At 37.3% G+C, this 144,179-nt stretch overlaps 1 long non-coding RNA gene and 1 pseudogene across 1 annotated transcript; one reads left to right on the top strand and one right to left on the bottom strand.

The window, feature by feature from the left end:
• Positions 1-41,967: 41,967 nt before the first annotated feature.
• On the top strand, positions 41,968-49,331 carry LOC117702902 (carboxy-terminal domain RNA polymerase II polypeptide A small phosphatase 2 pseudogene; annotated as a pseudogene).
• Positions 49,332-79,446: 30,115 nt separating this feature from the next.
• LOC143441135 (uncharacterized) lies at positions 79,447-130,583 on the bottom strand. Its single transcript, XR_013108356.1, has 3 exons — positions 130,505-130,583; positions 86,000-86,067; positions 79,447-81,524 (listed from the first exon to the last, which is right to left on the bottom strand). It is a non-coding gene; the product is annotated as an uncharacterized LOC143441135 (long non-coding RNA).
• Positions 130,584-144,179: the final 13,596 nt, after the last annotated feature.

The following is a 144,179-nucleotide window of genomic DNA, read 5'->3' as shown; positions in this document are numbered from 1 at the left end:
TTGAATTTAAAAAAGATTTTGAAAATATATAAAATCTAGTTTTGAAAATATATAAAATCTATTCTATCTTGGAATTAAAATTACTGGTGATTAGACTTTTTCAAATCAATATTGTGTCCCCCTTTTGGGAAGCCACAAAAAACTCCCAATATTGAAGATGTTGTGTGCACCCTTTTAGAATCTTCATAAAGACATTGTTTTCACTCTAACATGAAGTTTATAAGATTTTAAGCAGAACTCATATATGTATATATCTTTATTTTAAAAAGGGAACACAGAAGCAAACAAAGAAACAAAGAGCTTCTTAGCTTTCTCTTCAAAGCAATCAGTCTAGAATGCACTTCTCTGAAAAGCAAGGATGATCTGGTAGAAGCCAAGGACAGTCGTCCTTTTCATTTGTACTTTTTCTTTTTTTTGTTTCATCTATAAGACCATAAATCAACTGCCTGTTTAGGGACTCAGACACAATGCCTTAAATGACAAGGATGATACAGATGACTTTCCCTTTTACTTCACTCAGAATCACACAATGTCGTAGAGCAAAAGCTGCATATTCTCATAGAGGTGACTTCTGAGACAAAGCTTTAGCATGAGTTATCATCCAGTCACCCAACCATTGTTAGTATGAGCCCCCAAAGCACAAGAGCTTAAATTATATTGATTAATCATTTGAATTCTTTCTAATTCATAATTATAACTCATAATCTGTCCAATGATGCCTTAGTTTGCGGTAAAATACCATTAGATAAAATACTACATAAATATTTTCATAGAAATAATATAATAATATACAATGTAGTTTATGTATTACTTCTTCATTATTTAATTTTGATAGTAAGACAAATTAAAACTTTCTGAAAGGGACATAGGAACTATTTTGAGAAAAGTTTTTCTTTTCATATGGTTTTGTGATCCCTATTCCTGGTTGTCAACTTGACTATATCTGGAACTAAACCCAAAGCTGGGCTGCAAGCTTATGGAGGCATTTTGATTAATTTGAAGTAGGATGATCTATTTATAATCTGAATCTTTGGGTTAGGGAGAACTGCCTTTAATCCAGATTCTGGGAAAAGGCACATTTTCATCCAAACCTTAAGATGAAAAGACAGGAGCCTTTAATATGGGCCAGATTTTCCGCTAGAAGCCTATATAAGGACATGGAAGAAGGAAACTCACTTTTTTGCTTGGTTCCCCTCATCTTGCTAGCAAGTCCATTTCTTCACTAGAACTAGAGCCTACTTCTTCAGTGTATGCTAGACATCAGAGCCTGGTGGATTGAGAAACTACTAAACTTTGGACTTTGTGTTCTCTTCACAGTCAGCCATTTTTGTATTATCTGAACTGCAGCCTTTAAGCTATATATACGTGCATGTGCGTGTATGTGTGTGTGTGTGTGTGTGTGTATCTGTGTGTCTGTATGCCTGTGTGTGGGGGTTTATGAAAATGTTATTGGCATTAAATGTGAAGACATTGGAGAGCAGAGAGGTCATAACATAAGAAAAGTTCTAAAAATCAAGAAGAAATTTGAAATACCAAATTTAAATATTTGAATCTTTTATCTTTTGAATGAACCACCACTACTTCCGATAGCTAATGACTTTATCTCTGCTACCTCATTTTTTTATTATTTATTATTAGCCCCTTTCTTGGAATTTTTTCCTCTTTACATTCACAATCTTCTATCTTTTATTCATACTCAAAGAACTTAAACATCTGGCAGTTAGACCACTTTTTGCAACCATTTGCCAAGCCAGCCTCCAGGGAAGTTGATTAGTGATTGTTAGTATGGAAAGTTTTATCTTGGGAATATTCTTAGTGTAAACTGCTCTGTCTATTTTTAGTAAATGTGATACAGTAACTATGAGGGGTGAATCCCAGAAGATAATGTGTTCTGCCCATTCCAGCAGGTGATTTCTGTTGTATGTAGAACTCTAAACCCTTAGTTAAAGGCCCAGAAATATATTTGTTTTATAGAGGAAGAAAGGACCTAGGAATCTGCCTTTGAAATTCAATATTTCTTCTGCTTTGTATTTGCCTCATGGCAACTAATATTCTGTAGTATCTTAGTAAAGCTTAACATACACAACATATATGTGTCCCCTGACTTGTCAAAATATCAAAACACAAATGGTGTGAATCTGTATGTATATGCATAGGTAATAGATTGTGATTGGGAGAGTTTGAGATAGGAAATCTGCACCAGAGAACCACTATGGAGTCTAGAGCTATGTATGCCGTTCTGGTATGTCTGTGTCTGCTTCTATATCATTATATTATATCAAGACTAGAATTCTGTATAAGTTCTTATTTTAGTTCTAGAAAGTGGCAATCACTAAACTGCCCATCCAGTAGCCCAAGAGGCTAGTGGCATTTCTCTATAAACAGATAATAGGAGAACAGTATATATGTAATTAAAGTTTGGGTAAGTTTCCATGAAGAAGGTTAGAGCTATTCAACTAATATTGTATTAATTATATTACTGTAGAATTGGACTCTGATATATATATATATATATATATATATATATATATATATATATTTAAATTGATATACACTGATATATATATTTACTCTTGATATATATATATTTACATTGATATACACTGAGATATATATATATATATATATATATATACACACACACACACATATTACATGGTCTGAATATCAAGCCCTCAGTAGAAAGTTTCCAAATTCCCAAGCCTTAGCAGTGAAAAACAGAAAGTATCTATATAACAGTGCCTAAATTGGCTTGTATGGTTTGTTTGGTTGTTGTTTTGTTTTGTTTTACAGAAGATTTGTTCATTATTTTATAGTTTTTTTTAACTAGTTTTAAAGTTAGTCCAGTAATGTTCACTCCTTTATACATGGCTCCTAGTAGGCATAGTGATAACCATAATTTTTACATTATTTTGACATTTTAATTTTCTGAGGAAGAGACAACTTGGTAAAATTATAAACTTGTGAAACACAAGAGTAAAAAAGAATGAGTACTTAGGAATCCAGTTGAAATCCTGATTGTTTTTATAGGAGAGAGTCAAGGAAGGCTCAGGTAGTGAAGCTTCAGATTCCAACACATCTTCTGTCATGATGATGAGAACCACTAAAAATAACTTTTCCCTTAGACCCTTCCTTAACAACAGCCAGCCAACAGCATAACTTGGGGATAAATGGTCTCTGGTTCAGAAGAGATAGGAAAAAGATAGCCATGAGTATTTTAACATTCTATCTTTTCTCTTAACAAATAACTATCATTGTCTTATGAGCCATTAACACTCTATTAATTTAAGCTTTTGTTTGTCTTTTTAGTGGTTCTTTAGAATATTCTGTACATGTATCCCCTAATTTTTTTATTTATTGCCTTGTAGAGGTTTTAGATCAGTTGTCTTAACAAGGGATAATGTTTCTTCTGTTTTACATTCTGGATGTTCACTTCAGATGTTGAAAACCACACCAAATTAATGCCTCAATAGAGTTTTGTTTTCCTTTTTAATTATTATTTCTATTATCTTGTTCTTTTTTAATGTTGTTAATTTGAAATAGTATTAACATTACTCTCTCCTCTAACTTTCCTTCCTTCAGCCCTTTTCAATTACCCAAAGGAATCAAACCCCTTTCTTGTCACCTTACCACCACTTCAAGGTTGATAGTCTCTTTTTCTTTAATTATTGTTACATACCTCTATGTGTGTGTGTGTGTGCGCACACACACACACACACACACAACCCAGTGAGTTTGATTTTATTGTTAGTTTGTATATAGTTTCAAGACTGATCACATGCATTGTTTCTTGATATTTTAATAATAATGTAACTGAACCTGTATGTATATATGCATATATAATGCATATACATATATATGTATATACATGTATATGCATATATATACATGTATATATATACATGTACATATTTATATACATATAAATATATTTATATTTATATATAAATTTAAAAGTATATATATATATATATATATATATATATATATATATATATATAAAAATTTTTCTTAACCCAAGTTGATTTCTTCCCAGGTTCTGTGATCAGTTATGAATTCCACTGTTAGCATTTTATCTTATGATATAAAATTCAATAAGACATGCAGACATTAGCCCATGATTTGCTATCCTTGCACCAGTTAAGTCTAAAGGGCATATAGAAGAATTTGATGCTAGCTTTTTGAGGAGAAAGGGAAACTTCCTTACATGCAGTGACTTGGCCCTTGTTGACCTACCTAACAATTAGATTGCAACCATATTATTATTGCTGACAATGAACCGTGTACTGAGGTGTTCATGGAAGTTGTAGATAAACGTCTCCTTTGTTTTTCTATTTTTTCCCTGAAAACGTTGAACTGTGATTTAAATAGCAAATGTATCTGTTTATAGATGGAGAAGGGCTGGGTAACCTCCAACAGAGGTAAGAGAGTTATCTTATATCAGGAAACACCAAATTTGACCCAACACAACCTGCCTCAATCAATGTGCTTACAGCTCTTAGTTAATCAACATATGTAAATACACATGAGAGCTGTTGCATTTTAGGAAGAATCGGCCTATGCATAGTTAAATGACTAAAAAAGAATATTCTGGCAAGTTGCAATCATTTTCAAAATTTGTTTTTATATACACACAGCCTGTCAAAATTTTCACAAATGCCTTCATTTTAAAAAGCTAAGTCACTAAAAGTCCTGAGGAAGATAAACAGATAAAGTAATCTTATGCACAGATTGGAGTAAAAGGTAGATGGATGAAACAGTTAATATGCCTCACTAATCTGAAGGATAAACAAAGGAAAACCCAAGGAAAAGGGTGCAAGAATGTGAGAACTGTTAACAGAACAAAGCAACTGTTCTCTTGCCATAGGGATGAAGGAGATAAGGGCCAGGCAGAGATCACACAGTTACAAAAATATCAGCCTGTCCTACAGGTTAAGATTCTTGTACTCAGACTCTTGCATTTCCTGTAACAAGTAAACCTTTGGCAAAGAATAAGAACACATGTACTGCAGAGAATGTGTTTGTTTTGTACGTGTTCAGTTTCCTTGAAATGATTATAGTCCTTTAATGTCTTTGAGTCATGACTGTCAAAACAACACATCCATATGATAGAGCATTAAGGTTCCATGGAAAAAAGAAAAACCTGGAAAACATTTATTTTCTTTCTTTTTTTTTTTTTTTTTTAAAGAGTCTTTTTTCTATGTAGCCCTGGCTGTCCTGGGACCCATTCCATAGATCAGTCTGGCTTAGAACTCAGACATTCTCTTTTGCCAAGGTTAAAGGCATGTGATAGTATGCTTAGCTCAGATTTTCTATGGAGCAGATCATACATACAAATTAAATTATCTGCAAATAGTAGATTAAATACTGTGAAAATTGGTTTCATTAAATATTCATATGTGAGACACATTCCCGCCTTTGGTCTAGCCTAATCTAAAAAGAAAAAGCAGAAAAAGTCATGTTTTCATCCCTGCTCACTCACATTATACATATATATTTGTGTTTACATGTGTATAATATATATTATATAATATCATGATATTATATAAAATACTTTATTTATAATAATGAATTTTATTATTTCATTATTTTATGGTTTGGAAAATGTATACATTTATGATTGAATAGAATCTTTAGTAAGAGATGTTTTGCAGATTGTAGGAGATATATTATTTACTTATAAATATAAGATATAAAATTTGCTGTTTATTTGTTTCAAGATAATTTAATATTTACTGTTACCTTTTCCTAGAAAAGGTCGATGCCTTTTTCTAATTACATTTTCCTTAGATGTTTAAAAGATATTATGATAGTTTTAAAGAGAATGTGTCCCTTAGGCTCATAAATTTGAATACTTGGTTATTAGAAAGTGGCACTACTCAAAGTGGTTTAGGAGGTGCGATCTTGCTGGAATGAGTATGTCCATGGAGGTGGCTTTAAAGTTCATAAAGTCTGTCCCAATGTCTCTCTCTCCCAAAAGCCTGTGACTTAGGATGTGGACCTTTGTCAAACTGCTCCAGCACCATGTCCTTCTGTGTCCTCCCATGTTCCCCACCACAATAAAAATGGACTAAACTTCAGAAACTGTATACAATCCCTAATTAGTACTTTCTTTTATGTGAGTTGCTGTGGTCATGGTGCCTTGTCACAGCAATAGAACATTGATTAAGACAGATACCTTAATTTTGAAAAACACAAACCCAACATAAATTTTCATCCCTCATATCCCCTTTCTTTCTTAATAATTATGTGCTACATTAATTAAGAACAAAATTTACTTTTCTTTTTCTCTTGTATTAAAAGTAAACCAAAAGTTTATCTCAGCTCACTTAAGAGTACATAGCCTTAATGCTTTTATCATTTCGGCTCCTGGTTAAGTATAAATTGTCAATAGATTTCCATGTTTATTTTAATTATTTTACCATAGTCTTGCTTTACTTAGCCTCTTCATATTGTTTACTCTCCAATAAAAAATCAGAGCAGCATTTTGAAAACATGAATTATACTATATCAGGTCACTGTACAAAGGATTTTGTAGAACTTTCCATTTTCTAGATTGAAAGCTGTGTCCATTGTCCTGGTCAAGACACTAAAGTGGTACTACTTAAGAGTGGTTCTACTTAAGTATTTAAAGATATGTCTGACCTTGTCAACTTTAGACTTTATATTCTTGCTATAATTAGTTAATTTGTTTTATATTTTGCCATTAGTGAAGATCCAAATGTTTTCACTATGCCAAACATCATCCACACTCAGAATTCCTCACACAAATATTGCCTTCCCAGTGCTACTTTGTAAAGTATCAACAACTTGATCCAATCCAAGCTTTACCTGTCACAATAAACTTGCTTTATCCTGTGACATGGTTCTTATTATTATGTGCACTTCTAAGTATCTGTCTCCTTTTTGACTTATTACTCTCTGATGCCTCTAATATTTATTCCCATCTACGTTGTTGATGGATTTATTCCTGGCCTCTTGAGTAATGTTAGGGTCAAAGTGTTCACAGTAAGAGTAGAAATTTTACTCATTTTTTCATGTCTATAGGTTTTTTGTTTTAGAAATTAATTTATTTCAAAAGTGACACTCTATTTCTATAATAGTTTGTAAATTATTTGTTTAATGTCACAAAAAAGTAGGTAAATGGGGGAGGAGGATAAAAGAAGAGGAAGGAGAGGAGGAAGAACAAGAAAAAACAAAAAGAGAGAGGAGAAGAAGAAGAAGAAGAAGAAGAAGAAGAAGAAGAAGAAGAAGAAGAAGAAGAAGAAGAAGAAGAAGAAAAGGAAGAAGAAGAACAACAACAACAACAACAACAACAAGAATGTACAAGAACATGAACAAGAAGAACAAGAAGAGGTAGACAAAGAAAAAGAGTGGAATACTGAAAGGAAGCCTCAAAATTTTACCCATGATAACATTTGTAACAAATTGGCCCTTGAAGAAATAATATACACTTAGTAATCTGCCAAGATGTTTGCTGCTTTCCCAAGGCATAGACTACCACATGAAAGAGAAGCACATTACCTCAGTGCACAATAAATTACCTGCCCAGTACATTGTGATTTTTGAGCCCTTAGAAACATGAGGACATGTCTGGAGGCAACTTCAGTAGTAATCAATATTCATCAAGATAAACCCATATAAAAGCAGCAGGTAAATATATCAGAGGTGAAAGCATTAGATTGGGAAATACTTTATTCATCTATGAATTAAAAGAAGATTATTTACTGAATGATTACCATAATATAGGCAATTTACAAATATTATCTTAACTCTGCTTTGAGATATGGTTGTACACTTAATCATATAGGCTTGATGAATCAAACCATTATCTGTATAAAATCTGGTCTCTAAATTCTCTTGGAAAGGCTGTCATGTTTCATGTAATAACTGTAGCATGCATTTAAATCCAATGAAACAATTGGATTGTCTCTGAATAAGACATCCTAACATCAATTAACAACTATAATGTTTTATTAAGAGTGAAAATTTGCTACACCACTGTGCAACACAATTATTCCTAGTGGGATGCCCCTATGCAGCTTTCAGATTGCAGGAAATTCAGTCAGCTGTCAAAGAGGAAGGCTAGCATCATTTTTATTTTGCAAAATGTCAGATTATGCAAATGGGTTATAAATTATCTTTCTGTGCTTCACAAAATAACTTCTGAAGAACTCTGCAACAGAGTGAACTCTGTGTTACACTCAGCAATTTTAAGGGTTATTTAAGTCATTATTTGACTTTCACAAGTGTTTTGTTTTGTTTTGTTTTGTTTTTTTTCAAGAGGCTAAGATTCTTGAGATTTCAGGTTGTGGCCCATGTTACAATGTAGTGTTTTACTCCACATGTTGTGGACCTTGTTTTCTCTGTGCCCAGCATTTCACAGTACACAAGAAATAATAAGTCGTTTCTTTAAAAATACTTATTTCTTGATCATTTCAATGTGACAGATGTCTTTCTTTGGGTATTAAATATGTAGGGTTTTTTTTTTTTTCAACTGACATAGGCATCTCATCATTTAAAATTATTTCTTTATGAAATAGGTCACACCTTATTTGTATTGGCTATTTTCTGGGTAACCCAAGTTGTATTATTGCATAGACCATCAACAACTGTATCAAGCAATATGTGCACTGTCTTCCATATGAGAATGGCATGCACCGTCAAACAGAGGAAGATGCAGGGACACCTAAAGGTTTCTACCTTCCCCTATGGAATACTGTCAGAGCAAGTGTCTATAACCAAGGTCACTCCTCCAGGAATGCAATTCTTGATTTCATGGTACCTCACCCTAACATTGGCTTATTTGGTATCCTACAAAATCATGTAATTCCAGCTTCATTTTATGTATAAAACGTTTGTTAGATTAAAGTTAAATGAAAACAACTCTTTTTCTTAGCAAATAAAAGGTACTTTTCACTAATGAGGAAACTGTCATCAGAATAAAGTAATACCCATACTGATTAGTCTGCTCACAGTAACCAGGAGGAGAGGAAGTCTGTCTGCCACTACCCAGCACTGTCTTCTTCCAAGGAGAGCAATCCAGATAAAACTCACATTTGTCAAATAAAAATTCAAGTTATAAGTCTTGCTTTGTGAGAACATACTCCCAATATAAAACAATGTCCCACAAGGAAATCCGTGTTCCCAGAACTTACTGGATTCTTCCTTTTCTCAAATGACCAGTTCATCAACTTTACCTTCAAAGCAGGAGGCTTCTGATGATCCTATGATCTGACTTTATGTATGGGTCAGACAAAGGCTGCACTTCAGAATGATTATGCCCAACTAACCTACTGCTATTCCTTTTCCCAGGAAAAGGAGAAACCAAAGCTTAGTATCACATACTGCAGGCTGCAAAAATAAATCTGTTAGAATACTAGAATCATAGACTGGAAAAAGAATGTGACCAAGGCTTATTCAAGTTGCTAAAATAGTTCCTGTATAGTTTTGTAATTTGATCCCATGTATTGAAACATTTTGTGCATTATTTATTGTATCTTTTTACAGTCAAGAATGAGGAAAGGCACACAAATAAAGTACAAAAGACAATATCTATGTACGTGACAGTACCATATAAAACACAGATTTTGATGAATACAAGTAAGTTATGACCCTCTACACGTTATCCAATAATTTTAAGAGCTCAATTTGATGATTGGTAAATGATGTATATTCATATTAGTATCAAAATCCACTATATTTTATGTGATTGCAAATTCTGTTCCTGCTCTTAGCATTCTATCCTGCTGTTTCCCCCAGGAACTGCCTTCCTTTTTTCAGTAAAGCACTCAGATAGCACATGCTTTCCTTCACTCGTGTGAGATGTATTCAAACTGTTGTGTCAGGTTCTAAATGACAGGTAGAATTCAATCACATAGAATCCTGCACATTACCTTTTCATTCAGCTTTTTAATAGATATTCATTACTTGATGAATTGTGTCACTATCCAAAATAAATGAATTCACTATCCAAAATAAAGTGGCAAGCCTTTAAATTATTAAGATATTGTCATTTTAAAAGTTTCTATGCAAACTTTTGGTTCTTACCAGCAAGCATCTTCTCACACTTTGGTATAGACAAAGGTTCCAATTTAACTTATGCTAATGGATGTGTAGTTGTTAAAATGTTTTTATTGAAAGCCAACACGTATGTAGAAGTTATAAAAATGTTCTAAATTTAGGTAACTAAGGAGAGCCTACTCTTTGAACACAGCAACATATATTGGAATACATTACACTTGTATGGATGAATGAGAAAACTCTTGCAGCCACAGTAGGGAGCCCAAGACAGAAGATGCTGAAGCAGAAAGGCACAGAGATTGGCATGTGTTCCTTGTGCTCTTCTCTGTGACAACCTTATGTCTGTTTCTGGGTAGAATAGTCACCAAGAACATGCCATTCCCATTTAAGGATATACTTCCTGTGATGTCATTATTTTTTTTCCACATGAAGAGTTTCTATTGACATTTTCTTACTGAAATGTGTTTGCTTGTCCTTAATTATTTGAAGATATACTTGTTGAATGTGGACATTAGAACTAAAAATTCCTCTTTCTGGAAATGTAGAGATTTTCTGCAATTGCTTCCTCACTTGATCTATTTCTCAGGAGTGTTGTGTTTTATTTCTATATTAAACACAGATTTTTAACTTGGTGATTTTATGATTTTTCATTATTTGAAAGAAATTTATAGCTATATTACACCACCTCCTCTTTAACCAGTGTGTACCATCATGTCTTTCCATCTCTGATATATTCTGTTTTTTTGAGGATTTATGGTCTGTGAACTATGGTATTCATTTAAATAGAAACTATTACTTTAAACATTTTTATGTTTCTGACCTTAAGTATTCATCTAGATACTGTTTAAGCCACTAGTGTTTAGTCACATATGCCTGTTTCCTTGTTGTTATTAATGGCATTTTGAGGGTTTTGTTCTTATTTTTTTGTTTGTGTGCTTGCTTGTTTTTGTTGGGTTTCATTTACTATTTTCTATTGGTTTTGTCAAGTTTACCAACCCCTTTTTTCTTCAGTGGTACATCATTAAACCTATCCAATACACATTATGATTTCATATGCTTTTACTTCTTCTTTTAAAATAGATCTGAGCCTATTTTCAATATTTCTCATACCTTACTACATTTTAGTCTGTAAAATACATTATAATTGCCTTAATGTCCCTTTGCCAAATATAAATCACATTAATTGTTAGGATTTTATTTTATCTTCTTATAATTCTCTTATTGTTCCATTCTTCTTACATATTGAATAGCTGCAAATAGGTAGCAATAGTTATAGTTTTGATATTGTGGGGTACAGAAAATTTGTATATTCCCAGAAACACTTTTGAGTGTTTTTCTAATATGCAGTTGACTTGCTTAGAGGCAGCTTCATCTTTTCATGTTTTAGTTTTCAACATTACCTGGTTTAGTAAATGTACTATTCCCTATGGGGTGTTATTCTACACTACAAAGAGAAGTCTTTTTGTATGCACTGCTCTACTCTGTTAAATTGCTCTACTCTGTTAAATAAATAGGTTAAGAGCACTGAGTGCTCTTCATAGAACCTAGGTTCAGTTCCCAGCACCAACATGGTGGCTAACCAGCTGTAACATCAGTCCCAGGGGATCTGCTGCCCTCTTCTGGCCTCTTTGGGTATTGAATGCATGGCATATACAGGAATACGTGCAGGCAAAATACCCATGCAATTAAAAAAAAATTTTTTTTTAAACAATAATGTCAGTAAGCCTTATAAGGTTACAGGATGCTTTGGGGCTCAGCTAAGTTGTGCTTTTAAAAATCTTAAAATCAGATTTTCTTTATCTTATTTATTTCTTTAGTATTGCCATAATCATGGAAATACTTATAAGAGAAAGCATTTTATTGGAGATTTGTTTACGTTTCAGAGGCTCAGTCCATTATCATAATGGTGGGAAACATTGTGGTATCTAGTCAGATACTGGAGCAGTATCTGAGAATTATATCCTGATCCATAGATGAGAGAGAGAGAGAGAGAGAGAGAGAGAGAGAGAGAGAGAGAGAGAGAGTTTGGGATTAGGAAGGGATTTTGAAACCTCAAAGCCCACATCAAATGACATATTTCCCTTCAACAAGGCCATACTTTCTAATCCTTCTAATCCTTTCAAATATTGCTACTCCCATGTGACTAAGCATCAACATATATGTACTTAATAAGGTCATTCTTATTCAAACCGCTGTACTCCATTACAGAGGAGTGCTTCCAGTATAGATGATGGAAATAAGTATTTTTTCCATCTTTTTTTGTGATCATTAAAAAAAAATGCTATCTTGATTGATTTTTGTAACTGTGAGCTTTCCCACCAGTACATTAATTCCCACAAAATAATGACTATGAGGCTTCTTATATATAAATAAATGCCTAGGCCAGTAGCTTTGGCTCACTTCTACTAGCTCGTAACTCAATTGTTGTGTTTAAAGTAGTCTAAGTCATGTCATGTGGCTGGTTAACTAGTCCTTGGTTTTGTGTAATCATTTTCCTCTGTATCCAGGTGAATCTCCTCACCTGACTTAGTCCAGAATTTCTCTCTTTGCCAGATGCCCCACCTTCTAATCCTGCCTCAGCTCTTATTGTCAGATCAATGCTTTTCCACAGCACACAAGAGATTATTCCTACATCTCCCTGTTCAGTTCAATAAAAGTATTTTTCTCTTAAATAATAAACTCTGTATAATAATGACAATTATAAAAACCATCAGGTAAGATTTATGTTCACAATGTCCAAACCATAGGTATTTGGCAACCTTGGAAAAAGTAATCTACTATCTATCCTATCTTGGTGAATTCAGAGTTCTATACCTAAATCAATTTCTATCATAGTTTGCATTACCAATCTAAAACATTTTCTTAGACTTAAGAACATTTTTTTAATCCTAAACAACTTAGGCTTAATTGTAAAACTATAACCATCTGGTTTTTAGCCCCATCAGAGACCTGGTAAGAAATAATAATATCTGATTATATAGGAAATTCAGGCAAGCAGCTTCCAAATTTTTAGGAATCACAGAAGATCTGACTGCCTGAAAAGTCACCCAAGAATTCTCTCCATTGTAGGAGCCTACATTTTTAGACTTCTGGCCAGAATATCAGACAGATGTTTTTGTGAAGCGGAAATTATGAAGGACTGCTTATCTTGGCTTGTCAAAGCTCAACAATCAACTTCCCTGCATCATGCTTGTCTATTTTAGAAAGCATTCTCTTTGGAGATAAATCAAAGGCAGTTTTTTGTCCTGTGCTTGCAACATTTAAAGCAAAATTCCATATGGAGATTCTTTTATGGTTGTCATCCTTTGAAGTACAATAAGGGTACTGCCAGAGCAGATCTGTCTCATTGTCAAACACCAAAAAGTCTTCAGCTAATACTGTTAGCATTTTGTTTAGGCTCTGCCCCACAGTTATCTGGCAGCATACAGATGTGCCTGACTCACTATAAAAGGGGCTGCTTGCCCCATCCTTTCTCTCTTGCTCTCTTGCCTTCTTGCTTCTGCTCTTCTTCCCCCTCTCTCCCATTTCCCTCCCTCATCTCTCTCCACATGCTCATGGCCAGCCTCCACTTCTTTACTCTCTCTCTTTCTCTGCCTTTCTCTGTCTCTACTACCCTCTCAGCTCCCCTCTCCATACACTGAATAAGCTCTCTTCTATACTGTAACATCATTGTGTAGCTGGTCCCTCAGGGAAATGATGTCTCAGCATTGGCCTACAGAGGCACCTCTTTCCCCCATGCCTGACTGCACATCCACCAAACATATTCATTCTGTCCCTTGTGTTTTTATAAAACACAACATTTTACACCATAACTCGGATTTAGAAACTCTGCAGGTTCACATCTCCCCTGCTACAACTTGGAGAGCCAACACTGGCTAGCCCAAACTTTAGAGAACTGGTAAGCTCTCTCACCCCCACTGGTCAGAGTAAAAGTCCCCATGGTCCCAGGAGAGAGTTCTTGAGCTCAGAGTCACCCCTGTGATGCCCTTGAGGATGGAGACATTCAGTCTTTATGACTGGTCTCTTTACTGAACCTATTTTGTGACATTTTTCCTTGGGTAAGATTTTCCTCTCTCCTCTGAGGAGGTTCCTTTCTTGATGCTGAGAATCCTCAGCCTACCATGAATCGTTCTTCCATCATAGCTCAGGGCACCAGCACAGAGCTTAGCCCTTAGCTCACCATGTGTTGACCTGGTGATCTGTCCTGGCTGTCATTCTCTCTGGCTATTAATTATATCCTCAGGGCCCTGGTAGGGGTAATTAATAACTCTACATTCACCCAACAGGTTGTTTTTTGCCACCTTGACCTACTTACTGGGATGTCCCAGTTTAATTCACAGCACACAGCAAGTTACATATCACAGTGTACATATCTCTACATGGCCTCTAAACTGGCACTTTAAAACAACTCTCTCACTAGCAATCTGTAAAATAAGCTTCCCCTCCACCCTCCCTCATTCTCTGGTCATTTGCTCTGCTTGTGAGAAGCAGGTCTGGTCCTGCCTCTTGCATCCTGTCAGTCTCTCTCTCTCTCTCTCTCTCTCTCTCTCTCTCTCTCTCTCTCTCTCTCTCTCTCTCTCTGCCTTTCTGCCATTATCTCCCTCCCCACTCTCCTCTTGTCCCTCCTTCCTTTCTCCCTCTCCTCCCTCTCCTCCCTCTCCCTCTCCTCTCCCTCTCCCTCTCCCTCTCCCTCTCCCTCTCCCTCTCCCTCTCCCTCTCCCTCTCCCTCCCTCTCCTCCTCTCCCTCTCCCTCTCCCTCTCCTCCCTCTCCCTCTCCCTCTCTCTCCCTCTCCCTCTCCCTCTCCCTCTCCCTCTCCCTCTCCCTCTCCCTCTCCCTCTCCCTCTCCCTCTCCCTCTCCCTCTCCCTCTCCCTCTCCCTCTCTCTCCTCTCCTCTCCCTCTCTCCTCTCTCTCTCCCTCTCCCTCTCCCTCTCCCTCTCCCTCTCCCTCTCCCTCTCCCTCTCCCTCTCCCTCTCCCTCTCCCTCTCCCTCTCCCTCTCCCTCTCCCTCTCCCTCTCCCTCTCCCTCTCCCTCTCCCTCTCCCTCTCCCTCTCCCTCTCCCTCTCCCTCTCCCTCTCCCTCTCCCTCTCCCTCTCCCTCTCCCTCTCCTCCCTCTCCCTCTCCCTCTCCCTCTCCCTCTCCCTCTCCCTCTCCCTCTCCCTCTCCCTCTCCCTCTCCCTCTCCCTCTCCCTCTCCCTCTCCCTCTCCTCCCTCTCCCTCTCCCTCTCCCTCTCCCTCTCCCCCTCCCCCCTCTGACTATCCAGCATCTCATGATCTCATGGCATGAGCTCAAGCTCTGTGGCAATTGCAGGACAAGCAGCTTTCATCCTGTCTCCTTGTGCTTCCTGTGCCCTGTCTGGGACAATGCTGTACTGCCACTGCAGGAAAAGCATACACACAGCCCTGCACTGCCTCTGTTACCTCAGATGCACAGGCGCATATATGCACCCATCTCCTGCTCCCCTTTCTGCTTGGGTCCTCAGGCCACTATCAGCTGCCTGGCTACCTGAGCTACTCTGACACTAGCTGGGAAAAGGGCCTGCATGACTGCCCACTCAGTTCATGTCACAGGCCTGAAGTCACCTGGACACACATACTTTCTATCACCACAGTCTCAGGCCGCTGCTGTGGTGGAAATCAGCTCTCTAATTTTTTTCCATTCTTTCCATTCTGGTCAACACCAACTCTAAGCCAAGTGTTTCTCTGCTAATGTAAAATATGTTTTTCTATGCTTATGCAACCTGTCAATGTTGCCTAACAATTAAGATTTTTGTTCTTATCCTGACTTGGTAATGATTTTTGCTACTGCCACTAAGTTATAGTGTCCTCTATTTTCTATATACATTCTCAGACAAGTAATTTAACAAATATAAGTTGTCTAACTCAGATATGACTACAATATACCGATCTCAATCTCATCAGAAGTCTGCTAACTATTAATATTTAAGCATATGAGAGACAAATCTCCCAAAATTATCTTCTGAAATCTAACAGTTTACCAAGATCTCAGAAGATAATGGACACAGCTACAAGACACTGCCTGGATTGTGTTATGAAATCTACTAAAAAGCACTACCATGGCACTGACCAGGCTTGGTCTACCCGGTGGACAAGACTTGATATCCTAAGAATCAAATGACTCATATTGTCTAAATAAAGGTCAGTCATTTCTCATTTCATGTGTATCTATTCCACAGGGGGGGGGAAAAAAAGACTCTTCTTCTTCTGGGCTTAAAGCCAGAATGACTCTGCCCAAGTTGCCATGGAGACCACAGGAACCTGGGAACTGTTTAGACTATAGATGAACACAGTCATTTTAATTAATACATGACCCCTTGATTATAATTTATTCTTCCCTAGATTTCTGACTACATTGACAGCTAAGGTAACTGTAGCTTGACAGCTTAAAAACAGACCTAGCTCCTTACCCTAAGATAATCCACCACTATATTTATTCATTAATAAATTTGTTCACTGGCTAAGACTGACAAATTTCTTGGAGACTTCAAGATAAACTCTACACAAGTTTAGATGTAAGCGTTCATGGATATAACCTGTTACCTCCTTACCTAAACTCGGTTTCCATTGACTAAATGCGTCATATTTCCTCTTCTTGTTATGCCATTGTCCTAACATTAGCCAATAGAGTTCTTATAAATTTGCCTAACCCTAAAGAAATATTTCCATTATATAATCCAACTATATAATCACAAATTCAAATTTTAAGTTTTTTGATTGTCTTTTAACTAAATTTAAAGTGTTTCTTATTATGCATTTTCAGTCTCCTAGACAGAAGGAAAAAGCCCTTCTTGTTCCTTCTGTTCCATGAAAGGTTTCATCTTCTGTAAGCTCATCTTAAAGACTTGTTCATGCTGTTAACTCATGTTGTTATCTCTTTTGTAAACTTATAAGTTACAGGAACCCACTCAGATCTACCTCTCATGGACCAAATAGACTCCGTCCAGTTAAGTACATCTGCTAATCAATAGCCTAAAGTTCCCACTTACTACCTATTCCAGAGGATAGGAATCCTCTCCATTTCCTGGGATTGGGACTCATCTCTCCCCCAACCACCAAGACCTAAGGGTTTCAAATGTATTTTCAATGTACACCTAAACTTTCAAACATACACCTAAGAAAAAAAAATTTTCTCCAAAATGTAGTTACCTTTATTCTCTACCTATAATGTGTATGTGTGTTTGTGTGTGCATACTTGTGTGTGTGTGTGTGTGTGTTTCAACATTTTATCAAGTCCAGGTATTTACTACAATCCAGGACAGCTCTAGAAAAGCGGCTTCCAGATGCTCCAATCTTCTTTCACAGACACAGACACTTCTACTTGACCTATTCCTTCTGATATATCCACAGATTCTCCCAGAGACCCTGGACAGCAAGGAAACATCCAATTCTCCTAAGACTGGACCAACATTACCAGACCCATTTTCTTAGGTTTCCTAGAGACACATTCCCCCCAAATCAGCAGGAAGTAGTTAAAGATCATGATGCCACAATTTCTGCTCCACCATCACATCTTTCTAATCTTTTTCCTTTTTTAATGAAACCAAAATGATGGAATGTTAGCATTTTTTCTAGACTCCACCACACAGTTTCCTGGCAACAACCAAGTGTGCCTGACTCACTATAAAATGGGCTGTTGCCCCCTCTTCTCTTTTTTGCTCTCTTGCCTTCTTGCTCCCGCTCTGTTTTTCCCTCTTTCCCACAACCCTCCCTCTACCTCTCTCTCCATGTGCTCATGGCCAGCCTCCTTCTACCTCTCTCTCTCTCTCTCTCTCTCTCTCTCTCTCTCTCTCTCTCTCTCTCTCTCTCTCCACCCCCCCCCTTTCTCAATCTCTATTACCCTCTCAGTTCCCCACTCCGTGCCATGTATAAACTCTATTATATACTATACCATCATGTTTCTGGTACCTCAGGAGGAAGGGATGCCTCAGCAAGGGCCTGCAGAAGCACCCCCTTCCCCTACACCTAACTACACATCCATCAAATAGATTCATTTTCCTTATTAACTTTTTATAAAACACAACAGATACAACATCCTTAAATGCCTTTGTCTGTGAATCTCTGAGATTATAAAAGGCCATCTATCTATCTATCTATAGTATATTGGCATTGCAAACAATGCTTCTTTCTAGTTATTTACTATCTGTTCAACTTTGAAAACCTATTATCTCTAGTTAACTAGATTAGTATCTAACATGACCATAAGTTTGATTATCTGAACATTAACTTGCATTTCTTAATTTTTCTAAATAATTTTTAATAGTAGCTTTCAAAAAGACTAGAACTTAACATTGCATAGATACAATAATTTAAACAAGAGTTAAAACATGATATATAGTGTATTGTAGCAAAATATAATCATAGTCTGTATCAATATACAAAGATCTATAACAGTGCAACCAACTATAACCTTAATTTTGTATCAATATACAAAGGTCTATGCCAATATAAGACTTTTGGCTAGAAGCAGCTCTATAGCTTAAGAGTAGATTTAATAATCTATCCTTTATCCTTATTATTTCTACATTATTCCTATGCTTCCCTTTGCTTTTCCTCTCATCTCCTTCCTCACTAACATTAGATCAGAGAGAAAAAAGGATAGAGAAAAGAAAAAGCAAAAAAGAAATCTCTGTATCTAAATTACAGAATTTGCTTCCTCCCTTATAAGGCTATACTATCTTGTAACCACCACCGTTTAAATTAAGACAAACATTGATCATCCATTAAACAACCAGAAACCACCTACTCTACCTCTTGGGAAGAAGGCCTTAACTTCTCTTAAAATTGCTTTCTACTCATTTGGGGCATTGTTTTCCTTTGGGAATCCTCTAAAAAAAATCAGAATATTGGCCAGTCTTAAGAAAGCTAGGTATAGCATTTGCTGTCTAGCCTCTGCATTCTGAGAGAGTTCATGGCTTAACTGAAATCCTGACTAGAAAAGTCTGTGATGCTGGACAAATTAAGGTTAGCTGGGGTCAACAGCTTATTTTGAAACTGTCCTGGAAGCAAGTTTTGATGAAACAGCTAGTAAGGTAGTCTAAGGTTAGATCAAGCAGGGTGCTGGATCAAATGTGTCATAGTGTCTCAACATCCTCAAGGTAAATCTTACCAGGGCTGAGTTGACTTCAGTTTAAGAACAATTAGCTTCAATCTGCAAAGGCATTTTCAAGATAGCCATTATCTCTCTAATAAGTGTGCAGTCTCAAGGCAAAAGCCCGTTGGAATTCTGAAAATGTGTCAATAGTATGATGTATTAACAAATATAAATATCTTAACTTTCCAAAGTCTATAAAATGAACGTATAATCTATTGTATTATAATACATTGGTCACTCTAAGATGACTTTATTAAACAAAATTTGTATTTTTAACTCAGCATATAGACCTTGTAATTGATCCTTGACAATATAAATACAAATTCCAGTCTGACCATATTGGTTTATAGCTGAAGCCTGTTTACCTAGAATCTCAATGGGCTGTTACTCTGCAATCTTCTTAAGCCTTTGTGAATCTTTCTCATCTTGAACTACCATTTTTGCTGTTATTGTAGGCTCCAGATTGGATTTTTCTGAAGGTTTTTATCCTGATTTAAAGAATCCTCTAGCTTCTGTTCTATACCATTACTCTAGTAATCTTTTTTCAGGCTATTTTTTTCTCAAATTCTGCTTTATTCTGTTCTCTCTTAAAAAGGATACATAAAACTGTAATCCCTATAAAATTATTTGTATGCTGATAAGTTAAAGAGAATCATTTGGGACTCAGATGTATTGTGTTTCTCTCCATTTTTAACATAGGAGGTTTTTTTTTTAATCTCTAATTCTTTTTTTTTTTTTTCCCTTTGGAATCTCTATATGATTTCTCCCTATGACTCTCCATATTCACTTTCTTCTTTCATTTAGCATGATTTCAAATACTTACCAGGTCAGAAGCTTGTGTCTGGGCTTGGATTTCTTCTGTGTGCTGTCTCTGGAGCTTCTCAGCTTGAACTTCATGTTGCCATTCAGTTTAGCATCTGGCAATGGTGGTTGACTCCACCCTCTTAGGAACAGCGCCTCTGTCCTCTGCCCACTCTGGGCTCACGGCAGGCTGCATTTTCTGGTTTGAGCCAGGGCTGCTGTTAGCTCTCTGACTTCCTGGCTAAAGTGAGCTACCATCTGGTTTGGCTCCAGGCCCCTCCAGGCCTTTGTTAGAGGCTTCTCCCTTACTGACGCAAATTGGTTTGCAGAATTCCCACAAGCCATCTAGCTCTATCTTAAAGAGATTTAGCCTCCAGCACAACTAAGAAATTGCACCTGGCTCTGGGAAGTATTTTCCTGTGAGGCCATTCTGCAAGGCTCTGATTCAGATTCTACCCATTGCTCACAGGCCTCCACTCTCCTCAGAAACCAGCTTTGCTTCAAAGCAGCATTTTTCTTATGCCATCTGTGAAATGCACTCGGCTTTGGTTGCCTGTATCTATCTAGGAACTTGCTTTGTTTCCAGGGAGTACTTGTTCATGCCTTCCACCGGGAACTTTTCAGACTCTAAGCCTGGTTCTGAGTTTCAATTCTGTGCCTGATGGTGGACACCATTTGTAACTATGGGCATTCCCACATATGCATAAGTTCCCTGAAATAAAGACTCTGATAGTTTGTATATATAAATAAATGCCTAGGTCAATAAATTTGGCTCATTTTCCGCTATCTCATAACTCAATTATCCTGTCTAAAGTAGTATGAGTCAAGCCTCGTGGCTGGTTATCTCCTTCTCAGTTTCATGCGGACATCTTTTGTGTCCAGTGGCTCTCACCACTTAGCTCAATCACAGAATTCTCTCTCTCTCTCTCTCTATCTCTCTCTCTCTCTCTCTCTCTCTCTCTCTCTCTCTCTCTCTCTCTCTCTCTCTCTCTCTCTCTGTGTGTGTCTCTCTCTGCTAGATGTTGTCCCACCTTCTAATCCTGCCTCAGCTCATTGACCATTCAGCTTTTTATCAGCAGGTGAATGCTTTTACACAGTGCACAAGAGATAGCCATACAGATTTTAAGCTATCATTTTTTTCCCTCAGAAATAGCAAAAAGGAAACTTTAAAATAGATAATAGTGACTGGCCTTAGCTAAATGTAATATTGTGAATATTGATGCTCTATGTATTATGAAATAGAGTAGTTTGAACGTCTTTCTCAGAAGAATGATGTTGGGAATTTGATTGGAATTTCAATGAGTTTGTAACCTGATTTTGGCAGAACAGTCATTTTCACAATATTAATCCGTACACATGCAAGGTAGTTCAGCGTCTTCCTTAATCTTTTTTTTTTTTCTTGTCCAGAGATTTAACGTTTTACTTGAAAGATCCTTTATCTCCTTGCTTGGCTTTACCCCTGAACATTTTTGATGTTACTATGAATAAAATTGTTTTCATGATACCCTTCATGGAGGCTTTGTTACTGAAATATAGGAAGGGTTCTAATTTTTACTTAATTTTGTATCCTGCCACTTGACTGAAATTGTTGATAATTCCTAAAAGTTTTCCAGTGTATTTTTTGTAATATCTTATCTGTGATATTATCTCATCTATAAATAGAGAATTTCCTAGTCTTGCCTTGTTCCTAGAGATTTGAGAATTGAAAATGATTGACTGTAGTAGATAACCTTGTCTTGTTCTTGATTCTAATGGTACTGCTTTGAGGTTTCCTCCACCTAGGATACTACTGGCTGTGGTTTTGTCACTTGCAGCCTTTACACTGTTAAGGTCTGTTCTCTCCAGTCCTATTATATCTGGCACTTTTGTCATGGTGTGTTAGATTTTTATCAAAGACCTTTTCTGCATCACTGAGATGATCATACAATTTTTATCTTCAATCCAGTTGCATGATACATTTATTTTTTTAATTATTTAATTGATTGGTTTATTCACTTTATATCCCAAATCAGTACCCTTGGATTACAGTCCGCCTTTCACAGTTCCTCCTTCCATTCCCACCTCCCTTTCTCTTCGGAGAAGGGGGAGCTCTTTTGGGGATCGCCCCTTCTCCCATGGCACATTAGTCACTACAGGACTAATGACATCCTCCCTCAGCAGACAAGGTAGCTTAGTTAGGGCTACTAGATCTACAAGCAAGCAACAAATTCAGTGAGAGCCTCCATTCTAGTTGTTTGGGGACCCACATAAAGACCAAGCTACATGTCTACTACATATGTTGTGGGGGCCTAGGTTCAGCTTCTGCTCATTCTTTGATTGATGGTTCAGTCTCTGGGAGCCCCCAAGTATCCAGTTGACTCTGGTGGTCTTCCTGTGGAGTTCCTATCCTCTTTGGGTCCCTCAATCCTTCCTCTGACTTACACTAGACTGCCGGAGCTGTATCTAATGTTTGACTGTGAATCTCTGTATCTATTGGTGTGGGCTGTTGGGCAAAGCCTTTGTGCCAGAGACCTGTGATGAGATAGGAATGGGGGGTGGAGACCCCAGCGTGTTTATGAGGGTGACTCTATCTGAAACTCCTAGAAGTGGGAAATACGGATCCTGAAGTAGCCACTTCCTGTACCCAATCAGGACTCCAAGTAGAGGAACAAAGATAGCAACCCACCCACAAAACCATCAACCTAAAATGTGTCCTGCATACAAGATGTGCAGTGACAAAGAGCAGAGGTGGAAGGAATAGCCAACCAATGAGTGGAACAAATTGAGAGTCATCCCATAAGCAAGAACCAATCCCGCACACTATTAATGATACTCTGTTATAGTTGCAGATAGGATCCTAGCATTACATTTGTTGACTTGTATGCACTGAAATGTTCTTTTCTTTCTAGAAAAGTGAAAACTTGATCCTGTTCAAATGTCTGAGTGGATGCAAGATACAAGAATAGAGTGGCAGCTATTGTCAAATATACACAGAAATTTATAATTACAACTTCCAATTTGGTGCAAAACATCCTCATTATATGTTTAATAACACATTTTTGCTACCATAAAAGTACACAAAGTAGAAAACTCCCTTTTTGTAATGAGGTGTTAGTAATAGCATGATTTTATATAGAGACAGGTTTTATAACTGTTTCTTACTGATTATGTGTCATCAGTTTTACTGTATGGGATCTCCTCTCTCATTCTCTATGTTTTCAAAAGAACTACCTAACTCAAATATTTTCTATTTGTACGTTTCATTATACAACTGGCTTTTCAATACTCCTCTCAAGAAACTACATCTTATGTGCTTCAAAATATGTAGCACCAACTTTAACCTACAACTCTAGCTATTGCCAACTCACTACAAAACATGGTGGATTTATTGCTTCCATTAATCTAGTCACTAAATAACTATTAATGTGGTAGGAGGCAGCAATAGTTTTTGCAATAATTATATTTTGCAGTTGGTATTTATTTTGAGATAGCAACAGTGAGAAGGCCATAAACCTTCAAATTATGCAAACCACATTCATATAACACTAGATATAGAACTCCTTGCTGAGTTTGAATTTTTACCAGTTAAATAAGGATAATGTCCAACAGTTTATAGAGCTATTATAAGAATACATTGAATTAATGTGTGCATTTAGTGTCATCTGTGTAAATATTAATGAATATATATTCTTTTAATACTCACAAGCAGTTGCAACAAGAACTCAAATGGAGAGTTAAACAAGAAAAGGTCAAGTGAAGTACTGGACCTGGTGTGAAGCAGCTGCCGCCTTCCCAAAATTAATCTACAAGATTCCCTCTGAGTGCTGGCAGAGAGACTGGCCGTTGTTATCAGTTGTTTCTGGTTTGTCCTCAGGGACAGCTAAGAAACTTCTCATCATAAAAGGGGGAGGTAGGCACAAAATCCGACCATAAAATTAGGAGTTATTGCATGTGATGGTTGCTGGGAGAATAAATGTCACTTTTTCTTAATTTTGTGATGTGTGGTAGACTGGCTATGTACCAGTGCGGAGCCCACTTTCAAGACTCACTTAGCAACAAATCATGGACTGAATAGGAAAAGAAAAGTTAAAGAGTATTTTCAATGTTGGATGAGAAGATTAAGATAGTATAGAAGGTGTCAAGTATCTCAGTTGCAGTAGGAATATATTCAAACTATATCATATAAAGTTCTCAAGAAAATTAATTGAAAGAAATTAATTTGCAAATAATGTGGTTACATTTTAAGTTTAGCTTTCCAACTAAATGTTCTCTTCAGTTCAGTTTTTAGTCAAATGTATTCATCAAAGAGTTTACATATAAAATGTGTCTCTTTCCAAGTCCTATTAAATTATAACAATAATAATATATGTCATTCAAATAGTATCCTCCTTATTTTTAAGATGCTTTAAGTATTTTCCACATTTTCCCACAACTTCATACAATATTTTAAAAATAAGTTATTTACTAGCATGTGTAAGTTTTAGCATGATGTCACAGTTCACTGGAGATAAGAGAGTACCTTTGTGCTATAGATCATTTCCTTTCATCTTTACATGGGTTCCTGAGAGTGAACTCCCTTGTCAGACATGTTTGTCTAGCACTTTTACCTTCCAAGTCCTCTCACTAGCTCCTCTATACACAATCTTATAAAGCAGATTTATTTTAGAGATTTATTTTATTGTTATGGGTATGTATATTTGTCCCTCTGTGTGAATTCATATATATGTGTAGGTTCCAAGAGAAGACATAAAATGGCATTGGATACTTGAAGCTAGGGTTGCTGGTGGATGTGAGCTGTCCTACATAGAGAATGGAATTTCAGACATCTACAACTGTTGCTGGGATTATAGGTGCTGGTCACTACACCAGGCTCCTTGGCTAATCTTTTCTTTGTAAAGTACGTAGCCTTCCATACTTTGTTACAATCACAAAAATGAACCAATATAATTCCGAAAGTATGTTCCTTCTAGTTGGCATTTTGTTTCAGCTTCTATTATTAAGAACTCATTAAGTTGTACCTTGTGGCCTACTCTGTACACTGCACTATCTTGTTTGCAAGCATTTCCTTGTGTCTTGATGAGACTATTATAGATTTAGCTAGTGTATATAACCTGAGAAATCACCAGAACTAAGCAATCCTGATAAGCTGTTTGAGAATATTAGAACAACAATTTTTACTCATTGATAAATCTCATTTTGTGGTGTTGAGTTTTCTGCAGTCTGACTGCAAGTTGTATTACCACCAGAGTTCCCTATGTCAAAGTCTTTTACTCAGTTCCTAGTTATTCTTACACTGAATCCCTGAAAGCCACAGCTCTTCCTTCTTTTTCTATCATTTCGCTATTCTAAAACATCTAAAAAAGTATGATAGAGAGGGCTCTTTTTGTGTGCATAAATGTACCACATTTTTTTATCCATTTGTGATCATCAGTTTTATGTCAACATGACAGAAGCTAAAGTCATCTAAGAGGAAGAAATCTCAATTAAGACGGACATGTTGGCAAGCCTGTAGGCCATTTTCTTAATTAGTGATTTATGGAGAAGAACCCATTCCATTGTGGATGCTACCATCCCTGGGCTAGTGGTCCTAGATTCTATAAGAAAACAGCCTGAGGAAGCCATCACTGCATCAGGCCTTGCCACTCAGTTTCTGTCATGATTTTTCTTTGATGATGAACACTGGCATGAAAATGTAAGCCATATAGACCAATTCCTCCCAAAGTTGCTTTGGTCACGGTGTTTCATCAAAGCAATACTAACCCTTGCTAAGATACCATTCATCTGTTGAGAGACATCTATATTGTTTCCAATTCTCATATGACTATACACCTATGAACACCTGATATTTAACAAGGTCAGAAATACACATTGGAAAAACATACATTCCTCAAAAAAATAGTGATTTTATAACTGGATGGCTTCATATAAAAATGCAAATAGAAAGATACATATTACCCTTCACAAAACTCAACTTCAGATGGATTAGGACTTCAACATAAAAGCAGATATGATCAACATGACTGTTTTATTTGCCAATAACATGTTGGTTTTTATTATTGTTATTCTGTAGAACAATTAGAGCTTAGATTTTTTTCCAATTTGGTGGAGTACATGTTTTAAAAGTATGTCCTTATAATTGTCTGTATTTCTTCAGTGTCTGTTGTCATGTTCCTTTTTTCTTCTCTAATTTCATTAATTGGATTTTCCTTTTCTATCTTTTCATTAATTTGCCTAAGGGTTTGTCAGTCTTATTGATTTTTTTCAAAGAGCCAACTCTTTGTTTATTAAATCTTCTATTTTTTTCTCTTTTTTTGTTTTGTCTGTTTTATTGATTTTAGCCCCGAGTTTGATTATTTCTTGCCACTACTGTTTTCAAGTGTCATTTCTCCTTTTTTTTCCCCAAAGCTTTCAGGTCTGCTGTTAAGTTATCAGTATAAGTTCTCTCCAATTTTGTTGTTGTTAATGTAGCCTGTCCTGTCATAAACTTCCTCTTAGAATTGTACCCTATAGTTTGGGTACATTGTCTATTTATTTCAAGAAATTCTTTATTTTCTGTCTTAATTATTGTCATAATCCATTTTTCATTCATTAGAGTCTAGCTTCAATGAATTTGTAAGTTTTCTGCTATTTCTGTTGCTGTTGTTACCCAGATATATGTATACTGGGTATTACTTTGATTTTCTTGTATCTATTGAAACTTACTTTGTGGCCAAGTATGTGTTCAATTTTGGAGTAAGTTCTATGAGGTGCTGAGAAGATGGCATATTCTTTTTGTTTATGAGAAATGGTCTGTAAATGGCTATTAGGTCCATTTTGTTTATAACTTCAGTTAGTTTCAGCCTTTTTCTGCTTAGATTTTGTTTGGATGACTGTAAAAGTTGCCAGATGTGTTTATCATCTCAGAGGCTTATTGTTGAATAAGCTCAACCTTTCTAGATCTTTCTGAACAATCACTGGGTGGTTCAACTCAGCTGTTCTGGCTCAAATTTCTCTCCCAGCTGACTGATTCAATCCAGAATCTCTCAGCTTCTCAATGAATTGCTCTGCTTGCCCTCAAACTAACTCTGCCAATTTGCTCTAATCTTCTGGATCTTTCTTATTTTCCAGCTTCAATTGCCTCTGGTGATCTGCACTGAACCGAATGAATTAAACTCTACTGCACTACACTCCTTGCACAGACCCCCAACTGAATGACTCCTTCTCTCACTGCACTGCTCTTAAACAGCTTCTCTTTCCTGTGCTTTTCTGAGTGTGGGTTGTATCCTATCTCGGACTCATTCTGCCAAATCTTTCTCATATTTATCACTTTGTCTGGCCCTCAACTGCACATCACTTGCAAACATGGCTGCTTCCTTCTACAAACTAATTTTACCTTAAAGGTATGTATTAAGGGTGTGTCTATTCCAGCCAGAGTTATTAAAGGAGTATGGCATGTCTGCATTCCAGCTAGGTCACACAGACCTAGGTCTTTGATTGTGATCCCCTGACAGAGAAGTCATTCTACTGGACTAAAATTTCTGTACAGATGACCAATATATTGGTGAGTACAGGGAAACAAATTCACCCACTGTCACTGTTTGTCAATATGTGGTTTTATAAGTAATATTTTTATAATCAACTTGTATAGCCATGTGTTTGGTGCATGGTTATTAAGAACTGCAATGTCTTCTTGGTAGATTTTTCATTTCATGAATACATAGATAGTGTTCTTCCATACCTCTTCTAATTAGTTTTGCTTTGAAATCAATTTTATCACTTATTAAAATAGATACTCTGGCTTGCTTCTTGGGTTCATTTATTTGGAGTATCTTTTTCATGCCTTTTATCCTGAAGTGAATATCTATCCTTGGTTGTAAGTTGTGTTTTTTGGATGCAAAAAAAGATGTATTTTGTTTTAAAATACAGTCTGTTAGTCTATGTCTCCTTACTGGACAATTGAGATCACTGATGTTTAAAGTTATCACTGAGCGTGTTTCTTGATTCCTGATATTTTGTTGTTGTTATTATTATGTTTTCCTCCTACTGCTTTTGACTTTATGGCCTGAAATTATTAATTTCTTGTCTGTATGTCTTAGTTGGGGTTTCTATTGCTGTGGTCAAATGACATGACCAAAACACAAGTTGGAAAGGAAAGGGTTTATTTGGCTTACACTTCCATATTGCTGTTCATCATTGAAGGAAGTCAGGGTGAACTCAAACAGGGAAGAAACCTAAAGGCAGGAGCTGATGCAGAGGCCATGGAGGAGTACTGCTTATTGACTTGCTTTCCCTGGCTTGCTCAGTCTTCTTCTTTAGAGAACTCAAGACCACTAGTCCAGGGATGGAACCCAAAATAGGCTGGGTCTTCCCCCAACCAACACAAATTAAGAAAGTGCCTTACAGCTAGATCTTATGGAAGCATTCCTCAATTTCCTTTCAGATAATTCTAGTTTAAGTTTCATTTCTGGCACCTTCTGTTGCACTTGATTTGTAGGTAGATAGTAATTAAACTTAGGTTTATCATGCAATTCCTTTCTGTCTATTTATTAAGGTCAAAGGTTTTGCTGGGTATAGTAGCCTGGGCTGCCATCTGTGATCTCTTAGAGTATGTAGAACATCTGTACCAGCCCTTCTGGATTTTAGAGTCTCCACTGTGACCTCAGGTGTTATTCTAATAATTCTGCCTTTGTACATTGTTTGGCCTTGCTCCCTTGCCACTTTTAATATTCATTCTTTGTTCTGTATATTTAGTAATTTGATAATTATTTGTAAAAAATTTCTTTTCTGATCCTGTCTGTTTAGTATTTGGTATGATTTTTATATCTGGAGAGGTACATCCTTCTTTAGCTTAGAGAAGTTTTCTTCTATAATTTTGGTGAAAATATTTTCTTTGCTTTTGACTTGTGTTTCCTTTCCTTCCTCCATTCTTATTATTTACAGATTTGGTCTTGTCATTGTGTTTCAGGTTTTCTAGATTTTGGGGGGCCTGAATTTTTTAGAATTAACATTGTATTTGACTGGTGTATTCATTTCTTCTATTTTGTCTTCAATGCCTGAAATGTGTTTTTCCATTTCTTTTCTAGTGTTCTATTAGTGAGGCTAACTCTGTAAATCTTTGATTTACATTTTTTTTCTTATTTTGAATTTTCTTTATTGAATCTATTTCCACTTGCAAGTCTTGAACTTTTTATTAATTTCAGGCCACTGATGGTTTGGTTTTTTTCAATAATTTATTTAAGGGGTTTATTTATTTGCTCTTTAGAAACCTTAGTCATATTCATTTTAAGATCTTTGTCTTATACTTCAGTTATGTTGCATTTCTTAGAGCCTCTCAAAGCAGAGTTTCTGAGCTCTAAGTGGAGACATATTGTCCTAGATATTACTGATTGTATTTTTCTGCTAATGTCTAAGCATCTGGTTTTTGAACGAGTGTAATTTTAGGTAATGACATGTGCTCTTGTGTTTGTTGGGTGGATGTTTTGTTCTTCAGTTTCTGTTGCCATTTCTAGTTCTTAGAGTATTTGATGGTTGTGATTTGCTTAGTATGGAGTTTCTCTGAGATTCTGCCAGGTATGGTTTCCAGGATGGGGGAAGTTTGATGTAGAATGTGTTTCTAGGTATTGGGAGATGACAATTATGAATAAGAATGAACCAGAACAGAGGCATGTTGAGGGGAATCCATAGAAAAGAAGAAAGCAGGGTGTTCTGCTAGGATCTAATTAATCCTTTGAGAGTGATGAGGGGCTGTGGGAAGCCATGGCAAGGCCTTACTCTTGGCAAACACTCACCCTTGTCTCTCCTATCTACTATTCTTTCTGCTTACCTTCCATGACTCACTTGTCAGTTCTCAGAACTTCAAACAAGACCTCATAGCAACCCACCTTAGTAACCCTTCCTCCTGATCTCTAGATTTAGCCAACATCCTGCTAGATAGATGTTTTTAGAACCCTTGGTAATGGAAAGGCTTTGTGAGAATAACTTGGTTAGACCCCAGAGCTGCAGCTAGCTTCCTCCACCTGCAAAGCCCTCTTTCCTTTCCTACCCCTTCCCATATCCTGTTTTCAGAGTATATAACCTGTGTGAACAACAAAAACTTTGCCAGCTTGATCAGACTTCTTGACTTGCTGTGCCTTCTTATTTTCTCACGGACTCAGTCCTCTCCACAGGGTCTAAGGCTCCCACCTGATTGTCCAGCTGGACTGGACAAGGAGCCATAACAGGTAATCTGCTACAGAGCTGGGGATATGACTGAAGTACTATATTTGCAGGGGAGGAGGGAGTTTAAAGATCCAAAACTAACCTACCTGCTTCCTTGGCCCACTTCCTTCTTTGGAAGGATTGTCTGGTGGGTTCCCAAGAAATTTCTGCTAGCAAGGACAAAAGGAAAAAATGTTGAAAGAAAAATGTGAATTATCTGCTGAAGATGGTGGCATGGATGGAGGAGAGGATACAGCATGTGGTCTTCTAGAAGCATAACTGGAGATTAGACGGAGAGGAGTACTTGAGGAAGATGTGAAGATCTGCAGTTAGCCTACCTGCTCTTCTGGCTAGTGTGGCCTTTATAGAAACATGTAATGATAAATCATGAAAGTTAGTATATAAAGAGCAATATATATTGTTCTTTTTTAAAAGTCTAAATCATTCTATTTTACCAAATGAAGATTCAGAAGCCAGATGCTGGGGTGAAAGTCTATTAGCTCATACAGGCAGAGAAAGGACCAGCTGACTTTCTTCTTCAACCAAAGTTCCAAATGAAAGAACCCATTCTGCTTATCCACACTGTCTTAAAAACCCTTCCGACTGAATGTCCCTCCTTTCTACTTCCTGTGAGTCTCTCTACCTGTCCTCCTGACTTCCCCCTACTATGTATGGTTTCTTCCTATGCTCATTCCCTGTCAGATGGTTGCTAGCAATGCCTTTTAACCTATGGTTGACTTATTATTATTATTATTTAATCTTGTTTACAATACACAGAAAGCTCTTGAATTAATGGTGTCTGCTAGTGCTCAGCCACACAGGAGGAAACAGGATCTATCCTTGAAAATTATGGCACCCTTTTTTCGTTAATTATTGCGTCTACATACGTACTTGTTCATGCAAACATATTCCTAAGTATAGTCTGCAAAGTCTGTACAGTGTCTCTTGTATGTGTTTTTAGAGGTGACCATTTGGCACTGGGCAATCAATTGGTGTGTCCTTCCTTGAGGAGGAACACATCTACTAGTCCTAATTTTATTTAGTTACATACAGACTTTTGTTGTTTGAGCTTTTTGGTATTTTCTCTAGCTAGTTTGGCAAGTTCATTAGTGTCATCCTCATTCAACTTATATTTGGGTGGTCACTTTCATGACACTTTGTAGTTACACCTTCTGATGTCGCTAAGAGACACAGTCTCACAGTAAACAATTTTAACCCCTTTCTCCTAACAAGTTTTCTACCCTTTTCCCAGAATGTTAATTTATATATAATGACTAGTAAGCCAATAGTTAGAAAAAGAATCACACTTTCTCCAAAACCATTCCAAATCATTTAGATCTCTTTTAAGATTATTTAACTTGTTATAAAATGTATTACATTATAATATGATCTATAAGGAGCACTTTTTGTTCCCATTAAGTTCTTCATGATGTAGTGACAATTACAACCAGTCATGTCATTTAAATGTAGCTTTACCACAGTTCTTAATATAAAATTAACCCAATTGTTTTGTGCAATTATAAATCATCCATGATGTTCTAGTCAATCAGAGCCCTGAGTTAGTCATTCCTCAAGAGAGCAAGGAGATGCATAGTCACAGTTCATTAATAATAACTTGCTCCATTATTTGTGGTTAATACCAGGTCTTCTTTCACTTTTTTTAAGTTTTTAAATTAAATAAATGTAAAGATTAATATAAGTACAATGGTGTAGGACGTTCACAACCAGCCATGTCTTTTTTAACACAGCTTTAACATAGTTCTGACATTTTAGAAAATGTTATGATGTAGCTTTGAAAGGTCAATTGGTTACCTAATTTTTAACACTGTAGATTTACAGAATGCAGATAAGCATTAGCTGTAGAGATTTGAATTCTAGTCTCAAACTTTTAATGAACTACTTATTTATGATCATTTTACTTCATATTTTTTCATTTATTTTCTACTGAATTTCCTGTAAGATAGTATTTGTTTAAAAAGCCGAAATTCATTGATCCATTACCACTAGATGCTTGATACGGTTCAAGAGGTTAATCGGTTTTAAGTCCTTTTGTAATTTAAATAAGAGACAATTTTTGCCATAGGGACATACTGTATGTCTCTAGATATAGGTAATATTCTTGTTTATACTTGACTCAGAATAAAAGAACATCACAATTTTTAAACTAAAGTTTCAGCTGACAGTAAATGAAGACTATAAGACCAGCAAGAGGATTACTTTGCAAGCTCCAGAGTTCTGCTAAAAAGTTTTACCTTCCAACACAGACAAGTTCACCTTCCTTGACATTCCAGGCCATAAACATATGTACTTAATTTTTCTCAATCTATAGTCAATTAGCCTTAAGTGATAGAAACAGAGAAAATCCATTATGCAGCTATGGCCATTAAGAGTCATCTTTTTTAAAGGCCAGTTGGGATAGGGGTACAAATTACTTCAACTGGCAGTCTGCTTGTAATTAATGTCAAGACAAATTTTTATTCATATTATAGCTTAGCATCTCAAGGGCTAAAATTCAAGGCTGATGCAATTATCCTTAACACAATATTTATAGGGAATCAATTATCTGCAAAATCTCAAACTTAGAGAAATCATACTTGCATACACAAATATTTGAAGGCTATTCTTATGCAGTACAGTGCCTTGACAATAGATAATTCTGAAAAGGTAGCAGCCATAAAAGCATCACTTTTTTTTTTCAAACTAATCATTTTAGTTTTTGAAGTTTTAGGCATTTTTGGTTTGCATTTTCTCAAGAACTCTTTTAATTCATGAGCTTAATAAAAGATAAAAGAGATTATTAGAAAAGAAAATTGAAAGCAAAATGACAAAACTCTTAGTTGATATTTTGCCGTATAAAAATACTGGTTTTAACACACATGTGACAGCAGATATAATCTGTTCATACAATTGTGATGCCTTCTGCAGTACTGGATGATGCTTGGCCACAGGTGTTACAGCAAGAAATGCGCCTCATGGGCAGTTGCTGAATTTTTGGCCTCTTTTCTCCTTTGGATTTAATGTTGTGTTGAGATAGTCTTGACTTGTTGTGATGGCTATTCCTTTTCTGACACCCTAAAATACAACTGGTATTTAGTCAATGTTTATTTTTTCTCATTTTGCCTGATAGCTGTCATTCATGCCCATCTTTTGACTCATTCAAACTAATAAAACACCATGAATATTAAATACTCTCTAGCCTGGCTTCAGAGCTCATAATCTACTGTGCCACTGGCACATCTATCATTTGAGACAGATTTATTTAGGTACCTCTCAATTAAACATATATTCTGGATTTTGTTTTGTTTGTCATTTTGCTTCAATTTTCCCTGGTTACAGCAAACTTCCAGTGTTCCTTGTTAGGGTGAACCTCCTTCCTGGGAGACAGGCAGGCTTTTGGAGTCCCAGGGCCAGGATCTGTCCCAGTTGCAAATGGAGGTGCAGACTAGAAGGACTGTGTTCCTGGTTATGTCAGACCTCCTGAGAAACAGACAGGCTGTGGGGAGTGGGAGGGTAATGGGTCTGTTTATCTGGCTGGATGGAGAAGCAGACCAGAAGGAAAAGGGATCCCAGGCAAGTGGGGTAGGTGCCACATCAGCTAGGTCTGTGGGTGTCCAAGCTACCATAGATATTTGGGTGGGAGTCTTGCCTATGTTCCTAGTTATGGCAAAACTCCAATATGTGTGCCTGGTTACTGCAGATCTGGGAGACAGGCAGGCAGGGTGTGGGAGGGTACTGGGCACTCTGATCTGCCAATTCACCTCTTTTTTATATGATACTTTATAATAAAACACTATTTTAAAACAATTGGCAGAATGATGCTTATTTGACATTAAAAATAAACAACAGTATTGGAAAAAATTAGAATCCTACAATATCTTGTTTCCCAGGAGATTTTTTTTCTCTTTCTACCAAGAAAAGAATCCTTGTATGTATATGATGTGGTTTGCAATGCAGAGCCTAGTGGTAAATGTCTTAGATTTCTGTGTTGCACCTACAGAGGTCACATCCACATAAAGAATCTAATAAAGAACTACATTAAGTTATTTAATACTGAACACACAATGTTACTATCATTGTTATTGCATAGCTGTACATCCCCACTGTAACATCACCCTGTATCTTTAGAGGATTAACCCTGACTAGGTTTCTGAATTCTAGTACAAATTTCAAGAACTCAGTTTTATTTCCACTCCACAAATCTTTATTGTCTATCCATCTTACTTACTGTTTTCTAGTCTTAAATTGTTTATTCCCTTTAGGCAAAGATCATATGTACAGAATAATGACATAACATCTAAAGAATGTACCAATCTTGATAATGTATATTAAATAAGTATCTGTACTCATCTGTGGTTATTTATTTGTCATTTTTTATATTCTTAGCTCTGTGAAATGTATGTACACAAAGGTCCTTCCCTCACATATCAAATGTCCAGTGTTTATAGGTGAGTTTACAGAGTTATCCAGTGGAAGTGTTGGGATTAATGTAGTTTGGGTTCTGTGTGAAATGCCTTATGGATAATTTCCTAAACATTCATTTTATTTTTATTTTTTTAGTTTTGGCTTATTCTTTATGTTTTCCACTTATGATCTGCTTTTGTATGGTTTTACAATAAGAAAAACTCTTGGTCCTTCACAAACTAACCTATTATTACTCTTATGTACACTTAATACTTTTCATAAAAACATTGAATGACATGATTTACAACCCTTCATATCATGGATATCATGCCTAGGCTCACATACATGACTCCAAATATCTGAATCACTCGGAAAGTTACAATAATGTATTTTAGAATTGGATTTCTTTAAAATAAAAGCATTTCCCCTGTTGAACAGAAAATGGGGTTTTCATGAGACTCAGGAAGTAAAAAATCTTTATTAATCCTAGAGAGATGGAACTTATAGGATTTTTCATGTTCCTTCCTCCAGGTTATGGAACAGCAAACCACTGTTGAGAAGAGGAACTCTGATATGCTGGGATTCCTGCATATCCAGTAGTAAGTTTCAGAATTGTATCTTTTGCCAGCTTTTCATATTATAAAGATGTCCCTTTTTATCCTCACTCTGAGTATCAAAATAAATGCACATGTATGTTTGACAGGGAGTAAAACATTGTAGTAGATATGTCTCAGTTCTTCAATGAACTGTCTTCAGTAACTCTCAAGGTCAACTTCCTCCCAGTTTGAGTGAGTAATTTATACTTTATGGGCATGCATGAAAACTAATGCAAGTAGATTTTCTACTTTCACAAGCTCTGATATTCTTGACATGGGTATAATAAGTGGGCTTTTAACATAATGCCTCCTCCTGTGATTTTTGAAAAATTCCTTTATATTGAATATGTTTAAGAAACTTAAATACAATTTACATTTTACACAAATGTCTGCATCCACAATTTAGTATTCATGGCCTTGAGATAAAAGAACCAGAGGCTCTATGGAAATACTGCTTCTAGACCATAGCTATGTTTTCTGCTTCTCAATTATATTCATTTCTTGCATTCATTTTAAGCTTTAAATATTTCCTTATCTCATATCTTTTGAGGTATTATCTTGCTTTCTAGTATGTTCTTTTTCTCTTTGTTAACTAGTCAGCAGCTGCTCATTGTGGCATTTTCTGTAACTGTTTCTGTTTGCACACATCTTTATGAATAGCTCCCTGTGAAAGTTCTGTCAGTAACTTTCTATGAACAGTAAAACCTGAATTTTGTAGGATATTTTAATTAATTTATTCATTTATTCATTTTACATACCGATCACAGCCCCCCTCCATCCTCTCCTCCCAGTCTTATCCTCACAAATCCCTCCTCACTTCCCCTTCTCCTCAGAGAAGAAGTCCCCTTTGGATACCACCCAACTCTGAAATATCAACTCCCAGCAGGGCTAAGTGCATCCTTTCCACTGAGGTCCAACCAGGCAGTATATCTAGGGGAAGGTGATTTGTACAACCACTTTGGAAATCAATTGGATAATTTCTCAGGAAATTGGGAATAATTCTACCCCAACTCCAGCTATACCACTCCTGGGTATATACTCAAAAGACACCCCACACAAGCACTATACCATAAATAAGCACACTTGCTCAACCATGTTCATAACAACTTTACTTGTAATAACCAGAAACTGAAAACAATCTAGATGTCCTTCAGTCAAATAATGGATAAAGAAAGTATGGTATATCAACACAATGGAAAATTATTCATATATAAGACATTATGAATTTTGCAGGCAAATGAATGGAACTAGAAAATATTATCTTGAGTGAGGTAACCAACACCCAGAAAAACATGGATGGTATGTATTCACTTATATGTGGACATTAGTCATAAAGTACAGGATAGCCATACTACAATCCACAGACCCAAAGAAATTAAGTAATAAAGAGGGCCCAAGGGAGGGTGCATGAATCTTACCCAGAAGAGGAAATGAAATAGACATTGGAGGTGACAGAAGGAGGGAATATTGTAGCTTTAAGTACCATTAGTGAAATCAGGCACCCTTTTACACAGTAGCATCCATTTGTGAGTCTTTGCATAACTGGCACCAAGAAAAATGCACTACAAATGAAATCTGCTCTAGTCTATTTTCCATGTTAAAAGATAATAGTTATTTTAAACATTTATTTATTTTCATTTTATGTGTGTAATTATTTTGCTTGAATCTGTATAAATGCACCATATATGAATGCTAGATGCTCATGGACTCCAGAAGAAGGTACTTGATCCCCTGGAACTAGTATTACAGAATGCTGAGCAGTTTTGACCTACCATGTAGATGGTGAGAATGGAATCTGGATATTCTGAAAAAGAAACAAGTGCTCTTAACTACTGAACCATCTCTCCATCTCCAAAAGACAAAATATTTTATCAATAACTTTTAAAAATTAAATACTTAAGGAATTTCATTTAGCATTCCATCAAATATACTTTTAGTATAATGTCAACACAGGTGGTTTGTGGCTATTAAAAAGTATAAATAATAATATACATTTTTATCCCTAGGTATTATGATACATATGCACATATGTCTTAATAATATACATGACTATTAAAATCATGACATATAATATATATTGTATCTAAATAATATTTCTATATATGCATGTGCATAAACTCAATGCTATCATCATTACCCAATTATAGAAGTACTAATAAAGACAAAGAGGCTCTAGTCAAAGTAATACTGTTTTTTCAAATTAAATATATATAATTTCAATTCAAACAAACCTCTTTAGGACTTAAAAATATTTGACCTTTTGTATTTATAAAATGACTTCGGTATAAAATGTAACCTGATTAAAGTTCCTCTTAAAGTTATTTTTAAATAATATTTCCATATCTTCCATGCTTATGTGACTATTGATAAAAATTGTCAACACTTTTCTTTACTCACATTAATATAATTTTGAGAGCATTCCTTCCAGTACACTGAAATTTGAGCACCCTAGCCCATTTTGTCAGTATTAGGCTAAGACTCAAGGTAAAAAAAAATGTTGTTTGCTCCAGCTCCACAGTACCTTCTACTGTAAGGCTCCTCTAGTCTCTTTGTAAAGATGTTGTGAACAGCTAGCTACCTAATATTCATTAAACAGAAGCCTCAGGAAGACTGCGGCTGTTTGCAAACAGTTTCTTCCAAAGCAGTGGTGGTAAAACACTTTAGAACATAAGCCCATCTTACCAAAGTAGAAAAACTCGTGCCTTGGAAGAAATAGAGTGTCAAAATAAATACAGTTATCATTTTAAGTTCATAATATTTAAGCATCATGAATATCCAACAAATAAAAAGATAATACATTATAGTTTAAGACAAAAGGTTGTCCAATGTTTACCACACATCTCCACTAACTCTTCAATAGACATGACTGTTCTGACATGCAAGTTGAGAAAACGGGAGATTTTTGCTCTCGTGACCAAATAGCTCTTCTGAAAGCTCAACATAGTATCTATCTTCAAGCAAGTGTGCCACATAAACAGAGAAAGTATTTATTAAAAGTAAAGTTAAAGCCAGAGACAAGCTGGAGGTTTCTGCTTTTGCTTTTTTATTTCTAGTGCTCATTCCTATTTTTATTTTTATCCTTCACCTCTAGAAAAGCCTTTAGCGAACAGGAGCATAAAACCTAAGATTGAATTGAAAGTCACTGAGACCTTAAGTCTCTATAGGAATAATGGTATTTGGTGACATTAGCTTTAGATTTATCTGTGTATGCTGCAGAACATGTCTGAGAAAACTCCCCATCTTTTGGGGGACTTTTTATTTTGGAAAAATTCTCTCCTGGCATTCCTACTCTTATCCCACTCCGACACAAGCCCTGAGTGTTTTTCACTCAGGACTTCTCCTTTCACCTGAAATATGGCACTTTTCCACCCAAAGTATTGACAGAATTTTGTGTCAGTGTGGGAATGGCTTTAGGGTAGCAGCTCTTCAGCTTGATCGGTTATATTTTCTACATTTTAAATTTCTTTTTAGACAGAGGCAGATTCTCTTTTAAATATCATCTGCAGTGAAAATACTACAAAAGATTAAGTGCATGATAACAAAGTGTAGCAGCCCACATTCATCCTTTGCCTTTGACCTCCATTGTCTGTTATGTAAAAATTTGTCTTTTGCTGAGAAAATCCATTTTTCTTGTCCCCTCAAAGGGGAAATCTAATTAGACTTAATGAGTTAAAAACTTGCATCTAATATATGGATACATTCAATGGAAAGAAATGGACATGCTAAAGGAATATTTTGAGGAAGGTGATGGATCAGAAATGTTAGAAAGGAGTTGTGACTACAATAGCCGATTAATTGATTAGAACTTCTGTTAATGAAGATGTGGAGAGGTTAGAATGTTTCAGGTAGCCATTGATTGCTTCTCTGTATGTGACCTAATAGCTGGTGACATGTTAAACCCTTCAGACTAATTTTCACCAACCAAAATGATAAGAATGCTCTTTCATATTACCTGAGGGCTTAACTGAGACACCCCACTTTTCCTTGATCCACCTACTGAATGTATTTACTATATATTTTCAAAATCTTGATTTGTGGTCTGTTTGTTCTGCTGTTATACAGCAACACAGACCTGTTACCACATTAGAATATTTTATTTGTGAAACTTGCATTGCCGGTCCCAGGAAATAATTAGACATATTTGGCTCTAGAATAAACTCACAAACTTTTTATGGACTATTGTGTTTGTGGATCAACCATGTGCTATTATAACAATGTGCTTAATCTCCCTTCTTCCTTCCATATGACTCCTAAAGACATTGACGTCTCCAAAGACACAATAGTGTCTTGTATGTTAATGATAGTGCAATTAGCCACTAGGTATTTTATGATGGGAATAGTCAAGACAAGGTCACATCAAAATTAGAGGGTTAAAACGTTTAGCCCTAAGCCCCAACCTTATAAAGAGCAAAGGGCTTGGAGGATAAATTGCTTGCAAGTGTCCTGGGGTTTAATCAATTAATTTTTATGTAATAAAGGGTTTGGAGAGACTGCAGACACATGTAGAAGTCCCTGGAGGGTGATACATCCTGACTGAACACAGCAGTTACATATCAATCCATCATCTCCATCTGTATCCTTTACAGCATGCTTCATCAAAAACAATAAAAATAAAAAGAGTGCTTCCCTGAGTTGTACAAAATTAATTTAACTTAAAGAACAGGTTGTCAGAACCCTGACTTAATACATTATAAGTCAGAAAATGGGCAAATAATTTGGTTCTAGTGATTGTCATCTGGAGTGAGGAAGCAGAACCATCTTAGACAGCAAGCCCTTAACCTGTGGGATGTGACTGTATGAATTGAGGACACACAGCTAGCACCCACCACAAAAGTATTTAATCAATTTGTCGTTGGTGGGGAGAAAAATCCCATGTATGTTAACAATCACATAACTCATTATTCATTTCTGTGCTACAAGAAGAAAGAAAGAATTCTGAATATTTTTTCTACAGAATGAAATATGAATTTATATATTGTGGAACACATTAATAAACTGTTAATTATGCTATGCTGAAAATGTCTGCAAAATACTGGATTATATCAGTAATCATTTATCATAGATATTTCCTGGAGGCTGATTTCAGCTTATTTTTTGTCTCCTCTGCTTCTAGGAGTAAGATTAAAGAAATGGGTCCCAAAGGGTAAAATGAATTGGTTACATTGTGGTCAGGATCAGAATTTCTATTGCAAAGTCTGTGAGCTCTTCTATCATCCTCACCAATGTCACCCAAGGCCTTGTACAGTCCACAATATATGTACCCCACCACATCCATATATACTTCACCATAGCCATGTATGGTGAAGTATATATGGATGTACATCACAACACCATGTACACCACAACAGAAGATGTTTAGATCTCATGGATGTAAAAATGGAAAAATTAGGAATAAAAACATCCTAGACCATTGTGGATTCCAACACCAGATAAGGTACAGTAGAGCACTGCCCATACCCCAGACAGCTATCAGAGAGCATGGAAGAAGTGGGGCCACTCCTTATGCAAATCGGGCTTGGGCTTGCTCAATTTCAGAGAGATAAAGCCAGTTCACCTCCTGTTTCTCTAACAGAGAACTCACCTCTCGGAAATCATGAGACTGACAGTCTGGTAATCTAGTTGATAATCTTGGAAGGCCACTGCCTATGTTGCAGCATTTAACCCTTGTTATCTTTCCTCTCCTCCCCCAACTCAAGCTATATAAGCTAGCCCCACAATTTCAGTAAACAAGGTGCCTTCTAAAAGAGTCGTCTGGGTTGTCCATACCCACTGAACTCATCACTGTCCCAGACCTGCTCTCCAGCTCCTCCGCATACTGAGACCACCAGTGAACAACAACTGATTGGGGTTGGAGGGGTACACAGATAATAGATATCTGATTTAAACTTTATAAAAGGTGATGTAAGCATTCGCCTCATTCTCAGAACTAACATGCCATTTCACTTCTCAAACTCTGCATATTTTCTGAAATATATAAAACTCAATAACTGTCTCACTTATTCTTCTGTGGAGTATCTGAGTGTGAGACATCTATTCCTATATCATATTAATCAAACTGGCAGATCTGGCCTCATTCTCTGGGATTTCCTCTTGATGGTCATATTAGTGTAAAGGAGGTGTTTTTATGGCATTTAATTTTATTGGTGAGATTCTAGATGTTTCTAATGTATGTTAAAAGGCATGGTTGTGTGTACTGTAATGGCCTTGCACTTAGAGAACTGCCTCAAGTTAAAGGCAGACTGTAATGGATAAATTAGTCACTGCCAAGTATCTTTAGAAAGCATGGTATTGTGAATGCTGGAACATTGAATGAACTGGGCTTCAAGTAGCCTTTGTCAGCAGCTAATACTATATATGCAGTGTCTGAGATATCTTTTCTTTAATTGTAGCAATATATCAAAGCCTTCTTTTTATCTTCAGTAATCCAGCCCCTAGAAAGATGATGCCAGAATTCTGAAAGGAGAAACCAAAATCCACTAAAATAAGAGCATACAGTGACACTTATATAATCTCCTCAGTCAGAACTCATCCCCTGCTTTTACATGGGAGCTTTCTTCAGTGCTGTAACTAGGAGACAGGGAAGACAAAGAGCTGCTGCAATATGGTGCCAACCTTATAAACTGTTCGTACTTAAAAGAAAGCATTCAGCCAGAAACCTGGAACTTTCAGTGACATAGATGTATCACATAAGCTCATGATTATTTTTGAAAGATAATTAAAGGGACCTGTCATTAGAGATCAAATGGTCTCTGCTTGGATTTAGATTTGTAATCAGTCAAATTGTCTACATTTTAAAATTAGTTCATTATAGATACATACAACACTCTATTTTAAATGAGCCATTAATCTGAAAAGTCAACTGTGTTTTAAGTAAGGTAGTATGGTGATTCCTTTGCAGGCTTTAGAGCAGAAAGAGGAACATGATCAGGGTAAGGTAAGAATGAAACCCAGCTCAGCCCAATATTATGGTAACCTGTTGAGGTTTGGTCTTTTGCTATGTATTATAACATTAAATACTGGACCCCAAGGCCTGGTTTCCCCTGGGGACAAGAAAATCCACACTTAGACACAAGTGATGGTATGTAACCTTACTCCCACCCCAAGTTACCCTTGATTTGGTGAATAAAAATGTCTACAGCCTATAGATGGGAAGAACTAAAATAGGTGGGGTTTGTGTATCTGGATTTGGGTCTGGGAGGAGACTACCATGATGAAGGAAAAAGGGAAGATGGAAAGAAGGGCAATTCCATGGGATATGAAGTGGGAAATTCTGGTTTTGTTGGAGTTGTGTCATGTGATGTTTTTCTGGAAGCTGTTGTATGAGAGGATATTTTGCTGAGAACAGACATGTGGTATTTTTCTAGATACTGTCTGGTGAAAGGCCATGTGGCATTTTGCTGGGCCTGATACTTAAAAGGACATGTGATGTTTGGAAAGAGATAAGTATAACCTAACAGACAGTGTATGAAACTCTGGCATTGATTTGACTTGCTGGTCTTCATTGGGCTTTGCTGATGATGACTTGCATTGGTTCACCTTGCTTTCTTCCATGACCTTCACTTGTGACCTTTTAGAGAGAACTTCTGGTGGTGCTTCTTGCCAATTTAATGGACTCATGCCAATCCATGGAGCCTCGTGGTTTCTTTTGAATCAAGCGGCTAGTGATGATTTCTGTTTGGTGTTTTACTAGTGGACTGGCCTGCTGACAACAAAGAGTGGAATCGCCCTAAAGAACTATTGACCTCAAAATGTTGCAGGCATCAAGTTCATTATCTTCTCTCTCCTCCTTGCTCTCGTCCTACACTCCTCCTCCATCTTTCTTTATTTTACATCCTCTTCTTTCCTTCAACAGTGCTGGTCCTTGGAGATAGAACTCGGATTATCAGGTTTAGGGGCAAACACTTTTACCTGGTAAGCCATATAGTCAGGTCTGATTTTATTTAGTATGGGTTTTTATTAAACCTGTCCTACCTGGCTCTCTTGATAACACAGATTCTTGTTTTCTATGTCTCCTGAAGAAATAAAGTTTTATCTTCTGTTAGCTTTTCAATTCCCAGAACTCTTAGAAAGGTGGTTTCTCACTTATTGCTGCTTATAATACAACCTATATCCATAATCCAAATGAAAACTTTCCAGGGGTTTGTTCAAACCAATTTAGAGAAAGATTTGCTGTATGTCCCTTTAAAAAGTTAGAATTCTGAAGGAAAACAGACTTTATGTACCTCTTATTGGGTGATTTATCATGCTCATCTAAGATAGTCAAGTGGTTAATTGCTCAGGGTACACTTTGCTGCCCTTGAGTGACTTACACGGACTTAGCAGGGTTCACAATCTAGAAATAAAAATCTCACATTTTAAGAGGTTACATAGCATGATCTGACAAAGAGTATATAAGAGCAAACTGATGACCATGAGATCCTTTCTCTACCGAGTGTCAGTTGAGATGCAACTGGACCTGTGCTTTGTCTTCATTACTGTTGCATTTATCATCTCTAGAATACTGCCTGGACCACTGATTACTTAACACATGTTTAGAGTGTGAGTAATGAGAATAATGCAGAAAATTATATTATAATACCTTGCAAAACTAGAATCAATCATTAACCGAGAAGCCATGAAAATAGTGCAAGGAGCATTACATCTATATTATTATATTGAATATTCACAATCATTGGACAAGAGAACAGTTATTATTTTTATTTCCACTCAGGAAAAATTGAGCCTTTAAGGTTTATCTTGATGGCATAAGATGGAGAATAAAATCTTGTATGTTGTTAGTATTTTGCTTAGCATATATATAGATATAAAGAGCTGGTAAGTGGTGATTTAAATAAAATTATCAGTGGGCAAGGGAGGAAATGGTTACTGCTGGGAAGATATGATTCTTTTCCTGATTGTTAGACAAGTTAACTTTCAGAAAGGGTATATCAATATCATCACAGATAAACCTAAACAGATATGTCTGCTTAATTTCCTAACCTATATTCCTAGATGTAACTCTTTAGATATTCCATAAAACACATTTGAAAGTGTAAGATCATGTTTTATTTTATAATCTAAAAATAGTTTTATTATATGTATGTCTAGGTGTGTGTGGAGACATTTACACAATGTTTTAGGTAATTTCTTATTTGCTTGTAGAATACTTTAAAATAATTAAATGAGCAACAATTCAGTTTGATTGATAAGAAATAATATTGAATACTAGCATAATGATGAATGAGAAAATATATAAATAAATACTGGAAATTTGCTCAAACTAACATGGCCAGAAAGTCATGCAGGTCTTGTCTGCTTCAGCCCTACCCCATATACCCACCCACAATGAAGTGTGCCTCTTTCTTTTTTCTATCACAAGAATAGCATCTGAGTCCAATAACATGGGCTTCTTGATCCCTGCTTGATACAAAAACTACCTGTCTCCACAAGTGAAAATTTAAGGACACCAAATTACTGCTGAAGCTCCATGCTGAAGCTTTTGAGCCCTCTGATGTGATAAAAATCTGGTGTCCTTAAATGAAACACTATTTTTCTGCTCTGTGTAGCATTCTTATCTGAGAATTTTTTTATGTTCATTTTATGTTAAAGGATCTTAAAAGGACCTCTGACCTATCTGATAAGTTTAAGGGAAAAACCATGTTATCACAACCTTTATAACACTGTTGAATGCCCTTTGAGATGCTAACATTGTAAGTTACCTACAAAATACTGAGAATTCTTTCAGACAATGTCAAATGAGCATGCACGCTAAACTGGAAGCAAAGTTACAAACCTTATAATTTTCAAATCTGTCTCTCTGGCCCTTGTATTGATATCTTTGAACTCTAAAGAGTTTTCCTACCAAGTCTAAAGTCACTGCACTATGGTCTCTCTGCTCCTTTCCTTGCATTTTAGAATTGAGAACAAGTTCAATGATGGTTGATGATGGGACAATGGAAATAGTTTTTTTTTTTTTCCCCTGAGCACAAGAAGGTGAAAGACATGTCTTTCCTCATCTTCCTGCCTTTTCAGATAAGAACCAAGGTTTTTGCTGTTCTATCAAGTCAAACACAGGTCATTGACCTGTATTTAATTTTTCTGTGGAAGAAAATGTCTTTGCCATATCACAAAGTTTCTTTTATTTTATCTAAGTATTAGCCCACCCAGAGAAAGCTTTATACAAATGTAATAATTAAATCAATTAGAAAGCAAACTTGCTAAGAAATACAGAATCTTCACAGAGGCACACCCTGAGGCATTTCATGGGATTTTCTTTCTGAAATAAGTTTTTGTTAGTTATTATATATAATATATTATACACATATGTGTGTCTCTGTGTGTTCATAAATATATTAATACATACATTTACAAATGTATGAGACCAAAATTGTACCCCTTCCTTTCCTTAGTGAAGTGAACCGACAGTGATATTATGTAAAAACTTTTTAAAAAAATACTAATGGGTATTTTTTTCTACTTCTTAGTTTTATGGACAGATCATTGCTAAATGGAGAAGCCTTGAGATCAAGTCCCAAGTGTTTTAGATGTTATGAATATGACTACAACAACAAAAAACTGAAGTTATTTCAACCTTGATTTTCAATGGGATCAATATTAAGAACTACAGTAACTTTTTGGGTTTATTTTTTATATTAATGGAACATTCTTTAACATAAAAGCATCCTTAACAAATATCTGACATAGTTTTTTAGACAGGTTTCAATCATCCCATATGTCTTAGGGAGACCTTCTGTGACAGGAAATAGCTTTCGGTAGGTAGTAAGATAAATAGCCTTATGATAAAAACACATTAATCACACATGTAACCATGAAAACAGATATTTGTGTTTGAAAGGAAGGTTGGGGTTAAAATAGTGGAGTTCAGAACACTACAGGAAGATGAATGAGAAGCCTTGCAACTAGGTATGGAACAACTTATCTGACTGATAAGAGAAAAAACAAGGGTTCTTCAAAGCAAGTTCCTTGTCAACATGTTGGCTGCCCAGCTCCCATAAATCCTCAGAGAAAAGGAAAACTGTAGAATCAATGAAAGAGAAAGCAACGTAATACCAGAGTATGACATGAACAAAAGTGTCCAAGGATGGAGAGAGCATGGTAGAAATGGCTTTCACATAAACATAGATAACCACAGTGGTAAAAGATGCTAAGCCCTTGGGAAGAACAAAGCATGAGCAAAATGTGTAAAAGAAATCAGAAACAGGTCATATTTTAATAATTTGATAATTGTAAATCATATTTAAAGCTAAGAAGTGGGTCAGTAGTGAGAAATAAAAAAGGTATAGATTGGCTAGCAAGGGTACTATCTTGATCACAAGTGACTGTAGTAAAGTTTGTTTTCTAACCTGATATAAACTGCATACTTAGATGGACTCCGAAGATGAGAGATGCCGAGATGAGAAAGTGTGTGCTCTAACAGATGGGTTTTCGCTTATGTCTGTGTTTAAGCCACTGTCTCTAGGCTCTCAAGCTTTATCTCTCACTACATCTTTCCTTCAATACCAAACAGCTTTCTTTACAAAGTAACATCTTCCTTTCTCTAAGCTCCAGTCAAGATAACTGTAGCAAAGTCTGTGCCACATAGACTAGATAGAAAGTTTCTCTTTTTCTATGACTTCAGGTTGCTAAATTATATTAATTATAAAGACGAGAATCAGAGTTTTGAAAGCTTTATTTATTAATATAGTTTTGCCAAGGCCTCAAAGTTATACAAACACAATATGCAAATATAATTAATTTTATATTGTAGTATCTTTTCTCTTTTTAAAAATTCTTCTCTCTTATTTATTCCCTCCCAACTGCAGTTTCCCCTTACTGCAGTCCCACCACCACCACCCCTCTGCCCCAGATCCATCCACCCTCTACTTCCTCTCAGAAGAGAGCAGGCTTACCAGGGGTATCAACTAAACACAGCATAACAAATTTCAATAAGACCAGACATATAACATCATCACATAAAGGCTTGACAAATTAATCCAGTAGGAGGAAAAAGATCCCACAAGTAGGCAAGAGCATCAGGACAAGCCCCACTCCCACTGTTAGTATTCTGCAAGAACATCATGCTACTCACCCATAACCTATATGCAAAGGTTAGACCCCTACCGGTTCCCTGATCTCTACAACACATCTTAGTCAGTTTATTCTGACGGCTGTCTTCTCCTAGTGTGTCCCTGACACTTCTGGTTCTCCAATACTTCTCCCCCTCCTCCTCCACAGGACTTCCGAGCTCAGCCTAATATTTGTCTGTAAGACTCTGCATCTGTTCCCATTAGTTGCTGAATAAAGGAACTCTAGTCTTTTTTATGACAAATTCTGCTAGGTCCTAGGACACTCTGAAGGCAGGACAAACTGTATGTCCAAGGTTTTGTGGCCTGATTGATGTCTCAATTCCTCCACTTGAGACCTTGTTAGGTTACAGAAAATGGCCAGTTTAAGATTCGTGAACATTACTAGGGGCCTTTGCTAGGGTTATTCTCATAGATTCCATGGGGTTTCCATTGCACTAGGATTCCACCTCACCCGCCAAAATGCTACACAATTCTAGTCATTTCTCCCAGGAATTCCCCCGCCTCCCCTCCACCAGATCCTTTCTGTTCTCAACCCCACTAAGCCCAGTCCCCCAGTCTGCCATTAACTCTATGATATTTTCCCTTTCCAGGCAGATCCTTGCATCCCTAGTTAAGCACTCCTTGTTACTTAGCTTGTCTGTGGACTGTAGCATGTTTCTTACTTTACAGATAGAATCTACTTATAAGTGAGTATACCATGTTTGTCTTTCTGGGTCTAGGATACTTCACTCAGGATAATTTTATCTCTAGTTCTGTCCAGTTGCCTGCAAGTTTTATGATGTCATTGTTTTAGACAGCTGAATAATATTATGTTTTATAAAAGTACCACATTTTCTTTACCCATTCTTCAAGTAAGGGGAATTTATATTGTTTCCCTTATCTGGGTATTACAAATTAAGCTGCTATGAACATTGAATAAGTATCCTTGTCATAAGATGTAGCATCCTCTGGGTATCGCATCTGACAGAAAGCTAATATCCAAAATATATAAGAAACTCAAGGAATGAGACATCAACAAACTGATACAATTAAATAATGGGGTAAAGATCTAAACAGAGAATTCTCAAAAGAGAAATTTCAAGTGGCAAAGAAACACTTAAAGAAATGTTCACTCTTGGTTTTTGTTTTTGCTCTGGATTCTCCATGTTGGACCCAAACTGAGGAACCTGGAGCTGCCAGGAGAGGGAGGAATGTGAAGGCCGCCTCCCTTCCTGGCCCAGGGAGGAAACGCGAGGGAGAGAGGATGTGAACAGCTGCGGGAGTTGGAGCAAAACGGCCCCCCACCCAGGCCCCCCAGCCCAGCCCTCCTGCGTTCCTGCAGGCGCGTCCTCCCTCCCAGCCAGCCCGGCCCGCAGGATTGTTAGATGGAACAGGCTCCATCATCACCCAGCCGCTGAGGGAAGATGCCCTGGTGCTCACCAAGAAAGGCTTAGTCTCCAAGTCCTTGCCTAAGAAGCCCCATGGCCGCAGCATCTTCAAGGCCCTCTGGTACTGTTTTCACACACAGCATGTTGATCAATCAAGCTCTTCCACTGAGTTCACCCACGAGGAGGAGGCCAACACCATCGCCAAGTCTGATCTGCTCCGATGTCTCCAGTACCAGTTTTATCAGATCCCTGGGACCTGCCAGCTACCAGAGGTGACAGAGCAAACTCAAGGAAGGATCTGCGTGGTCATTGACCTGGATGAGACTCTTGTGCATAGTTCCTTTAAGCGGACCAACAATGCTGACTTCATAGTGCCTGTAGAGATTGAGGGGACCAAGCAACAGGTGTATATGCTCAAGAAGCCATACGTTGATGAGTTCCTGAGTCAAAGAGTTGATGAGCTCTTTGACTGTGTTCTTTTCACTGCCAGCTTGGCCAAGTATGCTGACCCTGTGACAGATCTCCTGGACCAGTGTGGGGTGTTCCAGGCTCTCCTGTTCTGGAGGTCTTGTGTGTTCCACCAGGGCTGCTACGTCAAGGACCTCAGCCACCTGGGAAGGGACCTGAGGACAACTGTTATCCTGGACAACTCCCCTGCATCTTACATCTTCCACCCAGGAAATACAGTGCCTGTGCAGTCCTGGTTTGATGACATGGCAGATACAGAATTGCTGAACCTGATTCCAGTCTTCGAGGAGCTGAGTGGAGCGGATGATGTCTACACCAGCCTTGGACAGCTGCGAGCCCCTTAGCCTTCCTGTTCCAAGAAATGGCCATCCAAATAGGGGACTTTGCTACACTGTGCCTTTGTGATCAGCCTGATTGACAGGGTCTACAAGTAGCCAGGTATGCTGGACAAAAGCTGTAGGGCAGGTTACATGCAGAGCAGGGACTCAGACCCAGACCCAAAGCTCTCTGCACCCAGGTGGGGGGGGGGTTCGGGGGGGTTGCATGCATGTGCGTATGTGTGTGCGTGTGCCCATCTAAACTATGGTCCCAGGTGCCCAGTGTCCAATAGGAGGAGAAGCTGAAAGATCAAGACTCAACTCAAGTCATTTGTCTCCTTTCCTGCTGTCCTGTGAGCGACTGAGCTTTACAACCATGAAAACTATAGTAGGCTCCCTTGCCAGACCACGGCCTTTCCTCAGCATCACTAGGGCTGTACCAAGGAGAAAGGAGAGGCCAGAGGTTGCTTTCGGATGCCCAGGGCATGTTTGCAGACCCACCAGGTCCTGTGTCCTGCTTGCTACTCCTGGCTCCAGCAGAATGCCTGTCATGGGCACTTCTGTGTCTCCAGGCTCCAACACCTGAGAAGGACAGCCTTCTCACTCCCAAGCCATAGACTTACTCCCACGGGAAAGAGGTCTCTCTGACCTGGAGGAGGACAGATAGCTGATTTCTGTTCTTTTAACTCTTAAAATTCTCTTTCTAAACATGGAGTGGTTTGTATCCGGCCGAGCTACAGTCCTGAGCCTGAAGTGCATGTGGGAAGTACTGGGGTACAGGGAAAATGTAAATGTTCGATGCAAGATGCCTGTCTCCTTGCTTGTAGATCCCAAAAGTGCTCTTCAGTGATTCTGTGAGGGACAAAGCTTGCGGGGTGTTGGGGGGGGCGGGGGGAGTCCGGCGGCGGGGACAAAGTCGCGAGGGCCGGCAGCAGGGTCCCGGGCGGGCTTTCCACACTGCTGGTGGAGGGTCCCACATTCACACAGCTGCTGAGGTAAGGCCCGTGGCTGTATCGGGAAGGTTCAGGGTTACTGAGGCTGGAAACCTGGCGGCAAGCACAGGAGACACGTGGAGTCCAGGAGTTTTCCAAAGTCAGCTAGATGTTGTATATTCTAGTCCGGTGCTAGTTCCGTGTTTTAGGAGCAGGTGATGCTGACGAGGAGAGTAGGACAAGATTGAAAGGAGCCAGATCCTGAAGCCTGTCACTCCAGTGCCACCAGCTCGCCTGGTGCACAGTGGTCTTCAGGAGTCAGTAGACTACCCGACCAGGTGTCTGCATCCACCCAAAGCCATGCCAGGAATCGCCCCCCTGCCAAATTCAGCTCTGTAAGATGCCTCTTCAGGGACACAGTATATGTCTGATTGGGCTTCTCATCAAAACCTGATATTCCTGTCCCTCTTATAGGGGGAGCTTTGGACACAGGACCAGTTTGATAATGGGCCAGGTAAGGGTTTCCACTCTGCACATGATAGAGGAGACGCCGTAGGCCTCATTAAAGAAGTTGAGTGAAATTTGCCTTTATTTAACCAGGGACCTGTCTCACTCCCTCCTGGCTCCCAAAGATTTTTGTGTAATTGTATAACCCCCTCTGTTAACTGTGGCTCAGAAAAGCTTTGTACTAAAAGCATGGGACGCTCACAGCAGCCATTCCTGGGAAATGGGTCCCCTGCACGTCCTGCCCTGTCAGAGGCCTCTTGGCAGTGCAGCCTGTTTGTGCTGTCCTGCATCCAGTGTGTCAGCTGGCTAAGTGTGAGAATGGTAAGCCGTTTCCCCCTTTGGGCTACTTAGCCAAGGCTACTCCTCAGTTACATTTTTTTAAAAATAGCTTAGTTCTCCCCCACCCCCACCCCCACTCCCCTACACACACAGGGTTTCATGAATCACAAGCAGGGTGTTGAACTCCCGTTTAACCAAGAATGATCTTGAACTGATCTCCTGAGTGCCAGGTTACAGGTGTGATCACCTTGCTGGTTTATGAGGCGCTGGGGACAACCCAGGCCTTCAGTTGTGTTAGGCACACGCTCGCCAGCCAAGCTACATCCCCAGTCCCTTTTTCTAGAAAACATCATTAGTTAAATACATTCAGGGGAGAAAAGGTAACAGGTCAGGCCAGCTGCCCCATCCTTTAGTGCAGGGTCAGCTCCCAGAACCGCCCTGCTCCGAAAGCTAATGATTCTTTCCTGTAATTACCCCAGATCTGCCTATTTCCAAGATGCCATTTGCAGAGAGGAGTCTGCTTCCCACTATGACCGGGCTATGGGATCCTTGACCACCTTGCTTCATGATTTGACACATTCGTTGTATTCAAAAACTTGAACTGTGGGATGCCATTAAGAGTCTGTTTGTAATTTTGAAATATTTGTATTACAATTGTTAGTAAAGGCCTGTTTAAAAACCTAAAAAGAAAAGAACGAAAGAAAGAAAAAGAAATGTTCAACATCCTTAACCGTCATGGAAATGTAAATCAAAACGACTTAGATCCCATCTTACACCTGTCAAAATTATTAGGATCTAAAATACAAGTGACAGCTCATGCTGATGAGAATGTGGAGCTAGGAGAACCCTCCTACATCACGTGTGCAAAACTGTAGAGCCACTTTGAAAGTCAATATGGAGGCCTCTCAGAAAATTAGAAACTGATCTACCTCATGCCCCTGCTATACCACATACACTGATTCTAGTATTTTTTTTAAGTAAAGTATTTAGCCAATACATCTGAAAACTTGAGAACATAGTTAAGACCTCTAGATAGGTGAATAAAGACCCAACTATAATACACCAATTGCCTTTGACTGTCTTGTCTGTCTTCTGACTTTCTACATTTACTGTGTAGATTTTAGGAAGCTAAACATGGTCTTTTCCAAGATATTAAATAATATCTTTATTATATTATATTATCTTTTGTTAATAGCATGGTATGACATAGAGATAGAAACTCCCTGAGTGGACTTTTTTCTTCTTCCAATCTTCAGCACCTCAGGTAAAACACACACACACACACACACACACACACACACAAACACACTTTTAAATGATTTAACAGAAAAAACTTTACATAACTCCATTGGGTTAAACAGTAATTAGTAAGTGCTTTACGATAGTAACTCAGAATATTAACATTTTTATTTGCCAATAAAAAAGACACAGGCTAGCAGATTGAATAAGAAAGCAGGTTCTATGAATTTTCAGCTTCAGAGAAAAAAACAGATCAACAACAGATATTATGCAATGGTTAAAAAATAGAGACAGGTTACTTCAAGCCACTGGAACACGCAACAGTAGCTATGCTAATATCTAGGAAAGCAGCCTCAAAACAAAACTTGCCTTAAGAGATAAGGAACTTCATTCACTTCATACTCACCAAAAGAACAAGACAAAAACTAATTAGCACAAACTTCTTGAGATACTGCTAAAATTTTGTCTTGTTCTACCCCTACCCTCTGGTCAAATAGTAATTGTAATTGCTTAATGGTTTGGACATAACCAGGATTCTCATTTTCTAAGTCCTTTTTTTTTTTTTTTTTTTTTTTTTTTGCTTTGAATTTAGACACAGAAAATGAGGTATGTGTTTGTTTTAGGCCCTTAAAGGTGTCAGTGTATGTCTAAGGCAGACTTCCCTTAGAATTGAGAGTTCAGAGTGTGGAAGACAGTTGCCATTTTATTTGGGGACCCTGGGATAGAGTGGTAGCTGAGAAATTGTGGGCAAGTATGTTAGGAGATGCCACCAAAATGGAAAGAAAAATATTCAGGTCAGAGATTGTTTATAATCCTTGTCCTAAGAAGTTTTATATCAAATTGACACAAGCTACACTTATCTGAAAGAAGAGAACTACTGAGAAAATGTTTCCATAAGAATGGGCTATAAGGCATCTTACTAATCAGTGATTGATGAAGGAGGCCCCATCCCATTGTGTGTGTCACCCTCCTGGGCTGCTGGTACTGGGAGCAACAGTGTCAACTGGCCAGAACCCCAGGAGCCTGACAAATACAGAGGAGGATGCCTCTCAGGAGACAGCATATCATGCTACTGTCAGCAAGCACTTTTTGGCATCCACAACAGTGTCTGGGTTTAGTGTCTGTATATGGGATAGATCCCCAGGTGGGTCAGTCTTTGGATGATCTTTCCTTCAGTCTCTGCTTCACACTTTGTCTCTGTATTTGCTCCCATGAGTATTTTGTTCCTCCCTCTAAGAAGGACTGAAACATCCACACTTTGGTCTTTCTTCTTCTTGAGCTTCATGTGGTCTGTGAATTGTGTCTTGGGTATTCTGAGCTCTTAGGCTAATATCCACTTAGCAGTGAGTACATACCATGTGTGTTCTTTTGTGTTTGGGTTACCTCACTCAGGACGATATTTTCTAGTTCCATCCATTTGCCTAAGAATTTCATGACTTCATTGTTTTTAATAGCTGTTAAAGGACATCTGGGTTCTTTCCAGCTTTTGGATGTTGTAAATATGGCTGCTATGAACATAGTGGAGTATGTGTCCTTCAACAGAGGAATGGATAAAGAAATGTGGTACATTTACACAATGGAGGACTACTCAGGCCAAGGCAATCTTTCATGAATTGAATACTACCAGAGGAATCATCATGTTTGACTTCAAGCTATGCTAATCATAATTAAAAAAAAAAAAAAAAAGCATGATACCAGAACAAGAGTACCTCAGGTGAGTGGAATATACCCAAAGGCCCACTCACTGCCATATGACCAGCCCACAATAAGAGCCAATATTATATACAAGTATTTGGAGGACAGATTGAAGAGAAAGAAAAGTAGAATGGTTGGAGCACTGTGTAAAGAGGCAGAACTGGAGAGGTGAGGGTGGAAAGCTTGTCATAAGTAGCCTGCACTGACATCTGACAACATATTGAAGTCCTGACCCATGCTGCCACTGAGGGCCATTTCTAAGTCTGTGGCCATGCATTAGCAGGTGCTGTGTCAATGTCCCTGTCCCATATTACCACCAAAACACCATGCTGACATCCCTGGTCAGGGATGCTATGTCCAAGAGCTATCCAGAGTTGTCCCCACCCCTCATTGGCTGCAGCATTCAGGAGAGCATGCCTTGCACCTCACTGGAGCAGCACAGTAGAGCTGGCCATGGTGGCAGGGACTCAGGAGAGCTGGACCCATAGGTGTGGTCAGGGAAATGATGGCCCACTCCCTGAGTCTGATGTCCAATGTTGTAAGCAAGGGAGAGATGCCTGTTCCCCTACCTCAGGACTTGCCACCTCCAGCAGGTAGGAAAGCTGTCCCCCAGGTCATGAGAGTGGGAGAGCTGGCCCCTCTCCTAGCCAGCTGCAATCCCTTGGAGAGTTGGCCCCATACCTTGCCTGAGCAGCACAGCAGAGCTGAACCTAGTGACAAAAGCTCGGTTGAGGTCATGAGAGGAGAGGTGGCCCTGACCCTTGCCAGCTGTAGCATTTGGTGAGCTAGGGAGAGCTCTGTACAGAAAAGAAAACTGTCAATCAAGTAAAGAACAAGTCCACAGAATTGAGAAAAAAATCTTCACCAATAGATGAATAATATCTAAAATATGCTAAAAACTAAAATAACTAAGTATCAAGAAAACAGCCCTATTAATGAAGTGGCATGGAACTGAACAGAAAATACTCAAAATAAGAACCACACTTTAAAGACTACTCAATTTTCCTAAACATCAAGACAAAGAGCTTAAAACTATTCACACCCCAATCAAAATCACCATCATCAGGAATTAAAATGATAACAAATCCTGGCATGGGTCTGATGAAGGGAGAACACTTAGACACTGTTGCTGGGAACATACACTAGTCTGAAAACAGGTCTGCATCTTTCCTCAAGAATTTAGAAACAGAGAGACCATATGAAGTCACTATATCAGTCTCAGGTATATATTCCAAAATTTTATATCTCACTATAGAGATATTAACATGCCTGCATTCATTGCTGCCCAATTCACTATAGCCAGGAAATGGAATAAAGCTAGATGTCCCTCAACACGTGAATAAGTATTAAAATGTGGCACTGTGTGTGTGTGTGTGTGTGTGTGTGTGTGTGTGTGTGTGTGTATTGGATGTATGTATGTGTGTTTATGTATGTATGTATGTATGTATGTATGTGTATATATATATACAGATATAAGTGTTATATATGTGTTATATATGTTTGTTATATATATTATATGGCATATATGTGGGTTATTCATATGTTTGTGTGTGTGTGTATGTGTCTGTGTGTGTGTACAGGTAAATGGGGTTGGAAAAAATTTATACAGAGTTAGTTTATCAAAGCCCCCAGACACAAAATATCATACATTTTCTCTCATATGTGCATATACTACCTTTGAGTATTTTATTTTTTGTATTTAGCCACATACATAAATGGCAAAATGGTTGTGTTGTCAGACTCCATTCGATATATTTCATGTGTTGTACTCTGAATCTTTGTCAGAGAAGTCTTTCATTACAGAGAGTTGTGGTTAATGCATAGACCTGTAACTCTTCAAAGTGCTGAAAATAATCACCTGTGAATATCTCCCTCTCACCCTCCCTGCTTCCCTCCCTCTCTCCCTTCCTCTCTCTCTCCCTTCTCTTTGTCCCTCCCTCCATCTCTCCCTTCCTCTCTCCATCTCTCTCTCCCTCCTTCTCTCTTTCTCTCCCCTTTCCCACCTGCTCCCCCATCCCCTCATCTCCCTCTTCCTCTCCCTCCATTGCATTTTTTATCCATCCCAACACTACCTATAGTGGCTGAGCCCTCTTATACCAATTAAAACAATCCAAAAAAACATTTCAAAAGACCAACCTGATAAAGAGAAGTATGTAATCAAGGTATTTTTCAAATAATTCTAAACTGGGTCAAATCAATAATTAATGCTAACTGGGATAGACTATCTTATTAATTGCTGTAGGGGGGGCCCACTGTGGGCAGCACCATCCCTTTACAGGTGTCCTCTGAATGAATGAACTGGCAAGTAAGCCAGGTAACATTATTCAGGTATGAACTCAGCTTCAGGCTTCTGTCCTGACTTCTATCAATGACTGAGTCTTAGTTGGAAGTGAAATCCAAATAAATGCTTTCCTCCCCAAGTTGATCCTTGTCATAGTGTTTTATCATAGCAACCAAACAGAGTGGAAGAAAGCTATATAAAAGTCACAATAAAATTTAAGAGTTGTACATAAAATCTCATATTTTGGAGTAGTACAGCCCATCATAACTGGTAGTGAGAAGTATATTAGGACCAAGGCAGTAGATAGGCAGTAAAGGTTTTACAATCTTTACTAATCCTCACTAATTGTCAAATACAGCCTTTATCCCACACATGTTATGTGCCAGACCTCTAAAGATTTTTGAGTTCTTGCCCCCCAATTTAGAACAAAAATGGATTCTGGAAATTTCTATGCATAAAGAATTCCCCTTGTTCTTCAAATTATCAATTTTTAAAAATGTTGCTATTCAAAATAATGACATGATACATCATCACCAAAGATTACCAACACGTTAACTTGCAGAGAAAGAAGACAAACAACAAGCTTGTAAATGGAAATATGATGAAATTCTTTCTGATATTCCTTGACGAACTGAGAGAGTAACTGGGAGTAAGAGACTGTGGCTAGCAATGGAAAGAGGGTTTACAGGTTAGATGATGGAAACTTCTCTCATAAAACACCAGGAAAAACATTTGAATGTCACCAGAAGTGAGAGACAAAATCTGAAGAGAGCATTCCAGTAGAGGGAAAACAAGACAATAGTCTACAATCAACACAAGGTTGGAAAGTAAAGGAGCAGAAGGTGAGTGTTATGGTGGGGGCATGGGGAGCTTGGAGAACAGAGATAACAGAGGTAGAAGGAATAGGCAGGGTTTATGTTACTCAGTGCTTTGTGGACTACAGCCAGCCATCAGATAATTCTTCCATTTCTTTTTCAGTCTATGGAAATGTCAAAAGAAATACTTGTCTTTGTTTTCAGCAAATTCAATTTACAGAAGTAAACACATGCAAATGCTGATTATACCTTGTAGGAGGAGAGCCTCCAAGATCTAAAGGACTGAAATGGAGTGCTGTCATGTGGGCACAAGCACTTCTTTTCAGCCTTGTATTTTTTAGTACATTGTCTTCAAGATACAAAGTTAGATGGCAGAAGGAAATACCCACTTGCAATAAATATCAATATTCTTAGAGGGAGACTTTATCAGTCTGTCATTGTCACAAAATTAAACACACACTAGCACTGGAGAGATGACTGTTTTTACGAGCTCTTACAGAAGGCCTAGGTTTAACCCCAGCATGTTCATGTTGGATCATAATCCATTATGATTCCAGTTCCAGGGACTCTGGTGGCCTCTTCTGTTATCGATGAATACTGCATGAAAGTAGTGAAAGACAGACATGAAAACATGGCCTAAACACATAAAAATAATATGTTTTTAAGGATCAAAAAAGAAGCTTAAGAAATGATATACTTATACATATATGTACATTCAGAAAAACAGATATGTGCATTTCTTTTGAAACTATTTACATTGCTATGAAATCTCTTCTTAAATAGCAATTCAACACAATAATCTATTATAAAATTACATCAATGCAACAAATTGACCTTGAGATCTTACAGTTGAAAAAATAAGCTGACAAAAATCCTGAATTTTGGTGCATACATTACATAAGGAGCACATGTTTGAAACAGGAGTCAGTTCTAATTAAGGAATGCAACGTCACAATTAATCACAGCTGATCCCTTTGAAATAGTCCCCCAGGCCAATGGTTTTTTGCTGCCATTGCAATTTTTGTATTCTGCATAATGCCCTGGCAATTAACCTTATAAACTTATTTTCTAAGCAACTCTCTTAGTTGATAAATGCAGTTACAGACTAATTCCAGCTAGGTTATTGAATAACAATCAGTATATTCAAAATGAAAAATAACTTACCTCTTCTTGAAATAAGATATGAATAGACTTTTCTCTGTAATTAATGTTGTTGCATTTTGCATGAAGATGGCAAATTTTTCATTTAAATCCCATGTGTTAATTTTCCTTCATGGATAAGCCAAAAACCTCAAGGTCATAAAACCTTTGGCCCATCTTTCTGCACAGTAGTTCTTTATCTGGACTTCACAGTGGAGTTGGGACATAAACAGTAGGAATTACTTTATCTTCCTTTTCATTCAGATTATGAAAGATACGCACAATACATACCAGGCGCTTCTTCTAATAGCAAAGCATGTGTCAAACAAGGAACTCAACAGGCTCAAATTAATGAACACGAAAGACAAAAGTCTTTGAAGAGGAATGGTGGCTAGGAACAAGCAATGCCAAGCCCTGGCATTTCACAGCAATCTTCCCAAGATGTAGTCATTTGGAATCTCCAAATGACTCTGGACATTTAATTAGAGACCTGGAATTCAGTTCAGCTCTGCACCTGGTTAGCAGAAAAACATTAAAAATCTCATTAAGTTTGTAAGAGCCTTGACTTCTATAGCTGCACAAAATAGAGCTCTGCCTTGAAAAATCCCTTTGTTCCACCTGAAATGTATGTGACTTCGAATTTTTTTTCAATTTTTTTTTGTTTTTATCAATCAGGTTACTTTATGTAACACTGATTGTGTATAATGATACACACTTACACTTTACACTTTAATTGTTGCTTACATTTTAATTGTTGGATTGCTACTTTCCAAACTAAACATAGAGCAGCATAACCCTACAAAAACAAGTAGTATATACTGAATCCTTATATATTTCAGATAGGTATACTGTAGTTTCGCCCCAACCACTTTCTACAAATCTTTATTCTGCACCCTAGTATATGTAATTAAATTGTGTTTCCTTAATGTGATACTCTATTTCTCTTTAGTGGCAAAAGTTCTTTTAGTCATCTCTTGTTTGTCTCATTGATTTCTATCAAATAAACAAAAGCCAAGTCTAACTTCCCCCTTGTGCTTTACAGGCTCCTGTTGTTTACAATTATTAAGTACCACGTTTGACTCAACATCAAATAGGACGTATACTAAATTCTTACTGATTTTTCTAGCACTGTGTGTGATATACAGAAAATATTCAGCAGCTATGGATGAAATTAAAATCCTTCATCTTTGTGATTTGGGAAGAACCTATTTTTGTTCTATTTACTTTAATAACCTACATAGTGATTATTTAATATAAATATATTATTGTCATGCTGTTGATTTGTTACATATTTCTCACCTATTTATTGATTTTTCTAATGTTTAAGACACTGTAGGATATTGAACAACAATAAATATATGCTCAAATCAAAAGATTTTTACAAGTTTAAGGGCTTTTACTTCTTATATTGACTTACTTTGCATACTGGATTTGTTTCATCTCTGGGTATTTTAAGATAACTCCCTTGGGTGCAGACTTTTAGGATGGCACGTTATTTTTTCTCTCTCTTACATGTTAAAGTTATGTCTTTCATCATTATTATCATTTATTAATTGTACAAATGAATGTGTTTCAATATAACATTTTGTAAATGTACACAATATATTTTGATCATCTTAAGTTCCCTAATAATATTCTGCCCTCCCTACTACTGCCTCCCTCTCCTACCTCTAAGCCCTTCCACTTATAAATGCTATCTCTATTGTCTATTGGTTTCTTTAATTACTATTACATGTGTGTGTGTGTGTGTGTGTATGTGTGTGTGTGTATGTAAATACATAAATGCAACCATCTGAGTCCATCTTGTGTTGCTCGTATATGTATGACTTTAGAGCTAACTACGTAGTGTTAGATAGCAACTAAAGGGATCATTCCTGGGAATACAGATTCATAATGTCAGAGCTGTCACTTGTGTTGTAATGTGTCAATTTTCATTTCAATTTTATTAATATACATTATTTTATATTTTTTTTTCTTATTTTTGGCTAGGGGTCAATAAATCCACTTATTTCTTCAACTGACCCATCTTTTATTTCAGTGATCCTTGATATAATTCATTTTGTTTTCTTTTCTTTGATTTCTACTCTAATCTTTACTATTTTTTTCTATCTTCTGATTTGGGGATTCTATGTTTTTCTACTAATTTTAGGTGCATTGTTAAGTTATTTGAGATTTGCTTGTTTATTTTAGTGGCATCAAAGGGAAGCTATCAAATTTCCTCTTTTCACTGCTTTCATGTTGATTTTTTAATTTCTATTTAATTCTAATAATTTTTAAATCTCCCCTTTGATTTCTTTGATTAATCACTCACTATTCCATGACTTTGGGTGTGTTCTGTAGTTTTCCTTCCTGTTGTTTTTTATTTGTATTATAAAATACAATGTGAAATACCTAGGAGTAAATCAATCAAGGAAGCAAAAGACCACAGCAGCAAAACTTGTTAAACACTGATGAAAGACATTACTTAAGACAGCACAGAAACCACACGTGTTCTTGTGTCAGAATAATTTTGTAAAAAACGTCAATGTCAAAAAAAATTAATAATCTACAGGTTCTGAATAGCCAAAATAATACTACTTACTCTAAATAAGGAATTAAGGATATGTCATAATATCTAATTGCAAATAATAATATATAGTCATAATAACAAAATCAACATTATTCTTGTACAAAAAGAAGATTTAGACTAATTAAATATAATAGATGACCCAAAAACAAGCATTCTCATAGCTATAACTACTTCATTATTTGTAAAAGTACAATAGTCATATGTAGATGAAAGATAACTTCTCCCACAAATGGGAAACTTAAATATTCATATGTAGAAGAACCAGATCATCTACCCCTACAAAAATCAATTCTACGTGATCAAAGACCTTGATTTGAGTTTTGAAACCCTAAACTTCTAAAGGAGATCCTAGCAAAATTATACTTTAATATAAATATAAGGTCAAATTCTTCTTGCAAGGTACCCCAACAAAGTAAGACATAATTGCAAGAACTGAGGAATGGAATCACATAAAATTGAAAAGCTTCCACACAAAAGTACATAGTTATAATAGTAAAAAGATAGCCTATAAGGGGAAAACTTTGATGATATCATTTTATATAACATTGTATATGGAATTTATAAGAGAATTAAAATATTAGACAGCAAAAACAGTAATCAACTGATCAATAATTAAGTAAGAATAATGAATTAATACATGAAGCACATGGCACATTAATCAATCTTTAGCCATCAATAAAATGCAAATGAGACTCTGAAAGACAAATTGGGCATGTTATCTCTCACATGAAGTACCTTGGCTACATATGCCTGTAAGTACACAAATGGCCCCGAAGTGGTAGATAGGAACTGTTTGGGAAGCAGAAGAGCACCAGTGTGACAAAAGGGAGAGATAAGAATAGTGATTGTAAACATGATTAAATTGCATAATATACTTGTATGAAAAAAAACTATCATAAACCCATTATTTTGAACAATAAATATGTAATATTGTGTTTTAAACTTTGGTTTCATAATTTACATCACATAGTAATTAACCACATGCAGACACAAATTCTAAAATTATAAAACCTCTACAAAGGATTATATGGGGAAAAGTTTGTAGCATGAGTTAGGTAAATACCTTTGTGGTGTGTGGTTTTAATTATGTAAAATTCAACAAGAGGAAATCATTTTTCAATGTTTACTTACAATCAGAGTCCTAGTTGCTTTGTAGCCCATTGAGAGTATAGTGGTACAAGAAATGTTGAAGAGAATCACAAAAATGTGTGATGTGCTGAAGTATTATGCATTTAAATTTTATTTCATGAATTTTATCATCCTCGTGGGCTGGGAATGTGATTCCAGAACTTCATTCCCACTCAGCAAGCATTCTTGATCTGTATCCCCAGCCAGTCTCCATCTTCATCTCACCCTGTTTCTTGTGTTCCAATGTTCTTGCTTTAGGCTCCCAACAAAATTGAAATAGTACAGATTCCCCTTTAACATTCTTTCTCAATACAAACATTGTCATTTTGAGTTTTAGAAGATTCAAAGTCCATTAATCCACATTGTAACTATCATAGTTGCCCAAATTTCACAGACATATTGAGGGATCCTTTTATCTTTAAATGCACATTGTCCAAATTGGATTTACAAAGGATTGGATTGTATTTCTAACCTCTCTTTCTAACTTTTGTACTTCTTGTATAAAAACCTTGGAAGATTAGAAACTATTAATTCTATAGTCCTTTTTTAATTTGTTAAAATTTGTGGGGTACAATTTCTAAGTTATGTAAAAACTGGGAGTGCAAAAATTAATAAGTCCAACTCTATTTCAACAACATATACAAAACTTGACTTATCCTCTAAATATTTTTTAAATAATTTTAAATGAAAAAAATAAACCAATGGATGAAGTCAAGGCTGAGATTAGCTCTCCAACTTTGAAAGACCAAGAAGGGTACTTCACCATACCAGAGCAGAAAACTCTTCAAGAATGAATGAAAGATGGGAGTACCTGAACTGAAATTAGTGCATTATTTTAGGATAGATGCAATAGTTCAAACACTAAAAATTCCAGAAAAAAATGAAACTGAGGAATTTTCTGAATCTTTATCTCTCTCCAGAGAGTGTTCAATTTGAAGATAACTACTTTTTCTTCTTCTACTATTAATTTGGCTATTTTACTTAGTTTGTTAAGGAAAGGTGGCCAGGCCTCATTTGGGTCACTGGGACCTCTGAGATCCAGAAAAATGGTTACCATGAAGGGGAAAAGAGCCCTTTTATGTATGTCTTCCATACACAGAGGGCTGCCCATGGGTAGAGAGGAAAGACAGAGGCTAACAGAATCTGCTTAAGGCATTCGTTCTGGGGACATTTACTATCTTTCCTTCAGCAGTAGCACCTGAGCACCTGTTCTTTATCTCAACTCAGTGAAACGCTAGAACATTTGTACCTTGTGTCAGCTTCTTGAGAAATTCTGATCTTTGGGAAGCCTCTCAGAGCAGCTTTGCTTTGCTGTTTGATTTTGGACTTTCGTAAGCAATTTGAGGTTCTCTAGAACCATTTAGGGGGTTGCCATGTGGTTGCAGGCTTTTGGTATCTTTCCACTGAACAGTACTGTTGCCGCCAGCAGCAACAATTGTACGGGGTTCACCTGTAAGAGAGGCTGAGGATGGGAAACGGGCGGGAAGAGATGAAGCCAAGACAAAGTTCTCTGATCAAGGCTCAAAGTTTAATAATTTGCTTTCACATATAAAGGGGAAGCTCCAGCCCCCAGAGTCTCTTCTCAGTTCAGCCCAGGGGCTAGGTAAGGAGATAGCAGTCCATTCTTCTTAGCTCAGGTAGCAGGCTCCAAGGAGCCAAGGCTGGTAATGCAATGCATCTCCTAGGTCCTATTGTTGCTTGGTCTATTGTGGTAAGAGACTTGCAGGCCTACTCAGGCCTGAGGGAAGGGCACACAGTACTAGAGCATTATTACTCTATGGAAAATCACAATGATCATGCTGATGGAGCAGCATTAGGAACCTGACCATGACTGAGAGGCAAGGGCTTCAGAGATAGGAAGGCACAGTTCTGCAGTTCCTGTATTTTAGGGCTTCAAAAAGACACCATTGGTCTCCTTTGTCTTAGGTTAACTTTCTGTCTGCTGTGACTTGTGTAGAAGGGACCTGAAGGTCAAGGCTTGACTTTTTGGAATAATACATCTCTTAAGGGGACAAACCCATAATCTTAGCATGTGATATTTACTCTGTCAGTATATAAGGTCTTTTGACCAAATTTGAAGTTCTGTTGAACTATTTAGAGCATCTCCCATGTGGCAGGAAATACATGGGGCTCTCTCAATACATCAGGGCTCTGTTGAACTACTTCCCTATAGAAACAAAGGTGTTAATATCTGTTGTGATTTATGAATAAGTAAAATTATAAGGTCTTTATTAACTTGGTATAGTAGTGGTGCAAAAACCAATCACTCTTTGCAGAACCTTAAATAAAAACTCTACCCAACTTGGCCTTTGATTTTCCCCTTTAAACACATAGTTTACTGATAATCATGATTGTCATGCCTTTAAGAAATTATTGAGACTTTTGTATGTGAATGTGTTTTGGGTCATTCTGGAATAGATAATCAATTGCTTCTTTGTCTGTTTATGAAACCAAAATCCAAGGTTTCAGAAAAAATTAAGTTTAAGGAAAAGAAACTGCTTTCTAGACTTTACCTCTAGCAAGTATATTTAAAATCAAGTGAAATATTGACTTTAAGCTTATACATATAATGATTTGAATTTGGAGCTTTTGAATATTAATTATGGTAACTCAAATTGAGAGAAATTTTGATTACAGAATTTAGGAGAGATAATCTAAACATATTTTTATTAAGTGCTCAAAAATATGTGAACTGCTTTTTCTGGACAAACTTAAAATATAAAATTAAATGATCAATTTCAGGATTGACCTTTATACAGAGAAACTTTTACCATGGACCATGTAAAATGTACATGTATGACAATGCTAAAATGGGTTTGGGGTCAAAATTGTTACTAAGGAATAATACACTGTGTTGCAAATGTGGTATTTTAATAGCGAAGTATGTTGCTAAGACTCCTTTTCCCTATTCTTAGTTTCCTTAAGGTAGAAATTTGAAAACTGAGCTCAGAAGAAAGCCTGAGGAACATTTGGTAAAAATGTAGGACATGGCAGGGGTACAAAGCAGGGATGTTATTGGTGCCTGGAGGTCCTACTACTATCTGCAACCTCCACCCAAACAAGTCAGTGTATTTTGAAAGCATATAGTTTTATTATAGTTCATGCTTGGGGAAATGAAATAGAAGCATATGAAGCTACCATTTTTTGAAGTGGGATGTGGTTCCAGAAAATTTCATGGGGAAGATAGATGAAAAAAATCCTGACGCTTAGATGAGTTCTATATGATTAGCTCTGACTCTCCTGGGATTCTTTTCCATGCCCAGCAGCATCTTGCATCTATATTAACGTCCGGTACAAAGAGTGTGCCTCAGAAAGTTAGAGGTACTGGGTCTAAAGTGGCAAAAGGTGAGAAGTCAGAGAGTGAGACTGGCAGGGGTGTATTAGTTTCCAAATCAATGTCTGAAGAAAGCTACTTGCTATCTACTAAGGAAGACCTCCTTTATAATTTTACTTTTTATCTTGTATAAATTTCAATCTATTCTGTTAACAACAACAACTTCACAAGAGGGTAATGCAAGTTGAGAGTCTACAGTGCAGAGTCCCTGGATTATTAACGCTTGCCCTGTATTTTCTGCTATTTTTTTAATCACCTGAGCATTTCCTCCTTTTTCCCCCTTTGTTCAAACAATTCTGTTTCCTTGGAGACCTGGGATTTGTCTTTTGAAAGGCTTGATCTTATTATAGACTGTGCTTAATATTTTGTATATTTAAAACTGCAATGTTATGTCTTTTTTTCTGTTTCCAATCTGCTTATTAGGATGTTACATGTAAACTCTAAGGGAAAAAAAAGTAAAAGTTGCAGTTGGTATCTGTACATATGAGATGTGACATCGATTGCTTAAGCTTTCCTGAACCTGCTTTTGGAAAATAAAAAAAAAATCAGAGACTCACAGACAGACCCTCAGTAGGTGGGTCTGCTAATTGTTTTTAAAACAATATTAGGGACTGAGGGTGATGAACCAGCCTGCCTTCATCTTAGGCTTGAAATCCATCTTATAGTAAAGAAAAACTAGATCATTCTTGTTAATGATTAAATTTGTTTCTCAAGGATTTGGCTATGCTCCACCTATAACCTTAAGCACAAATGGCTCTGTCCCATATGTTCCAGGAAATGGTTACCATGCTACCATTGTTTTAGAAGGTTATGGCCAACTTGTTGAGACTATCTTGTTTTGACAACCTGGCAACCATGTTTGTTTCAGATTGCTATTACCAGCTTGTTATGCTTACTCTCTGCTTCTGTAGCTCCACCTATGTGCCTGCCAAATTCCCGATTTGAAAAACCTCTCTACTCCTAGACTATAAAAGCCTTTATCTTCCTCTTGACCGGTGATGATCTCTTGAACCCCACCTGGCAGTGGCCACTACAGAAGAACTGCAGTCAGCAATGGAGCTTATGGAGTACGGCTCACTGGTTAGCAGAGCAGCACTGAGTGTACCTTTGAGAGGCAAAGTCCAGGGGGAATTGTGCCCAGAGTGCCGCTTGCTGCTGCTAGGCCTTGTCATGCTTGGTGCTATCAAGTTCTCCTACTGTTTAGCATTGTGTGCTTATTTTGTGGGAGACTCATATTCCTCTCTGGGCAATTTGCCTGGAGTACATAATAAGAGTGATGATTTTTCCCAGGATAATGCCATTTAGATAGATTAATCATGCAGTTGAATTTCTGAGACTAGTTTAAAAACATGAGTGGCTAGGGATTCTTATGAGGGATATAGAGAAGATAGCATGCAATAAGACTACAAAATACCCTTTTGTCCAACCTGGATGTGAGACTTATTGGGAATATGGGACAAGAACAGAAAAGTCTCAGGAATTTTAGCCCATAAGTCTTGCATGTGAGCGATAGACTAACATTCAGAGAGAGCAATTACATTCCTATAACTATGGGTAGGTCTGAGTCCCCTGGTTATATAGCTTACAGATCTAGTTACAGGTTTTTGTATGCACTTTGAGAAAAAAAATTGTAGGAAGAAAATTAATGACACTATTGGGAGAGAGAAGAAAAGAAAAGTAGATGGTTAAGTAGGCCAGCTCAGAACGGTTATATACTAAAACAGGAACAACAGTCTGCCACACTGTAACCACAAACTGTTGCTAGCCAGTACAAGTAAACTGGCTGAAATATACTTTCCTTGTATAAATTGTATTAATAATAAAAGAATTATTACTTCGGGGTAAAGATGTAAGTTTGGGAGGAAAATTACAGGGGAAATATTTAAACACATGTAACCTTCAGAGGAAATTTGTTTTTGAAATGTGTGACTTGTGATTATGAGATGACTTCTTTCTGTGAAAAGACTTTTGTTCTCAGTGGTATAGAAGGGATGAAAGAAAAGGTAAAGCAGAAGAGAATGAGAGAAAATATGAGTTTGCTTCAACCATAATATGACTGTGTGTCTTCTCACCAACTCCACATTTCCTCCTCACAACCCCAACCTGCTGGAGCTGGACTCCAGCACCCACCTTTAGAGGGAGACAACCTATGTACACAAACTTTTTGAAATGCTTGCTTTAATTTGGCCATGATTTGGATGGTAGTCTTTCTCCTCTCTTCTTTGGGATTAAAAAAGAAGGAGGGACCAAGGACAAAAGGGAGGTAGGGAGAGATGAGGGAACAAACACACATGAGCAAGCAAGAGCACTCAGCCCTTCAGGTGAAGAAGTGTCCATGCTTGTTCATGTGCTCTTGCTCCCCCTTTTCTCTATTGTATAATTATGGTTCTGATGTAAGCTCTCAGCTATGGCTCCAGTATCACACCTGACAGCTTGTTGTCACAACTCATCCTCTAAAACTATAAGCAATCCCACAGTTAAGTGCTTCTTTTATAAGTTGCCTTAATTGTGGAGTCCCTTCATAGCAATAGAAAAGTAACTAAAACAGGCACCTATTTAAAAATAGTGATGAACCAGGCAGTAGTGGCCCATGCCTTTAATCTCAGCACTTGGGAGGCAAAGGCAGGCAGATCTCTGAGTTTGAGGCCAGCCTGGTCTACAGAGTAAATTCCAGGACAGTCATGGTTATTTAGAGAAACTCTGTCTCAAAAAACAAACAAATAAATAAATAAATAAATAAATAAATAAATAAATAAATAAAATAGTGTTGAGCCTTTGGAGATATCCCCACACTGTGAAAAAGTTTTTGAATGAATATAAGGACATGACTGCTCCGAGATATGGTTGAATAGAAGGTTTTTATTTTCAATATCAGGAAAAATTCAGCCATAGAAATCTGAAAGAGACCAAAGATAAAATAGAGTGGATGAAACATGACCAGATTAGACCAGTTCATGAGAGGAGAGAGAGAGAAAGAAAGAGACAAAGAGAAAGAAAGAAAGAAAGAGAGAGAGAGAGAGAGAGAGAGAGAGAGAGAGAGAGAGAGAGAATAAGAGAAAAAGAGAAAGAGAGGGACAAGAAGCCAGGATCACATAACCAAGATAGAGGAATAGAATAATCAAGAGGACAAAGAAAATTCATAGCTGAAATAGCAGGTTTTTATAGAAACCAGAAGTTGGGAGAAGGGAAGAGAAGCTCAGGGAAGGGATGGGGATGCGAAGTGCAGAGAGGAGCCAGGACTTTATAAGAAGTCTCTGGAATGCTGAAAGACCCTAGTGGGCAGTGTCAGCCTTGATATGGTTTTTTTTTTTCTTATAAATGACAACATTTAATTGGGGCTTGCTTTCAGGTTCGGAGGTCCAGTCCATTATCATCAAGGCAGGAACATAGCAGCATCCAGACAGGCATGGCACAGGAGTAGCTGAGAGTTTTACATCTTCATTTGAAGACTGCAGTGGAAGACTGACTTTCAGGCAGCTAGGGTGAGGATCTTAAGCCCACACCCACAGTGACACACATACTCCAACAAAGCCACACCTCCTAATAGGGCCAAGCATATCCAAACCATCACCGGTCTCTTTCCGGAAATAGGCCAAACACTTTAGATACCATTCTTTCTTATTAGTCTGTTATAAGTTATTTACATAAAATTATTAAAACAAGAATATATAATAACAAATGGTGTCTTGCATGGTTTTTTTCAAAGGAAAAAGGTCTCCTGGAGACTAGGTAGCTGTCCTGCCATCATTGGCCTGGCTTCTTCAAGCCTGTATGTTGTTTGTCAGGTCTGCTTGGCTATCTCATACCAGGCTGCACACCTAACACACCTTACTGCTCCAGACTCTTGTGGTTTTTAATGTTGTTCTTTCTTTTAAATCCAGCTTTTGTTCTCACTAAAACATTTGAAAGTAGCCTTGCATTTTATCCGCAAGCCCTTTTCCCTGATGCTGCCTAAGAGTGCTGTCTTCTCCTTCCTCGATAATAGGGTACCAAACATCCCTTTCTTGGTCCTTTGGCTAGAAAGACCATGATTTGGGGTGAGGGCTATGTTTCCTTATACTTGTTGGCTTCTCTGGGTTGCTGTCCTCTTAAGGTCCAATTCTGGGATAGGTGAAAAGAGAATGGATACAGAAAATGTGATACATTTACACAATGGAGTATTACTCAGCTATTAAAAACAATGAATTCAAGAAATTCTTAGGTAAATGGATGGAACTAGAAAATATCATCCTGACTGAGGTAACCCAATCACAAAAGAACACACATGGTATGCACTCACTGATAATTGGCTATTAGCCCAGAAGCTGGAAATACCCAAGATTCAACTCACAGACCACATGAAGCTCATGAACAAGGAAGACCAAAGTGTGGGTGCTTTGGTCCTTCTTAGGAGTAACAAAATACTCATGAGAATAAATATGGAGACAGTGTGGGACAAAAACTGAAGGAGGGGCCATCTGGAGACCATTCCACCTGGGTATGCATCCCATGTGCAGTCACCAAAGGTCAACATTGATGTGAATGTCAGGAAGTACATGCAGACAGGAGCCTAATATAGCTATCTCCTTAGAGGTCTGCCAGAGTCTGACATATTCAGAAGCAGATGCTCACAGCTAACCATTGAACTGATTAAAGAGTTCCCAATGGAGGAGGTAAAGAGAAGACTGAAGGAGCTGAAAGGGTTTACAGCCCCATGAGGAAAGCAACAATACCAACCAACTAGAGCTCCCCAGTGTTTAAACCACCAGCCTGGGAGCACATAGGGAGGGACGCATGGCTCCAGCTGTATATGTAGGGGAGGATGGCCTTGTCGAGCAGAAGTGGGAGAGGAGATCTTTGGTCTCTTGAAGGCTGGACACTGAGTGTGGGGAAATTCGAGGGAAGGGAGGTGGGAGTAGGGAGGTATGTGGGAGTACATCCTCATAGAAGCAGGAGGTGGATGGGATAGGTGGTTCCTGGGTGGGTGGGAATGGGGTATGGGGATAACATCTGAAATGTAAATAAAATATCTAATAAAAAATTTTTTTAAAAGCCAGCAGACAATTGGATGTGGTGAGACAAGCTGGAGCACTGGGACCTGAGCAATAGAGACAGCCTTGATAATGTTAGTAGACACCTCACTTAGCAATGTGTCCTGGGTTTCTTTGGGGTTTCTTTGGGACCTGACAGTTTTATTACTTGTTTAGAATAATGCTGAAATTTTCATGCATTACAGACTTTAAAAAATGCTTCTAAAACATTTTCTTTGTTAGTTAATCTATTAAACCAAAGATTTTAAATTTTGCTTTAGAATTGGCTTCTGTATACTTCTTCTGTTTCAAAAATACTAGTTGACTTTCTATATAGATGCTGCTTAAACTATGTAAGCCTTCTTTCCAGTGATTGACAATTATTAAATGCTTATAGATATATACGTGACTACTTGATTTTCACTTTAATCTTGTTGGTTGTGTTTTTGCAAAGCCTTATAGCTAATTTTATGAGATAGCTATATTTTGTAAAGCCTTATAACTAAATTGTAAACATTCTAAAGGAGTGCAGCTCTGACAAAGGAATCTGAACATTTTTGATATGTCTTCACATTACTCACTCACAAGATAAACAGAACTGACCTTAGGGATGCCTGACCTAAGAATCACTGTCACTTAAAATTGTCATAAAGGGATTATTGGCACTAACTCCTTGCCAAATATGGAACCAAATCAGAACAATCTAAATGACTAATTCCTTGGCATTGTGGGACAATGAAGAACAAATTATCTGATAGTTATTTGTGCCCTTTCTCTAGCCTTGAGCAGTCCTGGAAGACCTTTTTTTATCACAATAGACTAAATAATATGACCTAGATAGAGTTATCCACCTTGGCTGCACAACAATAGACACCTAGGTAGAGTTACCCACCTTGGGTACATGTACAGCCTGCTACATGAACTTAGAAAAATAGACTGCTCACTGAGCTTGCCTTGAGGTGTTGAGCTTGCCTTGAGATATCTCTGGCTGTGACAAAGGATGAGTTCCGCACCCATTTCCTCTTCCACCTATCTCCTACAGTGACCAAGGAGGGATTCCCCCACCCATCTATGGCTGAAACAAGAAAAATTACAGTGGAACTTCCCCTTTAAAATGAGAGCTAAATATTAAACTTCGAGCCTTGATCAAAATACTTGTCTTGGCTCCATCTTTTCTCGCCCCCTGTTCCCCTTTCATTCCCAGTCCCCCTTTCAGGTGAACCCAGTTGATCGTAGCCATAGGCAGCCACAGATGGTGCCCAAAGTCGGGCCTGAAAACGGGAGGCCAACTGAGGAAAGCTGTCTTGGATGGAGCTCCATGGAAATCAGAACAAGAAAGAGAGTATCCCGAGCAACAAAAAAGAGAGTATCCCAAGCACTTGGTAAACAGTGAACAACATTGATACTAGTGCTAGTTGGTTTTTGAAGGCTGTGTTTACAGGAAGTGTGTTTAAGGGGATACGGTCTAGGTTGAGTAAGTGTTGACCCCAACCTCACCTAGGAGATGACAGCAAATTATGGAACAGAAAAATTTCTAACAGGCATTTATTTTCCCTGTAGCCTGCAAGAGCTGCTCCAGGCAGGAGGAGCAGGGTTATCAAATCATATGCTAGAAAAATTCTTGGCAGAAATAAATGCATGCTGCCCATGGTTCCCACCAAAAAGAACTTAGAATAAGAAAAAAACCTGGGAAACAGTTGGAAAAGTTTTGAGAACTACTCAGGCAGATCCTAACACCCTCTGACTCTGGGAACTCATAAAAGATACTATTGATAATAAAATAGATAAAGAGACCTGACAGGCATTACCTGCTGCCCAGACACAGCTTGAAGTGTTCCAAGAATGCCTATCAGAAAGCACTTTCACGAAAAAAGGCCCTCTTAACTCTAACTCAGAAAAGTGTAGACCTAATACACCTTTTACAGCTCAGGTAAAAGAAATTATAGACTGTGATGATAAATTAGACTCAGAGGAAAGAGCTAATTTAAAAGAAAGGGCTGCCAAATATTACAATAAAAATTGGCCTCTCTATGCACCTTCTACTCCACCCATGGTCTTTAATGCAGCAGAAGCTGCCCAGATGAACATGAAGATATATAAATTAGAGATGAAACTTAAGCTGCAGAAATTGACTAACAAGCTATAGGAGTTAACTATAGGAGTGTCTGTCAGGTGCAAAAAAGAACAATGATTTTGAGATGCACCAATTGCTTGTAGAAAGAGCTGTAAATCAGGCTCACAGGGATGGACAAGATACATCTGATATGTTAACTTTTCCAGTAGTTGATGTAATTGACCAACAAAACAGAAGAGTCCAAAAATATCAGACATTGGAGTTCAAAGTGATAAAAGAATTAAAAACAGCTGTGACACAGTATGGGCCTACTGCCCACTTCACACAAAGTTTATTGGATACTGTGTTAAAAGCAAATTTAATGCCCCAAGATTTAAAAAAATCTATATATAAGGGTACTTTGTCAGGAGGAGATTACTTGCTTTAGAACTCAAAATGACAAGATACCAGTAAGAAAACCGCCATGATAAATGCTCAGGCAGACAATGCAGATTGAGATCTTAACATGCTTCTAGGAGAAGGTCAATATGAAGGTAATGTTTATCAGGTTAAACTGCCTACAAGAGTATATAGACAGATTACAGTGGCTACTCACTGTCAATACCCACGTCCAACCCGTGGAATAAGGCAATGGCAACCATGTTCTTCTTCAAGTGGTTTATTCAGCTATCCCTGTACAGCGAGCTTCTTCTCTCTCTCTTCTCCTCCCCGTGCATCCCCTTATAAGCATTGCCTTAATCCTATCAGCAGCTGCCACGAAGTCACTGGAGATTGGCCATTCTCAATGATGCAAGGTGGGGTGACCGGGTAACCACACCTCTCAGCGCAAACAACTCCATATATGGAGTTGTCTTTTCTCTCAAGCAATGCCTATGCCAAGCGCCACCTTGTAATGGTGAGAGCAGAGCCGCTTCCCACAACTCACCATGCTTGGAATCAATTACCTACTAAAGGAGACCTTAGTGGGAATTTATCCAGTATTAAACAAAGCCCTGACAAACAGTTTCAGAAATTTGTAGACAGACTGTTGAAAGCAGCTGGTAAAATTTTTAGAGATTCTAAGGCAGAAATTACTTTTGTTGAACAATTGATTTATGAGAATGCTAATGGGGCCTCTCACACAGCTATCAGGACATGCAAAGCAAAGTACATAGATACATTTGTCTTTGCACTGAAATTAGGCCCTCATACAATCAGGGTCTGGCCATGGCTGCTGCCTTACAGGAAACCACTATACAAGCAATGCTTGCACAAAAGCATAAAAATAAAAGATGTTTTGAATGTGAAGATTTAGGTCATTTTAAAAATGAATGTTCCAGAAACAAAGACAAGAACAAACAATTAGCTCACTTAACAGAAATTTGTCCTAGGTACAAAAAAGGCTATCATTGGGTCAAAGAATGTAAATCTAAAGCAGATAATCAGGGCCATCCCTTGTTGGGAAACAAGTGGTGCAGCCAGCCCTAGGCCCCCCAAAATTTGCTGCCAACCACTTATGGGACCATGAAGCTGTTGCCAAGCCAGAAAAATCCATTTCAAAACTTATTAGAACAACTCTAAGAAGTGCGGGACTAGACCTCAGTTCCGCTACCTATGTGGTACTGACACCAGAAATGGGAGTTCAAACACTGCCTACAAGAGTTTTTGGGCCCTTGCCTCCAAGGACATGGAGATTGCTTCTGGGCCGAAAAAACAACATTGTAAAAAAAAATTACAAATTTATTGAGGTGTTATAGATAGTAATTATGAGAGAAAAAATTAAAATTATTGCTGTTTCTCCCCATGACATTGTAATTGTACCTGCTGAGAAAAAAAAAAAATTGCTCAACTTGTTTTAGTTCCTTTACATCTACTTCCTTCCAAATTTGTTAAGAATGAGAGAGAACAAGATGGCTTTGGTTCCTCTGATGTGTATTGGGTTCAATTTATTACTAGCAAGAGACCTAATCTTAGCTAATAATTAAAAACAAGAGTTTTAAAAAATTAAGAGATACTAGGGCTAATATAACAATTATTAAAAGACAAGATTGGCCTTCAACCTGGCCTTTGTCTAATACTCTCACTCACCTTCAGGAGATCAGTTATGTCAATAACCCAAAACAGAGTTCTAAACTTCTTAGAGAAGTTTAAACTTAGAGAGATAAAAAAGACAATTCAAGACAAATTCAACCCTATGTCATGCCAAATTTGCCTATAACCCTCTGAGAAAGAGATTTCTTATCACAGATGGGTCTTATTATGTACAGCCCTAATAAAGTAGTGACTAAACAAATGCTAAGACAAGGTTTTTGCCTGGCCAAAGACTAAAAAAAAAGACAAGGTATTAAAACCTTTAAAGTGCCTAAGCCTCATTCTAACATTAGAGGTTTGAGATAGTTTTCATAATGGCCACTGTCTTGCCTATATTCCATGCTAATAAAATTCAATGACTTAATAATGTGCCAGTGTGAGTTGATCAGTGGCCCTTGTCTAAAACAATTAAAATAAAAGCTGCTTCATTGCTTGTGCAAGAACAATTAAAGACAGGAAACATAATAAAATCTCAGTCACCTTAGAACACTCCAATATTTGTTATCAAAAAAAAAATCTAGAAAATGGTGATTGTTGCAAGATCTAAAAAAGGTTAATAAAACCAAGGAACCTATGGGAGCTTTACAATCTGGGCTTTCGTTTCCAATAGCCATTCCTAAAAGATATTATAAAATAATAGTATATTTAAAAAATTGTTTCTTCACCATTCCCTTACATCCTCAAGATTGTAAAAAATTTGCTTTCAATGTTTCTTCTATTAATTTTAGAGAACCAATAAAAAGGTATCAATGGGTAGTTCTTTTTCAGAACATAGCCAATAGTCCTAAACTATGTCAAAAATTTGTGACACAAGCTATTGAGCCTATAAGACAACAATGGCCAATGATGTACATCATACATAACCCAGATAATATTCTTCTAAAAAAATCTTCTTCAAGACTTACTTTTATGTTATAGTTACAACAGACATTAGCTGATAAAAAAAAAATTACAAATAGCTCTTAAAAAGGTACAAACTCAAGATCCTTATAATTATTTAGGCTTTAGACTTACAGATCAAGCCATTTGTCTCCAAAAGATAATCATCCACCCAGTTTTAAAACTTTAAATAATTTTCAAAAGTTGTTAGGTGACATCAATTGGCTTCGTCCCTATTTAAAGCTTGCTACAAAAAATAAATAAATAAAACCTCTATTTTATATTCTCAAAGAGAGTATTGATCCAAAGTCACCAAAAGCACACCTTGCTTTTGTGTTATTTGTTTTAAATTTTTACAGACTGATGCTAAAGGCCAGTCTGCAGCAGATCTCCACTGGCATCCAGTCATATCCAGCTCATTTGCCAGGGTCAAATGGAGAGACCCCCTAACTAATACATGGAATGGCCCTGACCCTGTTTTAATTTAGGGTCATGGCTCACTCTGTATTTTTTCAGAAAAAAAAAAATGGAGCCCAATGTCTGCCTAAAAGATTAGACCATCAAGTAGACATAGATCTTGAGCCTAATGATTATGATTCTGATGATGAAGATGGCTCAAAATCCTTATCAGTCAGCTGATTTAACCTGGCATATAGTCAATACTTAAATCCACCCACTATATACCTGGTGGCCAGACTTCCTGTCTGATTCCTGTCAACTAACAGATTAGATACTGAAACATTTCTGCTTTCAACTTTATTTTCTACATTGCTTAGATAATCATGTTGCTTTTAACCTTTGAACCTTATATTTTAAACAAATTGATTGCCTTCACACAAGATCACTCTCAAAGAGCTCAGCTATTCATCATGGCAATTATCCATCTCTATGAACAATTATATTGAGTTCATGCCCACAGGTCCTTTGGTTTGAATGTGGCTTTGGTCTATATGAGAAAGAGTGTGTCAATGATGGCCAGTTAGTCAAAGACAGATAAGAGTGTTCTTGAGCTCCTATAAACCTAAAGCAGAGGCATACATCGATATGCTATACATGTTTTTTTCTTGATGATGGGTAATATAGGAACAATATAGATGCCAACCTAAGCCAGACACAGTCGCCTGGCCACTCACTACCCTAGACAAAATAAAATGTTGTGCCCCACCCACCTGCTGACACTGCTCATCTTTACAAAACAAAACAAGGGAGAATTGTGCCCTTCCCCTAGCCTTCGGCAGGACTGAAAGATCTTGTTCATCACAATAGACTAAATAATATGACCTAGGTGTTGTTACTCACCTTGGCTGCACAACAATAGACATCTAGGTAGAGTGACCCATCTTGGCTAGACATACAGCCTGCTACATGAACTTAGAAAAATAGACTGCTCACTGAGTTTGCCTTCAGATGCTGAGCTTGCCTTGAGATATCTCCAGCTGTGACAAAGGATGGATTCTTCCACCCATCTCCTCCTCCACCCATCTCCAACAGTGATCAAGGATGGGTTTCCCCACTCATCTCTGGCTGAAACAAGAAAGGTTATAGTGGGGCTTCCCCTTTAAATTGAGAGCTAAACATTAAACTTCGAGCCTTGATCAAAATACTTGTCTTGGCTCCATCTTTTCTCGCCCTTTGTCCCCCACCCCTTTCATTCCCAGTCCCCCTTTCAGGTGAACCCAGTTGATTGTGGCTGCAGGTGGCCACAGTTATTCATCAATTTCTCCAGAGAATATTGTTTGAAGACACAGTAAAAGGGAGGTTTTCAAATGAAAATAAAATCATTCTAGGTGTGATATTGCTTGCCTGTAATACCAGAACTTGGAAAGCTGAAACAGAAGGATAGTAAGTTGAAGGTCAGTCTAAGTTTTATGATGAAACCGGGTCTCAAATGAAAGGGATGGAGTAGTTTGTGCCAGCCCTTGCAAAAAGCAACTATAAGCCATGTGAAGAATGGTTCTCTTGAGTAGCCACTTGGCACTAATAAAATGTGTTTTAACCTTTGCCCATACTTGCATTTTATTATGTTTGTTTCAGACAGAGGCATCATCTACCTCAAAACTGTGGAGCATAAACAGAAATCAGGGAATTTTAACAAGTCTGGAACAAAAGATAAAGAGACATTTATATATTATAATCTATCAGAACACTGAAACAGTGATGGGAAAGGAATGATAATTTATCCAGAAATCTCATGGTGAGAGATTAAAGAGCATCATCCAAAGATGAAATTTGTCTTTTGAAAAGAGATTTCAAACACACCATCATGCAGGATGAGACTAAACCCCAGATAATGATGCATGATGGGAAGATTACATGACCAGACTATTTAGAAGTGCATAGTCCTTTCCCCCTATTTCAACTTTAGTGTCACTTCAGAACCTAGAAAATGAACTTGACAGATTTGTTGCAACTCTTTGTCCCTCTCTGTGGCATGACCACATTGAATAAATCTTTTTATACTTGCCACAAAAAAAGAAAGAAAGAAAGAAAGAAAAAGAACAAGTTCTCCAGAAATACCCAGTTATAACCAATGCCCTTACTATGACATTGTATGAGGGTGTGGCACTATTACAATTCAATTTTGAAACATAATTTAGTGGAATTTCTTTTAAAGAAATAAAATTATTGAAATGAGTAAAATTCTGACTTTGTGACTTGATTTAACTGAGAGAATATGGTTGAATTACATACATAGTTTTAGTCATATTTTTATGGTAGATACTGATAAAATATCATCTCAGTCAGATGAGAAACATAGCATAGGAAACAGAAGAAAATTCTGTCCTTATGAGAGGAAAGAGAATATTACTGAATTGTATTTGTACCCTAGTTTCTTGTGGAATATAGAACTTGTGAGCAGTATGTTGGTACTCATTTGAAGAAATTTCTGAGTAGAGTGCTATGATGTGAACTAGCTCCTAATGTATCATATATAAACAGATAATTAAAGGTAGGATATTTAGTATAAAGCAAAACAGAAAAAAATTCACATTTTTAGTGTATCAGATTGGAGAAATGAGTGAATGCAAGCAGTGAACAAGTGGATACATGCAAACAGACAATGCCAGTATGGAGCTAAGTAATAGATTTCGATCTCAACAGAAGACAAGATTGAAGAACCTGCATCTCTGCAGGCATTCAATAGATTTCGATCTCAACAGAAGACAAGATTGAAGAACCTGCATCTCTGCAGGCATTCAGAGATGACTGAGTCTGTATCCTTTCAGTCAGAAAACTTGTGTGTGGGAATTAAGTAGAAGGTTCTATTCTCTAAATTCTAGCAGTGTTCTGTGGATGATCTATTTGAGGCTGTGGGGATGGGAGGTCAATATCTGCTAAGTTGGCAGACACAATAAGAATATATAATAAGACTTAGCAGTATCCACCTGATTCTAGTAACAATCACAGCCCTAAAAATAAATATATTAGATTCAAACTTAGAAGCCTTCATAATGCCATGCAGAGGTAAGTGTGTTACAGGCTTTTGGATGAGAAAAATTGTGAGACAAATGTACTTATGTAGGAAGTAGTTTATTGCATGCCTTTGATAGATATTTCCACAAGCATAGAGCAGGAGATTACTCAGAAGTGACTCTCTCTTTCTCTTTATCTATCTATCTATCTATCTATCTATCTATCTATCTATCTACATGCTGGCATATTTTTATATGCCTGGTAACACACAATTTTATTGACTGTTTTAAAATCATTGAATATCATTCTAAAAAATAGCTAAAATGTTTTATAGATATAAAAATAGCTAAACAGAAGAAAGAGGCTACAGGAGAGATATGTAAAGTGTCAGATAACCTCAAGGACACAGATCTGCCTTGGCAGCTGTTTTCCTGTTGCTTGATTTTCAGGATTCCTAACACAAATAGGTAAGCAAATTGTAGAATATGCAAAAGTACAATAGTACCCATCTTTTTTCAGAAACAAAATTTAATTATAAATTTAAGTCTCATAAAGATTGTTATATTTCCATTGTAAGTCAATGGGAAAGAAAGAATGTATGATGGTGTGGCACTATTACAATCCAATTTTGAAACATAATATAGTGGAATTTTTTATAAATAAATAAACTTATTGAAATGAGTAAAATCCTGACTTTGTGACTTGATTTAACTGAGAGAATGTGATTGAATTGTCCTGGTGCCAAATATATTTCAAAAATTCATTAGAACAATCTGTAAGCTCTTAGAAATCTACTTTACAATACAAAAAAGGTCCAAAATAAGAGGCTGAAAGAAAACATAAGGCAGGAAAAGGTAAGGTCGTAACAACTGTTTGTTTCAGCTGTCATAGACAACTGCCCAACAGGCCCTTTGTGAGTCACAGACACATGACTACATCCCATACGACACTATAGTGTGTCAGTAGAATGTTATGTAGATATCTGTTAGGTCCTTCTGATTTATGATATTATTTCACTCTATAGTCTTTATTATTTTTCATCTGAATAATCTGTCAATCAGGGAGTGTGGGATATGGGAATCACCCTCTATTAATCATGATGTTAGGGTTTAATGTGTTATTCTAGATTTAGAAGTACTTCTTCTATGAAGTTGGATGCCCTGTATTTAGTGTGCAGATGTTTAGACTTCTCATAGCATTTTAATATAGCACTTTTTCTTTTCATGAGTATATAACATCCTTTTGTGTTTTGTCTGACTAGTTTTGATTTGTATTTGGTTTTTTCCTAATATTAGAATAGCTATGTGTTCTTGTTTCTTTTTTACATTTATTTCGAATATTTTTCTCCATCCTTTAAGTTGGCATTTGTCCTTAATTATGAGGTGTGTTTCTTGGAAGCAACAGATAGACATATCCATCTTTGTATTGCAGCCTTTTAGTCATTGTCTTTTTATTGGGGGAAATTTAGACCATTATAGAGCCATATTTATTAACTCTGGTTATTATGTTATTTTATGATTTTCTTAGTTTTTTTTCTTTGTTTTTTGATTTTGGTTTTGGTTTTGGTTGTTTGTTTGTTTTGTTTTTTGGTTAACAGTTCTGGGATTATTCTTTTGTGTTCAGTTAAGCTTATTAATCTTCCCTTAAGATTGAGTATTTTTTCTAGTATCTCATGTAGAGCTGTCTTAGTGGACATAAGTTCCTTAAATTAATTTTTTTTTTTGCCAATATATATTGTCCTTTCTCCTTTGTTTATAACTGATAGTTTTGTTTTGTTTTGTATTTTTCTGCACATAGTACTCTGGTATATTTCTTTTATAGTTTTCAGTATTCTTTCTTGAATACATATAAATTTGGGTTGTTATGTTTTTCAAATGTTTCTTTTCTGGTCCTACCTATTTGTTGTTCTTTATGTTCTTATACCATAATTGGCACAACTTTCTTTAGATTTTGGAAATCTATAATTGTGTTGAAAATATTGTCTGTGTTTTTGATACGGGTTTTTTTTATCCCTCTTCCATACCTATTTTTTTTTTTTTTTTTTTTGTAGGTTTAGTCTTTCACGGTGTCTCAAGTTTCCTGCATGCTTTATGTCTAAATTTTTTTTAGAGTTAACATTTTCTCTGATGTTTTTTCTACCTTATTTTCTGCACCTGATATTCTCTTCCACTTAGTCCATTTGTTTTCAATGCTCCTAATACTGTGACCCTTTGACACAGTTCCTCATGTTGTAGTGACTCCAACCAAAAGATTATTTTCATAGCTACTTCCTATTTGCAATTTTGTTATTGTTATGAGTTGTTATTTAAATGTTTGTATTTTCTGATATGGGGGTGGGGATTTGCAATCTATGGGTTGAGAACCACTGATTTATTTCAGTCTTCTGGTGAGGCTTCTCTCTGAGCATTTTTCTTGACTTCTTAAGTTTTTGTTTTGAGTTTTATTTCAGTCTTACTTTTCTTTGGAGATTATCTTTACTAAATTCTATTTTCATGTTTCGGATAGTTTCATTAAATTTTCTTTATTCATATCTTCTTAAATCCCCTTAAACATGTTTGTAATTGCTATTTTGATTTTTTGTTGTGGATCAGTGCTCTTCTTGAGAGTGCTGATTTCTAGAAGAGGAATCTTGTTTATGTTTGTGTCTTTGTCCTGGGATCTAAGCATCTGGAGTTAGGATGTTTGTGACCTTCTTTAGCATGAATATCTTCTCTCACCTTTGTTGAGTGGGTGTTTAGATCCTTGTTTGCTCTCCAAGCTTTTGAAGTTGTCAACAGGATTAGTACTTGCTTTTTAGTCTGGAGGTTGCTCTGGGCTTTGCAAGTACAGACTCCACATGATCACAGAAAGGCAAGCTAGAAAGTGAAATAGACAGGACTTGTACTAGAGGTCTTTAATTAGTCCGTATAATCTGCAGCCCAACAGTGGATTGGTAGCTGTCAGTTCAAAGGATGAATGAATTGATGCTGGGATGGCTGACAGGGTGGTATGAACTGGGACTGGGGGTAGGGGGTCTAGCTTAGAGATCCAGTTCAGATTAGGGCTTAGGCTTTAAACTTTCTTAAATAACCATGGTTGGTGGAGTGGCAGTTAAGAGAGCACACTGAAATGCAGAGACTCCAGTTCAAAATTTTTTACATACTGCTTTATGCTAGTTTAATGCAAACAGTTTTGGCCTTTGGTGAATTTTCATCTTTCACCCATTTAATTTTCCATTAGCATAAGCACCTATCTGTTTCTGCTATACACTGGACAAACTAATCACTTCATAAAAGAAAAAATGCATTTAACAAGAACCTTGACTTTACCGATACTCCATAAGGTCTTCTATTTTATAGCTACTCACTGGATAAGTACTAAAACCTAGAACAAAAGAATTATCAACATGCTTCTCAAATAAATATAAATACAAAATAGTTTTGTTGGTTCCACAAAGGGTAATTAGATTTAATAGCACATTATAGTTTTAACTTTTATTGACTTTCTCTGAGCATGAAACTCAGAGCTATTTCTTCATAATATAAAAATGTAATATTCGCCTAACTTTTTTAAACTTGGACATGAATTTTTTTCTTACACATTATACCTATACTATTCAAACTGTTAATTAAATAAATTTGTACTCTGTACTCTGTCACTCTTTTTACACCAAACATGAAAGAGTATTTTTTTTTCCTCTGCTTTGAATATCCTGGCAAACTTATGCTTATTTATGAAGTATTGACAGACTTTATTTCTGCTCTAAACCATGGACATCTATAAATTATGCTGAGAAAGAGGAACTTTAATAAAAATTTGAAAAGATTTTGCTCAGAAAATCAGGCCCAGCATTTATATTTCAAAAGGTAATAAATACTTTCTTCAAGCCATAAATGGATTAAGCTATATTTTCTCTTAGATTTTCTACTGTTTTATTGTCTTAAATCAAATGCTCAGAAACAGAATATTAAGAAAAAAATATATATTAAATTCTATTTTCTTTTGCTTTAAGAGGTTTGTATACATATATATATATATGTGGTCAAAAAAGGGTCACAACATTACAGTGTAATCTTGAACAGAGTTTTTATAATCTTCATAACTTATAATTTGTTTCCTCTGTAAATTAAGTGACTAATATATCCATGATAACATATATAACAGATTCTAATCCAGTATGAATTCATCTTAACAACCCAGATGTCTCACAAGGAAAGATTGAATACAGAAAAATGTGGCTCATTTACAGAATGGAATACTACTCAGCTATTAAGAACAAGAACATTATGAGTTTTGCAGGCAAATGGATGAAACTAGGAAATATCATCCTAAATGAGGTGGCTCAGATCCAAAAGGACATGCATGGTATGTACTCATTAATAAGTGGATATTAACCAAAAAAGTACAGAATACCCAGGATACAATCCACAGAACTCAAGAAAGTTAACAAGCTGAAGGGCCCAAGTGAGGATGCCTCAATTCCACTTTGGAGGGAGAAGAAAGCAATCACAGGAAGGGGAGGGAGGGAGGGTCTTGCATGAGAGAGGGGACAGGCAGGAGAAGGGAGAAACATGATCCGGTATTGTGGGGAGGAGAAACAGGACTGAAGTCCTGTGGGCCAGCAGAAAGAATGAAAACAGGTAACCACGGGAGGTAGGAGGTGGGGATACCCTCTAGAATACAGCAGAGACCTGGGAGGTGAGAGACTCTCAAGACTCAAAGAGAGAGACCCTAGATGAAATGCCCAACAGTAGGGAAAGGGAACTTGTAGAGTGCACCTCCAGTAGAAAGACAGGGCATCAAGTGAAGGGATGGGGTTGCCATCCCACAGTCAAAAGCTCTGACCTAGGATTGTTCCTGTTTGAAGGAACTGAAAGGACAAAAATGGAGAAGAGTATGAGAGAAAAGAGGTCTAGTTACAGGCCTAAATTGGAATCCAGTTCAAGGGGAGGCCCCGGGGCCTATCACTATTACTGATGCTGTGGTACACTTGCAGACAGGGGTCTAGCATGGCTGTCCTCCAAGAGGCCCAACAACCTGCTTAGTCAGATGCAGACATTATCACACAACCAATGGATTGAAGCTGGAAACCCTTATGGTTGAATTGGGGAATAGCTGGAAGAAGCTGAGGAGGAAGGTGGCCCCCTGGGAAGACCAGCAGTCTCAACTGACATGGACTCCTGAGATCACTCAGACACTGACACACCAACCATGCAGGATACACTAGCTGATATGAGGCCCTCTACACATATACTGCAGAGGACTGCCTCGTCTGGCTTCAGTGAGTGAAGATGCACCTAACCTTCCAGAGACTTGAGACACCAGGGTTTGAGGAGGACTCATGAGGTGGGGTTGGTGTGGGGACATCCTCTTGGAAACAGGGGTGTGGAGGAGGTATAGGATGGGGAGTGGTGGGGGAGCAAACTGGGAGAAAAATGAACACTGGGATGTAAGAAACGATTAAATAATAATAAAAAACAATATTTGTAATGTTGAGTTCATTTTAATTGGTGGCTTTATGGTAGACAAAAAATTCATAGGTAATGAGTAATTATAAAAGTAAATAAATAAATTATTAGTAAGATTCTAAAAGACAATAAACCTCATGCACAAAAAAAAGAATAAAAATGTTTGAAAATGTTTTGAGATGGTAACATAAATCAACCTACAAGTAGCTATTAAAAGTATCTTTATAATACAAATAGTGTAATTTATAAATATAAATGAAGGCCATGACATACATAAGCAGTGACTCTTAATTTCAAATTGTTAGCAGTATAAATAAGCATTAATAATACTGTTCTACTCTTGGAGAATTGGAAGACTCAGACCATTATTATGTGGTTACTATGAATCCATATTCATCTTACTTAGGCCCATGGATCTCATTTCACAGAAATATTCATAACTAAAATAATATGCAATTAAATGTATCTAAAGTTTAAAATAAGTTCAATTTTATAATAATGAGAATTCAGATTGCTTTTTGCTTTTAAACAACTAATATATTTGAATGAATAATGGAAATAATTAAATGTGATTTTAGATTAATAATTCACTAGATTTAGTATATTAATAGTTAATTGCTACTCACTTGCTTCAGAGATTCCCATCTATCAGTAGTGTGCCTGGTCAGTGCTGTCTTCAATCTCATGTTATTATGCTATTGGAATATGACAGCTATCGGTGTTAAATGTTCTTTCCAAAATAAATTATGACCAGAAATAAACTCCCATCTATTTATTCAATTATTGCAGGTTTTCTGCCTATATTATTATTGCCCTACTAGTCTTGAAGCAATATGTTTTAAAATATAAATTGTTTTTACATAGCTGACTTCTTAAATTTGAGAAGTGTCTCAGACTTTAACCTCACACATCATTAATTTACTCAAGCAGGGGAAGACTCTTTATGTGATCTACTGTGTTAAATAGAGTCGGAGTATTCAAAAGCAAATGATACAACACTTATGAAAAACAGTTTTCTGAAAATGTGACTTATATATCATTATATATTTAGCCTTTACATTTATTTTATAAATGTAATTTAAAAGTATTTGTATTAACATTTATTATTATTAAAAAGTGAAATAAAAGTATAATGTTCATATTTCAAGTAATGGAAACCTGAGTAATTAATTTCATAAGCATAAAAGAAAAAGATTGTATACAACAGTGATTAATGCCCTATGATTATTAGTGTTGATGTTCAGCTTTACAGGATCTGGAATCACAAGCTTCAAGGAACATCTGTGAATAATTATATACATTTGGTTAGTTTCCAGGCATGTCTATAATATGTTATCCTAATCACATTAATTGAGGCAGGAAGATCCACCTGAGAACCAGACAGCATCATTTCCTGGTCTAATGTCTTAGGTTGCACAAAAAGGAGAAATCTAATTAAGAAGTATTCACTGCTCACTGCATTCCAACTGCAGAAGCAATGAAACTGCTTGTTTTAATCTTCTATCACCTGTTACTTTGCAACCTTAGTGAACTTGTAACCTCTGAATGTGAGCCAAGGATATATCTTTTCTTCCTTAAGTTAGTTTTTTCAGAATATCCTATCAAAGCAACAAAAAAATCTAAGACATGGTCATTACATAGTAAAAGACTGAAATTGTACTAATTAAGAATATTGTCTATAAGTCCACAGAACAGAGCCTTCTGATGATACTTGTATAAAGAGAACATTAATAGAATGCTTTATATGTATGTTCAGTTTTTTCAATATAATAAATAATTATTTTCTGTAAAAATGAATGAAAACATTGATTAATAATTTGTGACCCACAATTCAAAATATAGCCTGTAAAAAAGTGATACTAGAAAAAGATTCATTATGTTACCTTCCATGATGGGAATCACAGATTTCTTTCTTTCCTTCTTTGTTCTGCATATCCCATGAAGAAGTAGTCTGTGAAAAAGAAAATCAGACTATATTTCACATGGATCTAGGTTTAGCTTATGTATAATTAGGTTTACCTAGTTATACTTTTTTGAAAAAGTAAAATATATTTTTATTAAATTAATACAAGGAAGAAACCACCAAATAGTTGTTTAATACCAAATGGTCAGCCCTAAAAATAAACAAATAATAATGTACAAATTGAGCAGGTTATATTTAGGAACACACACACACACACACACACACACACATTTATATAACAACAATTAAAGAAAAAAGGAGAGGTGATGCCAAGCATCCTGAAGGCACTGCTTGACTGTATTCCAGTGCTTGAACAATCTGGACTGATCCTTCACCACCCTTGATGGATATTCACAGCACACCGTTTGCTATATGTATGCTTCTTACTGTTAAAGGTCTCTCTCCAAAAGCTAGAACTGGAATAACAAAATACTATTGTAAACAAGAATGAAATTAATGTAAGCTCCCTGGAAAAGGAACAGTTATACAAAATAAATTGAGTCTTTCCCTAGAAGTTATTACTTAAACAAACATTTAGATCATTAATGAGTATTGTTAGTAAGCATGAGATAAAGGATTTGAGAAGAATTATTAAAGAAAGAAATTTAGGGAAATTCTAGAAGCTGACAGCTGTAATTAAATTGCTAGATTTTTAATGTTTAAATTTAGAAACAAGCAACTTGTTTAAATCGGAAGACATTTCGATCATGCAAGTTCATGACAAGACTTGGTACCTTCCTAAAGGCTAAAGCAAGCAGTTTTAGGAGTCCTGATGTTCTTCTGTTCTTTACTGAACTGGAATAAAAATAGGAATTATATTGGGTGAGAAGAAGACCAACATTCTTTTTCTTTGATTCTTAAAATATTGTCCAGCCCCTTTGCTTAAGCAAGGGCAGTCTATCAGTAAAGGTCTGCCCAGAAGATGCTCCAACATATAACAAGGACACATGTTCCACTATGTTCATAGCAGCCTTATTTATAATAGCCAGAAGTTAGAAAGAACTCAGATATCTTTCAACAGTGGCATAGATACAGAAAATATGGCACATTTATACAATAAATTCAAGAAATTCTTAGGCAAATGGATAGAACTAGAAAATATCCTGAGTGAGGTAACCCAATCACAAAAGAACACACATGGTATGCACTCACTGATAATTTAATATTAGCCCAAAAGCTTGCAATACCCAAGATACAACTCACAGACCACATGAAGCTCATGAACAAGGAAGATCAAAGTGTGAGTGCTTTGGTCCTTCTTAGAAGGAGTAACAAAATATTCATGGGAGCAAATATGGAGACAGTGTGGGACAAAAACTGAAGGAAGGGTCATCTGGAGACTGTTCCACCTGGGTATTCATCCCATGTGCAGTCACCAAAGGTAGGTGCTGATGTGTATGCCAGGAAGTGGATGCTGACAGGAACCTGATATAGCTGTCTCCTTAGAGGTCTGCCAGAGTCTGACATATACAGAAGCAGATGCTCACAGCTAACCATTAAACTGATCATGGAGTTCCCAATGGAGGAGTTAAAGAGAAGACTGAAGGGGCTGAAGGGGCTGAAGGGGCAGAAGGGGCTGGCAGCCCCATGAGGAGAACAACAATACCAACCAACCAGAGCTCCTAGGGTCTAAACTACCAGCCCATAAGAAGGGACCCATGGCTCCAGCTGTATATGTAGGGGAGGATGGCCTTGTCAGGTATAGGTGGGAGAGGAGGTCCCATGAAGGCTGGATTCCTCAGTGTGGGGGAATTCAAGGGTGGGGAGATGGGAGTGGGTGGGTGGGTGGGTGGATAGGGGAATATCCTCATAGAAGCAGGAAAAGGGGGGATGAGATGGGGGCTCCTGGAGGGGGGGAAGGGGAAATGGGATAAGATCTGAAATGTAAATGAAATATCCAATTAAAAAAAAGAATGTTGGTCTTACATCAAGTATATAATAAATATAGAGGAAGAAAAGGAAGAATTAATAAAAATTAGAGATTGAACTTTTATAGAAAGCTAAGTTTGATATAATAGGTAGTAGGAAATAACTTTTGATCTATTAATCTTATGCCAAACTGAGACAAAACCAAATTCAAATAGAGTCATCCTGTCTAGTATTTCTGTAGCCACAAGGTTTTACAACATCAATCTTAAGGAAGAAGATATTGAGTTTAAAGAAAATTGATTTTATCATAATGTTAAAGTTTAGTTCTCATAAAATTGCTGTTGACTCACTTTGTTCCTTTCTCAATATTCTTATGTAATCAGGGAAAATTTTAAAAGAAAATGTCTTTAGAAAAGCTGTGTACTCAATGAATACAATTTCTGAGGAAATGACTTTATGTATAAATAAAGCTTGAAAGAGACAGTAATTGTCAGAGTAGGAAAAGCCATACTGAATTGTGAAAAGTCATACTTCCTCTTGTGAATGGAATGGCATCCCATGTCTGATCCTTCCATCCCTTCACTGTTCTGGCATCTACCCTTGTCCAGACCCTGCCCTTAGCTGAGTCTGGTGACTGGCAAATGGAGCTATGAGTCTGAAAGAGAGCAAAGAGGTGTATTATGGGAGGCTTCATAAGAAAGGGGGAAATCATATAATTATATTGCAATCTCAAAAATTAAAAAGTAATAAAACTACACCCAATTTTCAAAGGAACAAAACTATGTCTGAGGTGTTTAAAGGTCTTAAATACTTTCTATCTTTCCCTCCATGCGCAAGTTACAATTCTTTTCTCTGTTACCCTAGGACAATAACATGAATATGAGAAAGGAGCTGAAACATAAAATGAAAAGGTCAAGAAAACTGTCATAACTGACATTGAATATCACGAAGGTGATAACCGAGGGAATCTGCTGCGTCAGAGAAAGGTAAGTCATGTTAATGAAAATGGGGCAAAAAATAAGTCAGCCTGAACTCAACTCTCTGTTTTTACTTTGTTGTTTGCTGCTCATGTGTGTTAATTGTCTGCTTTTGATTTGTTGTGTGAGTGTTGTCTTTTATGTTCCAAATAAAAAGAAACAAACGTAATTATCCGAAATTACAATCCAAAATACAACCAAAGGTTGATGACAATTTGGCAAAGCCAGATGTTGGGCCTTGGACGAGGTAACTCCATTTAACCTGTTACCTTCAGTCACGTAGGGCACAGGTAGAGGGCGTGACTAACAAGTCTCCACCTCCGGATATTTAAATATTAATGAATTATCAAAAGGCCAGGGGTGTAGCTAATTAAGTTATTCCCTCCCCTTTCTCCCTTCCCTATAAGATTGGTCTCCCCTGGCTTTTTGGCGGGGGAAGCGTATACCACTTGAGTCCATTCACCATGCCATGAACAATAAAAGCTTTGGAAAACCGGACTCCACGTGTCCATGGTCTCTCCGCCTGATTCCCAGCTTTTGGAACCCTGGAACCTTGCCGATGCAGCCGCCACGACAGCTGCGTGAATGTGGGATCCTCCACTGGCTGGGCAGGAAGCCCGCCCGGGACCCTGATGTTGGACCGCCCTAGGACCCTGCCGCCGGACTCCCTCCCCCCACCCGCGATATTTCTTCCCCACAGCCAGATTGTGCTGACCTAGAGGAAGAGGCAACTGAACATTATGACCCTGAATGACCCTCTTCCCAAAGCCCCTCTCCAAGTGCGCCTCCACCTCCAAATGTTCCCGCAATGGAGATGGTGGTTATAGATCCTATAAGGGAGTTACAGGAAAAAATATCTGTTCTTAAACAACAAATAGAGTTAGAAAAAGAGTATCAGGACTTAATTAATCAACTACAAAAATTAAAGACAGATAAGATGTCTTGAGAGGTAAATTGTGAAAATCCCCCGGCTCCTTGCATTACTCAACCAGGAGTCCAAAGGCAGTCCCTATCACCTAGCTTAAGATTAGCCACAGATCATCTGGATAAGGGAGATGCTTAGGCTTTTCCTGTATCAGAGACCAGAAATGATCAAGGGATTGCTTGGAGACATCACACAGGGTTTAATTTTCAAATTATTAAGAAATTTAAAAATGTAGCATCACAATATAGTGCCACTGCTCCCTTTACTCTTGCAATTTTAGAGTCTTCCACAGAGAAGTGGCTGACTCCTAGTGATTGGAATACATTAGTGAGAGCAGTTCTTAGTGGTGGTGACTAGCTTATTTGGAAATCAGAGTATCATGAGAATTGTAAAGAAACAGCTAGGAGAAACATTCAGGCAGGCAATGGTTGGTCCTTTGATGCTTTAGTAGGAGAAAGGCAATTTGCTTCTAGTGATAACCAGATGCAATACGACCCAGGCTTATTCACTCAAATTCAAAATGCAGCCATGAAGGCTTGGCGCAAACTCCTGGCAAAAGGGGACCCTAGTGCGTCCTTAACAGCAATCAGACAAGGACCTGATGAACTATTTTCTGATTTTGTTCATTGATTAATGACAAGAGCAGAGAGGATTTTTGGTAATGCAGACACAGGTATAGATTATGTGAAACAACTTGCATATAAAAATGCCAATCCAGCCTGCCAAGCGGCCATTAGACCCTACAGAAAAAAGACAGACCTTACAGGGTATATCAGACTCTGTTCTGACAAAGGATCCTCCTACCAACAGGGCTTAGCTATGGTTGCTGCCATGCAAGGACCATCAGTAAGAGATTTTTTTGGCTAGTAGAAACCAAAAGGCCTGTTTTAAATGTGGCAAGCCTAGACACTTTGCAAGAGATTGCAAGGCAGAAAATGAGTTAATCCAGAGACAGCCCATAAAACAGCCTGGGCTCTGCCCACTTTGCAAATGTGGAAGGCATTGGTGGGCTAGTGAATGTAGGTCCAAAAGAGACTCACAAGGAAACATACTTCCGAATAATCAGGGAAATGGGAACAGGGGCCAGCTCCGGGCCCCGAACCAACACAAGCCAAAACAGGCTTATGAAGCAGTCAGTTTCTTACCAACAAACAACAATCCTTGTCTGAACTTAGTCAAGCAATACCAGGAAGCGCAGGACTAGGCCTCAGTTCTGCCACCCACATAGTATTAACCCCAGAAATGGGACCTCAGGCCTTACCCACTGGAGTGTTTGGACCACTTTATCCAAATGTGTTTGGTCTGATAGTGGGAAGAAGCAGGACTATGCAAGGACTACAGATTTTTCCTGGAGTAATAGATAATGATTTTAAAGGTGAGATTAAGGTAATGGTACAGGCAATTCAGAATATAGTCACCATTCCTACAGGAAGGAGGATAGCTCAAATATTGTTACTTCCATTGTACCCTACTAATCACAAATATAAGAGTCCTAAGAGAGGGGATCAAGGCTTTGGTTCCTCTGATGCATACTGGGTACAACCTATAGTTAAACAAAAACCTATGATAACACTATGGCTAGATGTAAAGGCATTCCAAGGTTTGGTTGACATGGGAGCTGATGTGATTATCCTTAAACAAAGCGATTGCCCTGCTACCTGGCCTCTGACCCCAACCTTAACCAATTTAAGGGGTATTGGCCAAAGTCAAAATCCACAACAAAGCTCTAAGGTGCTGACATGGAAGGATAAAGAAGGTAATACAGGAAATATACAACCCTATGTCATTCTGGGCCTTCCTATTAATCTTTGGGGCAGAGATCTGTTATCCCAGTTGGGATTGATTATGTGCAGCCCTAATGAAGTAATCACGGCTTAAATGATAAACTCTGGATTTTCCCCCAAAGAAAGGATTAGGAAAAAGTGAAGAAGGGATTATCTAACTTGGATCAGGCCATAAAGGCGCATGAGTTGCATCACTTCAATTCTAAAACTTTAAAAATTATGTTTAAAATTACCAGAGAACAAGCTAGACAAATTGTTAAACAATGTCAATCATGTGTTAAACTTTTACCAGTTCCTCATTTAGGTGTAAATCCAAAGGGACTGATACCAAACATTATCTGGCAAATGGATGTTACTCATTATAATGAATATGGCAAGCAAAAATATATACATGCATATGTAGATATATACAGTAGTTTCATTTATGTGACATTACAATCTGGAAAAACAAGCAAGCATGTGATCACTCATATGCTTGCTGCAATTGCTGTACCGGGTGTGCCTAAACAGATACAGACTGACAATGGCCCAGGTTATACAAGCTCCAGTTTCCACCAATTCTGTGAAAAAAATGGGAATACTACATAAAACGGGTATTCCATATAATCCACAGGGCCAAGGTATGATAGAAAGGGCACATCAAACCATTAAATGTCAATTTGAAAAAATTAAAAAGGGGGAATGGTACCCTACCAAGGGATCCCCCAGAAATATTCTTTATCACATGCTCTTTATTTTAAATTTTTAAACTTTGGATTCTGAAGGAAAATCTGCTGCAGATGGATTCTGGCATCCTGATACCAAAAAGAATTTTGCAACAGTCCTCTTGAAAGACCCATTAACTGGAACATAGAATGGGCCAGATCCAGTGCTTATCTGGGGAAGAGGTTCTGTCTGCATATATTCCCAAACTGCAGATGCAGCATGCTGGCTGCTAGAGAGATTGATTAAACAAATAAACAACAATAACAAACCCAGGGAGAAGAAACCCCCTGAGAAGTGTATTTTTTCTTTGCGGGAAACATGAAGATGCTTCTCAATTGCCTTCAAACTTGAACAGATCAACCAGTAAACTTGACTTGTGAAGTCCCCAGTGTGGAAGGAGACATCACCTCCCATACCTCCAGGGTGGTTCTATTGGACTCTTAGTTCCCCAACTTATGATTTAGTGAGGAACATTGTTTAGACCTAGGAGAAAACCCACTACCACAGTTACTATAGTTGTTTTTTTTTTTTTGGGGGGGGGGGGTGGTTGAGATTGACTAAAGCAGGAACAGTGATTTCCTTACTTGTTTAGTTAAGATCAAAGCTATGATCAGTTCTGTACTTCTATAGATTTAGATTCTGCTATAACACATTTATAAACAGAATAGAAGAGGCTTATACTTTTTACTCCTCTGATAGAGGGAGTTAAGTGTTTCCCTTAAAATGAGTGTTGCTGTTATGCTGACTATTTAGGCATTGTTAAGTCTCTCTTCTCTCGGGTCCATGTTGTTCAACAAATTGATGGCTTTTGTTTGACAACAGATAGATGCTATTCAAATGAAATCCACACAGGTCCATTATTGCAAGCTGGAAATAGGGGATTGTAAAACCTCTGTCATCAAGACTAACGAGGATTATCCCCTAACTTACGTGCTAAGCCAGATAGTCAAAGATGGGTAAGAGAACACTTCAAGACCCTTGCCCCTAAAAAGGGAGGCCTCACCATCCTAAGACAGGAGCTCAACCAATGGCTGTTGAGTTATCCAAAGACGGGAAAAGGAGGCTGGGGTCATTTGTTCCAACCTAAGACAGGCACGGTTTCCATAAGTTTTCCCAGCCTTCCCTTTTAAAAAAAAATTTTTAAAGGGGGACCAGTTCCTAGTTCCTAGTCCCTAGTGCCTCTAAGTTCCAAGCCTCTTTCCAAGCTCCCTTCCAAGTGCCTAATAATCTGTTTCTCTGTTACTCCAAATTGTTCTGAACTCTCCTGTCTGCCTCTCGCCTTTTATATGTCTCACTTCTAAGCCACACCTCTAAGTCACGCCTTTAATCATGCCCTTAGGTCTTGTCTCTAAATCTGATCTCTAAGTCACACCCTTAAGTCACACACCTTTAAGTCTCACACACCCAAGGGAAAATCCTGGGTATCTAAAGCAAGATGTTATCAGAGTGTGCTCAGCTGTTGTAGGCTAATGTAATCAAGTCTCTTTTCAGGGTATATGGCTCAAGATGGCTACAAGGATGATAGCTGCCTTCTGTCGGCTCCCCACATTCATCTGCATGTCCTTATGCCCATGTGAACCCTGTTTACTAATTTAAATCTAATATATATATATATATATAATTTAAATCTAATATATATATATATATATATATATACAGAAATGAGGCTAACTACCTGGCTGATTTTTAGAACTTTATCTTTAATAATGATTATCAATTATTTCAGACAAAAGACCAATGTATCACAAATATTATAGAAACAAAATCACCCCCATTAATTCCTTTTAAAAACTTTATTGGAATGACAATGATACAGGGTACAAATAGAAGGCATTATACAGAAAGCTAGTTGGTATCTCTGTATGCTTGTAGATTCTATTCAGTGTGCACCATCTGTCCCATCCTGTCTCTCATTTGACTGTGGCAAACACATTTTCTGTTATCTCCTTATAAATTCTCTTCTACTCCTTCACTCCTTACAATCAAAAGAGGGCAGTGTTCAGGAGTAATGTTTCACAAATACAAATTTGCTCTTCTCCAAGCCATATTTGTGACTATATTTTTCTTTCTGAATTATCTCATCACTTTCTGAATAATAGTACTCTTGTTACTAGATGGTAATCTACCCTTTTCTTGATACCTTTATTAGAGTTCTTTAGAGTCACAGAACTTATGGAATGTTTCTCTATATAAAGGGAATTTATTGTAATGATTTAGTCTGTAGTCCAACTAACCCAAACTATGGACTAGCTGTGAATGAAAAGTCAAAAAATCTAATAGTAGCACAGTCCCACAAGGCTAGTTGTTTCACCTTGTCTTCTGTAGAAACTGGAATCCTGAAGAAGTTGGTTCCAACAGATGTGCTGGTAAATGTGTAGGCAATGATTATTCTTCTTTCAATGTCCTTATGTAGGCCTCCAACAGAAAGTGTGACGTAGATTAAAGGTGTGCACTTTCTTTGTCCCAGGATGGCCTTGAACTCAGAGATCTACTTGTCTCAGTCTCCTGGGATTAAAGATATACCTTACCTTGCCCAGGCCTAAGCTTTTCATGGTCACTATGCCTCAGGATCTCCATGTCAAGATCTGGTCAGAAGCCTGTGTCTTCCAGTTACAAGATCTGGATCAGTGGTATGCCTTCCATTTCTGGATTGTAATTCATTGCAGATGTAGTCGTTAACAACCAAGAATAGCCATCACAATACCTGACTCTACATCTTAGGGTCTTAGGAATCCTTTTCAATAATCTTCCCTAACCACTGTTTTCTCTTTCATTAGTGATCTTGTGAACAGCTTTATAAAAGTGTCTTTACCCAAGAGGGCTCAGGTAACTATGGGTGGCACCATACCTGTGCAAGACATCCTGGATTGCATAAGAAATCAGGATGAGCAAGCCATAAGGAAAAAGTCAGTAAGCAATACTCCTCCATAACCTCTGTATCAGTTCCTGGTTCCAGCTTCCTGCCTTGAATTCTACTGACTTCCTCGGTGTTGGAATATGATCTGAGAGTTGTAAAATAAATCTTTTCTTCCCTAAGTTGCTTTACACCAACTATATGTTTTATCAGAACAATAGAGACCTTGAGATAGAAACTGATACCAGGTCATGGGGTATTGTTACTAGATAACAGAAACTCTTCAAGCCTTCTCTGCCTTGTACCTCTACCATGATATTCTGAATTACTATAGGCTGAAAGCAGTACTTTCAAGTGATGGGTTGAAACCATGAGCCATCATAAAACTTTTCTGTTACATATTTCACTAAGTAGGTTATTTTTAAAAGGTAGGAAGAAGCTCACTCAATTTTCTTTCCTGCTCTTTTGACAGACTATCTTAACAAAAGTACCTTAAGTGAGAGAATTTATTTGAGTTGCAGTTTATTGATGAGAGGCAATGAAGGTAGCAAATTCCTAAAGCATCTGTCACACATGGAAGCTTGTACTAGCTTACCTTCTCCACTCTTACACAGTTCAGAAATTTCTAGGGAACAGTGCCAATGCAATTAATGTAATCACAGTAATACCCCCAGAGACATGCTCACATACCAAACTAATCTAGATAATTTCCCATTGATTTCCTTTCTTGATGATTTTATATTTGTATCAATTTGACAATTAAAACTGACCATCTCAAACATACACTGTAAAACGCAAAACTGGCAAAAAGACATTTCGGCAAAAAAGTTAACAAACTTTTAAATATATTAACTGAATCTCACACTTAAGGAGTAAATTAAAACCAGAATTTCAAAAATGAGGAAATTTGCAATTATTTTCGTCTATAAATGACTATATGTTGCAGGTGCTAGGCTGATTTAAACTGGGGCAAGATCTTTTGAACTATTTTAGTAATATCAAGGTGAACTTACCCTAGGCCACATTAGTTCTAGTTTTCCTTCTCTTAATTATATTTCTGACAGAAATCTTTGCATATCCTGCACAAAAGAAATATAAAACAGTGTTTGGAAAAGCACTGGTTACAATAACAGTCTATTGTTAGCCTAACGCAAAGCTAGTTGGTGAAATGTGCGGCATTCTCAGAGTATATTGCTTCACAAACACAAGAGCAAAATAGTTGCCAAAAATAACGGTGACTTCAGGTCACAAATATTTGACAGGGAAACAGAGTAGTTGTTTAAAAAATAGATACGTTATTGTTATGTATATTCATGTATATTCATCAGGCAAATCTAATCTATTGTACTAAAGTTCAAACTAATAATTATCCTTAAGGGTATATATGATAGGGGAGAATAAGTGGTGTGCTAGAGTACAAAAACATGTGCTCAGTCTTGACCTGGGTTCTATTTAGATAATCTTCTATAAATCTATTTTTTTCTAGTATGATATTTTAATATATTGTAAATTAAAATGGAAAAGATATACTCCCCTCTTTCTCTTTCTCCTTCCCACTATTTATAATGTAATTGTGGGTGTGATAGTTGGAAGACAAAGCTGTTTTGAGCTAACAGTGATGAGATAAATTTCTCAGGTTGACAAAATATAGAACACTGTTGCAGAAAACATAATGTCACTATGACAACACTAAACTGTCACCTCATGGCTTCTTTTAGAGAAAACATATATTTTGCTTTATTTTATGTCATGTAAAAAATTTGTGGTGTTTCCTGAGATGTGAAGAATATGACAAAATCAGAGTTTATTCCAGAAATTTTCCTTGAGGATATCAGATTATTTATTTCTGATAGTAATAACCAAAGTACAAAATTTAATGAAATTGAATATGAATTCTTGACTATCATCACTAAAGATGGTCTCCATGAGAAACTACAGAAAAGGATGTAGATTTAATTATTTTCAGATTTACATTACCAATGCTATTTTTTGCAAAGACATTGTATAATAAAATAATCTTGTATGTTCATAAATTCTGATACATCCAAGATCTCAGGTAGAAACTGCTTCATAATTAATTATCCAGGTACATGCATGCTACCAGGAGTTTTATAGCCTTACTGTTCATAAGTAAAGCAAAAATAATTAAGAATGCTCAAAATACAAGGATTATAATTACAGTTTAGCTTTTTAATGAGTTTTTTACAGTTACAGTTTATTTAAACCACCTAACATTTTGCAATGTGCCTCTGTATACATCTCATAGAATTCCATACAATTCCAACACTTGTTAATCCTCTCAGATAATATGAGTGACTTACATGTGCTACAATGATGGTATATGTGTGCTCAAAAAGTTGGTTTTATGTCAGATAGATCTCATATTGAAAGGTCATTGTCTGGTAAGTAAGGCAAGTAGAATTTCCTAAAATTAAGTTTATACTAATAAGCCAATGGATAGACCATGCTTTTGTGTTTATGTGGTTAAATCTTCAATAGTATTCATCTTATTGTTTTCAATACCTCGTGTGAATGTCTGTCCATTTTTATGCCTGCCCCAATTTCGCTTTCAAATCAAAGTCTTTGAAAAAAAAAAGTTTTATTTCTATGAGAATTTTATTCATGTTTTGATCATCCAACAATTCCCAAATTTAGCTTCCTTCCTTAACCACTCAATTCCCCAAAATTTTTGATGTGTGGTCTTTTACTGGACTGTGGTCAACATTCTTATTGAAACTGACTGTCTCTCTTCTAGCAGCTATTAGTTTTGAATAACTCTTCTGATGCAGGTTAGAATTCATGTCCAATTCCTCTTTCTATGCTGGAATTTGTTTGACTTGTGCTTGCACTGATCTTCAGTAAGAGCTTTGAGTTCATATGAGCAACTGTCATGCTATGCCTGTTTCTTTGTAATCATCAACAACCTCTGGCTCTTAGATTCTTTCTGACTCCTCTTCTACAATGAGCACTGAGAGGCAGAACTGTGCTATGTATTTTTCATTTTCTAATAAACATTCTGCATTTTCTTATTATACATCCCTTAAACAGATGTGAACCTCTGTGTTAATCATCATCTATTTCAAATAGAAGATTCTCTGATGTGGATTCATTAGGTGTATTAATATATGGGTATAAGGTAAATCTTAAGGGGTTAGTTTTATATTATATCAGGCTAGCAAATAATAGTGGTAAGTTCTTCCCTGAACTCTATTTCCTGCCTAGTTATAGGTTCTTTGCCCAGTAGGTGCCAGAAATGGGTTTCACCTTGTGGATTAAGACTTAAATCTAATCAGAATGTGGTTATTTGTTCTTATGATGTCTGTTCCACTAATTCATCAATCAACAGGCATGTCTTCCCTGATCAGACATCATTGGAGCTCACAGAGTTCATAGCTCAGTACAACAGGTGACAGTTTTACTCCTCTGGTAGCTTTCATATTCCCTTCCAACCTTTATGAATTTTAGTTTAAATCCTTGAATAAAATGTGTATATTTAACTCCTATTGGGTTTGTACAAAACTGGCATTTGAATTATAATATATGTCTCTGTCACCATTAAAATTAACCTAGCCATAGTATTCTACACTTCCTTTATTAATAAGCACAGTTGGCAGTTTTCAACTTCAAAAGTATTTGTATCAGAATTTTCCCTGTCTAATCAATTTAAATATTAATATAACAAGAAGCCTGTGATTGGACAGGGAAAGGGGAGGTGGAGCTAAGAGTTTCAGAGACGAAGGAGAAGGAAGTAAGACTAAACAAGAGGAAGACGATCCGGATTCTACGTGGCTTTAAATAGCCACAGATAGATATAAATATCATAAAGGATAGAATAATTGGGATAACTTGTCTAATATAAGTGGGCAGCTTGAAATATTATCAATTGGCTCTGGAATTATTGTGTGGGCATCTTGTGAATTGAGAATTTATTGACATATAAATCTGACTGATTAATTATAAGCTTCTAGAGTTTTGCTTTACTGGGTTAAGGAGATTTGGGACCACTGACCTCAGGGGGTGGATGGCTGGGAATTTGAGCAGAATCCATCACAAGAAAACCTCAAGATGGGCGGTCACTGTATGGGGCTAACCTAGAGGCAGAGTAGGGTGGGATCATGCTGCTTTTTAAATATTTCCCACAACAAGTATTTAAAAATATGAATTTTTTGGTAGAAACCATTATCTGCTAGCCTCACACTATTTTTCCATTTATTTATTTATTTGTTTGTTTTACTTATTTATTTTACTTATTCACTTTACATCCTGCTCACTGCCCCTCCGAGTCACCTCTCCTACAATCTTTCCCCCCTCCCTTTCTCTTCTGATTGGGTGGGCTCCCCTGGGTATACTCCCACCCTGACGCATCAAGTATCTGAGCCTCACACTATTTTGATAGACTGTCTTTCCTCAGTGTTATGTTGGCTAATCCTCACTTGACCTAAAATTCCTGTTTTTCAAGGCTCTATACTTAACAATTTAGTGGTCTCATTCTGTGACTGCCCCTAGAAAAAAATCATCCATAGTCGCGGCTTCAACAATTTTCATGCCACTCATAAAATTAAGCTTTCTGTCTTGATATCTCTTATGTTTCTATAAAAGACCATGTATTTGATAACTTATAGAGAAAAGGCCCATAGTTTACATAGTTTGATGGGTCTAATATCAAAACTTCACCATTTGCGGATGGGATTCTTGCTTTTTCTAACATGGTAGTAACAATCAAAGCTAGTAAATATACTTCCTGGTATTCCTTATGTAATTAATCATTCTTTCACATATAGGCCACGAATATAAATTTTATGTCTCATTAATAAGTGTGTTTAACACACTTTTTCTGTCTTTACCCATGTTGCACTTGGCCTTAATTATTACTCAACTCTATCACATAATCCAACCAAATGTGCATTGATACTGAAGGAATACCTATTCATGTCAATTAAATGAATACCATAAACACTTTATGTACATTTTAGACAAAAATATTTTTCTTTCTTTAGCCTGCACTCTACCAGAAACATAGTTCAAATTTAGTTTATCATCTCATCAATTCCACAAGTGTTCATAAATACTTACATACACACACCTATATTTGGTAGATGGAGCAAAAGCCCCCACAAGCAAATTCCATTGAACAAGCACCTATGCAGAAAGAATGTACTTATTCTGGATAAAAAAGAATCTCCAACCTCATAGAAAGAAAAACATTTCTATCTTTTTATTACTTAAAGTAAGAAAAAAAGCACTGTCTCTCTATTGGTGAAAGAAAGAAAAAAATTCTTTCTCTTTGTTGCTGAAAGAAAAAAAAAATCCTCCCTCTTCTTGTCATTCTTAGTTCTTATACTTTCTCAGGATAAATGATCACATGGTTTTCTAAGCATCATTACATTCTAACAGTTTATAAATAAGGAGTTCCAGCAGAAATGTTTACATGGTTTTCCATTAAATTAGCACCTAACTTAACATTCTTCTTCATCCAGAAGTTCATTAAAAGTTCAAAACAATAATTCTTATGTCATAAGTTAGCATGGTTTTGTCAAGAGGCAAATCATCTGCCTTATTTCTCATTAGTTTTGAAGTTTTGTATAGATAAATCCAGTCAATATTTTATTTTCTGTCCTTGCACTTACAATAAATTCCATTCCTGGTTTATGAGTTTAGTTATCATATAATTGTTTCACAGATAGCCTAGAAGGAATGTTTTCCAGGATTGTAAATTTGTTCCAAACTTACTGTCTTATCCTAGTGCAATTATCCCTTGACACACGAAGGTTTACAGAGCTCTAATTGCATCTTTCAGACTATTGAGTGTGCAAAATTACTTGTATACATTTAGAAATTCTATAGAATTATTATTAGGAATTATGAAATTATCAATTTGTCTACATAGGATTGCTACAAGAGAGTATATCTTCATTAGGCTGTAGAAAATCTGCCAAAGATGGTGAACTAATCATTAAAATGCCCAGAAACCATTAAAATATATAGCAGTGACAGAAAAAGCATGTCAACAAGTATCAATCCTGAGATGAGATCTTTGAAGACCCTGCATTCAGAGTCTACCTGCATCAGCCCTGCAAAACTATGAGTCATCTCCAGAAAAGTCATCTGCATGCCTTTAGCCTTTCTGAGATGGCTCCTGAAAATATAGCTGTAAGAAAAAAATTAATCATTACATCTTTAGGTAAATGTACAAACTAGAGAATATAAATCAGGTAAGTCAGACCCCAAAAGACAAAGGCTACATATTCTCTCTCATTTGCAGAAGCTATTGATGAAATTTTATATTTGAATATATAACCTGAAATAACTGAAGGACTCAGGACAATAGAAAAGGACTATAGAAGGTGGTTTCTCTGGAGAGGAGTGTAGTAGGTACTATTCATAAACAAGGTACTACAAAGCAGTAAAGTGGAATAATGAGTGATTACTCTAGCTATGGACAGGTAAGGAAAATAATACAGAGGGAGAAAAAGGAAGGAGAGATAAATAACATTAATGATGTTTGAAAGAACTGCATAGAAATATTATTGTATAAGCTTACATATATATATATATATATATATATATATATATATATATCCTATATGTATGACCTATATGTCATATAACACTTGTTTATGTTTATTATTTAAAACATATATAAACATATACTGTTAAGATTAAATTGTTTAAAATAAATATAAATGTCAGTTCCAACCATGGGAAACCTCCATTTGAGTTGCTGATCAGGGGATCCAAAGAGAATCCTAAAACAATATAGGATATTGCCATTGCCCTTACTTACCTCCAAGAATTGAAAGTAACACTCTATTGTAACAAAACACTCAGACAGACAATTAGTGAGAATTCAGCTGGAACTGACCTAGAATCCTGCTCCCTAGAACTAGCTGTTGGTGTTGGAAGATGCTGTGTAAGCTGACAATGGGGGGAAAATGTAATAGTCCAACACAACTGCATAAGTCCAGCTAAATATATCCATTGATGCTGTACTGGTATTTTTTATTTTGGCAGCAATCAATAGCTGTTTAATTCTAAATAAGACCTACTAAACAGGAAAGAATTCGTGCCTGGTACTTTAAATATAAGCAACTATACCTGGCTGTAGAGGTCATAGACCATAGAGGAGACCATAACACTGCCATTTTCCCAAATCAATGTATTTGTTTTATACATATTTATCCATATGTTAACAGATAAGTGTAGTATTCACCCTCTGCCAAAATGTTTCTTTTTACAGCAGTGGATGCCATTTCCCAGATCTTCTTTTAGTCAAAACACAGAGAAAAAGTGATTGTGGGCTACCCAATACAAACTGATGCTTCTACAGTGTAATTCCTATACCAAAGTCTCAGGAACTTTGTGGAAAGTCAGCCAAAAAGAAGGTCAAAGCAAGAGGAACAGGACACTGTCTGCTAGATAGTCTCTTCTAGACAGCAGGGAGCTACATCCATGAAATCTCAAGAATAACATTTGCTTAAGGAAGACCTGAATAATGAAACACTAATCAACATGTCTTTGAGGATGGAGGAAATTTCACAAGGACCCACCCTTTTATTCAGTGCTATAGATAATCAATAGAGTAGATACTACCCTCATTCTTAAATGTTCTCAAGCTGAAGTTTTAGTCTCTAGTGGATTCAGCTGTTTTCTTCTCTGGTCTCAATCTGATGCCTAGTTCTCCCTTCCAAAGAAGCTCTGACTTATTGGCCCTGACTCAATTCTTGTAATTTTCATGCCCTTGCCTAAGTCAGACTTCTCCGTTCCTTACAAGCTTCTCCATCCATTTCAATGACTTAGCGAGTTTCTTTTTTTTTTTTAATACTTTCATTGATGACCACATATTAGAGAATCTTTCTTTTCTTCTAGGAGGTTATTTGCTTTAATATTATATTTGATAACAATTAAAAAGTAAGAAACTACAATTAAGCAAGTTGAGAAGGTTCAATGAATTTAACTATTACTATGAAAACCTTTTAGTATAAAAGTTCTTTTTAAAATTATCTACCTGCAGAAATTATTTTTTTAATGCGGTCAAAGCTTTTTAAATGCCTGAAACATGCTGATTTTCATATTTTGGGCTGCAATATTTTCTGATGCAAATTATAGTTCTGTGTCTTTAAAAATAGAACATGCAGAAAATAATAGGTTCTACTATGATGAACATAAAATGGGATGTATCATAAAAATTGCTACTGTAGCTCTGTAATTTATGCCCTTCTTCCTTGCCAAGGTCTTAAAGTATTGAGGGAGAAACTAAAGACATGGAAGAAAATCTCAAAATGTCAATCTAATCCAAATGTAATGATACACTTTTATGAAAACATTTCTCAACCCACAAAAGACTACACTTTTGATAGACTTCACGGAATAGTTAATAATAATCCTTAAGATCATTTAAGACCATGCACTTACATGCCATTCTACTGTGTTCTCAGCCCATTTTAAGTTTAATCTGCTGAGAAGAAAAGAATATAACTAACTTTACTATGTCTTCGATTTCCCATATATTCAGCTTTTACAACCCACATTTTATGGCAACATAATTTTAATCATAAATTAAGTACTATTGCATGGCTCTGACCCAAAATAATATTTGTGTGTATTGTTGGTGATCATTTGCTGAAAACCAGTCAACAGTTTGGAACAAACCTTACACAACAAATATCTGTCAGAAATCTTGGAAGTAACCTGTGGATATAGTTTGTTAACATAGGTTTACAGTACTGAGTACTTTTAGGTCATCTGGGGAATAATAAGGTTACTTTTCAGCTGTAAAGATCTGTAAAAGGTTTCTGTAAAGAAATCCTATCCCTTTCCCATGCCATTTTTGTGTGCTATTTTATAAGAACAAAACTCATTGTTAGTGTAAGACACAAACAAAAGGCATACACACACACACACACACACACACAGAGAGAGAGAGAGAGAGAGAGAGAGAGAGAGAGAGAGAGAGAGAGAGAGAGAGAGAGAAAGTAACCACAAACACTGGGAGAGAACATGAGAATTCAAATTAGTCTGTCTCTTGGTCAAATCCCTTCATAGGGAAGATCTTTGTTTCTTAATCCAACATTGACATATTAAGATGTTTGTTTCTTAATCCAACATTGACATATTTTGATGCCTCTGAGATTATCTTTAACCCATGAAGCCATGCATCTAATGGCAGAGAATACTCTCCATCCCAATATCTGCAGACTGCAGTTGGGTAAACTGCTTCTGTGGTGACTTTTTTTTCCTCTTTGTTAAGAGAAGCTTTCATTCAGAAATATATTGAGTAGAGAAACCACTGTCTGAGAAAAAGCAGTGTAGAGCTAACACTAACCTGAGAATCTCCAAGAGGAAAGACCAAATCCTCGATTGTACAATTAAAGAAAGCTGTTATTTGGAGTACACCTGTACCTGGCCTGCCAACTGCCTCACCCTAAATGGGGATTTGGGATAGGAGCCTCTGCTTGCTATTGAAGTCTCTTTGATAGGAGAGATCAAATTGTTCACAGCGGTGAGAGAGCACTTTCAGGGGACAATACGTCATCATTCTCATTTTAGAGAAGAAATTAAAGTCTAGAAAATCTATAAATAAATAAATACATACATACATACATACATACATACATACATAGTTTTTTCTAATTGTGATAAACTATAATAAATTCTAACAAGGTGGGCTCCTGTGTTTTGTCAATGTGACACAGTCTGAAATTTTTATACATTGCCAGAAGGATACAATGAAAGGGAAGAAACCAGGTTAAAGATATAAGTCATGTGAATGGGGTTGCAAAAAGTTTATATGAGGTCTAAGAAACAAGAACTTATTCTTAATTACCAATAGCAAGTATTAACATATAACAAATAAGAAGTTATTTTTAGCTGTGTTAACTGCAAACAAAGCCCTTAACCTGCAAAGCGTATTTTTCTTGTTTTGGTTTCCCATTAACTTGCAAGGTATATTGTTTTTGCTTTGGTCTCACACAAATTATATTTTCTGAATTTCCTAATATATAACTGGAGAGGGTTTCCCACATATCAATATGGCATGACCTTCTCAGGATGCATTTTAATAACAATCTTGAAAGTGATGTAATTCTGTAGAAATTTGAAGATACTGGCATACTTCCTTGGAAATATTTCCCTTCCTGGATACCTTTTCTCCCATTCAGGAGAAATTAATCTTATTCTGTATCAATCTTATTTTTTTAATTCTCAGTCTCACCCCCAGATTCCTGTTTATATTAACCTCTTTTGACACCCTAGGATGAATAGCTGAGTAGCCACAAAACAAAACAAAATCCCAGATCCCAATGACAAGATTCATGGAGAGAGCTGGAGAACATTTTATACAGAGGTAACACTTGGCCTTCATTATTCTGATTTTTATGAACTGAGTGAGGGGAATTAAAGTAAAATATTATTATGTAAAGGGACCTACACTCAGTTGGGTGCTCCCTCCCAGACCTTGACTATTCACAAACCACATCCAAACCCCTATTTTCATGTGGAGATCCTTTATTGAACACTAAAGAAAAGTAAACAGGATGATTTTTGATTCAGGCAGAAACAACAGATCTCAGAGGACTGATTTTTAAGAGGAAAAAGGGAGATGTCTGTATTAAAATGGGCTAGGATACTTAATATGTTTTGATTAGATATATTAATTATAATAGCCAAAAGGGAGATATTGATTTCTGGACTTCAGCACTTTAATAGTTGGAACTAGGTAATGATCCTTAGGAATGAGTATCCTAAGGAAGTGTCCAAATAAGAAAACAGACCTTGGTAGCTAGCTTTAGGGTTGTAATCTATGGTTTACAAAGGAGGGGGACTAGAGAAAGGTCAAGGCCTGCCAGCACCATGTTTGCGGTGCTCAAGCCTGCTAAAGCTCTTCATTTATGGTTGTTCCTTTTACTTATAAAAAATGACTTTCCTTGTCCAGAGGTTTTATATCTTTTGTCTAAATTTTGGTCTTAACAATAAATTATTTCAATGCACAAATGTTTGAGAGAACAGTAAACACACACACACACACATACACACACTCAAGAATATCTTCTTGAATTGGGAATTAAGATCTGAGAAAACATGCCTCTGTTTTGTTTTTTTTAAACAATAATGTTAACGATGATGCAGATAATGCAAACTGAAGAGAAATAATATTACTCACTGTCTTAGTTAGGGTTCCATTGCTATGAAGAGACGCCATGACCAAGGCAACTGTTATAAAGGCAAACATTTAACTGAGGCTGGCTTACAGTTTCAGAGGTTTATTCCATTTTCATCATAACAAGAAGCATGGCAGCATGATAGGAGACATGGTGCTGGAGAAGCTGTCGAGAGTTCTACATCTTGATCCAAAGGTAACTAGGAGAGTTTGGCATCTTCATGCAACTAGGAGGATGCTCTCTTCCAGGTAGCTACAAAGAAGGTCTCAAGGCCCATCCCCACAATGACACACTTCCTCCTACAAGTCCACAGCTTCTCCAAAAATGCCAAACATCTTAATAGGGCCACTCCCTGGGCCAAGCATATTCAAACCACCACATCCACCCTTCCATTACAGTATCAGCATGAGCTCTTACATTTTGCTGCTGTATCTTGTTCATCCATTACCACTTCCATGGAACAAGTAACTTTATCACTCATTTTAGAGAAAATATTATAGTTTAGAAAATCTAAAAAAAATTTCAAGTTATGATAAAACTTTAAAATTTCCCAGAGATAAGTGTGCTCCCGTGTTTTATCAACTTGATATAATCTGGAGTCATTTGAGAAAAGGGAATCTTACTTAAGAAAATGTTCCTATCTGATTATCCTGTAGGTGAGTCTGTGAAGAAGTTTCTTGATTGGTGATTAATGTGGGAGGCTCTGGCCCATTATGGGTACTGGCATGCATGAGTGGATGTTTCTTCAGGATACATCAAACTGAACTGAGAAAATCAGGAGAATTAAGCTATTAAGAATTGTACTTATGCTCTCTACTCTTGTCCTAGGTTGTCTCCAAGAAGAACAGTGTCTTCAGGATGTAAAAGCTTATCATAGCAAACATATTATATACATCATATATATGATATATATTATATATTTATATATATATATTTCTTGTATATATACATAAAATCAACTGATACATAGAGATAGTGATATATATATGCATGCATATATAGGTGTTTATAGATTATAGATAGATGATAAATATTAATATATATAATATAAATAATATAATTAAGAAAATATTATTAATATAATATAAATAATATAAATATAAATACCCTTTGATCATATTCACTATTGCTACTTTCTAACACCCTCTGGTTTCATTTCCCTGTCTCCTCTGTATTCAAGTTCTCTGTTATAATAAACCTGCTCAGTTCAGTTAGTACTGCCCACATGGACACAATGTGTTTGTGGCTATCTGCTGAAGCAGAAACAATCTACTAGTGACCATGCCTGCAAAGGAGCCATCAATTTCTGTAGGTCCTCTGATAGAGGTGAAGTCTTAACAGACACACTTCACCTTCATCCATATTGGATTCTGACTGACCTGATCTTTTGCACATCTTACACATGTAACTATTGCTGTTATTAGTTGAGACATGCAGCAGAGAAGCTATGTCATATCCAGGAGCCAGCATTCCACAGCTCTCTTGCCATCTGCTTAGTGTTAGAAAATACTTCATGGGAGAGGACAGAAAGAATGAAAATCAAAACATTATGACATTTGCCTACTATGAATAGCTTTCCTTTCGTTTTCTACATATATTCTCAGGTACTCATGAGATTATGTCTTTAAAACAACCCAACTCTTTTAAAACTGAAAATAATTTTTTTCATATACTATAGTCTGATCATTCTTTCCCCTCCTTTTTCACCCCTCAGGTCCTCCCCACTTCCCAGTGCTTCTTCCTTGAGAAAATAAATAAATAAATAAACAGACTAAAAACAAAACAAAACAAAAAGCACTAGAAATACACACACACACCTCATAAAAATACAAAAATCAGAAATCATAATACACAAGTAAAAGACAAGTAAGGTAAAATAAAATGCTCAAACAAAGCAATATGAGCCTCTCGCCAACCCCAGAAAAAAAAAAAAAAAAAAAAAAAAAAAAACCTCAAGAAATATAACACTGAGTTTATTTTTTGTTGGCCATCTACTGCTGAAAATGTGGTCTAAGAGTGAATTGTACACCAAGTATGACTCTGTTGGCAAATCTTAATTATTCATTTGTGAGTAGTCATTGATAGAAGATAGCTTCTGGGTTAGAGATGTAGGCTTGAGTTCACTTTCCTTCTCAGTGTTTGGATCCTGACAGGGTTAGGTCTGTGCTGGTCCTGTGTATGCTGCCAGAATTTCTGTACGTTTATATGTACATCTTCTTGCTGTGTTCAGAAGACCTTGTTTCCTTAGTGTTCTCCATCACTTCCAGCTCTTACAATCATTATTCCTCTTCTGCAGTGTTTCCTGATCCTCGAGGGAGGGAATTGATGGAGACCTTTCATTTAAGACTGAATGTTGCAAGCTCTCTCACTTCATTCACATTGTCTATTTGTGGGTATCTGTATGTATTTGTTTTTGTCAACTCCAAAAGGAAGCTTATTTAATGATAACTGAGCAAGGTAGAAATCTATGAGTATAGCAGACTGTTATGACAAGTCATTTTATTGCTATGTTCTTTTATCAGAATAGTAAGATTTAGTTTTCTCCTAGGCCAATAGCCTATCTGATCTCAGATTCTTGGCAACTTGAGCAGTGTCAGGTATGGGTTCCATCTCATGGGGTGAGCCTTAAATCCAGTCAGATAGGAATTGATTTATGCCACAATGTTTATAGCACTATTGCACTAGCACACCATGCAGGCAGGTCACTATTGCAGATTGAGGAGTTTGTACCTTTTCTGTTGTTTACTTTTCTCCTCTGGTAGTGAGCAGAGTAACTCTCAGTAGTATCAACACTAAGCAGTAGACTCTAGTTAGGCACAGGCCTGACATCTTCACATTTGATAGGATATATAAATGTGATAGGGTCTTACCATTAGTTTCTAGAGAGCAACCAATAGCCTTGGTAGTAGTCTGCATTGTTTGGAGGTTTCTATAGGCCCTTTAGTCAACAGTTCTATTAGATGTACCCTATCCCTTGCACTAAGATTTTACTTGGGAGCAAAAGATATCTAGTTGGGGCTTTTTCTCCCCTTATTTGGTGACTCCAATTTTGTTTCTTTAGATGAAAGATAGATAGATAGATAGATAGATAGATAGATAGATAGATAGATAGATAGTATTTCTGTATAACAACTTTAGTTGTATATGTAAATTTTTAAAAAGAAGCTTCTACTGCAATAAGTTTGCATATAATACCTCAAATGGCTCTTAATGTTAGCTTTTCCTCCCCATAGTCCAACCCTAAATTTTTAAAACATCTTTAAAATATGGAATCCTTTATAGAAAACTCAAACCAATCAAAATTTAGAGTTGTAGAGCCCCGTCAAAAGAGGTTAATCTACACAGCATTCCATACCTATGGCACAGGGAACATTGTGAAAGAGGGGAAGAAAAGAGCATAAGAACCAGAAGAGCAGGGGATGTAGACCTGTTTAGAAGTAGTTCTTTGTAGCAATTCTAATCTCTATTGTCAGGACACCAGCAGTTGAGTTTAGTAGTGTCAGGATAGCAACAATCCAGTTCAATAGTATTAGGATAACAGTCCAGTTCACCAAACATGAATCGGCAGTGGTGACACAATCCAGCACACACAGCCAGGCCTCCACCAAATCAGCATGAGTCAATGAGAGCAACCAGAACCAGCCAAAATTCAAGGAAAAGTTCTCTGCTATGCATCACCAAATGAAGGGAAGATCAGCAAAGGCAAGAGAGCAAGGAAGTATTGCACAGCTAGCATTGCAAGTGCCCTATCACTGTTGGGTCCTACTTCTACTGTCTCCAAACATCATGTGTTCTCTCACAAGTCTTGCTTCAGCAAAACAAATCATGAGTCTGCTTCAGTAAAAATATCCTATGAGTCTGCATGACATGACACAACCAGAAATTTCCACTTCAGTTACAGTTGGTTATTTCAATTTTCTTGTATCTGTTGAGACATGATTTGTGGCCAAGTATACTATTGTTTTTGGAGAAGGTTCTGTAAGGTGTTGAGAAGGAGGTATATTCTTTTGTCTCTGGGTGAAATGTTCTGTAGATATATGTTCAGTCCATTTCATTTGTAACATATGTTAGTTTAATTATTCCTCTCTTTAGTTTCTGTGTTGATGAGATGTCTGTTGGTGACAATTTAGTGTTTAAGTCTCCTATTACTGTGTGGAATTCAATAGGTGACTTAAGCTTTAATGATGTTCTTTTAACAAATGTGGGTGCCCTTGCATTTGGGGCATATACATTCAGAGCTGAGACATCATCTTAGTGGATATTTCCTTTGATGAAAATGAAGAGTTTTTCCCATTTATTTTAATTAATTTGTGTTGAAAATCTATCTTATTGGATATTAGAATTGTTACCAGGTTGCTTCTTGAGCCCATTTGCCTGGAAAATCTTTTTCTAGCCCTTTATTTTGACATAATATCTGCCTTTCTTGCTGATGTGTATTTCTTGTATGCAACAGAATGATGGATCTTCTTTTCACCTTTATTTTGTTAGCCTGCATCTTTTATTGGAGAATTGAGTCTATTGATGTTAAAATATATTAGTGACCAATGATTGCTAATTCCTGTTACTTTAATGGTGGTGGTGATAGTGTGTGTGTGTGTGTGTGTGTGTGTGTGTGTGTGTGTGTGTGTGTGTGTGTACGCATGCATATGTGTGTCCCTTCTTTTGTTTTTGCTGGTGTACAATTTTTTCCTTGGATATAGTCAAACTCCTTGGTTTAGAGTTTTCCTACTAGTACTTTCTGCAGGGCTGGATTTGTGGATAAATATTGTTTAAATTTTTTAATGGAATATCTTCATTATTCCATTTATGGAGATTGAAAGTTTTGCTTTGTATAGTAGTCTGTGCTGGCATCTGTGGTCTCTTAGAGACTGAAAAACATCTACATAGGGCACTCTGGCTTTTACAGTCTGTGTTGAGAAGTCAAGTTTAAGTTTGATTAGTCTGCTTTTATAAGTTACTTGGTCTTAGTTTTTTTTTCACAGCCTTTAATACTCTTTCTTTACATTTAGTTTTCTCTGCATTTACATTTAGTTTTTGTTTTCACAGCCTTTAATACTCTTTCTTTACATTTAGTTTTCTCTGCATTTAGTTTTTTAATTATTATGTGGCAGAAGAATTTTCTTTTCTGGTCAAATGTATTTGGTGTTCTGTAGGCTTCTTGTACATTTATACACATCTCTTTTTTAGGTTAGAGAAATTTTCTTCTATGATTTCATTGAAAATATTTTCTGAACTTTGAGTTGGGAATTTTCTCCTTCTACTCTCATTATTCTTAAGTTTGATCTTTTCATAATGTACCTGATTTACTGATTATTTTGTGTCAGAAACTATTTAGATTTAACATTTTCCTTCACCAATGTTAACTTGTTAATTTTTAATCTATTCAATGAATTCTACATACTTCAGCATTGTAGCATGTTAGATATAAATCCAATATCTATAAAGCTCCCAATTTGCTGCTAAGCTTATATTGCAAAAAAATCTTAATTGTTTAGCTTGAATTTGGTGAATCTTACACTTGATGTGAGAGAGCTTTATAACAAATAACCACTTGCACTGTTTTATGCAAAAAAGAAACATCAGTTTCCATCAGCAATGACTGTGAACTAAAAACTTCCAGTTTGGTTGTAAAATGAAATCTGGGTTAGACAGAGATGCAGAGTTAGTGTTAGCAGAGATGTGGAAACAGAGTTTGCATTGCAATGTGGGACCATGTGAAACTGCTGTCTGAGAATACTAAAATTTTCCTATGGCAGAAATGATTGATGATAGTTATAATTACATTTTTATCATTTCCTTAACATTATTTATGGTATGTTTAAAACTTTAATAATAGCATACACAGGTGGACCTATTTATGTAGTAGGAAAATGAAGATGGGGTGATTCTTAGTGAGTCATCATTAGGCAATGAGGAGCATGTTTCCTGGATACCAATGCAATGCTTAAGAGAATTATACAAAACACAGATTGGATTCTGGCAAGCCAACCACCCCCAACCCCCTCCACCACCCTAACCAGGATACTGAGGAATGAGCTACTTAATTGATGATGAGAACTCTGGTGGGAATAGATTTTATTATTAGGCATGTTCTAAAATCTCTCTCTCTCTCTCTCTCTCTCTCTCTCTCTCTCTCTCTCTCTCTCTCTCTCTCTCTCTGTGTGTGTGTGTGTGTGTGTTTATTTTGTAAGGCAACAGTAATTTATAATTAAAGACACAAAATATACAAATGGATCATTGATAGATCATGGATAATGAAAAAATTCTCAGTCATAACTGGAACTACTGTGTCATAGAAATGAATTCCCTTAAATCACAATAAAGTACTCAGGAGGCAGGCAGCTCAAGTTTGGCTTACAGGGAACCAGGTCATTACAACTCTAGTAATCTGAAAGATAGAATTTCTGTGTCAATTAAATACAAATAAGTATCCAGGACTTAATAACTGACAGTCTTTTTAATTTCTGTACTTCTGTGCATTTAAGGAGCAACTAAAGATAAACTTAAAGTCCTTAAGTTGTCCTTCTGCTAGTTAGTCTGCTTCCATCTTCTTTTGTGACAACAACTTTATAAGAGCACAGATCAATGTGTTTTTCATTCCATTATAAAGCTACATACCCTGCTCTGCCAGAGAGTTTTGAAAACATAGCTTTTGTTTATCTCATTTGGTTGATCTTTGCTAATGTGCTAATGTACAGGTAAAAGATTATGTTGATGAATATGTTTATATTCATGCATCTTTTATTTAAAATGAAAAAATGTATAATGTAAAGTTTTTTACAATATACAAGAAAAACTTGAGTCTGGAAATCACATTTGAGTTAACCAATTTTAGGATTTATGGTTCTTAGAATCACCAGAGGAACTAAGATATACTTCAAATCATCCTAAACCATTTAATGGACCAAGAAGAGTCTAAAACCTCTGCCTAAGATGTGTTAAATGAAGATTCAGAAAATTATACTTTTTACTATTAACTCTTGGATGGATTTAAGACCTGTCAAAATGAGGAGAGAAAGAAGAAAATGTATTAGATAGATAGATAGATAGATAGATAGATAGATAGATAGATAATATATATTTGAACAACTCAAATATAAATTTCTAGAGAATTAAAATGTCTTTAAAAAAGAAAGAATAGCCTCTAGTAATCAAAATAGTCTTCTGTAATCATAGAAATATTCCTAGGACTTTCCATTGTAGCTCAGATGTTTCTATTTTTACACTGCACACACCTTGAAGATCTGTGTTTTGGAATCACAGAATCTCATATTGATGAGAGAAAAATGCTGCATATGCTGCCCACTTCCTATAATTTCTAAAATAAAATAAAAGACATCCAAGAGAAGGAAGAGACTGGGAACTGTGCTCAGTCACAAAATCAAAAACTCATGGAACTTCCTATGGGAGCTTCATTTTCTAAGTAGAAGAACCTGCCCACAAAAGCAACCATAGATCTTATTCTAAAAAAATCTCAATGGCAATACCTGCCTGTGATAGTTTTGCAAAACAAGATAACCTAATTCCTAATGGTTTTACAACTGGACATTTCTAGTGATACTTAGAATTAAATTAAAAAATGTATATATCATACTCCCTCAAAAAACTTTCATATTGTGGCATATTTCACAAAATCCAGTATAATGAAATGAACATAAGAACTTTGTTTCATGCTTACTCTTTAAATTCTTCAGTAAATGCTACTATTCCTGAACCTGTTTTTATCTGGTTTAACTGAAATTTATTTTTTAAATTAATACTAATAAAATAATTTTTAAATATAATATTCTTATTCTAATATTTAAATAATTTCTTCAGAGCTGAACCACAGCTAAACTCAATAGTCAACAGTCAGCACAGAGACAAAGTTCACATTGAGCCAGGAAATTCTGCCTCTTCTAGTTTTAACAGTTTGTAGTCTAAATAAGATGCTTTGAAAGCAAATGTTGAAATGGTTAATGTTTTGAGTATTAACTTTTTATGAAAATATGTATGATCACAGAACACTCTGAGCCTCAAAGTCATAGTGAAAGTACCCTTTTGACCCATAGACTAAAACGGATGCTAAAACAGAAAAATAAAAATCTAAAAATATTGATAATATTCATTACTTATTTTAAGTGATCATTGAAGAGACAATTTAAAGTATGTTTTGGTTATATCTGCTATTCATGGAAAAAATGGTCAAGTGAAACATCTCTGTATGATTTTTCCAACCTAGAAATGTGTTTATAAGTAGTGTTTTCTGGATAAAAAATTTAACCCTCACTTCTTGCTTGTTGCTTTGTTTATTCTGACCCATTGGGCTCAGGACCTCTTTCTTCCTGTGGAGTCAAGCTGCTGACATAACTCACAGTAGTTTTACTTTGAGTTTTGACAACATTTCCCAGATAAGGCTCATGACAAAATATTCTGTACTACAAGTTTCAATAACTTGGCTTTTTTGTACGTTATTTACAGAAGTTTAGGGGATCATGTTGTATGAAATTCTCCAGTGTCTAAAATGTATACTTGCTGAATGTGAGGAACATTGACATGTTGGTTCTTTTATTAACTCTTCTATCAATTTATTCTAATCCTTGTCAAATTTTGATCCTCTTATCTGGCACCAAACAAGTTAAGGGCTTTGTTACATTTCAACTAACCAGTATTTTTCATTCTTCATTTATTTCTTTTCCTTCATTATACATTAGTTGTGATAAGAAACTAGCTTTAGAGAGTCAAATAGGAGTATAAGGTGGGCAGATGTTGCACTCAATCTTGAAGTGACACTTATTTCTAGTTTGGATCTGTGTCATTTTAGGAAGATGTAAGTTTGATTTGTATATAAAGATTATTCTAGATTGACATAAGACTGTTGGGTGCCAAAGTATTCATTATTGTGACCTTAGTCTATACTACAACAGATAATGACAGTAATAGGACCTAAATTTGGTTCTGTAGAAGAAAGTGAGATAAATTTACAAATGGTTTTATGAAGAAGAGTGTTTTCTAAGAAGCAATAAAGCAAGATACTTGCTTAAATACATCTTAGAACAAAAATAAATTCATTTCAATTTTCTAGTTTTTTTACAATTTTCTCTGTCTCAGATAGAAATATTTTAGAGACACTTCCTTACAACACTAAGAAGAATGTGCATTCTGAAGGAATGTTCAGAAAATACCTTGTAAGTCCATTTGATTTATGACATAATTTAACTTCAATATTTCTTGTTTTTTGAATAGGAGTACCTGTGTATTTCTGAGGGTAGAGTATAATAATTGCCTATTTTATTGTGCTAGACTTAAGTTTATGCCCAGTAGTGTTGGTTTTCTGATATTAGGTGCTTCTTATTGTACATCAAATCCCTAATGATATAGTTTATTATGGCATTCAAATCCACTGGCTAGAATCAAAGACTTATGCTCATTTTAAATTTAGATTAAGTGAATTTACTCTTACTGCTAGAATAAGGATGGAAGCCCTAGAGTTAAATACCATGGAAGAGGGTATCACAAAGGTGTGTGTCACAACTATCCATTAAATCCACATCTAGGTAGGAAATTAGTTTTACTTATTTCAGTTGTTTCTTAGTTTTTTGACATATTATAATAAAAATATCATTTCACCACTTCCTTGTGGTGATAAGTAGGTTTTACAGAAGCAAAGTCACTTGTTAATATCTCATACTCTGTTATCCTATCCTTACCCTACCTGTAGGCCACTAGGATGTCTCAGGCATTTCAGAGCAAAAGGCACTTAAGGGATGTTTGGCTCTATATTAAGTTTCTTCAGTCATCGCAGTGGGCCCATGTAAATGATTACTCAGATATGGGATAGAATCATTCATGTTGTGACAAGCAAAAAACAGTGCTATCAGGATGCTATTGAGCCACCACACATTTTTCTTGCAGTAATTTCCCTTAATTAATAAGAAGTGGTTCTTGTTACCTCTTCTGACTAATTTTATTTGAAATTTATTTTACCAAATATGAGAACAGTGACTCCTGATTGCTTCTAGTTATATTTTCATGAAAGGCCATTGTGTAGTTGTTTATATAATGAATGCTAATTCTGTTCCCCAAAACAGTTTTACACAAGAGTGTCTGCACATAGTTTTACAGAACCTGCCCCCAGTCAGTTCTGATTGGCAAATAAATATGACAACATCTAATAACCTGGGAGCACAGACAGTAGCAGGATTTTAGAACTTGGGACCCAGAGAGTGTGCCGCACCAACTCTGACCAGCAGGAATTAAGACACGGAACAACCAGTTCCTTCTCATAGCAGTTTACTCAGGATGCTTAGCAGTTGGTAGTCAAGATGGCGAGCCCCCATCCCTTCCCGGGAACAGCTTATAAACCCTGCCAGGAGCCCATGAACTCATGCCATGTATCATCTCTCCATAGGCTCGTGACGCTTGCGTAAGATCAGGCCACCTTGAAGCACAGCCTTCACACCTAATAAGGACTTGTTTATCACTCGGCCCTTGGGTGGCCATCGCCATCTTGGGGTGAGGTTCTTATGGCGCCTAACAAGAGAGGAAAGAGAAGATTGGCCATGCCAGAGAAGAGTGCAGGACAGAGACGCAGAGTCTCTATATAAAGGGGCTGGGAGAGCACAGACCACAGGGCTACTCAATTGGTTCAGGAGCAGCCAAGATGGAACATATGAATTAGTACGTAGTAACTGAATTATTGGCAAGAGGTAGATTCTAACAACATGGAGGCTAGGCAGCTGCCTATCAGTTGTGCTCCATAAAGCATACCAAAATATAAAAGCTATGTGTGTCTCTTTCATTCTGGAACATAAACCATTGAGGCAGCTAACAGGCCCATGCTGGGATTTATTAATGAATAATTATCTCAACAAATGGTGTCTAATGTGGGGCAAGAACTCAGTTTTAAAAATTAAATGGAGATTTCCAAATGGCAAACACATATCATCTCTTTAGGATTAGGAGGCAGGGAGAATCTGTTTCATAGCTGAGAGCTTAAGCCATGAATGCTGACAGCTACTGCTGGGAGAAGGCAGGCTGCAGAGAGCAGGCTTGAGTAAGATGGAAATAGACATTCATCCATAAATCAGCCTGAAAATAGCTTCACACAGAAAATAGAAGTAAAGTTAATTGAAGTTATATACATATGAAAGGATATTGATCCAAGTTGTATAAAGACAAAGAAGATATATTTATGTATCCACAGGCAGTAATTTGTGGGAGATCACATGGGAGAAGGGAGAAATAAAGGAAAATCTCATTGTTTTAAGGACAAAAGGGAGAAACTGTGATAATCCAGAGATTTGCTTCTAGAACACCTTCAAAAAATGGCTGCTGATTCCTAATGACTCAGTTCACCCAGCCTTTCAGATGGTTCCAGACAGGTCTTCAGTTAAGCCTTGAACATTTTAAACATACAAAGACTGGATAACAAATGCTAAAGCTAGCTTTCTTAAGTCTAACCAATTTTTCTAATCTTTCTATCCCTCTCCACCCCCTAAAACATAATTTACCCAATTCAGCAGAAAGACATTGTAAAGAGACACCATCTCAGTTCCTTAGATTTGAGTATCTGGTTATGATTATTTTATAAAGTATAGATAGGCTGTCATATTAAAGAATAATTGGAAATGGTCATAATTTTTTAATTCAGTGTTTTATTTATTTACATTTCAGATGTTATCCCTTTTCCCCATTACCCAACCCCCTTAACCTCCAATCCCATTCCTCCTCCTCCTTTTTGCTTTTATGCCATTTAAATTACATGTAAGTATTAAGGTCAGTTCTAGGTTGAGGGGCTAGCAATACAATATGCAAATAGTCAAGGAACAAATAGAAAGTTTAGACTCTAGGATTTATATATTTCCTTTCCTCTTCTCTATTCTTTCTTAAGTAAAGGGAATGAGTTAAAAATTAAAAGGGGGGATAGAGTAATTGTATAAGAAATTGTAGTTGCCTGCAACTACGGTTACCGGGTTCTCCTGAGACAAAGCCTGGGAATTAACCGGAATGGAAGGCGAGAGAAATGTGGGGCCAAGACAAAGTATTCTGATCAAGGCCCAAAGTTTAATAATTTGCTTTCACATATAAAGGGGAAGCCCCACCCCCCCCAGAGTCTCTTCTCGGTTCAGCCCAGGGGCTGGGCAAGGAGATAGCAGTCTGGAAGGTGTCAAGGCTTAGCTCAGGTAGCAGGCTCCAAGGAGCCAAGGCTGGTAATGCAATGCATTTCAGGTCCCCCCCTTAATTTTTTAAAATGGCAATGCCAATATCTGGATGAGGCACAATATTTCATCCTGTCTAGGGTCTCAAGTGGCCGGGAAAACATGCCTGGCTTAGGTTGGTGTTTATATTACTCCTATATTACCCATCATTGAGGACATCATACATAGCATATTGATGTATGCCTCTGCCTTAGGTTTATAGGAGCTCAAAACACTTACCCATCATTGACTAACCAGCCATCATTGGCACACTCTTTAGACCCAGACCACATTCAGACCAAAGGACCTGTGGGCATGCACTAGATGTAGTTCTTCACAGCGATGTGTAACTGCCATGATGAATATCTGAGCTTGCTGAGATCAATCCTGTAAAAGGGCAATCAATCTGCTTAAAATGCAAGATTCAAAGGTTAAAAGCAACATAATTATCCAAGCAATGTAGAAAATAAGGTTGGAAGTGGAAGTGTTTCAGTATCTAATTTAACTGCTAATTAGCAGGGATCAGACACAAGTCTAGCCACCAGGTATATAGTGGGTGGCTTTAAGTAATGATAAAAAACACTCTCCAATAAGAGTGGAGATTATATACCAAGTTAAATCAGCTGGTTGATAAAGATTTTGAGCCATCTTTATCATTAGAATCATAATTATTAAGCTCAAGGTCTGTGTCCACTTTATGGACCAGTCTTTTAGACAGCCATCAGGCTTCAATTTCTTTTTCTGAAAAATGTAGACTGACCCACGACCACAAATTAGAACAGGATTGGGACCACACCAAGTATTGTTAAGGGGTCTTTCCATAAGACCCTGGCAAATGAGTTGGAAGTAACTGGATGACAGTGGTAATCGACTGCAGATTGACCTTTAGCATCAGTTTGCAGAAAATTTAAAACAAGGCAAAAGCAAGGTGTGCTTTTGGTTACCTTGTGGGGTATAATTCCTGTTTTCTAGTTTAAAAAAAGCCAACTTGTTAGAATTACTTGTGAAACCATGGAAGAAGTACCATTAGTTGCTTTTCCCATATTTAGAAAGTTATGAAGATATTATTTTAAAGTTTCATAATCTCTCTCTTACAATTTCTTGTTTTGGGGGATAATAAGAAAATATCAGTAATATAAAATTGTCAACAAACATCTCAAATGTTTGACTATAACCAAATAACTGTAATAGTCAGTTCCATTATCTATCTTCATCTAATATGGAACACCAAGCACAGGAAAATAATATAGGCAACAACTAATTATATTTTAGTTGCTTCTCTTGTTAAAGTAGTTGCAACTAGAAAGCCTAAAAGGTCACATGTACATATTTTAATTTTTTGATCAAAAATGAGTAACATCTATTTGCCAAAATTGATTACATATAAGTCTTTAAGGATTAACACCATTGTGAAAAAATTGAAGATATTGAGAACAAGTTTTTGTAGTTTAACTTGCATACTTTTTAGAAATGACAAATTATTGTCTCAAGCTATTATTATTTTGATGTTGTAAAGAATAAGATTGTATGGCCAATTATTTTTGAAAGGCCTAGAATATTTCTAGTATACAAGTCTGCTCTGGCATTGTCCTGGGGTTCAGGCAATCCAATGACCTTTTAAATGTCCTATAAAGTTAAGAAACAGTACATGTTTCATAAATTAAGCTGTATTTTTATAAATAAAATTTGAGAATTAGCTATATCTAAAGAAGGAACGATTTTAAGCAATTATAAATCATGACCCATATACTGGCCATGAGTATATAAATTGAAAGCTTGATTTTTTTTTTTTTAACAGTGGCTACAACACATAATTTAATTATTTGTGTTGAAGCAGGGGAAACTCAAAAAAACAAACACGTGATTTAATTACATATATTGTCTTCTCAATACATGAGGCATCTGCAAATATAGTAAATATAGCAAACATCTTTTCTATGGGCTGCATGCATAGTAAATTTTAGGAAATATAAAAGCATGTATAGAGAATAATTGTAACAAATGATTATCAAATTTGTCTAAAAAGTTTGTCATGTAACAAGCCAAATATCATTATTATTATTTTTTAATAACCAATTTAATTGCTATTTGGAATAAGGAATAAACCTTTTATCCAAAATGCTTTTAGGATTTTATCATATAATCTTGTATTAACACAATTATAATTTTATAATAGGATGTTTAAACTTTACTTGTAGATGAAGAAAGATAAATCAACATGAATGCTTTCTTTTGTCAAAGTGCTGCTGTGGGCATATGAGTAGCAATAACACAAACAGCCAACAATTTTTATAGTGTATATAATTTATCTGTTGATAACTAACAGCTTACTCTATTTTCAACAAAGTTATCTCTCTTTTATAGTTAATTGTCAAGGTAAATTAGGACTTGTATCCCTTTGAAAATATCAAACAGAGGTTTAAATCCTCCTTTAGTAAGCTTAATATGAGGTTTTAGCCAAATAATATCTCTTAACAACTTTTAAAAATCATTAAAAAGCAAATCAAGATTAAAAGCAAACCATTTTCTTTTTGCATGTACACTTACAAGCCAGAAGAGGGCGCTAGATCCCACCACAAATGGTTGAGAGCCACCATGTAATTGCTGGGAATTCAATTTTTATACTTTTAATTATAAGTCTAGCCTTTAACGGCTGAGCCATCTCTCTAGCCCCAACTATCTTTTTTTTAGAATTTTCTGTGTCACAATCTGTTTAGGATATAACTGAGGTCTCAAATATTGAATTTTTTTGGAGCAACAAGTATTCCAAAAAAATTTTAAAGCTCATTATATTGGAGCAAAGGCTTGCAGAAAAACTCCTTTAGAGAAATCCGCTAATAAAGTATCATAAAATGAATAATATACACTAAGAGAGAGAGAGAGAGAGAGAGAGAGAGAGAGAGAGAGAGAGAGAGAGAGAAGCAATTAACCATTTTTAACAATATCACTTCATGGGCTCTCAAAAATTATGAATAAATTTACTGACTGCAAACCTCCCACCTTTACCAGAAATGTAAAGGAATGGTATAAAAACATCTTTTAGATCTATAATAATTCTATAAGCATTTACTGGAATGGCAGCTGGAGTAGGCAAGTTAAGTTGTAATGCCCCATTAGTTTCATAAATCTTAAGTTTGAACTTCCTTTTCGATTAATTCAATAACCAATCTTTTTTAGCTGAGTGAGAATATCGGATAAAGGCCAACCTTATCCTCTAATAATTGTTACATACATTAGAGAGACCAAAAGCATCTCATTTTTAACAACTTTGGAAGGAAGTAGATGCACAGGAACCGAAACAAATTGAACAATATTTTTGTCAGCAGGTATAGTTATAACTCATGGAGGAAAGTGGCATAATTTTTATGTCTTCAGCATAATCATAACTGTTGTAAAGTCTTTGGGTCTTAGAAAAGACACATTCCGGTAAACACATTTCTAGGACCTGGTCATGAAGGCCCAGGACAAAAGAAATGCTTACCCCTGAGGTTCTGCAGAGCTCAGTCTGCATTGTCTTAATTCAAATGTAAATGCTTTTAATCTCCGGCCTGTTTTCTGAGGCCTGACCCTTTTTGTAGTCCTGAACTGCTCATTTTTTTTTAAACTTTAAACTTTAAAAGATATGTGTTGTATCTTTTTTCTATAAACATGGGTAAATCAAAAAATCCCAAACTCTCGATTGAACTACCAACTGTAGCCAATGGAATATTGGCAGTTTAACTATGTTTTTAGGCCTCTTTTGTAACATTAGAGTATAACCATAATTTTGAGAAACAAAACCAATTTTTAACGATGTAAGCAATCTATTTTCTCTAAAATTAACAGCAAGTAGATTACCTTTATGTTACAAAGTTTTGCTGCCAATTTTTATATATGAATGCATGATATTGCAGCTTTTAATATCTCAATAAAGAGAGATTGTTCTTAAACCTTATCTTTATACATCTGATTTCTGAATGACTCTAGCCCTGAGTTACCAATCTTAAGCCAACTCTATGTTACCAAGGTTGTAAATTTTTAATCATACCCAATAGCTTATAGGCCAATAATTTACAACCAAGACATGTAGAACATATTTATACCTTAAAACCAATTAGAAACAAAAATGAAGTGTTAGAAGCCGCGTGAGCATGATAGCATTCCCCATTACAAGATCGATCGGGCATCCTGTCCTCCCACAAGTAAACAACTAACTACGCAGGTGCAAAAGGTAAGAAGTGAGCCAAAGTCACTGCCCATCCTGGGGCCTTTAATGGGTAATGAGTGAACAGCCAATCAAAAGTGAACACGCCACTCTAGGGTACATATAGCAGTGCCTTTCCTGGGCTTGGGGTCTTTCCACTTCTGCTGATACAAGAATAAAGCCTTGCTGTGGTAGCCACCCGAACACTGCCTCACGTGTCTCTTTCGTGGGCGAAGGGGACACGGAGGGGCTCGGAACATCTGGCGTCAAAACCCGGGATCTTCAAGGTGCCATGGAAGACCCCTCGAGACTTGGGGTGGGTTAAAAGACTACAGGATCGAGGTACGTCTCTGAAAGATATGTTTGGGGTGGAAGCTTTCGTTGCGGGCGGATTCTCACCCATTGCCGCCGCAGCAATAGTTGGCCTATTGCTTGCGTTGCTTTTGCTTTTAGCTTATTTGTGTTGTAAAGATCCAGCTCGCAACACAGCTATTAGTGCAAGTCAAGAAGTTTCAGGAGAGGTCCACTCCAGAGTATCAGAAACAGGGCATGTTAGCCGGCATCAGGCCAAAGAGCCTGGAAAGGAGAAGGAGGCAAAAAAGCCTGGTCAACAGAAGCAGGCCAAGGAGCCTGGTCATAGGAAAGAGTACTCAAAAGGAACAGGGGCCACTGCAGGGCCTGTTAAGGTTAAGGACCCTTCACTGGCTGGTGAAGAGAGAGTGGAGTTCAGGGGGACCCCCCTCTACCCCATTAAGGAGCCTGCTTCCATAGACCTTAGCAGCTCTGAGGAAGACCTAACGCAAGGAGAGGAAGAGAGCCTACAGCAGAAAGCAGCCGCCTATGCAAAAAAATAGCCGTTCTGGGATAAGACTAAGAAAGACCTTGAATTCCTCGGCCCCGCCCTTGCCTCCAGCCTATGCCTCGGGCAGCGCCTCTGATTCATTTCTCAGCCCAGGAGATCGGAGACAACTACAGCTTGCATTTCAGGTCTTTGAAGCTGCAGAAGGCGCTCTTGTCCATGCCCCAGTAGAATATAGGCAGGTCAAAGAATTAGCTGAGGCAGTACGTGCATAAGGAATTGGGGCTAATGTTACTATATCCCAAGTGGAGAGATTAAGCACAGCTGCTATGATGCCAGGAGACTGGCAGGACACAGTGAAGGCAGTACTTAACAATATGGGCCAATACCTAGAGTGGAAGGCCTTGTGGCATGAGGCACTAGAAGCACAAGCCAGGATTAATGCAAACACTGAGGGACAACAATTATGGACTTTTGACATGCTGGCTGGAGTTGGCGTACACTCGAACGACCAGACTGCTCATCCCTGCCAGGTCTATGTACAGATAGCATCAGCTGCAATAAAGGCATGGAAGTCCCACCCTAGGAAAAAAGGCAGTAACCTTTATTTGTCCAAGATAATTCAGACATCTAATGAGTCTTTCTCTGACTTTGTGGCCCGCATGACTGAGGCAGCTGGCAGAATCTTTGGGGAACCAGAGCAGGCAATGCCATTGATAGAACAGATGGTCTTTGAAAATGCCACAGCTGAATGCCGTGCAGCCATTGCTCCTCGGAGAGCCAAGGGGCTACAAGACTGGTTAAGAGTCTGTCGCAGCTTGGGAGGTCCCCTTACTAATGCCGGACTTGCAGCAGCAAACTTAGAAATGGCTGCAATCCTCCTTAAAGGTCAGAATCATGGAAAATTCCCTTCAAAACATATGGCCCAATGCTTTGCCTGTGGGAAGGTGGGACATATGAAGAAAGAGTGCCCAAATAATCAAATACCATCAAAACTGTGCACCAGGTGTGGAAAGGGTTATCATCTGGCTCGAGATTGCCACTCTGTTAGAGATATAAGAGGTCAGATCCTCCCTCCAAATCCCTCAGCCATTAAGGAAGAAAATTTTTCAAAAAACGGATATATGGGCCCAAGATCCCAGGGCCCCAAAAGATATGGGACACTGCTGAACACTCAGGGGACTCTTTTCGCTGCAGAGCCACAAGGGGTTCCACAGGAGTGGACCTCCGTTCCACCTCCCGAGTCCTACTAATGCCACACATGGGGGTGCAGCTGATCCTGGTTGATTATAGAGGCCCCCTGCCAGGGGGAAGTGTCGGCCTTATTTTAGGCCGCTCCTCTCTTACCTTAAAAGGGCTCATGGTACACCCCGGTGTAATAGATCAGGATTATACTGGAGAACTTCAAGTTCTCTGTTCTAGCCCACAAGGTGTATTCTCCATCTCCCCTGGGGACAGGATTGCTCAATTGGTTGTCCTTCCAAGTTTGCATGATTGTTTTCCATCCACCGAGAAGCTTAGAGGTACTCACTGGCTTGGTTCCTCAGGAACTGACTTCGCTCATTTGATGGTTGACCTTAAAACTAGACCCACCTTACAGTTAGCAATAGAGGGGAAGAACTTTACTGGAATTCTGGATTCGGGAGCAGATAAAAGTATTATTTCTTCTAATTGGTGGCCTAAGGCATGGCCTGTAAAAAAAATCGCCCCACTCCCTACAAGGATTGGGATACGAGGCAGTCCCGCAGTCAGTTCTCGCTTGTTGACTTGGCAGGCACCAGAGGGTCAAACAGGAAGTTTTATACCTTATGTGCTTCCTCTCCCTGTCAATCTCTGGGGAAGAGACATTTTACAAGACCTAGGGCTAGTTCTGACTAGTGAATACTCCCCACAAGCTATAAACATTATGAAGAGCATGGGATTTAAAGAAGGGAAGGGTCTTGGCAGGAATGAACAAGGAAGGTTAGATCCTGTCTCACAAGAATCAAACACAGGAAGACAAGGCCTGGGTTTTCCCTAGTTGCCATTGAGGTTTCTATGCCCATATCCTGGCTCACAGAGGAGGCTCTGTGGGTTCCTCAGTGGTCCCTATCCTCTGAAAAATTGGAAGCTGCTACAAAACTAATTAAAGAACAAGTGCAGCTCAGTCATCTAGAACCTTCTACCTCTCCCTGGAATACACCCATATTTGTCATTAAAAAGAATTCCAGAAAGTGGAGACTTTTACATGATTTAAGAGCCGTCAATGCACAGATGTGACTATTTGGCTCTGTGCAACGAGGCTTGTCTTTACTCTCTGCCTTGCCTAAGCAGTGGAAAATCATAATTATAGATATTAAAGATTGTTTTTTCTCTATTCCTTTGTGTCCACAAGATAGACCAAGATTTGCATTTACACTACCTACTATTAATCATTTTGAACCTGATAAAAGATATCAGTGGAAAGTTCTGCCTCAGGGCATGGACAACAGCCCCACTATATGTCAGCTGTATGTACAAATGGCCCTCGAGCCAATTAAGAAACAATTCCCCTCACTGCTGCTGGCCCATTACACAGATGACATTATTATGTGTCATAAGGATTTAAGTACTTTACAGACCTCATACCCCTTATTATTAAACACCTTGAAACAGTGGGGTCTACATGTTGCTACTGAGAAAGTTCAATTTTCAGAAATTGGCTCCTTTTTAGGGACGATTATCTATCCAGAAAAGATAATTCCTCAGAAATTAGAGATTCGTAGAGACCATTTACATACTTTGAATGATTTTCAGAAATTATTAGGTGATATAAATTGGTTAAGACTATTTTTAAAAATTCCCTCAGCCGAGCTGAAACCTTTATTTGATATTTTGGAAGGGGTTGCTCATATTTCCTCACCGGGGGCCTTAACACCGGCTGCGAGCAGTGCTCTGTAAGTAGTAGAAAATGCTTTACAAGATGCCCAGTTAAAACGCATAGATGAAACCAAAACCTTTGACTTATGTGTTTTTAAAACTAGACACTTACCAACTGCTGTATTATGGCAGGAGAGGCCCTTGTTATGGATTCATCCCAATGCTTCTCCCGCAAAGATTATTGAAAGGTATCCAGATTTAGTCGCTCAGATTGTCCTTCTTGGACTAAAAGCAGCCATTACTCATTTTGGAAGGGAGCCTAAGGTTTTGACAGTGCCTTATACTGCCCATCAAGTCCAAATATTAACGGCGACCTCTGATGTTTGGGCAGTGCTGGTTACTTCCTTCAATGGTCAAATAGATAATCATTATCCTCAGCATCCCATCTTACAATTTGCCTTAACTCAAGCTATCATATTTCCACATATTGTGTCTCAGGAGCCACTCCCAGATGGAATGGTAGTTTATACGGATGGGTCAAAAACAGGAGTAGGTGCCTATGTGGTTAATGATAAGGTTACATCCAAACAATACCATGAAACCTCACCTCAAATTGTGGAATGCTTAGTAGTGTCAGAGGTTCTGGAAATCTTTCCAGGTCCCTTAAATATTGTTTCAGATTCCTTCTATGTGGTTAATGCAGTAAAAGCATTAGAAGTTGCTGGGTTAATTAAGACATCTAGCAGACTTGTAGAAGTTTTTCAAAAGATTCAGCTTACCCTGGCTAAGCGAAGATTCCCTGTTTTTATAACTCATATCAGGGCTCACTCAGGCTTACCGGGACCTATGTCCCGTGGAAATGACCTGGCAGATTGAGCCACAAAGTTGATTGCAATTGCCCTTTCGCCAAAATTAGATTTGGCTAAAGCCTTTCATAAAAGGTTTCATGTGACAGCCTTTTATGAAAGGACACTACCACACTACGATGTTGGTTTAACATCTCTAGAAAGGAGGCCAGAGATATCCTGACTCAATGCCAAAACTGCTGTCAATTCCTACCTGTTCCCCATACAGGAATTAACCCTCGGGGAATTAGGCCATTACAGATCTGGCAAATGGATGTTACTCACATCCCATCCTTTGGTAAATTACAATATTTGCATGTCTCCATTGATACCTGTTCTGGAGTTATGTTCGCCTCTCCATTGACCAGAGAAAAGGCGGCCCATGTTATTCAACATTGTCTCGAGGCTTGGAGTGCCTGGGGAAAGCCTGAAATCCTTAAAACTGACAATGGACCAGCCTACACTTCTCAAAAATTTCAACAATTTTGTCGCCAAATAGAGATGACACACCAGACGGGTCTTCCTTACAACCCTCAGGGACAGGGCATCATTGAGCATGCTCATTGTACCCTTAAAACTTATTTGATAAAACAAAAAGGAGAAGTTAAGGAAGCTCTGCCCACTGTGCCATGAGCTACTGTTTCTCTGGCACTTTTTACCCTCAACTTTTTGAATTTGGACAGTCAGGGCAACACTGCAGCTGATCGCCATTGCCTAGAACCAACTAGGCCAAAAGAAATGATAAAATGGAAAGATGTTTTGACTGGTCAATGGAAAGGCCCAGTTCCTATTTTAATAAGATCCCGGGGAGTGGTTTGAGTTTTTCCACAGGAAGAAGACAACCCATTTTGGCTGCCAGAGCGACTGACGTGGCGACTCGCGGTTCCTGAAAATGACCCCCGAAGTATTCATCTGCAGACGCTCTCACTTCTCATTTGGACTCTTTAAATTGGGTTCCTAGTATATATAGTGAATTTAGATGGCTATCCTATCTGCTTTTCCAAAACCTATGCCCTTGCCTTCTTAAAAGGTGCCGCTTCTGCTAACTTGTACCAATGTAACTTGCTTTATGTCCCAGTGCTGGTCTGCTCTTGTCTATAAGCAGGCCCTAGTAGCCAATATACCACTATGGATTCCTATCCCCATTCAGACATCTGGGACCTTGACTTTATTTCGACAGAAGAGAGATTTTGATATAACTGCAGCCATTATCACTGCTATAACCATCTCTGCAGCTGCAGCTGTGACAGCCGGCACAGCCTAGGCTAACCAAGTTACAGCAGCTACTGTTGTTAATCAAATTTCAGAAAGGACTTCTGAGGCTTTGACCACTCCACAGAAAGTGGATGCACACCTGGCATCAGACATTCTGTTGGTCAATCAGAGAGTTGATTTGCTCCAAGCCCATGTAGAACAACTCACAGATGTGGTTCAAATGAGCTGCGTGTCAGCAACCCCACATCTATGTATTACACCTCTGAGATTTATGAATGATACATTTATTCAAAGCCATAATCTTTCTGCTTATTTACAAGGGAAGTGGACTAGGGAGCTGGACCAGATGCAGCAGCAATTGCAGATCCGGATTTCAAGCCTTAATGGAACACAAGTGGACCCCATTACCCCTGGCAATTTTACTTCTTGGCTTACCTCTGCCTTTTCTTTCTTTCTTAAAGGGTGGGGATAGGCCTGTTTGGTGCAGCCCTATGTTGTGGATTAGTGTTCATGATGGTTGGACTGCAAGCTCAGAGCCCAACAAAAACGTGACAAGGTCGCTATCGCCCAAGCACTCGTAGCCTTGAGCAAGCATCTTCCCCTGAAATTTGGCTATCTAGGCTAAGAAAGTAGCTGATGACTGACACCCTCAGTCGATGCACCCCAAGGGTTCAGCCCATTGCACTGGGTCAATAAGAGGTCTAAGTCTAGCCAGCCCTTGCCTGAATAACTGTGGTACCTGAATATTTAGAGGTGTTGTGAGTGGGTACTCAACAGGGAATGTTCCATGAGTGTGGATGGATTTCCCGAAAGTATGCCTGATTGCACAAAGGTTTGATGCCAAGAAACCTCCTCTCCTGGTGGCGCCCCAGGGCGGAGGCTCCCTTTCCCCGTCAAAAGGCATCGAGATGGGTGTGGGAAGTATTAATCATTGCACGACCACAAGAGAAGAAACCCATTACAATATTTCATTTTGCACAGGGGATCGGGCCTCTGCTTTCCCTTACTGAGTTGGTGCCGCGCTTGATAGGCAAAAGGCTGTTCCATCTTAATAAAATTGATAGGGGGAGATGTTAGGAGCTGTGGTGAGCATGACAGCATTCGCCATTACAAGATGGCGCGGGCATCCTGTCCTCCTACTAGTAAACAACTAACTACGCAGGTGCAAAAGGCAAAAAGCGCGCCAAAGTCACTGCCCATCCCGGGGCCTTTAATGGGTAATGAGTGAACAGCCAATCAGAAGTGAACACGCCACTCTAGGTACATATAGCAGTGCCTTTTCCGGGCTTGGGGTTTTTCCACTTCTGCTGATACAAGAATAAAGCCTCGCTGTGGTAACCACCCGAACACTGCCTCACGTGTCTCTTTCGTGGGTGAAGGGGACACGGACAGGCTCGGAACAATGAAGTGACAACACATCTTATATATTTAAACCAAACAAAATTTCTTGCTGTTTCCAGCTGTAATTTCAAGAGAGAAGCACCTTGTCACAGAGATTTTTCTATGACAAACTCTTAACTTCCTTATTGAATCTAAAAAACTGCTGGTCCCTTTAAAAGCAGTTTATATCAACAATCAACTGTTAAAAATGCTTTTCCAGCTCAGCTGGACTCTTAGCTACAGGTGTTAAGCAAACTTATCACCCGCTACTCTGCATATTAAGACTGCCTTTGAAAACCAAGTTAAGCTAGACCAAGGGTTGGATCAAGCAATTTTAACGATCTTTTGAACATTAAACATAGAACAACACAAAACAGACCACAAATCATTCACAATGAGACACATGTACAAAAATCACAATGAGACACGTGGATATTGGTGCGCCAAGGGACAAACAAAGAAGGCAGAATTATGGATACTACTCAGTGCTCTGCCCTTTTTTGTTTTTCAAATTCTTTTAAACCCAGTTCCTCTTGTCTAAGGCCACCTCTCTTGGGCTTGCCAAATACTCTCCTATCCCCAAATCACTGTCACCTCCCTAGCTGAGTTTAGCATCATGTCAATGCTCACTCAATTCTAGACCTGTATCCACCTTACTAGCACTTCCTGTAAACATAGCCATAACTTAGCTAGCATCAATGGCGTTCCTTGTTTACCTAGTGCTCCCGATACTCTACTTTTTCTTCCATTTTCCATGGAGCTCCACTAAGACAGTGTTTCCTCTGCTGGTCTTCTCTTCTCAGATTCCATGGGTGGACACCATTCTCTAGTTGCCTGCAACTATGGTTACCAGGTTCTCATGAGACAAAGCCTTGGAATTAATGGGAATGGAGGGCGAGAGAAACGTGGGGCCAAGACAAAGTATTCTGATCAAGGCCCGAAGTTTAATAATTTGCTTTCACATATAAAGGGGAAGCCCCACACCCCAGAGTCTCTTCTCAGTTCAGCCCAGGGGCTGGGCAAGGAGATAGCAGTCTGGAAGGTGTCAAGGCTAGCTCAGCAGGCAGTCCATTCTTCTTAGCTCAGGTAGCAGGCTCCAAGGCAACAAGGCTGGTAATGCAATGCATTTCAGGTCTTGCTGTTGCTTGGTCTATTGTGGCAAATGGCTTGCAGGCCTGCTCAGGCCTGGGGGAAGGGAACAAGAAATTAGATATGTGGGAATAGATTACTAAATTTACTCTGAAACAAAACACTCTATAGCCACAATCTTACATTGGTAGAAATCTTTACATTTTGATGCAGAATTAAAGTTATATTTTGTTACATTGGTTCAGAATTGATATATTGATACAGGTTTAAGGTTTTCATTGACATAAATCTATTTATATTCATGAAAATTTAAATTAATTTTGTTGCTCTTAGGTAGACATTGTTTCTCTACAACTTGTTTAAAAATACAAGGCTTAAACCTAGTCCTTCTAATTTCTGCTGTTACAAACTGTTTAGGATGATTATGTGATACACGTTAAAATTCAGATAGTAAACTAATGGTTATATTAGCTTTTGGTTTAATTACAATAAGTTATTTTCAAAACTATTCAAATAGTAAACGACTAAGAGTTATCAATGTTTAACAACTCAGTTATACTGCATAGAGATAGTTGGTCTTTAAAAGTATCTGAGATTACAGAATATGGCATTTAAAATCATTTCACAATCTTTTTTTTATTTTTGTAAAGACTGAAGATTATATATTTTTCCACACTAGAGCACTCAAGGTCTGTCAGATGTCTCTAGGCCAGAAGGCAGAAGACAGATGCTCCAATGTTGTAACAAATATTAGGGATGGTCCAAACATTCAGCTCTCTCTACAAACTGTGTAAGTTTTGGAATCTGTGTCTTTGTGCTTCCTATTTATTCAGGTAATATTTAATTTCTTCTCAGATATCTGATGGGGATAAAAACAAGTTATAGTTTCATAATCAGACTTAAGTTGTTTAACATTAAAGAAGATAATCTAGATTGAAAGAATGGTTTTCAGATGGTAATGCAAGTTAAAATCAAACATAATTGAGAAACAGAATTATAAACTCTTTAAGTTGTGATAGATGATAGAATTCTTTATCTTAATTATCAAATATGATGGACTGGGTTTTAAAAGTGTATATCATACCTTACAATTTACATAATTGTTGTAATTATGTTTCATGTATATCTGGGAGAAAAGAGCCTTTTTAATTGGACAAAAAAGAGGAACTATAGCTGTTTGTATTACAAATGCTAATTATGTTCCCTAAAACACTGTTTACATGAGAGGGTCTGCACATAGCTTCTGGGAACCTGCCCCAAGTTGGTTCTGTTTGGTAAATAAAGATAGCAATAGCCAATAACTAGGGATGATGGACAGTGGTAGGATATTAGAATGTCCCAGGCTTGGGACTTGGAAAGGAAAAAGAAGATTGGCTATGCCTGAGAAGAGTGCAGGACAGAGATGCAGAGATGCAAAGTAAAGCACTTAAAGTTTCTCAGCACTTAAAACATGACTATATTAGTCACCATTCTATTGTTATGACAAAACACCATAACTAAGTCAGTTCTCATAAAAGAAAGCATTTAGTTAGGTACTTGCTTACAATTTTTGAGGTTTAGTCTACTATCAACAGGGCAGGAAACGGGGTGGCATGTAGGCAAATACTGAAGCAGTAACTGAGAATGACATCCTCATCCTTAGGCAGAGAGAGATTCTGGGCTTGGCATGATCTTTTGAAATCTCAAAGCTAAGTCCCAGTGACATACTTTCTCTAATAAAGTCATTCCTCCTAATCCTTTTAATTTTTTTCAAACAGTGCCACTACCTGGCAACTAAACATTCAAATATATGAATGTATATGGACCACTCCTGTTCAAGCCACAGTATTCCATTTCCCATTCCTTATAGCCATATTAAATGCAAAATGCTTTTATTCCAACTTCACAAGTCCCCATAGTCTACCAAAGTCTCAAAACTGTTTAAAAGTCTAAACTTTAAAGCCTCTGAGACGTATAGTAGTATCTTATCTGTAAACCCCTGTAAAATCAAAATAAAGACGCAGATAACATACATCCAACATCCAACTTCACTGAATATACATTACAATCCCAAAAGGAAAGAAAAAGAGCATAGTGAGAAAATAATGGACAAAAGCAGGACCAAAAACCAGCAGGGGAAACTTCACATTCTGCATATTCATATTCAAAGTCAATAATTTTTTTCCAATGTGCTGTTTGGATAATCCAGCTCTTTCTAGCTTGATGACTACAACATACTTTTCTTTCTTGGGATGGTTTCACATCCTGTTTCCAGCTTCCTTGGCAGATATCCTGTGGCTCTGGCATCTTCAACATTCACAGCTTTTTGCAATGATTTCTCTGAGTCTCCATGCAAAGACATCCCTGACATAAACATGGCTTTAGCAACTTTCTTTAGCTTTGAAGAGAGATTCTACAACCTCTTTCTGATTAGTGACTCTAAAGTCAAAACCACCAGGGTTGCCAAAGCTGCCAAATCTGCTGCTTGTTGAGGCTCAAACCTGTCCCTCTCTTTGAATTACATTTGCATTAACTATTTGTTGTTGATGGTTGTCTTCACTACTTACCTTTTACTTTAACTTTTTTCACAAGTTGGGATCTAAACTGGGTGGGGTTTGGTCCCAAGGTCTCCACTCCCTTTATTCTATTTACCATCAGGATTTTCATTTTTTAATTGTTATTTTATTTATTGACATTTCAGATGCTTTCCCCTTCCCTATCACCCCACCCCCCATTAATCCCCTATCCCATAACTCCTACTCCTTTTTTGCCTTTATACTGTTTAAATTACATGAAAGTATTAAGATCAGTTCTAGGTTGAGGAACTAGCAATACGATAGGTGCAAATAGTAAAGAAACAAGCAAGACAATAAACCCAGATAGTCAAAGAGCATGCAGGACAATAAACAGAGTCCTGTGATCACTATTTCTAAGGGCTTATCAGGATGACCAAATTATCTGACCCAACTTCTTCTCTGTCCTAGCCCAAAGTCATTTTCATGCCGGAAGCCTACTTCTTTGCTAAAGATTTAGATTTCTTCCTATAATTTCTTCTTTGTTCTAGCCTAGGATTTAGATTTCTGCCTAAAATTACTTCTTTGTTCCAGCTTAATGTCAGGTTCCAGCCTGCAGTCCATTTCCTTGTCCTTGGCCTATGTCAGATTCTTGCCAGGCAGCCCCAAAAGCTCTCCACATCTCCCCTTTTTTATTGCATAAACCAGACTAAGACTGTTTAGGTGGTTCTGGAAAGAAAGCCTTCCTTACCCATTGTAAAATATGCACTATCATAAGCAATGCACATCTGTCTTAGGTTGGTAAGGCTCTGTGCAGAATCTTACCTGTCCTTGGCTTGCAAGCCTGTTAAATTAATAACTCTGTTGGGGAGTACATTTTCAGTTTCAAGTCATGTACTTTGGCTGCCAGCCTGTTGATGTAGTTAGAGACAAGCTTTAACATGATGGGCAGGAATAAAAGTATTCCCAGGACAAGAAGGGCTAGCATGATCAAGCTATATATGCCATTCCTGAGGTTTGACCAAAATGGAAACACTGACTTCAGGCTATGTATAATTTTATTGACATTATCTGCAGCATCAAAGCACAACAGAGCAGCATAATTTAAATTCATAATCTCACTATGCAAAGTTAAAACACCAGAGAGGTTTTGGGATTATGACAAATATCCTACAGGTGTCTTTAAACTGTTTTCTAATTATAATGACAATCACTGTAAATTATAGAAGTAACACTACTACAATGATATTTGTCATGACACTTGAGATGGCTCCTAACTCTTGAACCCTGAACCTCCTTCAATAGTTTGAATAGTTTATAGAGCATCAATCCATTGTTCTAGACATTTATATAAATCCTTTTGTATACTCAATACTGCACCAGCCCGCGGGGATTTGACGAGACCTTAGGGAAGGGGGCAAACGAATGAAAGGACAAGAGACACAAAGAATGAGAGCAAGTCTGAGGTTCTGATCAAGCTCTGAAACTTTAATTTTGGGGGAAGGTTATAAAGACACAGCAAACTGGGAAGTTTGGGTGAGGGTCATTGCTTAAGGCCATCCTACTACGGAATCCTTATTGCCCTAGACCATCCCACTGTCATAACCTTATTGCCCTAGACCATCCCACTGTCATAACCAGCTCCAAGGAAATGCCAGACGTTCTTTAAGTTCCTGGGACTTGAGACCTGAGACCTGTGAAAGTCCTTTCTTAACCTTGCACTGACTAGACTTTCTAAAACAGCAGGTAATTTCCTGAGTTTGGCTCCTGGCATCTGCTTCCTTTTAACAATTTTAAAGGAGGCTGGCAGGCGAATGCGGACATTAAGAAATCTCATTGGTTATATCTGCCTAGACAGAGTAATCAGCCCTTAATAACCCTGCATCACTAAGGTCTGTTAGATGACTCTGGGCCAGAAGGCTGAAGATTTGATGCTCGAACGTTCGGTAGTATAGGGGCTTCTCAGGTGTTCAGTGGTCTCTATAAATTGGCTAAGTTTTAGAAGCTATGTTTAATGTTTCCCATAACTTCAGTTAACTCAGTCATTCTGGATTTCTGATGGGGTTGAAGACCTATAGTCTCATAACCAATCCTGGCTATTTACTTTGAGAGAAAATATCTGAAGATCTGAGTAGATAGCTTTCAGCTGACATTCATTCTAAAACAAACAAACAAACAAAAAAAACAAACAAAAAAAAAACAACAAAACCAGGATCAAAAGTAAGTGTTTTAGTTAGAAGAGATGACAGAGGTTCTGTTTAGTCAACAAAATGAATTACTGGATATTAGGACTATCTTGTACCTCACTGGTACAATTAGGAATAAGTATGCTCTAACTGTATTTTGAGAGAAAAGTTTTACTTTAACAGGAAGAGTGATATGTAGGAGGAGCTAAGTGGGAAGGAGTATTGAGAGGAAGAGATGGAGTAAGGAGAGAAGATGAAGGAGAGGAGAAGCTAGGTGATGAGAGAGAGAAAGAGAGAGGGGTCATGGAGGCAGATGTTCACAGGTCTCCACCAGTCAAAGATAGTTTTTATATCTAGGTTGGGTATTGGTTTACGCTTCTGATTGAGCATTACCAAACTTATAAATCCTTTGATTAACATTTTTTAAAAATTGTATAAAAGCAAAAAGGAAAGGGGGGCATGGGACAGGGGTTTTCTAGGGAGGGGAAATGGGGAAAGTGGATGGCATCTTAAATGTAAATAAAATTAAAAAAAAAAAGAAAAAAGAAAAAAGAAATCTCATTGGAAGATAATGGGCATTGACCAGAGGGGGAAAGCATTGACCTGATCCTCCCAGTATCATTTGTAAGGGTGTCTTTTTGGGGAGGAGAGGGTTATTTATCTCATGAGCCATGTAGGATATCGAGGGTCCTAGTTGGTTCCTTTGAGACAAAAGAAATCAACACCAACCTCTATTCAATCAGGTTTGCTTTTCAGGGGACTTGGAAACGGACAATTTGGGTCCTCCCCCTGCGGTACCTCCTCACGTACCCCTTGCAGGTACCCATGTTGTGTCCATGCCATGCCGAACCAACATGCATAGATCTGAGTTCTATGCAGCTCCTAAAGGAGATATGTCATCGCAAGGCTCAGCCAAGCCTCTATCAGCCGAATTAAGTCTATGATAATTCACTTGTAGAGGTTTAGATGCCAAGGAGTCAATTTGTTGTTTTATAAAGCCAGTGAGTCTGTTAAAGGCCCACAGGTGGAAAGCCAAAAGGCGAAGGGGACTGATCACAGGGCCCAGGATGGAAGGGAGAAGGGTAGTAAGCCAAGGAGAGGCAGAAAACTACTCTTTCTTGTTCTTGCTGTTTCTTCTGACATTCTAATCTCTTTCTGATCTTGACCACACTGTCTCTAACTACCCCAGTTTAGTCAGTCAGTATAAAAACAGCATTCCTCCTTGGGGGGCGGGGGGTGGCACAGAGCCCCCTTGCTGAAGGAAAAGCAGATGAGAGATTTTTCTCTGATGCCAATCTCTAGCTGTTCGATGTCCTTGTCAATGGCCCATCAAGGTTCTGAGTAGTACAAGTCCCGAGGCCTGCATCAGGGTCAGAACTTCCAACAGTGGATACCATGGGTGGCTCATTTTTATCTGGAAAGGAAAAAGAAGGGAATTCTCAGGGAGATTTCTCTTCCCTGGATTTCAATTGTTATCCATTTTATCTACAGTTGGGTCTGGCTTTGTGGAGGTATCTGTTTGTTTTGCCAATCTTTCTAGCAGCCATCTAGCCATGCCTTTTTTGATATCAAACAGACATATCGATCCTCGGCCCCATGTGAGAACTGAATCTAGGCTGTTCCATTAAAGGTAAGAAGGTCCTTCCACATAACTGTGGCATAATTTTTATTAGTCTCAGGGTGCCAGAGGTGATCGTCAGCAGATTTGCCATGAGTGTCCAGATTTAGAAAATTGAGAACAAGGCATGATGGAGAATATTTCTAGGAGACCCCTTCTGGGGGTATAACACCCACTCTTTGGTTTTTTAAAAGCCAATTTTTTTTTTTAGTTCCTTGCAAAACCAGGGCAGAAGCAACAGTAGCTGCTCCTTCCACACTCAGAGAGTTATGAAGATATTATTTTAAAGTTCCACGATACCTGTTTCACAATATCTTGTCCTTAAAGATTATAAGGAATCCCAGTAATATGGGTAATATTAAATTGTCAACAAAACATCTCAAATGTCCAACTGCAATAACCAGTTCCATATTCTCTCTTAATCTGATATGGAACACCAAGCATAGAAAGATAATGTAGGCAGTAACTAATTACATTTTTAGTTGCTTCTCCTCTTAAAGCAGTTGCAACTAGAAAGCCTGAAAAGGTGTCAATTTACATGTACATGTTTTAATTTTCCAAAATCAGAAATGAGTAACATCTACTTGCCATAATTGATTAGGTATAAGTCCTCAAGGATTAATACCATTATGAAAAAATTGAGGACACAGAGAACAAGTTTTTGCAATTTGACTTGCACACTCTCTAGAAATATCAAATTATTGTCTCAAGGTATTACTATTTTGATGATATAAAGAATAAGATTGTTTGGTCAATTGTTTTTGTAAGGCCTATAATCTGCCTGGTATACAAATCTGCTGTGGCATTGTTCTGGAGTCCAGGCAATCCAACATGAGCTCTTAAATGTCTTATAAAGATAAGAAAAAGTACATGTTTCTTAAATTAAGCTGTATTTGTAAAACTTGAGAATTAGCAATATCTTAAAAAGGAACAATTTTAAGCAATTATAAACCATGAGCTATAATATACTGGCTATGAGTATACAAATTGAAAGCTTGATTTTTCAACATTTCAAACAGTGGCTACAGCACATAATTCAATTATTTGTGCTGGAGCAGGGAGAAATTTAAGAAAATGAACATGTGATCTAATTATATATATATATAGTCTTTCCATTAGGTGAGCTGTCTGTAAATATTTTCTGCCTTTGAATATTTTCTGGAGCAACAAGCACTCCCCAAAAATTTAAAGCTCGTTGTATGAGCACAAAGGCTTGCATTAAAACTCCTTCAGAGAGATCAACTAATAAAATACCATGCAATGAACAACATACACTAAGAGATTCAAACTCTTTACTTTTTGTATTAAAGCAACAACAAATTTTGTACATAATATCTAATGATATCGCTTCATGGGCTCTCAAAAATTATAAGCATACTTACTGAGTGCAAACCCCTTGCCTTCACCAGGATGTAAAGAAACAGTATAAAAACACTGTCCTAAATTTATAATAATTCTATATGCATTTTTTGGAATGGCAGCTGGAGTAGGCAAATCAGGCTGCAATATCCCACAAGTTTCATAAATCTTAAGTTTGAACTTTGTTTTGGATTAATTCTTTGTTTTGAGCAATTCTTTTATTAGTAGGCACAGCTATGCTATGGAGGAAAGCAGGCATAATTTTAATTTCTCCACCATGCTCATTATATAACTTCTGGCCCATAAATTGTTGTGAATGTCTTTGGGCCTGAGGCTTTCCCCAAGGAAGAAGCAATGTAATAAACTAATTCTGAAAAACACCTTTCTAGGGGCTAGTCAGAGTGACCATGACAAAAGGAATGTCACACAAGCTTTTGTTGAGCCCATTCTGAGCTTTGTCTTAACTCAAGTGTGAGAGTTCTTAATCTGGGCCTATTTCTTGAGACCTGGCCCAATGATTATCCTTCCTGTACTGAGGACAAATTCCAGGGGAGTGATTTTGCTGTCTGTCTATGCCTCTATTTTTCAGACAGTCTTTCCGAAAATGACCCATGTCCTCATACCTAGAACATTCCTTATCACCTCAGTGCTGTGAAAGCATGGCTTGGACTAAAGTTAGCATTATCATAAACCAATTGTGTAAAAAACAACTCCTGCCTGGGGTCTCTAAAATTTCTACCAGCCCTTTTAGCAGCCTATCTATAAATTCCTAAAATGGTTTATCAGAGCTGTGTGTGTTCTAGATAAAACTCCCACTGAGATCTCAGTTTAACTATATTTTTGAGTTTCCTTTGCAATATTAGAGTGTAACCATAATTTTGGGGAACAAAACCGATTTTTAACAATATAAACAATTTATTTTCTCTAAAATCAACACCAAGTACATTACTTTCATGCTACTAAGTTTGGCTCTCAGTTCTTATATATGAATGCAAGATAATGCAGCTTTTAATACCTCTTAAAGAGACATTGTTTTAAATCCTATCTTTATACATCTGGTTTCTGAATGACTCCAATCCCGAGTTACCAGTTTTAAGCCAATTTTCTGTTACCAAAGTTGCAAAAAAAATTTTTAATCATACCCAATAACTTATAGGCAAATAATCTATAACCAAGACATGCAGAACATTTTATACTTCTGAAACCAGTCCGAAGCAAAAATGAAGTGGCTGCACATATATTTAGACTAAACAAATTTTTCTTGCTTTTTCTAGCTATAATTTCAAGAGAACCACCTTGTTACCTGTTGAACCCAATAATCATAGTCACAGATTTTTCTAGGAGAAACATCCATTAGCTCCTTACCATAGAAGCCAAAAAAAAAAAACAAAAAACAAAAAACAAAAAGTTGCTGGCCCCTTTAAGAGCAGCTTTTATATCAATGAGACCATGGCAGGGCTTCTCCAGCTGTGCTAGACTCCTAACCACAAGTGCAGGGCTCCAAAGGCCAATTGAAACTGCTTTTTATTTTTACTTTTTCTTCTCTCTCTCTCTCTCTCTCTCTCTCTCTCTCTCTCTCTGAAACTAGTTAAAAACTAAATCAAGGGCTTAACAACCAGCAGATAAAGTTTTAACCATTTTCTTTTAAACATGAAACATGAAACAACGTTCAAGCAACGAAACATAAACACAGACATAAACTGACAGAAAAGGATAGATTGGTGCACCAAGGACAAAAAAAATAGACATAGAGAGCAGTACCGAGGGTCTCTCCCGGAGGAGCCAGAGAAAAAGTAGGACAGGCTCCTGATCTTCTCCTGCTCCCAGGAGGGCTCTAAAATCGCCTTTTTCTTTTCTTTTGTTAACAAGGCCGGAGGCCGGAGATGGACAACTGCATTAGCCCTTTCTCTCCCTCATCTCCAAGGTTTAATGTTTTTGTCTCCTCCTTAGGAGGTGTAGCATTTTTTTCATCAATAGTCTCCTCTTGGGGAAACATCAACAAACATCACCAATGAAATCTTTTCTATTTGGGAAAAGGGAAAAATTCTATTCTATCTCTATCTCTATCTTCTGTTCTAACTCTCTATTCTAGCTCTATTCTAACTAACCTAACTCACTATTCTAACTAACTCTATTCTATTTGTCTTTTCTATTTGGGAAAAGGGAAAAAAATCTATTCTATCTCTATTTCTATCTTCTATTCTAACTCTCTATTCTAACTCTATTCTAACTAACCTAACTCACTATTCTAACTAACTCTATTCTATTTGTCTTTTCTATTTGGGAAAGGGGAAAAATTCTATATTCTAACTCTCTATTCTAACTCTATTCTAACTAACCTAACTCACTATTCTAACTCTATTCTATTTGTCCTCAGAACTTATACATCTTTCAGAGTACATGGTCACATGTTACAAGGTTCATCACAAGTTCACACCAAAATTCCAAAGAATTTTTTAAGATCCTTTTTTCTTAACCCTTACTCCTCGTGCCTTGAGAGACTCCTTGAGACCCTTTAAGAACAAATCATGTTTGCTCAATGCTTGTCCCAGAATTGTGTTGCTTTTTCTTGCCTTCACCGGATCAATCTCACAGGCGGGTGACTCTGCGGCGATCACAATGCAGATCTCTCTTCTCTCCAGAGAAGCGTCGATCCTATGCTTTCTGGACATCCCTGTGGAAGCAACGTTTGATCGGACCCCAACCCACAAGGCCACACGTCAGGCGCCAAGTGCCCTGACGAGACCTTAGGGAAGGGGGCAAATGAATGAAAGGACAAGAGACACAAAGAATGAGAGCAAGTCTGAGGTTCTGATCAAGCTCTGAAACTTTAATTTTGGGGGAAGGTTATAAAGACACAGCAAACCGGGAGGTTTGGGCGAGGGCCATTGCTTAGGGCCATCCTACTATGGAATCCTTGTTGCCCTAGACCATCCCACTGTCATAACCTTATTGCCCTAGACCATCCCACTGTCATAACCAGCTCCAAGGAAATGCCAGACGTTCTTTAAGTTCCTGGGACTTGAGACCTGAGACCTGTGAAAGTCCTTTTTTAACCTTGCACTGACTAGACTTTCTAAAACAGCAGGTAATTTCCTGAGTTTGGCTCCCGGCACAATACATTAGTAACATTTTTTGCTAGATAGTTAACAAAAATAGCTGTCTTAACTCCTTGTGTCAGTGCCATTGCAGAAGCAGTGGTGCTAGTAATTAATAAAATTAAAGTTGTTATACCAGCAATAATCAAGCCCACTACCCTCTTGCTTCTGCTTAAAGCCTAACTCACTTCTTCCAGCACTTTCAAGCTTTTTTCAGAGCATCAAGGTTTTCTAATACTCAGGGCAGTAAGACAAAAGCTGGTTGATAGACCCTTGTAACAAACATGCCAGGTTCAACACATTAACACAATTAGAAAGTATACAGTCAATGCAACTTATAATAAATACTGTAGAAGAGACAAAACCAATTTTAGCTTGACAATTAAAAGAGCCTTAAAACATCCTCTAACCCTTGTTTGAAATTCAGATTCTATACCAACTTTATCTCTTATTATCATAACATCATAGAGAACTGCAGCTAACTTCCAAATATGTCTCTGAAAATGTCCAGATACAGCCTTCCAAATGTAGACTGTTATTTCCAATATTGGATTGACTTCTAGACAAGTACATGACTGAGTTCTAATAGTTGGTCACATTTAAAAAAAATACAAGAGAAATTATAATTCTTTTTGATTCTCTGTCCCACAGGGTCTAAAATCTTGAGGCAAAGCAGCTTGTCCCATCTGGGATATAGGCAAACAAAGTTGGGTCAGGAACATATGTCCAATACAGCTTTCTAGTCAGCCTTATCAGGGCACTCAGCAAACTCATAGGTCAGCATCATTCTTTTTTTCAGGAACAGCATATCTCACCAATCATTCTGGCAGCCACCATGCCCCTATAGCATCCTGAAGAAAAAATACAAACATGCCCTTTTTCATATTAGATACCCAGTTGGAATCATGCCATATGCCTGTAAGTGGATCTTTCCTTTTCACCTAAGCATAAGTATGCCTAGTTGAAGGGTGCCATACACACTCACCAGAAAGTTTCTTGGCATCTATTTTTTTTAATTTAAAATAAAAAGAGTATGATTTAAATAAATTTGTGGTGTTTGGGTATATACCTCCCCCTTTTTTATTTTATAAAGATATTATTTTAAAGTTCCATGGGCGCCTTCCACAATAACTTGTCCTTGAGAATTATAAGGAATTCCCATAATAAATTTTTGACAAAAAGTTCCAACTGCTTGACTACAATTGCCAGATCCATTATCTATTTTTTATTGGATATTTTATTTATTTAACTTTCAAATGTTATCCCCTCTCCCATTTCTCCACAAAACCTCTTATCCCATGCCCCTCTCCTCCTACTTCTATGATGGTGTGCCCCCACCCATCCACCCATTCTTGCCTCCCTGCTCTCAAATTCCCCAACACTAGGGCATCCAAAATTTCAGGGACCAAGGCCCTTCTCTTCCAGTGATGCCTGACAAGGCCATCCTCAACTACCTATAGTGGTAGAGCCCTGAGTCCCTCCCTTTGTGTTATCAAGCAGGAGATTTAGACCCTGAGAGCTCTGGTTGAGTATTTGTTACTCATTCTAAGAAGGACCAATGCACCCACACTTTGGTCTTCCTTCTTCTTGAGCTTCATGTGGTTTATGTATCTTAGGTATTGTGAGGTTTGGGGCTAATATCCACTTATCAGTGAGTACAATATGTATTCTTTTGTGACTGGGTTACCTCACTCAGCATGATATTTCCCAGTTCCATTCATTTGACTAAGAATTTAATGAATTCATTGTTTTTAATAGCTGAGTAGTACACCATTGTGTACTACTCTGTATCCATTTTTCTTTATCCATTCTTCTGTTGAAGGACATTTGGGTTCTTTCCAGCTTTGGGCTATTATAAATAAGCCTACTATGAACATAGTGGAGCATGTGTCCTTGTTATGTGTTGGAGCATCTTCTGGGTATATGCCAGGAATGGTATAGCTGGGTCCTCAGGTAATATTTTGTTCAATTTTCTTAGGAATCGCCAGACTAATTTCCAGAGTGGTTGTACCAGCTTACAATCCCACCAACAATGGAGGAGTGTTCCACTTTCTCCTCATCCTCGCCAGCATCTGCTGTCACCTGAGTTTTTTATCTTAGCCATTCTGATTGGTGTGAGGTAGAATCACAGGGTTGTTTTGTATTGCATATCCCTGATGACTAAGGATGTTGAAAACTTCTTTAGGTGCTTCTCAGCCATTCAAGTTTCCTCGGTTGAAAATTCTTTGTTTAGTTCTGTACCCCATTTTTTAATCAGGTTATTTGACTGTCTAGTGTCTAATTTCTTCAGTTCTTTATATACTTTGGATATTAGGCCTCTATCAGATGTAGGATTGGTAAAGATCTTTTCCCAATCTGTTGGTTGTCGACTTGTCTATTGACAATGTTCTTTGCTTTACAGAAGCTTTGTAGTTTTATGAGGTCCCATTTGTCAATTCTTGATCTTAGAACATAAGCCATTAGTTTTCTGTTCAGGAGCTTTTCCCATGTGCCCACGTATATTCGAAGCTCTTCCCTATTTTCTCTTCTATTAGTTTCAGTGTATCTGG

Source organism: Arvicanthis niloticus, chromosome 2, assembly GCF_011762505.2.
Source record: "Arvicanthis niloticus isolate mArvNil1 chromosome 2, mArvNil1.pat.X, whole genome shotgun sequence".
NCBI lineage: Eukaryota > Metazoa > Chordata > Mammalia > Rodentia > Muridae > Arvicanthis > Arvicanthis niloticus.
This window is presented reverse-complemented; position numbering and strand designations above follow the sequence as displayed.